The 130,365-nt window shown below is 44.6% G+C and overlaps 1 protein-coding gene across 1 annotated transcript; it reads right to left on the reverse strand.

Moving 5' to 3' along the window:
• Nucleotides 1-15,862: 15,862 nt before the first annotated feature.
• Nucleotides 15,863-92,006, reverse strand: c4h18orf63 (chromosome 4 C18orf63 homolog). Its single transcript, XM_033018869.1, has 15 exons — nucleotides 91,904-92,006; nucleotides 90,902-90,958; nucleotides 76,283-76,394; nucleotides 72,532-72,573; nucleotides 67,937-68,013; nucleotides 64,409-64,518; nucleotides 62,670-62,766; nucleotides 54,835-54,920; nucleotides 40,239-40,416; nucleotides 38,881-39,228; nucleotides 32,591-32,719; nucleotides 21,477-21,566; nucleotides 19,155-19,269; nucleotides 17,824-17,941; nucleotides 15,863-16,124 (listed from the first exon to the last, which is right to left on the reverse strand). Exons 1-15 carry the CDS (start codon nucleotides 91,907-91,909, stop codon nucleotides 15,863-15,865), a joined length of 1,827 nt encoding a protein of 608 aa, XP_032874760.1. The 5' UTR covers nucleotides 91,910-92,006.
• Nucleotides 92,007-130,365: the final 38,359 nt, after the last annotated feature.

Below are 130,365 nucleotides of genomic sequence, written 5' to 3' on the forward strand. Positions count from 1 at the left end.
CTCCCTCTGTCCTGGTGTCGTTGCGCCCCCATTTTATTTTCACTCTGGATTTTTTTTTACCTTGGAAAAAAAGGGGGGTGCTACCGCACCCATCGCACCCCCCTTCGGACGGCCATGGTGTCGCTATTGACCTTGTCCTTACAGGTGGTTGAGATTGCAAGTTGGTGGAGTGCTCTTGGAGTGGCCTGGGAGAGCTAAGGGCCTGTCCCACTTAGGTGATTTTTTCGGTGACTGCCGTGACTGTCACAGTTGTAGCAGGTCGCCGAAAAAGCGGCAACTGGACCCTCCTCTACGACAATGTCTACGACAAGCTACGACAACCTATCAACTAGGCGACGTCAAGCTACGGCAAGCTTCCGACAAATGGCGACCCATTAGGACGTCCACCTACAACCACACCTACGACAACCTACGACCACACAAGCAACAACCGATGACAACCAAAGTAAACCTACGGCCACACGCGAAAAGCAACGGCCCTGTCGGCGACATCTGGACAATTCAGTCACCGGTACCTGTCGCCGGTTGACATAGGTTGACGTAGGCAGTCGCCAATGGAATTAACCGAAGTCAGCACCCGGCGACAACCAACGTCACCTGGCGACAACATGCGTAATCCTAGCGACAACCTACGACAGCACCTACGACAGGAGAAGACAAGCTACATCAAGCCCACATTCGCCGAAAAGTATTGAACATTTCAAAATCCAGCGAAGACCAGGAAAAGGTTACGACTCTTTAAGCGTCACCCTGCGACCATGTGGCGACAGCCTAGTCACCTGTAGTCGCCGAGAAAAATCGCCTAAGTGGGACAGGCCAGTAACACTTCATCTGAAGGACGTCACCTTATCCAATGTAGCAAGGGGCGAGGTCCCAATTCTGGGACTATGGTAGCTATGCACAGTGGGACCTGGTGAGTTGGCCTCAGCTGTCATAAAGCTGGAGTTCTGCCCCAGAACATTCTGTCAGCTTTTGACAGACAGCAAAACTAGTGCTACACCTTTACCTTCAGTTAATGACATTAAAGGGCTTGTCCCACTTGGCGATTTTTTCGGTGACTGCCGGCGTCATATCAGTTTCGCCAAAAGATTTTGAACATTTCAAAATCCAGCGGCGACAAAAAAAATGTTGCGACACTTGAAAAACACCGCACGTCATAAGTCATCACGCCGCCGCATCATCACCGCCGCATCACGCCACAAAATTATCAGTGACCTGGTACGTCAGTCAATGATGCCGGCAGTCGCCGAAAAAATTGCCAAGTGGGACAAGCCCTTAAAGAGTCATAAGAGTCTTTAAATATCTGGATGAATTTAACATTTTTCAGTTATTTAATAATTAGAAATAATGAAAATGAAAACATTTTAACAAAGTACTTTAACAAAACAAAATAGCAATAAAACTACAACAAAAAACCACAATAGAAGTAAAGAATATGTATTAAAAAAATGGAGCTTATATTTTCTGTCCCAGTCTTCAAGTTGGGAATCCACATTTCAAATAAATGGGGATTCTGATCTGATGCCCGATCAGGAAAGTACTTACCTAAGAGGGTGTGAACAGTTTTGGAAACAGAGATCACAATCTATAGAATTCAAAATGTTGTTTTTGATGGCTGGGAAGCCTGGGGCCAAAGTCTAAAGGTCAGACTCAAATCTTTCAAGAACAATATCAAAAAGCATCTGTGTACACATACTGAGTGATGAAGTTTTTTTAACCCCTGTCTGCAAATGGCCATTGCTATTTTTATTGTCACTTTTAAAATTGATTGACGTATTAAGTTTTATGGGCAAAGCTAAATATAAGGAATTACATTACAAATCAGTTGCAATTTGGTGGAACAGAGTAAAACCAAATGTAAAAGACAAGTGCTAAGAAATTCTCGAACACTCCAACTGGCACAAACGTTCATCTTTATTGTTGACTAGACTAAGTGGGACCCGTTGGGTCCCATTCTCACACGGGAGGCCTGGTCCCCCAACGCAATATTCCACCACTCATGGATGGCCCCCAACTGCGCAGGCGCGGCTGATGGTTTCCCGTTGTGACGCCCCTGATCCCCACTCCTCCCCTCACCCGCCCACTCCGCCCTTTGCCCTCCGCCCATTGGGTTCCCATTGTGACGTACAACACATGGAATTACTGCGCAGGCGCAGCTGAGGGGCACGGCAAGTGGAAAAGGAATTTATTAAAGCTTAAAATGTGAATAACTTAAAATATAACAACAATTTAAAGGTTAAAGATGATATTTATTCAGTCCATTCTTTCTTGTTGCATTCTCCAGCCGGGGGAGGGAGACAGCTTCAGGCGGGGGATGTTGGGGGCCGGTGGGGGGAGCATCCTGCTGCCGGGGGAGGGAGACAGCTTCAGGCGGGGGCTGTTGTGGGCCGGTGGGGGGAGCATCCTGCAGCCGCGGGAGGGGGACGGCTTCAGGCAGGGGCTGTTGGGGGAGCATCCTGCAGCCGGGGGAGGGGGACGGCTTCAAGCGGGGGAGGGAGACAGCTTCAGGCGGGGGCTGTTGGGGGCCGGTGGGGGGAGCATCCTGCAGCCGCGGGAGGGGGACGGCTTCAGGCGGGGGCTGTTGGGGGCCGGTTGGGGGAGCATCCTGCAGCCAGGGGAGGGAGACGGCTTCAGGCGGGGGCTGTTGGGGGCCGGTGGGGGGAGCATCCTGCAGCCGCGGGAGGGGGACGGCTTCAGGCGGGGGCTGTTGGGGGCCGGTTGGGGGAGCATCCTGCAGCCGCGGGAGGGGGACGGCTTCAGGCGGGGGCTGTTGGGGGCCGGTGGGGGGAGCATCCTGCAACCGGGGGAGGGGGACGACTTCAAGCGGGGTCTGTTGGGGGAAGGTGGGGGGATCGCTGCCGTGACCTACCACTGCCGTAGCCTACCGTTGCCTACACCTGCCACTGCCTACCCCTGCTGTGGCCAACCGCTGCCACTGCATAGCATTGTCTACACCTGCCGCTGCCAATCATTGTCGTGGCCTACCGCTGCCACTGCCATGGCCTACCGCTGCCGCTCCCCACCGGCTTCTGCCGGGGGCTGGTGGGGGGGGAGGGGAGCGTCCTGCAGCCAGGGGAGGGGGATGGCTTCAGGCGGGGGCTGTCGGGGGCCGGTGGGGGTGGGGGCGGTGTGTCCTGCACTCACTCCATCCCCCCTCAACACCCCCCAACCACTATTAGCGGCGCTCTGATGGCACAGCCATTCCTGAAAAGGCCATAATCGCTCGTTTCAGAGCTCTGGGAAAAAATACAGGTTTGCATAATGCTGAATAAATTATAATTTAAAAATTGAAGTTTTAACCAAATGTTCAGTTAAGCATAATAAATTGTCACAATATCTTCATTAAGTTCTTCGATGAGGTAACAGAAAAGGTTGAAAACAAAATTGAGATATAACAAGCATGAGTTTTGGAAAATATTTTAAAAAGAGACATAAGGAGATTTATATTTGTGTACAAAATTAATAAAGTGACAGGAAGAAAAAGGAGAGCAGTAAATGTATTTTAGATTGGGGTGTGATTTATAATATCCCCAGGAGATCATTTTTTCCTGAGTATTCTTTTCATTATTTAATGACAACTTAATCTCGGGTATTAGGTCTGAAAATGATATGAAACTTGGCAAGGTAAAGCTGAACGGGCTTCAAGATGACATAGACAGGGAAATAAATAAACAGAAAAATCCATGGTAGATGAATTTCAATATGGAGAGTGTGAAATTGTATTCTTCAGGGAAATTAAAACAGTAATTGAGTTGCGCCTTTAAAATGACCCCAAAGGGAGAAAATTAGGTCTCCACAGAAATCTGTAAAGGTAATAATGGTGGTAATAAAGGCATTTGGGTTTATAAACAGAGCAATACAAAATAAACGATAAAGATATCTTAAATTGTAATTTCACCACTACAATAATGCAGATTGGATTACTTTAACCGCTACGGGATGAGCATTTATTGCTGCCACTTGCACTTGTGAAAAAGTATAAACTAGAAGGAAAACATAACACCCAGTAATATTCACATGTTTTTCCTCAAACACAATAAAAGATTGGATGACATGTATTGCACCAACCTTCCAAAATGCTGGTAATTCATTGCACATCAGTTCATATATGTAAAAGATAAAGCATGATTTATAATCCTTCACCTGAACTGAAAAAAGGTGTCGACATATTAGGTTTTTGTTCAAAGAAAGTGATCAATTGGACTCCGTTGAGGAATAAATATTAGACTTTACAATGTGCTACTGACATTATTATCTCCCAGTGTCAACTGCTTTCATTTTATTTTCATACTGTTCAATTGTTGCTACAGTTTTAATTGATTCCAAGTGACCAGTACAATAGAAAACATCTGAACTTGTTAAAATCTTAGCATTTCAGAGGTCCAAAAGAAAATTAAACTATTATTCACATAAACTTTTCTTCTATTATAGCACATTTTCTATAGTTTTAAGTATTGTTGTATTGTTCCTTTAATAAAATATATCTGAAGTATAAATTATATTCAGTTCCTGTAGACATATATCGCTTTACCTTTTAATATGTTCAGAGACTCCAGAAGTATTAGCACTAGTTTAAAAAGAATGCAGGAAGCATATGTATTTTACTCAAACAATGTCAATTACATTTATTTCTGTCTGAAATAAATAGAGTTCTTAAGATATTTATTGGCAGCAATTTTCATGGGAAGAATCAAATGCTTTAGCAGATAAAGCATCGCTAGATTTAACCATGGATGTTTTATGTGGTTGAAACTGCAATTCTAATTATTGAATCATAAATGTGGAGACTGCAATTGTTTCAAGAAATAATGAATAGAATAAGTCTTAACATATTCTTATGCAGTGAAAATGAGACTAGCATTAGACATTTATTTATTTAAAAGTAATTGAAAGTATGAAAGGAATCATTGTTGGCCGGATTAAACTCAACTATTCAACATGAATTAGTTCAGATGTTGGCATTAAAAAATCAAATTAATTTGGAAGCTATCCAGTACAGGTAACCAACGTAATGGTGGGATTGTATTTAAGAAAGGTACTTGTATCAATGGACTTTGTAAGATTAATTAGCTGCAAAAAAATATATTTCTAGGTGATAATGAGATAAGTAATAGGGTTCAACAAGGCATCTTTACCAGCTCTGTAGGACCTTCAATAATGAAATATGCATGTGGAATTTCTTTAACATCAAAAATTGTTAATAATGCCTTGTTTTTTCCCCTCTAAAGTGTCTTTAGCAATATAATGTCATGAAACTCTTACTTGATAATGGATGTCTCATTCTGCACCATTTTATGGTAAATGGCCCATTTTTAATGTAAAGTATATTCCATGTTTGTAGATGTGATTTATTAATATAATTGGATAATCAAAAATATGAAATAATTGGATAATCGAAAGGAGATATAAAGAGAAATGGATATGGAATAAATGATTTTTCATATATACCTTGTAACTTAAATTAGGTATTATAGAAAAAATATATGATTTTACTTCGGAGTCACGTGAGTGACTACGTGAAGAACCCGCTCAGTGCGCAGGCGCGGCATTACGCCAGCAATGCAACAGCGGCTGCAACGGGAATTAGGCTCTCCCGCTACAGAATGAACCGGACCGTCAGGTGAGTACCCTGAGGTCGGGTTTTCTTTTACAGGTGAGCCTTTTTCTGCTTGTGTTTTTTACAGGCAGAGAAAAAGGCTCTGGAACAAAACTGTCCCCCGTTCAAGGAGGAACGTTTTCCCGTCGGGGAGGGGGGCAGCAACAGGCGGCAGGAGCGTTACCCGGTGTTCCTCTATTCCCCGACACCGTGCCGAGCCCAGCCCGCTAGTACCTGAGCAGCGGGCTGGATGCATAGCCACCCGAAGAGGCATCCGGCAGGTGTTCCCGATTTCGGACGGGACGTCTCTCCACCCGCACGGGGGGAGAGAGAGCCGCCTGAGCCGCTGGAGCGGCTCACGGAGCAGGTGCCGGCGAGACGCGCTGCTTGAGGGGCGCTCTCGCTACTACAAGGCAAAAGCTCCAGAAGAAGGCGGTAGGAACAATTACCGGGCGCTCCGCTATCCCCATCACCGCGCCGAGCCCAGTCCCGCTAGTGCCTGAACTGCGGGCTGGATGTCTAGCCATCCGAACAGGCATCCGGCCGGTGGCGTCCGATTCGTCGGACGGGGACATGTCTCCACCTAAATGGAGGAGAGACAGCTGCCTGAGCTGCATCCAACAACTATTGGAGCAGCTCCAGCGAGATGCGCAGAAAGAGCGCTCTCGCGGAGGGAGGTCAGACACCCCCTCCACAGTGTTTCATGCACTGCCCTCTGCTCCCTCATTACTGGAGGCTAGCATTGGTGACCAGGGCTGGGCTGGTCTGGAACAGGGGCAGGCGGACGAAATCGGGAGTATGCCAGGGGGTGCAGGAACAGGAAGAGCTGTTGGGTGTGATGGACCGCTTGTAGCAACCCCACGGGCTGGAGCACCGCTGGAACCAAGAATGGCAGCCAGCATCAACCATCTATCCAATAAACCATTACTGGGGAAGGTGCTCGCTGAGGTGCTGAAACAACACACAGCACCAGAAAACTGTGAGGCCCTCAAAGTAAAAAGTGTCAACAGCCAAATCTGGGGGCATGTGGGGTCACACATCCGGACCCAAGAACTCAAGCTACAGCGGATCCTAAGGCTCCTGACGTCGGCCATCACAGCCTTTGCTCGTTCCGTGGAGACCACGGAGATGGATACCTGCCAGCAGGATGTGCTGGCATTAATGTGTACCACACAATTTGAGATCAACAATCTCCGGAGGGAAAACATAAGACCTGCCCTCAATCCCAAATTTGCTGGCTTGTGTAAAGCCCCAGCTGCGGAGACGGACGCGCTGCTATTTGGGAAAGTTCTCAATAGAAAACTGAAGGAGATGGAGGAAGCATCAAAAACCTTCGGCCTAATGAGGGCAGGCCCCGGGACGAGCAAACCAAGACCTCCGATACCCAAGCGGCAGTACCCCACGGCATCCACCAATCGACGTCCGCAATATGGGACTGGTGAACGCTTGGGGTCTGCACATTATCCCCAAAGATCTTTTTAGATCAGGGCCCGCAGCGGACTCTCTGGAAAATGCGCCTCCCCCCAACATCGCCAGCACGTCAGAACAAAACCTTCAGGAAAATGAAGAAACAGAATCGCCAATAACCATGGAGGTAGGTGGGTCTGGTCTCTACCAGCATATAGAGAATAAGGGTGCTTTATTAACAGGGGGGAGATTACACTTGTTTAAAGAAGCATGGGGTATGGTCACGAGTGACAAGTATATACTCAACAGCATTAGTGGATATAAAATACAATTCGTCAGAAAAAACGCCGCCAGTTCAACATTGGGCCCAAAGGGTATTTCTCCCTCCTTCAAAGAGAAACGCGAGGGACAAGCTGAACTGGTGAGACTTATCACAAAGGGGGTCATCGAAAAGACCAAACATGAACCTTTGGAATTTGTATCGAATATATTCACTAAAACCAAAAAAGATGGTGGCTGTCGCATCATCATTGACTTACCATCATTAAACAAATTTGTTAAGTATATACATCTCAAAATGGAGACATATGTTACTGCCAAACAACTGAATTCCAAAGGACACTTCATGGCAAGCATTTATCTTAAAGATGCTTACTATCTAGTACCCATATACAAGGATCATCGCAGATACCTAAAATTTATCTGGATGGTACAAAGCATTGCCCTATGGGCTAACTTCAGCCCCAAGATTAGTCACCAAAATATTGAACCCAGCCATGGCAATACTAAGAAAAACATATTGTCATGGCATATCTGGATGATATTCTGATAGTAGGGAAAACGATGGAATTGGCTGTGGCAGCAGTATCAGCTACAAAACAGCTCCTCGAAACTCTGGGGTTCGTCCTACATCCAGATAAATCTAAGTTGAAGCCATCCACTATCATGGACTACCTGGGCTTCACAATTAACTCAGTCCATATGACTGTTACCTTGCCAAAGGCAAAAATGGTTGAATTAGCACAATCATGCAACAATTTAATGGTCAACGAGCGACCAACTATTCGACAAGTAGCAAGAGTAATTGGGGAAATGGTAGCAGCATTTCCTGCTACACAATTCGGACCTTTGCACTATCAAAAATTTACAGAGAGCAAAGGTACAGGCAATAAAACGACATACAGGTCACTATGATCGTGTCATGAAATTACCCACTGAAGCAATATCAGAGCTACAGTGGTGGGCAGAAAACGTTTGGCATAGTTTCAGCCCTATCTTTATCACTAACCCTACTTTAATTATTCAAACAGATGCCAGTGCTCAAGGCTGGGGAGCGACTAACTCCATATCCAGCACAGGTGGTAGATGGACTAACCTAGAGTCATCATTACTACTTACACTGGGCATTAACTATCTAGAGATGTTGGGCGCCTTTTATGGTTTAAAAGCATATGTATCTAATATGCAGCACTTGCATGTTCGGTTACAAATTGATAAATACTACGGTGATGGCTTATATTAACCATATGGGTGGCATAAAATCATTATCATGCGACAAATTGGTCAACATGATTTGGCAATGGTGTGTCGAAAGACATATTTGGCTATCAGCTACTTACCTACCAGGTAAGCTAAACACCCATGCCATGAGAAAATTAAACGCCTGGGTTGCAAGTTTGAACAGACCTTACCTGGAACTGGGATTGTCCAAACAAACCATCACCACCATGTCAGCATCCCTTCGAACATCCACCAAGAGGCAGTACATAACCAGCATCAAAAAAGGGAGAAGTACTGCCAGGAAACAGGGACAACATACGCAACAGCTACAGCCACCAACATACTGGAGTTCCTGGCCTATCTACACCACGATGTAGGGATCAGCTACAGTGCCATCAACACAGCGCAGAGTGCTCTTTCTGCTTATCTCAAACCAGCGCCAGGACAACAGGCGATGGGATCCCATCCACTGGTGGTAAAACTGATGAAGGGCATTTACAATATCAAGCCCTAAGCCCAGGTATACCCATATTTGGGATATCAGTGTGGTCCTGACATATCTCAGGGAATGGCCACCAGCCAGATCCCCCGGCCTCGAGCAAGCTACACTAAAGACGCTCATGTTGATGGCACTTGTATCCGCTCAGAGGGTCCAGTCACTACACCTATTGCGACTGGACAACATCACAGCTCCAGACCAGATCTGTCGTTATCCAGCGACTGATCAAACAGAGCAGACCAGGAACACCTAATCCAGTCGTGGCTTACCCACCAGAACCACGGTTATGTGCCATGACCCACCTACTATCCTACATAGACACAACCAAAATATTCGAGGGAGATGAAAAGCCTTGTGGGTCAGTCACAAAAACCTTATGGTCGGGTGACGAGCCAAACCATTGCGAGATGGCTCAAGCAGGTGCTAGAAACTGCTGGAATAAACACTAACATGTACAAATTTTATTCCACCAGGGCAGCATCCATGTCGACGGCTAAAGAATGGACATGCCTATAGACCACATCCTGACTACAGCAGGATGGTGGGGGGGGGGGAAAAGACCGTTCAAAAATTTTATAATAAGCCGTTGGCAAAACCTGGTTTATTTGCAGTAAAGATTTACGAACTGCAAATATTTAATTTAAGCCCAGGGGAGCAACTTAATTCTTTGTTGTTATTGTTTAAAAAATACCATTGTGTTTTTCTACAAATAGACTCATTGGTTCATTACGATAACACTTCCTCCCTCAAGAACTTCGGCAGTGAGTGAAATGAAACTGTTACACGGTTTGAAATCACAGAGCTTTGAAATCTTCACGTAGTCACTCACGTGACTCCGAAGTAAAATAGTAAGATTAAACGAGAACTTACCAGTTTGAAGTTTGATCTGTATTTTATGAGGAGTTACGATGAGGGTATTACGTGCCCTCCGCTCCCACCCTCATTATATGGATCAAACTAATAAATTGATGTCTCCTTATCTTTACTATGTTTACTTCAAAATAACTGTGTCTATCTGTGATTCCACACCGCTGCTTGGAAGTATGCCGCGCCTGCGCACTGAGCGGGTTCTTCACGTAATACCCTCATCGTAACTCCTCATAAAATACAGATCAAACTTCAAACTGGTAAGTTCTCATTTAATCTTACTATTTGCACTTGGTAATTCCACTGAATCAATTTGTTTTTCATGAAACTAATGAAATTGTGCATGTTGGGATCTAAGCTCTTAATTTTACATTATAACCACTGCTTTGTTGTGGGTTTTACCAGTTTCTGATCAATTAAAGTTAATTAGAATTGATCTTAATAAATTAAAACATGGATATGCTTTAAATAATAATAAAAATAATAAATACTTTATTGATCCCTCAGGGAAATTCAGATGTCAAGAAGCCCCCAACCAACAAACCCACCCATTCAAAACGAACGCAGACAGAAAATACATAAAATACAATGTGGACAACACCCGAGAGCAATAAACACTTAAAAAGACCAATAATTAACAATTAAAAAATGCAGTCCGTATTATCTATATTACTAAATCTCTGAGCTTGACCGCTTTTGGCCGACTGTGCTGCGATTTCCGAGAGAACGGCGCCACCTACAGCCGTCATTTTTGGCCACCTCGCTCAGAGCCCCCCTCCGCCGTATGAGTGTGGAGGATTTTTTCCGTTGATGAAAAATGAGAGAGATATTAATGTTTTTACAAAATTCCCCATTCTCTCTGCTGCTCCCGCTGGCGGCAGGGGGAGGGACTATAAAACCAGGAAGTGTCGTGCCTCACTCAGTCTCTGCCAGACCCAGGAAGCGAGAGGGTCTGGCAGAGACTGAGCTGCGAATAACACTGAACGCACGTCGACTCCACGGTGAGTCCCCTCGATGCTGCTGTAAAGCGGCTGCAGCCCTTTTTAAAAAGTTTGTGTTCACAAAATGAATTTTGGTTGTCGGGTGTCTGCAGCCCAATTGTTTGCCTCGCCTTTTTTAACATGTTTGTGTTCACAAAATGAATTTTGGTTGTCGGGTGTCTGCAGCCCAACTGTTTGCCTCACCTCTAACAAGTTTGTGTTCACAAAATGAATTTTGGTTGTCGGGTGTCTGCAGCCCAATTGTTTACCTCGCCTTTTTGACAAGTTTGTGTTCACAAAATGATTTTTGGTTGTCGGGCGGCTGCAGCCCAATTGTTTGCCTCGCCTTTTTGACAAGTTTGTGTTCACAAAATGATTTTTGGTTGTCGGGTGGCTGCAGCCCAATTGTTTGCCTCGCCTTTTTGACAAGTTTGTGTTCACAAAATGATTTTTGGTTGTCGGGCGGCTGCAGCCCAATTGTTTGCCTCGCCTTTTTGACAAGTTTGTGTTCACAAAATGATTTTTGGTTGTCGGGTGGCTGCAGCCCAATTGTTTGCCTAGCCTTTTTTAACAAGTTTGTGTTCACAAAATGAATTTTGGTTGTTGGGTGGCTGCAGCCCAATTGTTTGCCTTGGCTTGGCTTTTAAAATCGTTGCAACAGTTGGATGCCTGCCCAAGCTTCCATACGGCCCACAATGTCTATACTAGCCCTCTGGAAACCAGTACCTTTGGCCCGCAACACCCATACTAGCGCAACAGACAGCGCCCCCCCCCCCCCCACTGGCGAGCAGTATTGGAATTGGTGGAGAGGTGGAATATTGCCTTGGTGACCAGCCCTCCCGTGTGATGCTGGGAGCCAACGGGTCCCACTTAGTCTAGTAAAATCTATTGGCTGCAAGCGCTAAACCGCTCCGTTCTACAGCACAGGGAGAGGAGCCGGTTGTTGCTCCGAGTGCTCTTTTGACTCACCAGAATTACATGGAGGGAATGCCCGGGGTTTTCTAGGATGACCTGCGCCTTGCGCCTCATAAGCCTCTCAAGCACATCCATCCCAGATTCCACTCTCCCCTCCAGCACTGAGCTAGCTCGTTTTACCAGTTTGTCCAGCTTCTTGCTGTTTTTCGCACTAATGCTGTTGCCCCAGCAGACACCAGCGTAAGAAAATGACACTTGCAATCACAGTGTTGTAAAACATGTACAGCATATCATTACACACATTGAAGGATTTGAGCCTTCTGAGGAAAAATAGTCTGCTCTGGCCTTTTTTGTAGAGGGAGTCAGAGTTGACAGACCAGTCCAGTTTGTTATCAAGGTGCACTCCAAGATATTTATATGTCTGCACCACCTCAATGTCAGCCCCTGCAGCGGTGACTGGCTGAAGGGGGAGCTTGGACCTGCCAAAGTTAACCACCATCTCTTTAGTCTTGGTTGTATTCAGGATGAGACAGTTCTCTTTACTCCAGGCACAGAAGGCACTGGTCAAGTACCTGTATTCCTCCTCATGCCCGTTCCTTACACATGCCACAAATGCACTGTTTAAAGTTCATTATTGAGCCATTGAAAATCCTTTTCCTGTACCTTGTTAAACAGGACAATCACATCAATGTTAATAAATTGCTCAATAACTTCCTTTGGAGGATTTACACTGACATAATACTAAATGCAATAAATATTGAGATATTTAATTAATTATCTGATTCCATATTTTATAAGATTGAGTGAATAGAACTTGAGCATAGCATTCTAAAGTGCCTCCAGAAGTGGTGTTGCATTTAGTGGAGCTGCTGCCTGCAGGTCCAATAACCTGATTCAATCCTGATCTCTGGTACTATCTGTGTGGAATTTGCATATTCTCACTGTGACCATTTGAGTTTCCTGCCAATGTTCCTTTTTTTCTCCCTCGATGCAGACATGTATAAATGGCACCTTGTGTGTAGGCAAGTGGTGCAATTTGGGGATCTAACGGTAATGTGATTGGATCCACAGTAAAAAGTGAATTCTTCAACGAGAACCTTGCATGCCTCAACCTCCCAATTAAGATCTGCTTCAATGTGTGGGGTCAGCTGCTTATGCAATCTTGAATAAACATTACAGAAATACAAACATTACATAAGACAGTACAACACAGGAACAGGCCCACAATGTCTATGCCGACTAAACTTCCAATTTGAACTACACATCTGCCTGTACATGGTCTATATATATTTACATTCCCTGCCTGTTCATGTGCCTGTCAAAATGGCTCTTAAATGTTGCTATTGTATCTGCTTCCACCACTTTCCCAGGTACCTCCCACCCTGTGTAAATAAGAACTTGCCATGTAAATCTTCTTTTAAACATTACCTTTCTCACCTTAAATCTACATCCTCTAGTATTTGACATTTCTACCCAATTGAAAAAGACTTTCTACCCTATTTATGCCCTCAAAATGTTATATGTTTCCATATCACCTCTCAGTCTCCAAAGTTTTATACAGCTGCAACATGACATTCCCGACTTTTATAACCAATGCCCTGATCAATGATAGCAAGTATGCTGTATATCTTCTTTACCGTCCTCTCAACGTATGTTGCTTTTGTCTAGGAGTTATGGACGCAATCCAAGATACCTCTCGACATCAATGCTCCCAGGGATCCTATCACTTATTCTATACTTTCCTCTTATATCTAACATCCTAAAGTGCAACACTTTACATTAGTCTGGATTAAACTCGCTGTTATTTCCACCTAATCCATGTCCTGCTGAATCATTTGACAAACCTTCCTCACTCTCCACAACGCCATTAATTTTTGTGTTGTGTGCAGATTGAGAAAATCATTTTTTACACTGAGAGTGATGAATCTGTGGAATTTTCTGCCACAGAAGGTAGTTGAGGCCAGTTCATTGGCTATATTTAAGAGCGAGTTAGATGTGGCCCTTGTGGCTAAAGGGATCAGGGGGTATGGAGAGAAGGCAGAGATGGGATACTGAGTTGGATGATCAGCCATGATCATATCGAATGGCGGTGCAAGCTCGAAGGGCCGAATGGCCTACTCCTGCACCTATTTTCTCTGTTTCTATGTTTTTATGATTTACTAATCAGCCCTCCTACATTTTAATCCAAATCATTTAGAGCCCCCAGCATTGATCCCTGCAGAACACCACCGGTCACAGATCTCCAGTCAGAATCACACCACTCCACAACTACCCTCTGCCTTCTATGGCAAAGAACATTTTGAATATAATCTACCGAGTCACTATAGATCCCATGTGCCTTAATTGTTTGGATCTGGTTCCCTCTCAAATGTTTTACTGAAGTTTATGTAGACAACATATATTGCCCTACCCTCATCAATTATTTTCGTCACCTCCACAAAAAGCTCAATCATTTGTAAGACAACTTCTTGTTGACTGAGCTTAAGTCTGTGCTTTTTCAGATGTCAGTAGACCCCATCCCAAAGAATATGCTCCAATAATTTTTCTACCACTGAGTAAGGATCACTGGCCTATAATTTTCAGATTTGTTCTTGTTGAACTTCGTAATCAGAGAATTAACACTGGCTGTTCTCGTCTGTGGCTAAAGAGGATACAAAGATCTCTGTCAAAGACCTTGCAATCCCTGCTCATGGCTCTCATGATAAACTTGGGATAGATTCCCTCAGGCCCTGGGAACTTATCCATCTTAATGTTTTTCAAGAGACCAGACACACCTCCTTGATATCAACATGCTATAGTGGCACCTAGTGGTTAGGCCACTCTTGCTATGCGAACCCTTGGCAGTCGGGGTAGGGTCACGGGGTATAGAAGTGTGCCCCAGTATATAAGAACCGACCTTCCCTCTCACGCTCTCTCTTCCTCTCTCTTCATTAGTGTCCTGCCACCTCAGCAGGAGCTCAGGCAACAGCCTCTCAGCGGCAGCAATGACTATTATGTTAGAGTGCTAAACATGTATGTACATCTTACCTACAATGCCTGATTAAAGAAATCATTTATTCACGACGTTTGTGCCTTTACATTGGTGACCCGCTGCAATCCAAATTGGTGGTGACCTGATGTCTGCAGCCGACAGCCCAGCTCTACGGTAATTAACGCTATGTATGCAGACATCAATTCTGTGCGGCAACCGGGCGCCGCCTTGGGCCCTGCCGCCGCGGTCTGGCCGCTTGATTCCTGCCTATGCCTGGTCTAGCCGATCGCAGGCCGCAAGGGTCGCCCACCCACGTCCCACCACAGCAGACAGCGGTGCAGCAGCCTCAGCACTCGCTTTCTCTCCCGCATGACCTGAGCTGCTGCAGGAGCTGCGAGTGTAGCAGCCCCCCGCCCCCAGCATCACCGACGCCCGCCTGACTCGGGAGGGAGCGGGCCCGCCCATTACCCCGCCGGCCGCTGATCAAGGCCTAGCCACCCGATAGGGCGGGCCTACCTGAAACGACGTCCCGAAGACGTCCTTCTGCTCCTCGCGCAGCGCAGATTTCGACTACAAAAATGGCCGCCGCGGCTGGAATCGACGCTCGACCTGCTGACCGCCATCAACAGCACCACCTCTGCTCGAGTGGCGACTCTGCAGCCCGACCGCAGTCAGCAGTGCTACCTCTAGAGGTGTCTATGCAGCCTGACCGTCGTCTACAGCGCCACCCCTGGTTGGTTGCTGTTACTATAGCCTCCAGTTTCAAGCACAGCTTCTTCTCATCACAGGTACACAAAAATGCTGGAGAAACTCAGCGGGTGCAGCAGCATCTATGGAGCGAAGGAAAGAGGCAACGTTTCGGGCCGAAACCCTTCTTCAGACTGATGGATGGATTTTCCCTTCTTCCCCTTCCTTTCTTCTCATCACACATTGGACATTTCGAACTTTGGTTTCCTGTCCTACCCTGCTTGATTCGAACCACAGAACTTTCAGCATCCGACCACTTTGGACTTTGATGTATCTTTGCAGTTTGCTCACTGTGGTTTTATTCCATTTTACGATGTAATGCCTTAGCTTAATATTAGTATTAGTTTCTTGTTGTATTTGCATTGTTGCCGACGTCTTTCTCACGATCCCCTGCTGGTCAACGTGACTGGTCTATCTCTCGTCTGTTCTGCGGCTTTTGCTTTGGTCTCCTTGCACCCCTCGGCATGCCTCGGGATCGGCCACAGCCGAAGCGTCGACTGCTCCCGCGGGCCACTCCGTCCCGACCCACAGCCGGGGTGCCACCGACCCCACAGCAAGAGCCGCCCTCGACCATGTTTGTGCACCTTCCAGTAGAAGGTGAGCGAGCGCCATCCCTTTTCGACATCTGCCCTCACGGTCTGCCTGTAAGTTTATGAGTCAGGCTACCGTGTTTTGTCAGCCTGCTCGTTTCCTGCCTCCGGTTCAGGGGGAGGTCCTGTAGTGGCAACTAGTGGTTAGGCCACTCTTGTTAAGCGAACCCTCGGCAGTCGGGGGTAGGGTTACGGGGTATAGGGGTGTGCCCTAGTATATAAGAACCGACCTTCCCTTCCTCGCTCTCTCTTCCTCTCTCTTCATTAGAGTGTCCTGCCACCTCAGCTCAGCTCGAGGCCACAGCCTCTCAGCAGCAACAATGACTATTATGTTAGAGTGCTAAACGTGTATGTATATCTTACCTACTATGCCTGAATAAAGAAATCATTTATTCACGACGTTTGTGCCTCTACAGTGCCACAAAATATTAGCATATCTGTCCCAGATCTTGTTATCCTCATGAACAGAAGAAGGGTCTCGACCCAAAACGTCACCCATTCCTTCGCTCCAGAAATGCTGCCTGTCCCGCTGAGTTACTCAAGTTTTTTGTGTCTATCTTGCCCTCCTCATGTTCTTCTTGGATACAACAAATATGAAGTACTTGTTTAATACCTCACCCACTTCTTCTGGCTCATCTTAAATTCTCTCATTTGTCCTTGTGTGTTCCTACCCTTTCCCAAGTTACCCTCTTGATTTTAATGAATTAAAACATGTGCTAACATTAAACATATCTAATGACTCTGCCACATCAGTTTATTAGACACATTAGTTTAATTTCAGTGTAAATGCATTTGAAGCAACAGCCTGAAATTGAGTGTTTCTAATATTTTGCTACGTACATTTTTTTGTCAGTTACGTATGTGGCTGAAGTTGATTTGATTTGTGATTACAGCTAGTCATCTATAAAGGTAGAATAAGCAGTGGTGGAACAAAAAAAACAAAGCCTTGAATGGCTAAGTTACATAACAGGAGTGCTGGCATTTCCATTTCAATTATGTAAATACACAATACTGTACATACCAAAAAAAATGAGGTTGGCAAAAATGTGTTTTTTATCATATGGCATGATAACATTGAGCATTGTATTTCAAGCTGACTTGTAGCCAAATCAAAGGCACTTATGGAATAGCTGATGGTTTCATAGGTCACTTTAACCCTACATTGTTTTCCCAAGATGATTTAATGTGACATATCAACTTGCTCCCAACAGTTTTAAGTAAATGGCAGAGATGCTACTTTCTCACATAGTTGTCGAGGGTTGTTTTTCCAATGGTAGACCTGTGGCCAGTGGAGTGCCAAACGGGTTTGGATGGCAATCTAGTTAATATTGTTAACAAATTTGCAGATAACACCATAGTGGTGGTATAGTGGATAGTGAGGAAGGATTTCTAAGATTACAACAGGATATAGATCAATTGGGAAGGTGGGCTAAAGAAATAAAAATTGAATTTAACTGAGAAATATGAAGTATTGCACTTTGACATGTCAAACCATGGCAGGGCTTACAAGGTAAGTGGTACAGGTCAACCACCGATTTTCCGGCAACTGGTGGTCTGGCACCTCCTTTAACCCTGACAAAATTACGAGAGCACACATAAAATCCCGCCTTTCAGGATTACTCCTGAAACTGGCACCTGGGCCAGGTGAGGCAGGTGAATTTTCCCCCTGCGGCCCGGGTATTGGAACTCCAGCACAGCCGGAGCCGGCAGATCTGTCCCCAGAGCCAACTTCTAAGGCCGAATTTGTGTACCGGTTTCTCTGCTCCTCGCCTCGCCTAGGCAGACTGTTCCAGTACCGCTGATTCCTCTCAGAAGCCGAGACCTCTGGAACCAAGGATGCCAGAAAATTGGTGGCGGACCTGTAGAGCCCTGGAAAATATTACAGAGCAGAGATACAGGTACATGGTTGCCTGAAAATGATGAGACAGGTGGACAGTGTGGTGAAGATGGTAGTTGGGAACGGTATTGAGTACAAAAGCTGGAACATCATGATGCAGCAGTACAAGTCATTAGTGAGACCACACTTGGAGTACAATGTGTAACTTTGGTTGCTCAGCTATAGGAAGGATGCAAATTTGTTGGGAAGGGTGCAGAAGTAATTCACCGTGAAGTGCCCTGGAACTGAGAGCTTGAGGAAAAGCAAGAAATTGGATAGGCTGTGACTTTTTTGTTTGTTGTGTAGGAGACTGAGAGGTCACCGTATTGAAGTTTATAAGATTATGAGGGACATGGAAAAGTTAATACCCAGTCTTTATAACACAATAGAGGATTCTAAAGCTGGAGGACATAGGCTTAAGGTAAGAGGAAAATATTTACAAAGGGCCGCAGGATAACTTTTTCATTTAGACGGTAATCCTTATCTGGAATGAGCTGCTGGAGGAAGCTATTGAAATGGATCCAATTACAACTTTCAAAAGACATTTGGACAGATATATGGATAGGAAGGATTTAGAGAGCATTGGGCCAAATGCAGGTAAATGAGACGAGTGCACAATGCCAACAGTTGGAATGGTCAAGGTGGGCCAAATCGCCTGTTACCATGCTATATAGCTATTTCAGATTATGAAAATAAATAGTCAGAAAATGAAAAACATTTAATTTAAAATCTTTAATTTAAATAGATTTGGAGATGCAAATAAAATTACATTAATGACCATTTATATGTGTATCACTCTATCAATCGCAATGAGTTTGATACTTACTGAAAAATACATTATACCATGAGAATTTTCATTAGCTTGGCACCATTCATATTAACAAAATTTAACAACAAAGATTAAAGAATGATTTCCAATAAATTGCACAATAGTTACTATAGCTAGGTACAGTGTCATTGAATAGCTTTGTATCACCATTACTGCCAAATAATTTAATTTATATATGAAATGTATTAATTTATTAATTACTTTTATCAAATTCTGAATAGATTAGATGACAACAGGATATAAGTAAAAAACAATAATAGTAATCAGGATAAGTAGCATATGCTAAATGTAGGAATGGAACAAACATAACAACTTACACTATTGCACTTTGTGCAGAGCATGAACTGAACAAATATTCCCAAATTAATTCTGTGGACCTTTGATAAATTCCATGATTTTGGAAACCAGCTGCTCTTTCTTGTCCCTTGTTTTCACAGAAACACCACGACATTTCAGCCAAGAGTGGAGAGTGACAGTATTTAGTTTAGATAGCTGTACAGAAAAATAAACACAGATGATTAAAATTATTTACTCAGTTTTTGATTCATATCTATTTGTTCAATCTTACTTGGTAATGAAATATAAAAAAGGAAAAAATAATCTTTATAAACTTGCAAGAGCCTTTTGTATCCATTACAGTATCTCACACAGTGCACTAACACCTGACAATAATTTGTTTTAAACAGCCATTGTTGATTTATCACTTGTTACTCTTATTGTATGCAATAGAAACTGATACACTAGCTTTGTAATGCCTTGGACACTTTTTTACTTCCCATTATATTCTTTCCAATCTTTGGCGCCACAGGACCCATATTTTCTTTTGATATTCTCTACCTATTTACATTGTTATTATAACTTTTCATACACTTTCGTGTATTTCTTGTTGTTTTACTGTCACGATATATCTTCTCCATCTTTATCAATTGTTGATAATTCTTACTGCTACTTCAACTTGTCCCAATCTCTAAGCTTGCTCTTGATAGCATTGTGAACCTGTTCTATTAGTCCTATTCTTAATCTCTTTCGCTATGAATTGATCATTAATTCATGGAGATTTTTAATTAATAGAATATAAGTTTGCGAATTTTGAAATGTATTTAAATATGTTTTTTTTTTTATCTTGGGCATTCCTTTTAACCTAATATCCCAATCTATCAGAGTGAATATATTCCACAGATTAAATGTATCTCTAACTGTGTTGTTAGAAGGCCTTTAAAATATTCCAGGCTCTTGCTTACTGCTTGCAACGCTTGCTTACCAGAGCTCATTGTAGACTTCAGGAAGTCCAGGGGCGGCACGCACACCCCCATCCACATTAACGGGACGGAGGTGGAACGTGTTTCTAGCTTCAGGTTCCTGGGAGTCAACATCTCCGATGACCTCTCTTGGACCCACAATACCTCAACTCTGATCAAGAAGGCTCACCAGCGTCTCTTCTTCCTGAGGAGACTGAAGAAGGTCCATCTGTCTCCTCAGATCCTGGTGAACTTCTACCGCTGCACCATCGAGAGCATCCTTACCAACTGCATCACAGTATGGTATGGCAACTGCTCTGTCTCCGACCGGAAGGCATTGCAGAGGGTGGTGAAAATTGCCCAACGCATCACCGGTTCCTCGCTCCCCTCCATTGAGTCTGTCCAAAGCAAGCGTTGTCTGCGGAGGGCGCTCAGCATCGCCAAGGACTGCTCTCACCCCAACCATGGACTGTTTACCCTCCTACCATCCGGGAGGCGCTACAGGTCTCTCCGTTGCCGAACCAGCAGGTCCAGGAACAGCTTCTTCCCGGCGGCTGTCACTCTACTCAACAACGTACCTCGGTGACTGCCAATCACCCCCCCACCCCCCGGACACTTATTATCACTTATTATCACTTATTATTATTTATTCAAATCATTTGCTATGTCGCTCTTCCAGGGAGATGCTAAATGCATTTAGTTGTCTCTGTACTTTACACTGACAATGACAATTAAAATTGAATCTGAATCTGAATCTGAATCTTACCTTTTATTTCCATATTGTTTTGATTCCCGAGGTAAACATGGAATCATTGAACATATGCTATATAATGTGAATACCACCAATTGCAGGGTGTTGCAATATGCTAAAGATACAATTCTAGAAGGTAATGCTCTGATGCGAATCAAATAACCTACTATTTCAAACCAAATAACAACAATATTGCTATATGAGTATGTGGTTTTCATTCTAGGTTTTTCTGATCTAGCAAATGGTGAAGAGATTGACTGCAAATCTTCTGGGTGGGACAAATATATTCAACATCTCCTGTCAACCTCAGTCAAAAATTGTCATAGGTAACAGGGAGGTTGAGGAAAGATTTGTTCCCTGCTAATTTTACTCACAAAAAAATCTTGCCCATCAATATAAGATTATTAGTAAAAACATGATGCTTTAAATGAGATGCAGTAAGCAGCTTTAAAGGATAAGTTAACATTTTGACTCAGAACATGATCACTGTACCATTGAAATCAGCTTTTACCTTTATGGTTGACCAGATTCACAATTATAGCTTGCACACAAAAGGTATCAACTTGGATTAGAAAGTTCGGTGCTATTTAATTATTCACTGTATAATCGGCTTTATACACAAATATCTTCTGATCTATAAACATAATGCTTTCATATTTGATTAAAGTTTTTCAATGGAAATGTTAAGATCCAACGTATTTCTAAGAAACCTGATTATTTTTTGCATGCTTTTCCACATCAACATCCTGGATAACTGGTTTGGCCTTGGGTTTCTTTGGTTTTGAATCTGTAGCCTTCTCCTGTTTTGAGAAACCACAAAATGAAATTCAGATTTGTTTTTAAATCTAGGACATAATTGTGCCTAGGTAGTTGCTCAATAAAAATTCAAACATTACCAGAGTTAATAAAGTGTTACTGTGATAAGTTGACAAACTTCATTTCCTGCATTGTTACATACAAATAAAGCTGTAGAGCAAGCCAAGCAAAGTTAGAGGTGAGAGTGTAAGTAAACCAGGTGAAGCAATCAATGCTGCCAGTTTCAGCCTTCTTTGTCAGCACTTTTACAAAACAATGATTTAATGTTTGTAATAACACTGGACTCATGCAAATAATTCAAAGTGTTGCACTGCCTTAAAATACATGCAGTGTATTTTTTATCAATCCCGTAGTATTACGGAGTGATACCTTGATATGTCTGAGCCCGTAGACAGTTGCAATGCCTTTGGAAATCTGATCTCAATTTTGTAATGACATTGCATGATGAGAAACATTAGTATATGCATCGTCTTGCTGTTTGAGAAATGCCTGTCATTCAAAATACATTCTTGGAATAAGAATCTCAGAAAAATAGAGATAATTAGATCCACTTGTTGCACACTGCTACATAGCTCCAATATAAAATTTCTTGGAGATAAAGTAAGCATTAGGACCCAAAAGGAGATGCCAAAGTGTGATGCTATATTTGTAATTTTACGGATTGATTTGCCAAATGGCCTGCAATGTTGGAGATTTGGCTGTAATTTTACTTCAGAGTCACGTGAGTGACTACGTGAAGAACCCGCTCAGTGCGCAGGCGCGGCATTACGCCAGCAGTGCAACAGCGGCTGCAACGGGAGTTAGGCGCTCCCGCTACAGAAGGAAACGGACCGTCAGGTGAGTACCCTGAGGTCGGGTTTCTTTTACAGGTGAGCCTTTTTCTGCTTGTGTTTTTTACAGGCAGAGAAAAAGGCTCTGGAAAAAAACTGTCCCCCGTTCAAGGAGGAACGTTTTCCCGTCGGGGAGGGGGGCAGCAACAGGCGGAGCAGCGTTACCCGGTGTTCCTCTATTCCCCGACACCGTGCCGAGCCCAGCCCGCTAGCACCTGAGCAGCGGGCTGGATGCATAGCCACCCGAAGAGGCATCCGGCAGGTGTTCCCGATTTCGGACGGGACGTCTTTCCACCCGCACGGGAGGAGAGAGAGCCGCCTGAGCCGCTGGAGCGGCTCACGGAGCAGGTGCCTGCGAGACGCGCTGCTTGAGGGGCGCTCTCGCTACTACAAGGCACAAAAGGTCTAGAAGAAGGCGGTAGGAACAATTACCGGGCGCTCCGCTATCCCCATCACCGCGCCGAGCCCAGTCCCGCTAGTGCCTAAACTGCGGGCTGGATGTCTAGCCATCCGAACAGGCATCCGGCCGGTGGCGTCCGATTCGTCGGACGGGGACATGTCTCCACCAAAATGGAGGAGAGACAGCCGCCTGAGCTGCATCCAACAGCTATTGGAGCAGCTCCAGCGAGATGCGCAGAAAGAGCGCTCTCGCGGAGGGAGGTCAGGCACCCCCTCCACAGTGCTTCATGCACTGCCCTCTGCTCCCTCATTACTGGAGGCTAGCATTGGTGACCAGGGCTGGGCTGGTCTGGAACAGGGGCAGGCGGACGAATTTGGGAGTATGCCAGGGGTGCAGGAACATGAAGAGCTGTTGGGTGTGATGGACCGCTTGTAGCAACCCCACGGGCTGGAGCACCGCTGGAACCAAGAATGGCGGCCAGCATCAACCATCTATCCAATAAATCATTACTGGAAAAGGTGCTCGCTGAGGTGCTGAAACAACACACAGCACCAGAAAACTGTGAGGCCCTCAAAGTAAAAAGTGTCAACAGCCAAATCTGGGGGCATGTGGGGTCACACATTCGGACCCAAGAACTCAAGCTACAGCGGATCCTAAGGCTCCTGACGTCGGCCATCACAGCCTTTGCTCGTTCCGTGGAGACCACGGAGATGGATACCTGCCAGCAGGATGTGCTGGCATTAATGTGTACCACACAATTTGAGATCAACAATCTCCGGAGGGAAACATAAGACCTGCCCTCAATCCCAAACTTGCTGGCTTGTGTAAAGCCCCAGCTGCGGAGAAGGACGCGATGCTATTTGGGAAAGATCTCAATAAAAAACTGAAGGAGATGGAGGAAGCATCAAAAACCTTCGGCCTAATGAGGGCAGGCCCCGGGACGAGCAAACCAAGACCTCCGATACCCAAGCGGCAGCACCCCACGGCATCCACCAGTCGACGTCCGCAATATGGGACTGGTGAACGCTTGGGGTCCGCACATTATCCCCAAAGATCTTTTTAGATCAGGGCCCGCAGTGGACCCTCTGGAAAATGCGCCTCCCCCCAACATCGCCAGCATGTCAGAACAAAATCTTCAGGAAAATGAAGAAACAGAATCGCCAATAACCATGGCGGTAGGTGGGTCTGGTCCCTACCAGCATATAGAGAATAAGGGTGCTTTATTAACAGGGGGGAGATTACACTTGTTTAAAGAAGCATGGGGTATGGTCACGAGTGACAAGTATATACTCAACAGCATTAGTGGATATAAAATACAATTCATGTCAGAAAAAACGCCGCCAGTTCAACATTGGCCCCAAAGGGTATTTCTCTCTCCGTCAAAGAGAAACGTGAGGGACAAGCTGAACTGGTGAGACTTATCACAAAGGGGGTCATCGGAAAGACCAAACATGAACCTTTGGAATTTGTATCGAATATATTCTCTAAAACCAAAAAAGATGGTGGCTGTCGCATCATCATTGACTTAACATCACTAAACAAATTTGTTAAGTATATACATTTCAAAATGGAGACATATGTTACTGCCAAACAACTGAATTCCAAAGGACACTTCATGGCAAGCATTTATCTTAAAGATGCTTACTATCTAGTACCCATATACAAGGATCATCGCAGATACCTAAAATTTATCTGGATGGTACAAAGCATTGCCCAATGGGCTAACTTCAGCCCCAAGATTATTCACCAAAATATTGAACCCAGCCATGGCAATACTAAGATAACAAAAACATATTGTCATGGCATATCTGGATGATATTCTGATAGTAGGGAAAACAATGGAATTGGCTGTGGCAGCAGTATCAGCTACAAAACAGCTCCTCGAAACTCTGGGGTTCGTCCTACATCCAGATAAATCTAAGTTGAAGCCATCCACTATCATGGACTACCTGGGCTTCACAATTAACTCAGTCCATATGACTGTTACCTTGCCAAAGGCAAAAATGGTTGAATTAGCACAATCATGCAACAATTTAATGGTCAACGAGCGACCAACTATTCGACAAGTAGCAAGAGTAATTGGGGAAATGGTAGCAGCATTTCCTGCTACAAAATTCGGACCTTTGCACTATCAAAAAATTTACAGAGAGCAAAGGTACAGGCAATAAAACGACATACAGGTCACTATGATCGTGTCATGAACTTACCCACTGAAGCAATATCAGAGCTACAGTGGTGGGCAGAAAACGTTTGGCATAGTTTCAGCCCTATCTTTATCACTAACCCTACTTTAGTTACTCAAACAGATGCCAGTGCTCAAGGCTGGGGAGCGACTAACTCCATATCCAGCACAGGTGGTAGATGGACTAACCTAGAGTCATCATTACTACTTACACTGGTGATGGCTTATATTAACCATATGGGTGGCATAAAATCATTATCATGCGACAAATTGGTCAACATGATTTGGCAATGGTGTGTCGAAAGACATATTTGGTTATCAGCTACTTACCTACCAGGTAAGCTAAACACCCATGCCATGAGAAAATTAAATGCCTGGGTTGCAAGTTTGAACAGACCTTACCTGGAACTGGGATTGTCCAAACAAACCATCACCACCATGTCGGCATCCCTTCGAATATCCACCAAGAGGCAGTACTTAACCAGCATCAAAAAAGGGAGAAGTACTGCCAGGAAACAGGGACAACATACGCAACAGCTACAGCCACCAACATACTGGAGTTCCTGGCCTATCTACACCACGATGTAGGGATCAGCTACAGTGCCATCAACACAGCGCAGAGTGCTCTTTCTGCTTATCTCAAACCAGCGCCAGGACAACAGGCGATGGGATCCCATCCACTGGTGGTAAAACTGATGAAGGGCATTTACAATATCAAGCCCTAAGCCCAGGTATACCCATATTTGGGATATCAGTGTGGTCCTGACATATCCCAGGGAATGGCCACCAGCCAGATCCCCCGGCCTTGAGCAAGCTACACTAAAGACGCTCATGTTGATGGCACTTGTATCCGCTCAGAGGGTCCAGTCACTACACCTATTGCGACTGGACAACATGATCACAGCTCCAGACCAGATCTGTCGTTATCCAGCGACTGATCAAACAGAGCAGTCCAGGAACACCTAATCCAGTCGTGGCTTACCCACCAGAACCACGGTTATGTGCCATGACCCACCTACTATCCTACATAGACACAACCAAAATATTCGAGGGAGATGAAAAGCCTTGTGGGTCAGTCACAAAAACCTTATGGTCGGGTGACAAGCCAAACCATTGCGAGATGGCTCAAGCAGGTGCTAGAAACTGCTGGGATAAACACTAACATGTACAAATTTTATTCCACCACGGCAGCATCCATGTCGACGGCTAAAGAATGAACATGCCTATAGACCACATCCTGGCTACAGCAGGATGGTGGGGGGGAAAAGACCGTTCAGAAATTTTATAATAAGCCGTTGGCAAAACCTGGTTTATTTGCAGTAAAGATTTACGAACTGCAAATATTTAATTTAAGCCCAGGGGAGCAACTTAATTCTTTGTTGTTATTGTTTAAAAAATACCATTGTGTTTTTCTACAAATAGACTCATTGGTGCATTACGATAACACTTCCTCCCTCAAGAACTTCGGCAGTGAGTGAAATAAAACTGTTACACGGTTTGAAATCACAGAGCTTTGAAATCTTCACCTAGTCACTCACATGACTCCGAAGTAAAATAGTAAGATTAAACGAGAACTTACCAGTTTGAAGTTTGATCTGTATTTTATGAGGAGTTACGATGAGGGATTACGTGCCCTCCGCTCCCACCCTCATTATATGGATCAAACTAATAAATTGATGTCTCCTTATCTTTACTATGTTTACTTCAAAATAACTGTGTCTATCTGTGATTCCACACCGCTGCTTGGAAGTATGCCGCGCCTGCGCACCGAGCGGGTTCTTCACGTAATCCCTCATCGTAATTCCTCATAAAATACAGATCAAACTTCAAACTGGTAAATTCTCGTTTAATCTTACTATTTTACACCATGAAACTATTGAGTTTATTTCTATATCGTGCAATTATCAGCGACAGTTGCTGACAAAGTATTCCAAAAAAATATCATTGAGTGTTCTTGGCTTCATTGAGTAAACCCTGTTATTTTATATTGTCCACAGGCTCTGCGACCGGAGCCCTCAAGGCCGTTCCCAACTGGGGGCCACCAACTCCTCGATGTTGCAGTGCTGCCAACTCTCAAGCATTGAGCGTGAGACTCACATATTTCTCGCATTTCTCACGCTCGCATGCTGATCACAGAATTGCTCACGCTTCCAGATCTCCTCTACACTCACCAATGAGAATAGTTTTCTGTCGGCAGGTTTCCCGTAAAGAACGAGCAATTTGATTGGCTTAAGCCCATCGCACACTATTAATATGCATAAGCATCTACTGACAACAATCGATCCAAAGTAAAACGGCTGTCATTGAGCTTCCATACACCGTATCCCATAGTCTGTATATGTATACGTTTGTTATGCCCAAGCCTGGAATTGCGACATGGAATTGCGTAACATCGCCAGATCGAGTCCGGGTACGTTAAACGTGCAGACAATCTCAGCTCATATAACCATATAACAATTACAGCACGGAAACAGGCCATCTCGACCCTTCTAGTCCGTGCCGAACACGTATTCTCCCCTAGTCCCATATACCTGCGCTCAGACCCTCCATTCCTTTCCCGTCCATATAACTATCCAATTTATTTTTAAATGATAAAAACGAACCTGCCTCCACCACCTTCACTGGAAGATCATTCCACACAGCCACCACTCTCTGAGTAAAGAAGTTCCCCCTCATGTTACCCCTAAACTTCTGTCCCTTCATTCTCAAGTCATGTCCCCTTGTTTGAATCTTCCCTACTCTCATTGGGAAAAGCTTATCCACGTCAACTCTGTCTATCCCTCTCATCATTTGAAAGACCTCTATCAAGTCCCCCCTTAACCTTCTGCGCTCCAAAGAATAAAGCCCTAACTTGTTCAACCTTTCTCTGTAACTTAGTTGCTGAAACCCAGGCAACATTCTAGTAAATCTCCTCTGTACTATCTCTATTTTGTTGACATCCTTCCTATAATTAGGCGACCAAAATTGTACCCCATACTCCAGAATTGACCTCACCAATGCCTTGTACAATTTTAACATTACATCCCAACTTCTATACTCAATGCTCTGATTTATAAAGGCCAGCATACCAAAAGCTTTCTTTACCACCCTATCTACATGAGATTCCACTTTCAGGGAACTGTGCACAGTTATTCCCAGATCCCTCTGTTCACCTGCATTCTTCAATTCCCTACCATTTACCATGTACGTCCTATTTTGATTTGTCCTGCCAAGATGTAGCACCTCACACTTATCAGCATTAAACTCTATCTGCCATCTTTCAGCCCACTCTTCCAACTGGCATAAATCTCTCTGTAGACTTTGAAAATCTACTTCATTATCCACAACCCCACCTATCTTAGTATCATCTGCATACTTACTAATCCAATTTACCACACCATCATCCAGATCATTGATGTACATGACAAACAACAGTGGACCCAACACAGATCCCTGTGGCACCCCACTAGTCACTGGCCTCCAACCTGACAAACAACCATCCACCATTACTCTCTGGCATCTCCCATTCAGCCACTGTTGAATCCATCTTGCTACTCCACCATTAATACCCAACCATTGAACCTTCTTAACCAACCTTCCATGAGGAACCTTGTCAAAGGCCTTACTGAAGTCCATATATACAACATCCACTGCTTTACCCTCATCAATTTCCCGAGTAACCTCTTCAAAAAATTCAAGAAGATTAGTCAAACATGACCTTCCAGGCACAAATCCATGTTGACTGTTCCTAATCAGACCCTGTTTATCCGGATGCTTATATATATTATCTCTAAGTATCCTTTCCATTAAGTTGCCCACCACTGACGTCAAACTAACAGGTCTATAATTGCTAGGTTTACTCTTAGACCCCTTTTTAAACAATGGAACAACATGCGCAGTACGCCAATCCTCCGGGCACTATTCCCGTTTCTAATGACATTTGAAATATTTCTGTCATAGCCCCTGCTATTTCTACACTAACTTCCCTCAATGTCCTAGGGAATATCCTGTCTGGACCTGGAGACTTATCCACTTTTATATTTCTCAAAAGTGTCAGTACTTCCTCTTCTTTGAATCTCATAGTTTCCATAGCTACTCTACTTGTTTCCCTTACCTCACATAATTCAATATCCTTCTCCTTGGTGAATACCGAAGAAAAGAAATTGTTCAATATCTCCCCCATCTCTTTTGGCTCTGCAGATAACTGTCCACTCTGACTCTCTAATGGACCAATTTTATCCCTCGTTATCCTTTTGCTATTAATATAGCTGTAGAAACCCTTTGGGTTTACTTTCACCTTACTTGCCAAAGCAACCTCATATCTTCTTTTAGCTTTTCTAATTTCTTTCTTAAGATTCTTTTTACATTCTTTATACTCCTCAAGCACCTCATTTACTCCATGCTGCCTATAATTATTGTAGATCTCCCTCTTTTTCCGAACCGTGTCCAATTTCCCTTGAAAACCATGGCTCTTTCCGATTTTTACTATTTCCTTTCAACCGAACAGGGACATAAAGATTCTGTACTCTTAAAATTTCACCTTTAAATGTACTCCATCTCTCTTCCACATCTTTCCCATAAAACAAAAAGTCCCAATTTACTCCTTTTAAATCCTTTCGAATCTCCTCAAAGTTAGCCTTTCTCCAATCAAAAATCTCAACCCTAGGTCCAGTTCTGACCCTCTCCATAATTATATTGAAACTAATGGTATTGTGATCACTGGTCCCGAACTGTTCCCCAACGCATACCTCTGCCACCTGACCCGTCTCATTTCCTAACAGGAGGTCCAGCACCGCCCCTTCTCTAGTAGGTACTTCTATGTATTGCTGCAAAAAACTATCCTGCACACATTTTACAAACTCCAACCCATCCAGCCCATTTACAGAATGTGTTTCCCAGTCTATATGTGGAAAATTGAAATCTCCCACAATCACTACCTTGTGCTTACTACTAATATCTGCAATCTCCTTACATATTTGCTCTTCCAATTCTCGCTCCCCATTTGGCGGTCTATAATACACCCCTATAAGTGTTGCTACCCCTTTCCCATTTCTCAGTTCCACCCAAATAGCCTCCCTAGACGAGCCCTCTAATCTATCCTGCCAAAGCACTGCTGTAATATCTTCCCTGATAAGCAATGCAACACCTCCACCTCTTGCCCCTCCAATTCTATCACACCTGAAGCAACGAAATCCTGGAATATTTAGTTTCCAATCACAGCCCTCCTGCAACCATGTTTCACTGATCGCCACAACATCATACTTCCAGGTGTCAATCCAGGCTCTGAGTTCATCCACCTTTCTTACAATGCTCCTAGCATTAAAATATACACATTTAAGAAACCCACCCTCTCTTATTCTCTGTTTATTGTCTTTTTCTTCTCTCTCCCCTACATTTTGGGTCAGAGTGCTAACATTCTCTGCCTCCTGCTTCACACACTGACTGCTAGCTTTCCCAATTTGAGTCCCTCCCCCCAACCATACTAGTTTAAATTCTCGCCAGTAGCCTTTGCAAATCTCCCCGCCAGGATATTGGTCCCCCTCGAGTTCAAGTGCAACCCGTCCTTTATGTACAGGTCGCACCTTCCCCAAAAGAGGTCCCAATGATCCAGAAACTTGAATCCATACCCACTGACAGTGACTGCACGGTACATATTTTGCTTATGATTACTTTGTTTATTTATCTGTGGAGTGAGCGTGTATTAACTTTATTTTTGTGAATTTAGTTTTAAATGGGCAGAAACAAACTAAAGAAGTATCAATTTAGACCCCCAACTTCTAAGCCCAAGTTAAACGCAATAAGCCACGCACCACCGCCCCGACGCCACAGTGCTGTGCAATTAGTGCCGTGACATCACTATGACGTGACGTCTTCAGATGTCACCGACAGGGTCATAGCTTGTTGTTTCTTGTCGCGGGTGGATGTAAGTTGACTTTGGTTGTTGTAGGTTGTCGCCTGTGTGGTCGTAGGTTTTCGTCGGTTGGCATAGGTGTGGTCGTAGGTGGATGTCCCAATTCACAAGGAATTGTGTAGCCGGTCGACATAGCTTGTCGTAGCTTGAAGTCGACTAGGTGGTAGCTTGTTGTACACATTGTCGTAGGGTGGGTCCAGATTTCTCACTCTCAACTCTCACCCAATGTTGGCAGTATTGGATATGACACAGAAAAAAGGCGCATCTACATGGAAGATTTAAAAAAGTATACCCCCCCACATAATACACAACTATAAATAGACTATTACATACATCTAACACTAACGATAAGACAAAGAAGGAAGAAAGATGGACAGACTGCAGGCGAGCCGCAGCCCCGCATCTTCCAAGAGTATACAAGTTTAGGATAGATCCAGGTACGATAGACAAAGGCTGCACCCATTAACTGAGGTACAAGATCTTTAGGATTCAGATTTTGTGTTTTGGAAGAACATACAGTATTTACACAGTGTATGAAGGTAATTTAGAATCTACTGAAGACATTGCGAGGAGCAGAAACGATTTCATAAGTAAATTGGATGGGCACTTGAAGGAAATAAATGACTGGGTAGAATGAGGGAATGAGACTAACTAGATTAGTGAGCCAACATGAACTTATTGATCTCCTTCTCTGCCATAATCAATCAGTCTTAGATTATGACTGTAGACACTCCCCGCCTTGCGTAAGGATTAAAGGGCCTGTCCCACTTGGCGATTTTTTCGGCCTATACTGCCGTCATCTTGTCAGCGTCGCATAAAGATTTTGAACATTTCAAAATCCAGCGGTGACAAAAAAACATTGCAACACTCGAAAAAACACCGCGCGTCATACGTCATCACGCCTCGTCACGCTGTGAATTTTTCGATGGCCTGATACGTCAGTCAATGATGCCGGCAGTCGCCAAAAAAATCGGCAAGTGGGACAGGCCCTTATGTCTTTAAAGGTTTACGCGTCAGATTTTACATTTGTCGGAATATTTTGATGCATCTCAGTTTTAAATGACTGTCCCCTTATTTTTTAGCTATGTTCCTTTGTTCCTAACTCTCCCACGTGCAAACTTCTCCACTGTCAAGCTGTCAGAATCTTATATGCTGAAAAAGGTCACCCTTCATTCTTTTAACTCTGAGTACAAACCCATACTGTCTATTCTTTCTTGATAGACAAATACAGTATCTCGTCCAGGAATTGGTCTTTAGTGAATCTCCTTTGGAATGCTTCAATATTCTTCTTAAAGCAAGGGCAGCAAACCTCTGTGCAGCATTCCGGGTGTGACCTTACTGACACCCTATACAACTGTAATAAACTCTCCCTGTTCTTAAACAGCAACCTTTTGCAATAAAAGCCAATGTGCCATTTGACTTCTTAACTACTTGTTGGACCTGCCAACATTTTGTAATTCATGCAAACAGAACATATATGTAATCTCCTTGAACTACACTCTTCACAATCTCTCGTCATTAACAATAATTTGCCACATATATGAAATGTGGGTTCGCTCCCAAGGTCTAGTAGGTTAGCTAATTTCTACAATGGAGTGCACAAACTTAATGACACACTTGTCTTGTACCCCAAAAATCTGGATTGGAAAAACTGCACAGTATTTTAAAACAAAATGCAAACAATTGTTTCAAAGATGAGAGCTCACTTCACATTTCCGTTTTTCTGTTCCTTTATCTGAAAAATTCCTTCCTGTCAAAGATTTTGAACTGAGATCGTGAAAATGTGTTTGCTTTTCATGGTTAAATTGCTTCCTTGTATCAAACATATCTAGTACCTGGAAGGCAAAATATATAGAGGTAATAATACATTGTCAGAAAATCATACTTTGTATTTTTGGAATAGATATAAATTAGACAAATGTTACTCAAAATGCGCTAAGTAATTTAGTCCTTGCACATGACACAAATGAGATTCATGTGCGAAAAGGTAGACAAAAATGCTGGAGAAACTCAGCGGGTGAGGCAGCATCTATGGAGCGAGGAAAATAGACAACGTTTCGGGTCAAAACCCTTCTTCAGACCCGAAACGTTGTCTATTTCCCTCGCTCCATAGATGCTGCCTCACCCGCTGAGTTTCTCCTGAGCATTTTTGTCCACCTTCGATTTTCCAGCATCTACAGTTCCTTAAATTTCATGTGTGAAAAGCTTTCCATGCATTTGCATAACACTGTTAATTCTAAGGATAAGAATAAACATTCAGAATTATGGTTATGTTATAAATGTTATTTGTAAATTTAAAACTGTAGTAAGACAGCAGCTGAATCCATATTCCCAAACTCTTTTCTGTTTGTTTTATTTTGTGTGTTGTATTTTACTGTTACATAGATACATAGAAAATAGGTGCAGGAGTAGGCCATTCGGCCCTTCGAGCCTGCACCGCCATTCAATATGATCAGTGGCTGATCATCCAACTCAGTATCCCGTACCTGCCTTCTCTCCATACCCCCTGATCCCTTTAGCCACAAGGGCCACATCTAACTCCCTCTTAAATATAGCCAATGAACTGGCCTCAACTACCCTCTGTGGCAGAGAGTTCCAGAGATTCACCACTCTCTGTGTGAAAAAGTTTCTTCTCATCTCGGTCCTAAAGGATTTCCCCCTTATCCTTAAGCTGTGACCCATTGTCCTGGACTTCCCCAACATCGGGAACAATCTTCCTGCATCTAGCCTGTCCAACCCCATAAGAATTTTGTACGTTTCTATAAGATCCCCTCTCAATCTCCTAAATTCTAGCGAGTATAAGCCAAGTCTATCCAGTCTTTCTTCATATGAAAGTCCTGACATCCCAGGAATCAGTCTGGTGAACCTTCTCTGCACTCCCTCTATGGCTATAATATCCTTCCTCAGATTTGGAGACCAAAACTGTACGCAATACTCCAGGTGTGGTCTCACCAAGACCCTGTACAACTGCAGTAGAACCTCCCTGCTCCTATACTCAAATCCTTTTGCTATGAAAGCTAACATACCATTCGCTTTCTTCACTGCCTGCTGCACCTGCATGCCTACTTTCAATGACTGGTGTACCATGACAACCAGGTCTCGCTGCATCTCCCCTTTTCCAAATCGGCCACCATTTAGATAATAGTCTGCTTTCCTGTTTTTGCCACCAAAGTGGATAACCTCACATTTATCCACATTATACTGCATCTGCCAAACATTTGCCCACTCACCCAGCCTATCCAAGTCACCTTGCAGTCTCCTAGCATCCTCCTCACAGATAACACTGCCCCCCAGCTTAGTGTCATCCGCAAACTTGGAGATGTTGCCTTCAATTCCCTCATCCAGATCATTAATATAAATTGTAAATAGCTGGGGTCCCAGCACTGAGCCTTGCAGTGACCCCACTAGTCACTGCCTGCCATTGTGAAAAGGACCCGTTTACTCCTACTCTTTGCTTCCTGTTTGCCAGCCAGTTCTCTATCCACATCAATACTGAACCCCCAATACCGTGTGCTTTAAGTTTGTATACTAATCTCTTATGTGGGACCTTGTCGAAAGCCTTCTGAAAGTCCAGATACAACACATCCACTGGTTCTCCCCTATCCACTACTAGTTACATCCTCGAAAAATTCTATAAGATTCGTCAGACATGATTTACCTTTCGTAAATCCATGCTGACTTTGTCCAATGATTTCACCACTTTCCAAATGTGCTGCTATCCCATCTTTAATAACTGACTCTAGCAGTTTCCCCACTACCGAAGTTAGACTAACTGGTCTGTAATTCCCCGTTTTCTCTCTCCCACCCTTCTTAAAAAGTGGGGTTATGTTTGCTACCCTCCAATCCTCAAGAACTACTCCAGAATCTAAAGAGTTTTGAAAAATTATCACTAATGCATCCACTATTTCTGGAGCTACTTCCTTAAGTACTCTGGGATGCAGCCTATCTGGCCCTGGTGATTTATCGGCCTTTAATCCATTCAATTTACCCAACACCACTTCCCGACTAACCTGGATTTCACTCAGTTCCTCTATCTCCTTTGACCCACGGTCCCCTGCTATTTCCGGCAGATTATTTATGGCTTCCTTAGTGAAGACGGAACCAAAGTAGTTATTCAATTGGTCCACCATATCTTTGTTCCCCATGATCAACTCACCTGTTTCTGACTGCCAGGGACCTACATTTGTTTTAACTAATCTCTTTCTCTTCACATATCTATAAAAACTTTTGCAGTCAGTTTTTATGTTCCCTGCCAGTTTTCTTTCATAATCTATTTTCCCTTTCCTAATTAAGCCCTTTGTCCTCCTCTGCTGGTCTCTGAATTTCTCCCAGTCCTCTGGTATGCTGCTTTTTCTGGCTAATTTGTACGCATCATCTTTTGCTTTGATACCATCCCTGATTTCCCTTGTTATCCCACGGATGCACTACCTTCCCTGATTTATTCTTTTGCCAAACTGGGATGAACAATTTTTGTAGTTCATCCATGCAGTCTTTAAATACCTTCCATTGCATATCCACCGTCAACCCTTTTAGAACTAATTGCCAGTCAATCTTGGCCAATTCACGTCTCATACCCTCAAAGTTACCTTTCTTTAAGTTCAGAACCGTTGTTTCTGAATTAACAATGTCACTCTCCATCCTAATGAAGAACTCAACCATATTATGGTCACTCTTGCCCAAGGGGGCACGCACAACAAGACTGCTAACTAACCCTTCCTCATTACTCAATACCCAGTCTAGAATAGCCTGCTCTCTCGTTGGTTCCTCTACATGTTGGTTTAGATAACTATCCCGCATACATTCCAAGAAATCCTCTTCCTCAGCACCCCTGCCAATTTGATTCACCCAATCTATATGTAATAATAATAATAATGGATGGGATTTATATAGCGCCTTTCTAATACTCAAGGCACTTTACATCGCATTATTCATTCACTCCTCAGTCACACTCGGTGGTGGTAAGCTACTTCTGTAGCCACAGCTGCCCTGGGGCAGACTGACGGAAGCGTGGCTGCCATTCTGCGCCTACGGCCCCTCCGACCACCACCAATCACTCACACACATTCACACACAGGCAAAGGTGGGTGAAGTGTCTTGCCCAAGGACACAACGACAGTATGCACTCCAAGCGGGATTCGAACCGGCCACCTTCCGGTCGCCAGCCGAACACTTAGCCCATTGTGCCATCTGTCGTCCCAAGTCACCCATTATAACTGTTTTGCCTTTGTTGCACGCATTTCTAATTTCCTGTTTGATGCCATCCCCAACTTCACTACTACTGCTAGGTGGCCTGTACACAACACCCACCAGCGTTTTCTGCCCCTTAGTGTTTCGCAGTTCTTCCCATACCGATTCCACATCCTTCAAGCAAATGTCCTTCCTTTCCACTGCGTTAATCTCCTCTCTAACCAGCAACGCTACTCCACCACCTTTTCCTTTCTCTCTATCCCTCCTGAATATTGAATATCCCTGGATGTTCAGCTCCCAGCCTTGGTCACTCTGGAGCCATGTCTCCGTGATCCCGACTATATCATAATCATTAATAGCTATCTGCACGTTCAACTCATCCACCTTATTACGAATGCTCCTTGCATTGAGACACAAAGCCTTCAGGCTTGTTTTTACAACGCTCTTACCCCTTATACAATTATGTTGAAAAGTGGCCCTTTTTGATTTTTGCCCTGGATTTGTCTGCCTGCCACTTTTACTTTTCACCTTGCTACCTATTGCTTCCGCCCGCATTTTACACCCCTCTGTTTCTCTGTTCACCCATTTAAGAACCCCACCACCTCTTATTCTCTGTTTATTATTGTTTTCTTCTTTCCCCCCTACATGTTGGGTCTGAATGCTTTCCTTCTCTGCCTCCTGCCTCACACACTGTCAAATAGTTTTCTCTATTTGAGTCCCTCCCCCCAACCATTCTAGTTTAGTCTCCCCAATAGCCTTTGCAGATCTCCCCGCCAGGATATCGGTCCCCCTCAGGTTTAAGTGCAACCCATCCTTTTTGTACAGGTCGCACCTTCCACAAAAGAGGTCCCAATGATCCAGAAATTTGAATCCCTGCCCTCTGCACCAGTCCTTCAGCCACGCATTTATCCTCCACCTTGCTCCATTCCTACTCTCACTGTCGCGTGGCACAGGCAGTAATCCCGAGATTGTTACCTTTGCTGTCCTACTCTTTAACTCCCCTCCTAACTCCCTAAATTCTCCTTTCAGGACCTCTTCTCTTTTTTTACCTGTGTCATTGGTACCTATATGTACCACGACCTCGGGCTCCTCTCCCTCCCCTTTCAGGATATCTTGGACACGTTGAGACACATCACAGACCCTGGCACCAGGGAGGCAAACTACCATCGGGTCTCCCGACTGCGTCCACAGAATCGCCTGTCTGACCCCCTAACTATAGAGTCCCCTATTAGTATTGCTCTCCTCTTCTTTTCCTTACCCTTCTGAGCAACAGGACCGGTCTCTGCACCGGAGGCCCGGCCGCTGTCGCTACCCCCAGGTAGGCTGTCCCCCCCAACAGTGCTCAAACAGGAGTACTTATTGTCAAGGTGTACAGCCACCGGGGTACTCTCTAGTCCCTGCCTGTGCCCCTTGCCTCTCCCAACCGTGATCCACTTGCCTGCCTCCTGTGTAACTCCTATCAATGACTTCCTCGCTCTCCCTGACCAGACGGAGGTCATCGAGCTGCTGCTCCAGGTTCCTAATACGGTCCCTTAGGAGCCCCATCTCGATACACCTGGCACAGATGTGGACGTCTGGAGGGCTATCAGACTCCATGACTTCCCACATCTGACATCCAGAACAGTAAACTGCCCTGGCCCTCATACTCCTCTTACCTAGGATACAATACAAAACAAACTGCTACAATACAAAACAATCAGCAGGGATCTGACTCCCAATCAGCTGCTCCCTCTTGTCTGCTTCCACCAATCAGCGGCTTCCTCAAACCCACTTGTTTTTGAAGTGGAACTTGGAACGTTGCAGATTTCAGCTCCTCCTCCCTCTGCGACTGCTCCAACGGCTCTCGGGCCTCTGTAGAAGCAAGCCCCGCGCTGCTCTTTAAATCCTACCGCTCGGGTGTAGCTCCTCCCTCTGCGACCTCTCCAACGGCTCTCGGGCCTCTGTAGAAGCAAGCCCCGCGCTCCTCTTTAAATCCTACCGCTCGGGTGTAGCTCCTCCTTCTGCGACCTCTCCAACGGCTCTCGGGCCTCTCAGTTTAGTGTTTTCAGTTGTTCACAGATTAAGTGATTCATTTTTCATATAAGATGTAACATACATTATAACTCTGAGACTCTACTGCTAAAATGGAGCTATAGTTAAATGGCCCACATTTAAGCCCGGGAAATGTATTTGTTGTAATATTTGCATGGGATTACTCAAGAGTTTAAAAACATACTGCTGGAGGAACTTGGTGGGCCGCACGGCATCTATGGAGGGCAATAGACACAATGTTTTGCGTTAGGATCCTTCTTCAATCTTAAAAATGTAATCTATCCACTTCCCTCCACAGATGCTGCCTGAGCACTTAAGTTCCTCTAGCAGTTTGCTTTTGCTCAAGATTCCAGCTCCTACTGTTTCGTGTTTGTATTACACGGAATGTAATTTATTTGCAAATTAGAAGATGCCTGATAGTTTAAGATGATGTTCAGAACCGGAAAACACTTTAAGATGTTTTTTTCTCACGCAATATACATTTTTAATATTCTAAAATACACAAAGGAGAATGAAAGTATTAAAGATTTTCAACTATTTATATTGACTATAAATAACAAATAGTAATAATTAAAATGTGATTTTTAAACTGTATTGGTATTTTCATAATGGTTAGATTACCAAACAGCTGTTTTTAAGCATTTGCTTTCCAAAGTTGTCTGAAAAATCTAATTATATCTGGACAAGAAATAACATCATTTTTACAACATAAATCAGCAAGTATATTCAAAGCCAGCAGTAGAAAACTTAAGTAATTAGAAATGTAGATTTATCTCACTTGTTTGTGTTGATGTTCCATTGGGTTGTCAATCCATTTAGTACATGTTCCATCAAAACTTGTAATACCAATTGCATTTTCGTCTCTAAATTGTGTATTTCTCATGCATTTTTCTTGAAAACTTCCAAGTTGTGTGGCTCCAGGCTTTAGTATTCTTATGTTTGACTGAAGAAGCAGAGTATCCTTGCACATGTTTTTCACTGTATCTGAATATGAATTCTGAATCTGATTGGTATTTGGTTTTCCCACACTTATATACATACTTGACTTTTGCTTTTGTGCTTCCTCAAATAAATCCTCTTCTTTATTTCTGCATTCCTGCTCTTGGACATTCTTTGGAGTTTTTACCTTTATGTTAGCGTTTGATGAATTTAGAGTTAAAAATGTCCTTGAATTTTCATTTTGCTTAGTTTTATTTTCATGGATTCGTGAACTTATGAATTCTTTATCGTGCTTTATGAGTTTGCGTTTAAATATGGGTATAAACCTATAAGCGTGGTTAATTGAACCAGATTGCATTTCCATTTGATGGAAGGTGCTCAACCTAGCAGCCTGGATTGGTTGTCTTTGTGGATCATGGAAAACAAATCCAGGTTTTTCCGTTGATCTGAATGTACTACCACATAGTCTAGCAGCATCTACGGGCTCTCCTTCCAAACTTGCTGTAGATTCTATCATCTGCTTGTTATCTAAGATTGTGCTCATCTGATTTCCATCAATTGAGTAAATATAAGTAGTTTTATTAGTAGCAATTTTAACAGCTGGAACCTGTGTTAAGGCAGTACTGAAGACAGGCTTCGTTGTTAGATTTGGAGGCCTTGACTGAACGGTCTGATATATAAACACAAAGAGAAAAATGTGATCACCTTAGCTCGCAGGTCGACACAATAGAAATATTATAATGTATTGAGATAATTCAGCAGAAGGAAAGCCAAAGAAGGAAAAGTTAGCGGAAAAACAAACCATAGTTGCATTGGTCTTGCCCAGTGAGTATCTTGTGACCCGTGTAATTTAACAAAACCTTTCAAGCCCATTAATTTTATCAGTGGGAAATATACGTTCAACATAAAAAATGAATGTGCTAAATTGTTCATTAAAAAAAGTATATAAGATACTTAAGTAATTTCAGATATAAAATGTATATATTTGTAGTGTGTGAGGTTCTGACTACACTGTGACCATTGCTAATCAGTAGCACAACATAATGAAGTGAATGGACCAGACATTAAACTCTTTTCCTCAGAAGAAACATTCAATGATTAACTCCATGCATAACGATGTTTTTCCCGGGTTTAAATACTAAGCAATGATATTACAAGATGTCTCCTGTTGTTGAAAACAAACATTTCAAGTTTTACCTGAGAAACATTCAGCTCGTTGGTAGTATAGTAAGGTTTGCTGGTTATTTTTATTGGCGATCCACAGAGACTAGGGAAGGTTTTCTTAAAGTCGGAAAAGAAGGATGTTAGAACCGATTCCAAATCCACCCTTGGGAAGAACTGAACAGGTTCACTTCTAATACAACAAGAAGGGTAGCTGATTTTTTATATTAAGGATGTAACTGTACTCTGACAATATTTTGGAGATTTTAACAAATCCGATAAAGACGGAGCACCTTTACTACCACCTTAAGAATTTATTTGGAATCCATTGGTATAATACTTTCATTTCGCATACCACTAATCAGTCTCTAAATTAACCTACCTGTTCAGAACAAACAGTTTTCCACTTATTAAAAGAACAGAATGTCCCCCTACATTACAAGGATGCATTCAAGATCACTCCATGATAAGAAGAATATATTCACACCTACTGCATTACTAGAATACTAACATCTCAAAAATATTGGTCAACAGACCAATAACAGTGATCTGAAAATCTACCTAAACCAACAACACTGACACTGAATAGAAACAAATACCATATATGTATCTTTTCGTTGGGCAAAGATAGGTAGAATTTGGCAAATGTGTTCAGGAAAGTCTCCATAGGAAATATGTAAAGGGCTATTACAAGGGATAGGGCGAAGCTTGACCCACCCTTAGGAAATTGGGAAGGCCAAATGAATGAAGTGTCAGTGGGCTAGCTTTCTGCGACCAACAACCCCATCTGTTAGCTTTAAAATAGTTATGGATAAGGGCAGGAACAGCCCACAAATTAAAGTTCTAATTTGGGGCAAGGCCAACTGCAATAGTTGATTGTAGTAGGTTGTTTGCGGGTGAAGGGTATGCCCGAAATTGGGGAGCTTTTAAAGAGTGCTGGTGAGAGTTCAAGGCATGTATTTCCTGTTAGAGTGAAGGGCAAGGCAGCTGGATGATGAGCGAAATTGAGGTTCTCGCTAGGAAAAAGGAGACATGGGCCGATATAGTTCAGTTCAGTTTAGTTTGGTTTATTGTCACGTGTACCGAGGTACAGTGAAAAGCTTTTGTTGCATGCTAACCAGTTAGCAGAAAGACAAAACATGATTACAATCGAGCCATTTACAGTGTATATATACATGATGGGGGAATAACGTTTAGTGCAAGGTAAAGCAAAGTCCGATCAAGTCCGAGGGTCACCAATGAGGTAGATAGTAGTCCACCACTGTTCTCTGGTTGTGGCAGGATGATTCAGTTGCCTGATAACAGCTGGGAAGAAACTGTCCTTGAATCCGAAGGTTCGTGTAGAGGGAGTAGCCAGGGTGCAACCCGACCTTGATTATGCTGCTGGCCCTGCCAAGGCAGTGTGAGGTATAAATGGAGTCAATAGAAGGGAGGTTGGATTGTGTGATGGTCTGGGCTGTGTCCAGAATTCGCTGCAATTTCCTGCGGTCTTGGATGGAGCTGGGCAGCTGGGATCCTGTGTGTATGTCTGGAGTAGTTTAGGGCACTGAGAAGCTTACTTAAGAAGGTAATCTGGAGGGCAAAGAGGGGGCAGGAGATAACATTCTGCAGATAAAATTAAGGAGAATCCAAATACATTTTATGAGGGCCCTGAGGGAAAGAGGGTAAATAGAGAGAGAAGGCCCTCAGAAACTAAAGTAGTCATCTATGTGTTGTAGGGGTTTTGCGTTTCCCTTTACTCCACAAAAGGATTCCCCTAGGTTCTAGACCTCGGAATTATGGTGGGATATGATAAAAGGTTGAATTGACCAGAGTGTGCCGATGAGAGAAAACAGAAACCAAGATGGACTCAAAGCAAGTCTAAAATTTACAGGCTTTATTAAACAATGAGAAATCGAATCTCACCAACACTACACAATGCGTGGCTAAACTTATGCTTTAAACTAAAACTATGGACGAAAACTATCGGGCACGTCGTAAAACTTACTTTAACACAAGTTACTTGCAAGCATACTCCCCCTTGACCTTTCTCCCCTCAACCTCCTATTTCGGGAAATTCACCAGGTCACCAGGATACTCACAGCGAAGTCGATGCAGGCCCACGAGCTGTCCAGCAGAGCAGGAAGAGCAGGAAGAGAGAAAGAGTTCTGGCTTGACTTCGACTTTTATACCTGAGCTTCCTTTGAAACCCCCAGGTGGTCCTCTGGATAAAAGGGGTTCTTTTGATGTTTCCCAGTTTCGATCTGGCATGAACAATAGGCTTCCGATGATAAGGGGTTTGCTGATGTCATGATCCCTCAGCCTGATCGTTATCATCCCCGATGGTGATTGTGCTTGTGCTGGCCTGTTTACCACCGTCTGCTGAGGCTTGGTTCCTCCCTTTGTGTATCCAAGAGAATCTCGTTATCTCCGTCTCAGCCTTTCCTGTTCACACCGTTGTGTGATGTCCAAGTCCACAGGCCAGACGGGTTTGATTCTTGATGTGTATTGGGGGGGGGGTTTTCCGTTGCAGCCAGCAAATTTGTCTTTTAAGATATCCATGTGCTTATTCAATTTCTTCCATAATTTTGGAGGATTTGCCCAAATAACTTACATGCCCCTACGACACGTCCAGGCTCGCACGGACCGTGTCGATTGACAAAGTTAGTGGGCAATCCTCCAGCCTCAAGAGCTGTAAACACTCCTGGTGAGAAGGTGAAATTATGTACCCCGAAAGCCCCCTTAATCGCTAAACTAGGCCCTCGAAGCACATTAACTTACACTATACACATTTTACTTTACATCAATCCCACAAACCATACAGTACCCTCACGACCATTCCCTGAAAATGCAGGGATTACAACTTATGTACAAAAACTATTGCACTAGAGTACAGACATTTTACAGTGATGGGGTGTCGTTATGGTGACGTCGGGCGGCTCGATTTACCAGCCGTTGTAATTTGGCCATCCTCCTCCGCCTTTTAAATTTGCAATTAATGCATAGCAAATACACCACAATTATCATCTGGCAGATGATCAGAACATGGGACACGATGCGGACCCATGCTGGTACTATGATCCAGGACTCCAGGTCCCACCAACTTGGAGACTTGATCTCTTCGATCTCCCTGGCGATATCCAGAGTCTTTTGTTCCAGGGAGAAGAAGTGTTTGTGCGACAACTCGACCGCCACCAGCAACTCTTTTAATTTTTCATTCACTGGGGGAATATCATACCCAAAATGGGCAACATAGTCAAATAAGTCAGTTACATTTTCTCGTACCGAGAGGTGAACCGAAGAAGGTTCCGGGATGGGTAATATTCGCTGCTGTGCCACATGGACTTCTGCCCTGGGTTTAAAGCAGAAGCTGCTGTGCGGTATCGGGCACCACAGCTGTGATCCGTGCTGATACCGCTGGGCACTTGTGGTGACACAGTACGTCCCACTGCCTATATACGCCACCTGTGGAGGGACATGGTCTGCCGCCATCGCCTCCATGGTGCAGTTTATAGGCTGTGCCCCAACAGTCCTGAACCCACACTGAGGCCTAGCCTCAGCGCCCATGTGCTGGGGACACAGGATTACCTGTGCTCCCCGGCTCCGACAACCCAAAAGGTCAATGCCTGTCACAGCTTGCTCCCTCACTATGACATAGGGCGGGACCTTCCCGTAGCGAATATGCACCCCCCCACGAACAACTCCCACGTTCTCCACTCGGTACAGAGGAGCTGGTCGTGCCGAGGTTCCCATTACCGGGATTCGTACGACCACTCCCATTATGGTGTGATTGGATTTTCCGCAATCCACCGGTACCGGGTAGGCCTCGGAGGCCACACGAAGCTGACAAGGACTCAAAGTGCTGTTATAAGGGTGTAGCGCTGCTAGGTGCTGGTTGCTTATCCAGGAGGGGACCCGACCTTGCCTCAGGTCTTCCAGGTTGCTCCTCCCCTCCCCCAACAACCACGCACCATACAGCCCACACACCTCATTCTGTGCAGCCTGATCGGACGCATTCCGGTCCTCTTTAATCAAAGCGTTTATCGTTTTTGCATGTGTCTCCAATTGTGCTATGATTTCTTTTAGATGTAGAGTCATTGCCACCTCTTCGTGCAGTCCCGATCCTACCACCGCATTTTCCTCCCCCAGAACCTTTCTTAACTGGCCCTTCAACTGATTGATCTGCAAGGCCAGTTCTACGTTGTCCATGCTATTAATAATAGATGTCCCCGTGTTAAATGCTGTAAACCCGTCATTAACCACCCCTCGTCTTTGCCTACCGGACCCCAAAGTGAAATCCCCTCCCCCGCGGTACATCTCTTCTATGTCTATGTCCCCAAAATCCAGGTTGTGGAATTTCTGGAACATGTCTTTTAATTCCGTCTCGCGGGGGCACCATGCGGGTAACCGCACTTCAGTCAAATCCGATGGACTCCTCCGTGACCCCGCGACGCGCCGCGCACATCCGGAGGCACATCGTTGCCATCATCCATACGGCGGGGCTACTTATCTGGAAAACAAAGCAAAACGCCTCCTTGCCTCCACAAAGCTATCCGCCTAAAATGGCATTTGGGGTTTTGATATGTCTGTAGTGGTCTACTTTTCCACAGCACATCCCTTCGATCCCGTACTGTCTGTCCCTGTACTCCCCTGTAGCTATACAAAACCTTATCTCTAATTACCAAACACTACATCTACTTACACACAAACCAATGCTATATACAACGCCACCCGTCTCCGGGTGGCCAACTCATAACTGGTCCCCGTCACGCTGGGGCCACCCCTCTGGTGGGCCCTCCCGTGCAGGCCAGAACTCCTCCTGTCGAGGGGCCTGACTGCCCCTCACCTCCCTTTGCACTACGGGGTTTTGAGTTACCCCTACGTTCCCTGTGGAGACTGGGCTCCCTCCAGCCGCACTCCGTAGTGCCCTGTTTCGGCCACTCTCCTTCCCGGCCCTCCTGTGGCCGGCCCTAGCCTTAGGTTTAATTAGGGATGGGGACCACCTTACTGGGGGTTTAGGGACCCTGTCACTCCTACGTCTGACCGGGGGTTCCCACACCAGAGGTGATACCTCCATCTCCTCTGCTTCTGCTAGTTCTGCCTCTCTTAGGCAGTCTACGGTACCTGCCTGCGGAGGGCTGGAGTCAGCCTCCTTCTCCGCTGCTTCCAGTCCTTGCCCTGGAACACAGCCGGCTACTTCAGACTGACTACCTGTGGACTCGCCTGGCTCCCCTATGGTTTCCACATCAACCCGGGTCTGTTCTTGATCTTTATCCCCATACGGTCCCTCTATCTTCTCCTGCCTGCAAATAGCTGCTGAGGCAGCCTTTAAAATGGGGTCTTGTGCCTGGACCATGGTCAGGTCCGGGGCCAAAACCACTCCCGCACTCTCCTTTTCTCGAGGCTGCTCCCTGGCTGCAGCTACCTGTCCTTCCTCATGGGGATCCCATGCTTTCCCACTCCTGGCTCCTTCCCTGGCCAAGCAATCCGCCCTCTGATTTCCCTCGCCTCGTGGACTATAGGGCGCCCTACTAGATAGAGGTGATGTACGGGGGTTGTCCGTGTGGACAATGCTACTGGAAGCACCAATGTCCAGCAGATAACTCCCGACCACATCCTGGACCTCCATCTTGACCCAGGGTCTCCCACATGGGCTACACTCTAACGGGCATAGGAATGTGGGCTGTTTCGCTGGCAGTCATAAAGGTGCCGGGGGTACGGATACGGGCGCACCCTGGCCAGTTGCCATGGCTACCTGTCCAGACCCTCCCGCCTTTGACTGCAAATAGGTCAATAGATCACTTAAATCTATTGTTACCTCCGGGGCTGGGTCGGCTGTTACCGGGGTCCTACCCCCCACTGCTCTACTTAGGTTTCTGCACTCCCTCTTGTAGTGCCCGGGCTTCCCACACCCGTAGCACACCAGCCTCATCTCGGAAGAGGTCTGGCTGCCTTCCTGTTTCCACTGCCTCCTTTTGGGGGGTGCCGGTACTATTTCGTGCACCTTGCCCTTAAAGGGCTCCTCCTCACTTCTCACCCCATTGCGATACGCAAGGGTGAGCTTCCTGATCACCTCCGCCTCGTTAAGGTTTGGGTCAGCTGGGTCGAACCAGTGCTCGGCCTTTGCCCTAACTCGCGGGAGGCAATTCGCCACCAGAGTCTTCAGCCAGTGAGCTGTTCTCCCATCTAAATTCTGCCTATCTAAAGGCATCCCACACGCTCCCTCATACACTGCCCACAGCCTGTCTGCGAACATGTCCGGGGACTCAGCTACCTGCTGCTTCGTCTCCCCCACCCTGGTGAAAGGACTACCCTGATTCAACCCCATGGCCTCCAGAACCGCTGTCTGTGCCGCTACCCATGTTTCAGGTCTTCCCCCTTCCCTGGAGGTCACTGCCTTGCATAGGTATGAATCTAGGGTCATCAGTAGCAGCTTTACCCGTTCTACCTCATCGCAATCGTTTATGTCGGCTGCCTGCTGCACCTCCATAAAATGCAATGACGGGTCTCCTGCCCTGGTTAACTTGGGAACCTGAGCCACCATCCCCCTCAGCACATGTGCCCCATGGGGAATGATGATATCACTCTCTATGGGCCCCCTATCTGCCTGCCCTACCGGGGGACCATATTTCCTTTGCCGTACCGGGCACATCTGCCCTACTCGGGGCTGTTGCCCCTTTACCCCTGGCTCTCCCACCATGATCGGTAACCCCACCACCTCGTGGTGTGCTACACATGGCGCGGAAGCCGCTAACTGAGGGTGCTCTCCCGCCCCTCCTTGGGCCTGTCCCTCCCCGGACAACCCGAACCCCACCTGCCGACCCGGACCTATCCCCGGCGCCTCAGGAGGCGGTCTATTCCCCTTTGCCACTGGGGAATCATCTGCTGAGGGAAGCCCTCTGCCCCCGGGGGACCCCCCTGGTCCTACCAGGTGAACCCGTCCCCTAGTCTTGGACAGAGTCTCCTCCAGCTGCGCTATCCTCGCCTGGCAAGGCCCGTGATCACTATTGCCTAGCTCGCTACGGGCCACCCTGTATGCTGCTTGTATATCCTGGAACTTTCCCTCCAGCTCCCTGCACTTCTGTGTACTCTGAGCCAGGAGTTCCTGGGCGTTCCTTTCCCTCTCCTTTGCCTCTACCACCTGGCATTGGAGGAATTCCTGGGCATTTCTGTGGGACTCCCTCGCCTGCAAGATACACTGCCTGGCTTTACTGCATTCCTCAGATAGCCCTTCCCCTTCTCTAGCGCTTTCTTCAGCGCTGGCCCTAGCTTCTCTCTGTTGCTCTTCCAGTCTATCTATCTGTCTCTGCATATTGGCTACCTGCTGTGATAGGCACGCTAGCCAAACTGCCTTTTCCTGCCCTTTATTATACAGTTTGCTTTCCGTCCATTGAGCTGCAGCTTCTGCGGGCTGCTCAGCTCTCAACAGTGCTATCACCCATTGTTTGGTGAGATTGATCTTTTTAAACAGATAAGAGGAGATTCTCTCCTCCATCTTGCTACGTTCTCTCACCCCCTCTGACAAATCACATATCCCAAACCACCGAGGTCCTGCCATGGTCGCCATTCTGTAGGGGTTTTGCGTTTCCCTTTACTCCACAAAAGGATTCCCCTAGGTTCTAGACCTCGGAATTATGGTGGGATATGATAAAAGGTTGAATTGACCAGAGTGTGCCGATGAGAGAAAACAGAAACCAAGATGGACTCAAAGCAAGTCTAAAATTTACAGGCTTTATTAAACAATGAGAAATCGAATCTCACCAACACTACACAATGCGTGGCTAAACTTATGCTTTAAACTAAAACTATGGACGAAAACTATCGGGCACGTCGTAAAACTTACTTTAACACAAGTTACTTGCAAGCATACTCCCCCTTGACCTTTCTCCCCTCAACCTCCTATTTCGGGAAATTCACCAGGTCACCAGGATACTCACAGCGAAGTCGATGCAGGCCCACGAGCTGTCCAGCAGAGCAGGAAGAGCAGGAAGAGAGAAAGAGTTCTGGCTTGACTTCGACTTTTATACCTGAGCTTCCTTTGAAACCCCCAGGTGGTCCTCTGGATAAAAGGGGTTCTTTTGATGTTTCCCAGTTTCGATCTGGCATGAACAATAGGCTTCCGATGATAAGGGGTTTGCTGATGTCATGATCCCTCAGCCTGATCGTTATCATCCCCGATGGTGATTGTGCTTGTGCTGGCCTGTTTACCACCGTCTGCTGAGGCTTGGTTCCTCCCTTTGTGTATCCAAGAGAATCTCGTTATCTCCGTCTCAGCCTTTCCTGTTCACACCGTTGTGTGATGTCCAAGTCCACAGGCCAGACGGGTTTGATTCTTGATGTGTATTGGGGGGGGGGGGTTTTCCGTTGCAGCCAGCAAATTTGTCTTTTAAGATATCCATGTGCTTATTCAATTTCTTCCATAATTTTGGAGGATTTGCCCAAATAACTTACAGTGTGGAGCCACAGGACACGATCAAGATTCTCAATGAGTATATCTCATCTGTTTTCCCCAGCTTGGGAACTTGGAACAGTTAATATCTTGAGGACAGTCTGTATCACGGTCCTGGAGGTGCTGTATGTTATAGGGGGTATGAAGGTAGATACATCTCCTGCCCCTAATCAGATATATCCGAAGACATTATGGGAAGCTTGAAGAAATTGCAAGACCCCTGGCAGAGATATATGAATCATCATTTGACACGGGCGAGGTGCCAGATGACTGGAGCGACAATGCTGTGCCTCTATTTAAGAAACCTACAAGTAAAAAGCTGGGAACTATAGACCAGTAAACCTAACATCTATGGTAGATACTTTACTGGAGAGGATTCTGAGGGATAAGATATAAGCATTTGAATAGACGGGCTGATTAGGGAGTACAAGATTTAATAGGTAAGTTTGCAGATGACACTAAAGCAGGTGATATCATAGACAGTATGATGGTTATCAAAAAATACAGCAGGAATTTGATTGGCAGAGCAAGTGGGCTGATAGAGTTTAATAGTAAGATTAAACGAGAACTTACCAGTTTGAAGTTTGATCTGTATTTTATGAGGAGTTACGATGAGGGATTACGTGAAGAACCCGCTCAGTGCGCAGGCGCGGCATACTTCCAAGCAGCGGTGTGGAATCACAGATAGACACAGTTATTTTGAAGTAAACATAGTAAAGATAAGGAGACATCAATTTATTAGTTTGATCCATATAATGAGGGTGGGAGCGGAGGCCACGTAATCCCTCATCGTAACTCCTCATAAAATACAGATCAAACTTCAAACTGGTAAGTTCTCGTTTAATCTTACTATTTTACTTCGGAGTCACGTGAGTGACTACGTGAAGATTTCAAAGCTCTGTGATTTCAAACCGTGTAACAGTTTCATTTCACTCACTGCCAAAGTTCTTGAGGGAGGAAGTGTTATCGTAATGAACCAATGAGTCTATTTGTAGAAAAACACAATGGTATTTTTTAAACAATAACAACAAAGAATTAAGTTGCTCCCCTGGGCTTAAATTAAATATTTGCAGTTCGTAAATCTTTACTGCAAATAAACCAGGTTTTGCCAACGGCTTATTATAAAATTTCTGAACGGTCTTTTCCCTTCCCACCATCCTGCTGTAGCCAGGATGTGGTCTATAGGCATGTCCATTCTTTAGCCGTCGACATGGATGCTGCCCTGGTGGAATAAAATTTGTACATGTTAGTGTTTATCCCAGCAGTTTCTAGCACCTGCTTGAGCCATCTCGCAATGGTTTGGCTCGTACCCCACCATAAGGTTTTTGTGACTGACCCACAAGGCTTTTCATCTCCCTCGAATATTCTGGTTGTGTCTATATAGGATAGTAGGTGGGTCATGGCACATAACCGTGGTTCTGGTGGGTAAGCCACGACTGGATTAGGTGTTCCTGGTCTGCTCTGTTTGACCAGTCGCTGGATAACGACAGATCTGGTCTGGAGCTGTGATCATGTTGTCCAGTCGCAATAGGTGTAGTGACTGGACCCTCTGAGCGGATACAAGTGCCATCAACATGAGCGTCTTTAGTGTAGCTTGCTCGAGGCCGGGGGATCTGGCTGGTGGCCATTCCCTGAGATATGTCAGGACCACACTGATATCCCAAATATGGGTATACCTGGGCTTAGGGCTTGATATTGTAAATGCCCTTCATCAGTTTTACCACCAGTGGATGGGATCCCATCGCCTGTTGTCCTGCCGCTGGTTTGAGATAAGCAGAAAGAGCACTCTGCGCTGTGTTGATGGCACTATAGCTGATCCCTACATCGTGGTGTAGATGGCCAGGAACTCCAGTATGTTGGTGGCTGTAGCTGTTGCGTATGTTGTCCATGTTTCCTGGCAGTACTTCTCCCTTTTTTGATGCTGGTTAAGTACTGCCTCTTAGTGGATGTTCGAAGGGATGCCGACATGGTGGTGATGGTTTGTTTGGACAATCCCATTCCAGGTAAGGTCTGTTCAAACTTGCAACCCAGGCGTTTAATTTTCTCATGGCATGGGTGTTTAGCTTACCTGGTAGGTAAGTAGCTGATAGCCAAATATGTCTTTCAACACCATTGCCAAATCATGTTGACCAATTTGTCGCATGATAATGATTTTATGCCACCCATATGGTTAATATAAGCCATCACCGTAGTATTTATCAATTTGTAACCGAAAATGCAAGTGCTACATATTAGATAAATATGCTTTTAAACCATAAAAGGCGCCCAACATCTCTAGATAGTTAATGCCCAGTGTAAGTAGTAATGATGACTCTAGTTTAGTCCATCTACCACTTGTGCTGGATATGGAGTTAGTCGCTCCCCAGCCTTGAGCACTGGCATCTGTTTGAATAACTAAAGTAGGGTTAGTGATAAAGATAGGGCTGAAACTATGCCAAACGTTTTCTGCCCACCACTGTAGCTCTGATATTGCTTCAGTGGGTAAGTTCATGACACGATCATAGTGACCTGTATGTCGTTTTATTGCCCGTACCTTTGCTCTCTGTAAATTTTTTGATAGTGCAAAGGTCCGAATTGTGTAGCCGGAAATGCTGCTACCATTTCCCCAATTACTCTTGCTACTTGTCGAATAGTTGGTCGCTCGTTGACCATTAATTTGTTGCATGATTGTGCTAATTCAACCATTTTTGCCTTTGGCAAGGTAACAGTCATATGGACTGAGTTAATTGTGAAGCCCAGGTAGTCCATGATAGTGGATGGCTTCAACATAGATTTATCTGGATGTAGGACGAACCCGAGTTTCGAGGAGCTGTTTTGTAGCTGATACTGCTGCCACAGCCAATTCCATCGTTTTCCCTACTATGAGAATATCCTCCAGATATGCCATGACAATATGTTTTTGTTTTCTTAGTATTGCTATGGCTGGGTTCAATATTTTGGTGAATAATCTTGGGCTGAAGTTCGCCCATAGGGCAATGCTTTGTACCATCCAGATAAATTTTAGGTATCTGCGATGATCCTTGTATATGGGTACTAGATAGTAAGCATCTTTAAGATAAATGCTTGCCATGAAGTGTCCTTTGGAATTCAGTTGTTTGGCAGTAACATATGTCTCCATTTTGAAATGTATATACTTAACAAATTTGTTTAGTGATGTTAAGTCAATGATGATGCGACAGACACCATCTTTTTTGGTTTAAGTGAATATATTCGATACAAATTCCAAAGGTTCATGTTTGGTCTTTTCGATGACCCCCTTTGTGATAAGTCTCACCAGTTCAGCTTGTCCCTCACGTTTCTTTTTGACGGAGGGAGAAATACCCTTTGGGGCCATTGTTGAACTGGCGGCGTTTTTTCTGACATGAATTGTATTTTATATCCTGTAATGTTGTTGAGTATATACTTGTCACTCGTGACCATACCCCATGCTTCTTTAAACAAGTGTAATCTCCCCCCTGTTAATAAAGCACCCTTATTCTCTATATGCTGGTAGGGACCAGACCCACCTACCTCCATGGTTATTGGCGATTCTGTTTCTTCATTTTCCTGAAGATTTTGTTCTGACGTGCTGGCGATGTTGGGGGGAGGCGCATTTTCCAGGGGGTCCGCTGCGGGCCCTGATCTGAAAGATCTTTGGGGATAATGTGCGGACCCCAAGCGTTCACCAGTCCCATATTGCGGACGTCGACTGGTGGATGCCGTGGGGTGCTGCCGCTTGGGTATCGGAGGTCTTGGTTTGCTCGTCCCGGGGCCTGCCCTCATTAGGCCGAAGGTTTTTGATGCTTCCTGCATCTCCTTCAGTTTTTTATTGAAATCTTTCCCAAATAGCAGCGCGTCCGTCTCCGCAGCTGGGGCTTTACACAAGCCAGCAAATTTGGGATTGAGGGCAGGTCTTATGTTTCCCTCCGGAGATTGTTGATCTCAAATTGTGTGGTACACATTAATGCCAGCACATCCTGCTGGCAGGTATCCATCTCCGTGCTCTCCACGGAACGAGCAAAGGCTGTGATGGCTGACGTCAGGAGCCTTAGGATCCGCTGTAGGTTGAGTTCTTGGGTCTGGATGTGTGACCCACATGCCCCCAGATTTGGCTGTTGACACTTTTTACTTTGAGGGCCTCACCGTTTTCTGGTGCTGTGTTGTTTCAGCACCTCAGCGAGCACCTTTTCCAGTAATGGTTGATGCTGGCCGCCATTCTTGGTTCCAGCGGTGCTCCAGCCCGTGGGGTTGCTACAAGCGGTCCACCACACCCAACAGCTCTTCATGTTCCTGCACCCCTGGCATACTCCCGAATTCGTCCGCCTGCCCCTGTTCCAGACCAGCCCAGCCCTGGTCACCAATGCTAGCCTCCAGTAATGAGGGAGCAGAGGGCAGTGCATGAGGCACTGTGGAGGGGGTGCCTGACCTCCCTCCGCGAGAGCGCTCTTTCTGCGCATCTCGCTGGAGCTGCTCCAATTGCTGTTGGATGCAGCTCAGGCGGCTGTCTCTCCTCCATTTAGGTGGAGACATGTCCCCGTCCGACGAATCGGACGCCACCGGCCGGATGCCTGTTCGGATGGCTCGGCGCGGTGATGGGGATAGCGGGGCGACCGGTAATTGTTCCTACCGCCTGTTGCTGCCCCCCCTGCAATGGAACGCTCCTCCGCTGGAGTCGAGCGGGGGACAGGTTCTTCTGGAGCTTTTGTGCCTTGTGTAGCGAGAGCGCCCCTCAAGCAGCGCGTCTCGCAGGCACCTGCTCCGTGAGCCGCTCCAGCGGCTCAGGCGGCTCTCTCTCCCCCCGTGCGGGTGGAGAGACGTCCCGTCCGACATCGGGAAACACCTGCCGGATGCCTCTCGAGTGGCTATGCGTCCAGCCCGCTGCTTCAGGTACTAGCGGGCTGGCCTCGGCACGGTGTCGGGGAATTACGGAACACCGGGTAACGCTCCTACCGCCTGTTGCTGCCCCCCTCCCCAACGGGAAAACGGGGGACAGTTTTGTTCCAGAGCCTTTTTCTCTGCCTGTAAAAAACACAAGCAGAAAAAGGCTCACCTGTAAAAGAAAACCCGACCTCAGGGTACTCACCTGACGGTCCGGTTCATCCTGTAACGGGACAGCCTAACTCCCGTGGCAGCCGCTGTTGCACTGCTGGCGTAATGCCGCGCCTGCGCACTGAGCGGGTTCTTCACGTAGTCACTCACGTGACTCCGAAGTAAAATGAAGATAAGTTGCATTTTCAGAAATCAAACCAGAGCAGTGAATGGTAGGGCCCTGGAAATGTTGCAGAGCAGAGAGTTCCTGAAGAACAGGTCCATAATTCACTGTAAGTTGTTTCACAGATAGATGTTGTGATCAAGAAGGCTTTTGGTTCATTGGCCTTCATCAGTTATTGAGTATAGAACTTGGCACAATGTATTAGATGTACAAAATGTTGGTGAGGCCACATTTGTGTTCAGTTTTGGTCCCCCTTCTATAGGAAGGATGTCATTAAGCTAGAAAGAGTGCAGAGAAAATTTGAGGATGTTGCCAGGACTGAGCATAAGGTGAGGATGCGCAGGTTAGGATTTTATCCCTTTTGGTGCAGAAGGCTGGGGGATGATCTCACAGAGGCATATAATCACGAGGAGAATTAATAGAGACAATACATAGTATTTTATCCAGGGGATTGGAATCAAAAATCAGAATACATGGGTTAAAGGTGACATGGGCAAGATTTAATAGGAACCTGAGGAGCAACTTTTTTCACTTAGAGCATGGTAGCTACATGGAACGAGCTGCCAGATGAGGTAGCTGAGGCAGGTACTATAACAGCATTTAAAAGACACTTGGACAGGTACATGGATAAGCAATATTTAGAGGGATATGGGCCAAACATGGGCAAATGCGACTAGCTCGGATGGTGCATCCTGGTTGGCATAGGTAAGTTGGGACGAGGGGCCTGTTTACCTGACTTTGCCATTAAATGCAGATAATGCCTGAAACAACTGTGCAGATTAATTTGTTCTCAAATAAACAAGCTAGCCTCAACAAAATATCTTGAAGTAAGAAGGCCATTTGGGGAAATCCCCAAAATCAAGAGCATCTTAGAAAACCATTAAAACCAATTTTTCTTGATTATTTTCTTCCTAGAGTTTTTTTAATACTTTTTAAATTAATAAAAATATGTGTATGGTTTATGGCATAAAACAGTATACAGTTGCAATATAAACTTTCTACATGAAGGATACGTAAACAGTTTCTCTCCAATCAATTTGAAGTATACAGTGTAGTACAGAGCACTGTCACTTTTAATCTCTGGGAGATTATAACCATACTGCAAATTAAAAATACTAATTAGTAATCCAGTCATTAATTTTCTTTAAAATTAAATAAACTTATTTTAAAGGAGTGATATTGCTTGTATAGATTCTACCTTATTGATTAATATAATTTATGGAACAATTTATGAAAATCACCAACCAGTATTTTCAAGGCACCCAAGATTAGCTTTTGTTTAGAGATACAGTGTGGACAGACCCCAGCCCACCGAGTCCATGCCAACCATCGATCACCGAAAGACAATTTCTATGTTATCCCACTTTCCCTTCCTATATACTAGGGGCAATTTACAGAAGCCAATTAACTGAGAAATCAGCACGCCTTTGGAATGTGGGAGGAAACCACCTACACAGTTACAGACAGCATCTGTAATCAGGATCGAACCCAGGTCTCTGGCACTGTGAGGCAGCAGCTCTACCACTGTGCTGCCATTGTGTCATGTCAGCAGCTTTACTGCTGTGCCACTGTGAAGCTGTGCTTACCATTTTGAAAGATTTCATTCACTACATAATTTTGCGTTGTGATTGATCGTATAAGTCTTTTACAATGAAGTTCTTTGAAAAGGTAACAACAGGAAATTGAAAACATTTACCTGGAATTAATCTTCAGTACAAATATAATTAAAACATTACACATTCTTTAAAAATGAATTAAGGTTACGACTGTCTATTATCTGGAAGATGCCCCTCAATTTTTAGATCTAAACTGATTCAAGTTGTGTATCACCCAAATATGAATAGATCCAGATCTGGGATAACTCCTCATCTTCAGTGGAATTCACGGCAACAACTATTTACATAATATAACAATGGATAGTCACAAAAAGCTGGTGTAACTCAGCGGGTCACATAGCATCTCTGGAGAAAAGGAATAGGTGTCGTTTCGGGTCGAGACCCTTCTTCAGTGAGTCAAGGGAAAGGGAAATGAGAGAAGCAGATGGTGATATAGAGAGATAAAGAACAAATGAATGAAAGATAAGTTGATAGTAAAGGAAACGGGCGATTGTTAGCTGTGGGCTACGTGAAAACGAGTTACAGTGAGACTCAACAAGACGACTTTGAAGCTAGTACAACGACTTGGGTAGGGGAGGGATGGAGAGAGAGGGGATGCATAGACCACCCTGTAAATGAGGTTGGAAGAGATGAAAGTGAACCGCTGCCTAACATGAAAGGACTGAAGGGGTCCCTGGACAGATTTCAGTAACAGTGTTCCAATGGAAGTAACCTGCATTTAATGTCATCAGGAGGATGTAATTGCTCTTTGATTCTTCGTTGAAAAGAGGTCCAACAGTTACCCTGCACTAACTTGCTCATTTGTGTAAGTAGACACATCCTCGGATTGAACATGAACGCATAAAAGACGGTAGAGTTAAAATCTGTAGTAAAATGGGCGAGAAGCTGGGGGAACTCGGCAGGTCAGGCAGCTTTCAGGAAGGAAATGGACCGTCAATGTTTCAATTCAAGACTCTTCATCTAGACTGAAAGAGTAGAGGGGGAGCAGCCAGTATAAAGTAGCAGACAGAGGGATGGGGCAAGAGCTAGCAAGCGCTAGGTGGATACAAGTGCCTGGGTTGATTGGCATATTAGTCAGGATGGAAGAGAGGAGGCTGGGAGGTGTTAAGTAGTGAACAAAAGGTTGCAGGTTCAGGAATCTGATCGGGAAGGAAAGTGAAGAATGGAACTAAATGAGGGAATGCAGCAGATGGAAACAACAGAGCTGCATGAGTTAACATTTCTTAAAAGAATAAACATCACTCACTTGCTGCCACATTTCCTTTGCATGTCACTTCAATTTGTTTCAAAAATTGACCAGGTAATTTGAGTTTTACTTGAAATTTTGCCCACAGAAGATGAATACAAGAAAGACACCTTGAGTTCTTTGAGGATACTAATGGAGATAGAACGCGGATCACTTGATCGCTCTTGATTGGTAAAAGTCAGCATGGATTTATGAAGGGGAAATCATGCTCGACTAATCCTCTGGAATTTTTTGAGGATGTAACAAGTATAATGGATAAGGGTGGGCAGTGGATGTGGTGTATCTGAACTTTCAAAAAGCCTTTGACAAGGTCCCACACAAGAGATTTGTGTGCAAAATTAGAGCACATGGTATTGGCAGTAGGGTATTGAGATGGATAGAGAACTGGTTGGCAGACAGCAGAGTCAGGGGATAGTGGAGTCAGGGGATATGGGGAGAAGGCAGGAACGGGGTACTGATTGGGGATGATCAGCCATGATCAAATTGAATGGCGATGCTGGCTCGCAGGGCCAAATGGCCTACTCCTGCACCTATTGTCTATTGAAGCAAAGAGTAGGAATTAATGGGTCCTTTTCAGAATGGCGTGCAGTGACTAGTGGGGTTCCGCAAAGCTGGGTGCTTGCACCCCAGTTATTTACAATATATATTAACGATTTAGACGATGGAATTAAATGTAACATCTCCAAGATTGTGGATGACACAAAGCTGTGTGGCAGTGTGAGCTGCGAGGAGGATGCTATGTGGCTGCAGGGTGACTTGGATAGGTTGCGTTAGCAGGCAGATGCATGGCAGATACAGTATAATGTGGATAAATGTGAGGTTATCCACTTTGGTGGCAAGAACAGGAAGGCAGATTATTATCTGAATGGTATCAGATTAGAAGAAGGAGAGGTGCAATGAGATCTGGGTGTGCTTGTACATCAGTCACTGAAAGTAAGCATGCAGGTACAGAAGGCAGTGAAGAAAGCTAATGGCATGTTGGCCTTCACTGTGAGAGGGTTTGAGTTTAGGAGCAAGGAGGTTGTACAGGGCCCCGGTGAGTCCGCACCTGGAGTATTGTGTGCAGTTTTGGTCTCCTAATTTGAGGAAGGATATTATTGCTCTTGCGGGAGCGCAGCATAGGTTCAACAGGTTAATTCCCAGGATGGCGGAATTGAGGTATGATGAAAGAATGGGTCGGTCGTCTGGGTTTGTATTCACCCTGGAATTTAGAAGGGTGAGGGGATCTTATAGAAACATAACAACATTCTTAAAAGATTGGACAGGTTAGATACGGGAAAAATGTTCCCCATGTTGGGGGAGGCCAGAACCAGGGCTCGCCGTTTAGAAAAAAAGGGGTAGGCCATTTAGGACTGAGATGAGGAAAATCTTTTTCACCCAGAGAGTTGTGAATCTGTGGAATTCCCTGCCACAGAAGGCAGTGGAGGCCAATTCACTGGATGCTTTCAAGAGTTAGATTTAGCTCTTAGGGCGAAAGGAATCACGGAATATGGGGAAAAAGCAGGAACGGGGTACTGATCATCAGCCATGATCATATTGAATGGTGGTGCTGGCTCCTGCACTTATTTTTCTATGTTTCTATGACCTACAGGCCTACAATGGGATCTCATTTACATGAAAACAACTTGCGGTCCCCAAAATCAGAGGTGATAGAAGAGTATGGAAATCAAAGTAAAATGAAAGTTTTGGATTATGATTTGGGTGGACATTGGTTGTATGGGGGAAGAAATATGGTGTCAAGTTGGGAAAAGTGGAAGTACCACAGGATCTGGGGGTTCTTGTTCATCAGCCAATGAAAGTGAGCATGCAGGAACAGCAGGCAGTGAAGAAAGCAAATGGCATGTTGGTCTTTATATGGAGTTGAGTATACAGTAGGTGCAAAGAGGTCCTTCTGCAGTTGTATAGGGCCCTAGTGAGACCACACCTGGAGTATTGTGTGCAGTTTTGGTCCCCTAATTTGAAGAAGGACATTCTTGCTATTGAGGGAGTGCAGCGTAGGTTTACAAGGTTAATTACCTGGATGGCAGGACTGTCATATGCTGAGAGAATGGAGCGGCTTGGCTTTTACACTCTGGAGTTTAGAAGGATGAAAGGGAATCTTATTGAAACATATAAGATTATTAAGGGTTTGGACACGCTAGATGAGGGAAACATGTTCCCGATGTTGGGGGAGTCCAGAACCAGGGGCCACAGTTTAAGAATAAGGGGTAAGCCATTTAGAACGGATACAAGGAAACACTTTGTCTCACAGAGAGTTGTGAGTCTGTGGAATTCTCTGTCTCACAGGGCGGTGGAGGCCGGTTCTCTGGATACGTTCAAGAGAGAGCTAGATGGGGCTCTTAAAGATAGCGGAGTTAGGGGAAATGGGGAGAAGGCAGGAACGGGGTACTGATTGGGGATGATCAGCCATGATCACATTAAATGGGGGGGTGCTGGCTCAAAGGGCCGAATGGCCTACTCCTGCACCTATTGTCTATTATAAGAAACAAAATAACAAGGATTTAGAAAGTGCAAAATGACAAGGAGCACAACAAAAAGAATAGGGAGGCTCAATTCTAAAGCATCAACCAAAATATGCAAGCAAATGGACATACAGAAAAGTCAAGTTACATGGAAATTAGTAGGGCATGCATAGTTCAGTAATAAAAAGGGAAAGGAGCCATACGTATTCAGATAATTATCCACTTTTTGAATTTCTTACAAATAGAAATGAATTTACTTTCTCACAGTTTGAGGAATAGAAATTAATTAATATAATTGGATAAACTTTAAATTTACTACATAATTAACCCTGGCAAATTGATTTCAATGGAAATAAAAATTAGGCTATGGCGATCAGATGCAGATACTCATAACATGAGTGATACATTAATAGACTACTCCAATGCTTCGATGCAAAATGGGTCCATTTCCCTAGCACTGTTACTTTCTGCCAAATAAAACAGTATATTATTTTGTTAACTTGGAAATACTTTTGCAGATGGTTTAAAACTATACTATACCAGTAAGTCGTTGATCATCTATGCATAAATAACAAGTTGTATGTGATCATTTTCATGATAAATTAACATTACTAGCTTTAAAGTCTGCCTTCAGAAGAATGTCTCAAAATTATCTTATATTACTAAAACTCATCTTGTTTGTTAGTGATTCTTCTCTGTCTGTGATTCATGCCCTGAATTATGCCAAAACAGTACTCGATATCCACTTCAGTTCAGTTTTATTTGTCATATGTAGGTTAACACAGGTCAACGGTACAATGAAATTTATTTGACATTGTCTTGTGGTGTGTTTTTATCAAGTTTTGTTCAGATTAATGTTATATTTTACATGTTATTCACATTTTTAACTTTACAAAATCCAGTTTCAGAAACACTGCAATGGCAGTTACAGCTATGACGTCCCTCCTCCCTCCCCCTCCCGCGGCTCCAGAGCTCGAACCACAGCCCAGGGTCCTGAGCGCGGCTGGACAAAGACACGGACACAGACTGACTGACTTGCAGTTATTTTAAAATCCCACGCCTGCAGAGCCGCGGGAGGGAGAGGGAGAGGCAACCAGCCGTGGGAGCGGGGAGGGAGAGGCAAACAGCCGTGGGAGGGGGAAGGGAGAGGGAGAAGCCTTCCTGTGGGCCCGGAGCAGCAGCCCCTGGACCCTGCACCGGCTCGAATCACAGCCCAGGCCCTGAACGTGGTTGGGACAGACATGGATTGTGCCTGGAGCCACGCTCCTCCCTCCCCTTCCCGCAGCTCCAGATCTCGAACCACAGCCCAGGGCCCTGAGCACAGCTGGACAAAGACACGAACACAGACACGGACTGGGCCCGGAGCCGCACTCCTCCCTCCCGCTCTCATGGCTCCAGACCTGAATATTGCGATGGGGAAACGAGGCACAACGGGTCATGGACAATGTTAACAAAGACAGGACTCCTAGTCCAATGAGAGATTTGTAACATTGTTACAAGGAAAGGGAGTGGAGTAGTCGACGAGGAGAGGATTGGTGTTTAACCTACCTATCTTCTATATAACTAAAAGTCTCATCTTGACCACTTCCTGTATGCGCTGTATATTGATTTTAGAAAAAAACAGTACCTCGTATCATTATGATTTTTGGCCATCTTAGTTACAAGTCCTCCTCCTGAGGCAGCCCCGAGGATTTTTCCGATCGATGAAAAATAAAAACGTTATGAGTGTTTAAAAAATCTTGAGATCCGCTGATTGGTCCTCTCACCTGTCAATCACGATGAATGTAACGCCCCTTCCGGTGGGCCAGGAGTATAAAGCCCAAATGGTATGAAATTGCATTTGAATTTGGTGGCCTACACTCCGCTTGAAATGGTATGAAATTGCATTTGAATTTGGTGGCCTGCACTCTGCTAGAAATGGTATGAAATTGCATTTGAATTTAGTGGCCTGCACACTGCTTGAAATGGTATGAAATTGCAGTTGAATTTGGTGGCCTCCACTGTGCTTGAAATGGTATGAAATTTCATTTAAATTTGGTGGCCTGGACTCTGCTTAAAATGAAATTTCAAGGAATAGCTGTGAGTGAACTGCCAGCCTACCAGCCCTGAGTGATTGAACTGCCAGCCCATCAGGCCTGAGTGACTGAGCTGCCAGCCCACCAGGCAATAGACAATAGGTGCAGGAGTAGGCCATTCGGCCATTCAATGTGATCATGGCTGATCATCCCCAATCAGTACCCTGTTCCTGCCTTCTCCCCATAACCCGTGACTCTGCTATTTTTAAGAGCCCTATCTAGCTATCTCTTGAAAGCATCATGAGAACCTGCTTCCACCGCCCTCTGAGGCAGAGAATTCCACAGACTCACCACACTCTGTGAGAAAAAGTGTTTCCTCGTCTCCGTTCTAAATGGCTTACTCCTTATTCTTAAACTGTGGCCCCTGGTTCTAGACCCCCAACATCGGGAACATGTTTCCTGCCTCTAGCGTGTCCAAGCCCTTAACAATCTTATATGTTTCAATGAGATCCCAATCTTATATGTTTTAATGCGATCCTGAGGGCCTGAGTGACTGAGCTGCCAGCCCAAGAATCCATTCGGCCCACAATGTCCATACTACCCCTTTGGAAACCAGTCCCTTCGGCCCACAACACCCATACTAGCGCTCCAGAAAGCCCCTTCCCACTGGCCACCAATATTGGAATTGCTGGAAAGGCGGAATATTGCGTTGGGGGACCAGCCCTCCCATGTGAACATGGGACGCAACGGGTCCCACTTAGTCTAGTATACTTATAAAACTCTAATTTTGTCCTCTTCCGGTTTGCGTTGTTTTTAAATTTGCGCAAAAACGGTACCCGATAGCGCTACGATTTTTTGCCACCTTACTCGCCATTCTCCTGTGCTGAAAGTGCATTACGTTTTGTTCCAATCAGTGAAATATTACAAAAGTTATTTGTCTTCTCTCCTGTCATTCGCTTGGACGGCGACGCCCCTTGCGGCACCCAATGTCAATCACCGGCGGCGAGAGTAAAGCTGAAGGAGCGGAGTGAGCAGAGTGTGGGCAGGAGCAGTGTTCGCGGATAGGCGGGGGCTGTGTTCGCGGGCGGGTGGGAGCAGTGATCACTGGTGAGTGGGGTATGTGTTCGCAGGCGGGGACTGTGTTTCGCAGGAGGCGGCGGCCACCACCACGATGAGCCGGGAGCCGTTGAGTTCAGCCGGGGCCGGGAGCCGCTGAGTGATTCTGGAGCAGGGGACGGGAGCCGCAGAGAGTCCCCCTCCCCCACACCCTCTCCCCCAACACACCCTCCTCCACACCCCCCTCCCCACCTGCCCCCACACCACCTCCACCCTCCCACACACCCCCTTGCGTTGGGGGAACAGGTGAGTGGTGGAATATTGCGTTGGGGGAACGGGGCCCAACGGGTCACACTTGGTCTAGTTTTTAATAAAATTATACAATTTTGCTTTAATGCAACGTAAATTAATTGAACTTATTTCTCTGAAATAAATCCAAATCTGTTGTCTCACCATATTTGTCCAATGCTTCTGAAAATCTCCATAGGATTGAAAAGGACAGTATGGTGGAATCTCATGGCTGATGCTGACAATTTGCCCCTTCTTCATACTAAATTTAAAAAAAAGAAATTTGATATGAAAATCTGAATGTCAATAGTAGTCTCATAGGAGTGCTGATATCGGGGAAAAAAGGTGAATCTATTTAAACATTCTGATACACCGCTTTGGGGATTGGAGAATGAAAGACTTGTGAGAATTGGGGGTCAGGTGTATCAGCAGTTGGGGAATTAGGATCATGACCAGTGGTTTGCTATGATGGGATCATTTAAATGATGAAAGCAATATCTCATCTTGAACAGATACTGAACCCGAGTTACATTATAAATACATTATAATAATGATGGTTGCTTCCAGGACAATTTAGCCTAGGAGCATCCTCCACCCCTGCTCCCACCAATATTATCATAAGGTGTGTTGCGTGGTGTCCCATACCTAAATGATGTAGAAATATGGCTATGGTGCAATGATGCATGGTCCATCATGCCAGGTTGAATTTACGCAATGATGCAAAAGAACCTGTAAATAGTTCTTACTGAGTTTAACTGCTGTTAAAAAAAAAACTTTGTACAATTGCAGAACCGGGGAAAGTGAAATAAGGTAAGTAATCTCCCGGCAGACATATTTTCAATGCGAAAATTTAAAAGTTCATTCAACTTACAAAAATGTATTTCTACTTTCAGATATTTATTTTATATTAATATAAATGGGGTCTCATTTTTATCCAAGGACAAAGAAGAAACTGAGAAATTGGAAAGAAATGGTCAAAGTAATTCAGAGGGATATAACAACTTAGTTGGGTAAGAATGAGTGGCATCCACAAGGTAACTATAAACCAGATAGTTGATGTTGAATAATATTCTTTACTACCTTCCCAGGACCTGTATGCAAATTTGTTAGGATCAAAGTTTTCTCTTTAAATCATGACCTGTTGAGCCTTTTCCTCAACAGGACGCGGATGACGTAATTTGCAAGAAAAACAGAAATGGAATGTTAAAACTTCTATAAAAATATGTAAAAATTAGAACATTTGGTGAAGGCAAATATTGCCTTGTTACTTAATACCAGCTTGATCTAATCAATGAGGGCCCCTGATTTCATGCTCCCTCTGGCATACCTGGGCTTCAGATAAGCACTCTCCCTGACACGCTGGTGCCCAGGTTCCCACACTCTCAAGACTAACCTGGTCCTGTTCCCACACTCTGTTGAAATTCTCAGTATTATTTTTTCCTGTGCTCCCTTGAAATCTACAAAGTCACTGGGAAATGTAGTATTCTACTTCATGCAATGCTTTCCAGATTTCATTCATCTTCTGGGGGTAAAATTCTTCCTCAAATCACTTCCATCTTTGCTTCCTGAACATGGATATGTTTGCTAAAGTGAAGTTTATTTATCTTTTTCAGGGCCTAGACCTTCGACTATGAGAAAAAAAATCTGTCATGGTTAATCATATACTACACATTAATTATGATCCATTCCTTTTCTATTTAGTTGTACATTTTTATAATTGTATTCATCCTATAAGCAATATGGAGAATGAAAACCTCAACCTGTCCTGAAAAATGACAAAGTATATTGAAACGCAAACCTATTCCACAATTAATCATTCTGTAAAATACATCTGTATGAAAACAACATTCACACCAGGGAGTTGGGAAGTTATATTGCAGGTATGAATTTGATTTAGAAATTACCTGGGCAACACATAGCACCAATTACTTCCAATAAAATGTTTTGGTAATACAGCAATCCTCTTGCTGCAAAAATTCTTTAGCACTCCAATTGATATGTCAAAATCTTCAACCTATGAATTAAGAAATATGTTATTACAATAAACGTAATGTGCAATGTTGATCTTTGTAGTGGTGTACAATGGATAAGATAGAAAGATATATGAGATAGCAGCATTATTGCAGCACAAACAGGGAAGCAGAAAGATGAAAAACCAAGGTGCTACTGTTTTATAACTAATCAAATATTATCACAGTATGACAAGGAAACCATTTCCAAAATGCAGATACGGAAATTTACATAGGAAAAATTGGTATAAAAATGTGACAAGACACAGTAAGTTGAGAGAAGCTCGAACACCATCCATGGGGAGAAAAACCGTGAAGTTTCCGATCCAGGACCCTTCCTCAGTATTGGGAAAGTGAGGAGATAAGAGATACCTTAGATTGATAGATTCACCATACAATTCAGAAGTTTGTAACACACTTTGTGAGGCAATAAGATGGTATTTAAGTTTGGATCAATATAAGAGTGGGATGGGGAAAAATAGTGACATCAGGCTTAGTGTTGGATCTCATGCAGATGTATGGGAAAGTGCAATAAGAAGGCAAATGGTTGGTGGAGTTGGAAGAGTGTACCAGACAGTTGCAGAGTGAATAATCCCTCAAAATGTTGAAAGTTATAGAGATTAAAAACTGTCTTTGGTGATAGAATCCCACCAGAAGTGGTGTAAATTGTGAAGCATGGTCTGTTCAGTGTGGAATCTAACGTGGTAAAATATGTGGTTAAGCACCCTAACCCTGCTCTAGCTGGGAGATGAGATGAGTGTGGCCATTTTGAGAAAAGATTGCCATATACATTATTTATGAAACCATCCTTCAGTGATTTTCTCTGGGGCCAGAGAGTTTCAATATTCTATCAATTTAGTCATAAACATTGATTATTTAGGGCCCCAAGTGCTCTGAAGTCCATACCAGCTACTAGTCTGTCTCCACAGTGATACTCTGCAAAGTAGCTTGTACAATCTTCTTTGCTGGAGCTGTGCTCTCCAATTGCTTTATACTGTATATGCAGGAAAGAAGGAGCACAGCCAGGTGGTCCAATTTTCCAAAGTGCTGGCGAGGATGGCGTCTCTAGTGGTGGAATAGCAGCAGTCAAGTATTTAATACTCTGATGCTGCAGGAGAGACAGATGGTAGTTTGCATGTCTTCTTCATGCTGACTTCGTTGAAGTCTCCAACAATGTTGGAGAAAGCATCAAGATATGCTGTGTGCCGTTTGTTGACAACAGCATATAGTTCCTCAGGTGCCAGCTGATCATCTCTATGGGGCAGCATGTAGCCTGAAGTCATGACAATGTAGGTGAAATCCTTGGGAGGTAGAAGGGACAGCAATCTACCATTAGCAGGAGTTGTACAAGACTGCCACGTCCGAACTCCATGAAGAGTTTATCAAGTTTGGCATGTTCCTTTTTCCGATCACACTGTCCAGTCTGAGAAGCCTACGAGTTGAGGGCAGAATCTTGAGAATTGAGGATAAGCCGCATTTCTGTTAAATTGGGTGCACAGTATTCCTTCATATCCCTTTGGGAAAGCAAACTTGCCCTTAAGACCTCAAATGTTATTATCTAGCAATTGGATACTGACCAAACGGATGCTAGGGAGGCAAGGATCGTAGGCCTACAACACTTCATTGTTACTTGGAGATACTTCCATGTACTGTACTTGTATATTTGTAGAAATAGGTGAACATAAATCAACTTACATGAACGTAACTTGTGGAGTACCTCAAGGGTCTGTGTTAGGTCCAAAGCTTTTCATAATATACATTAACAACATATGCAGAGTATCAAATATACTGAAATTGATTATATTTGCCGATGATACAAATATTTTTTTTTCCGGTAAAAATTTGAAGCAGCTTTTGGAGGTCATCACATCAGAAATGAATAAATTAAAACAGTGGTTTGATGTCAACAAATTGTCTCTAAATTTAAGCAAAACAAAGATTATACTATTTGGAAAACATAAAACAAACCCTCAAGTACAATTGAAAATAGATAACATAAGTATAGAAAGAGTATATGAAAATAAATTTCTTGGTGTGATCTTAGACCACAAAATCTGCTGGAAACCACATATAAACCACCTCAAAGCAAAACTGGCAAAGTCTATAGCAATATTGGGAAAATCAAGACACATTCTGGACCACAAATCATTACATACTCTGTATAATACACTCATATTGCCATATCTGAGTTACCGTGTGGGGATATGGGGTAACACCTACAAAACCAACCTACAGCCGTTATGCACATTACAAAAAAGAGCAATAAGAATTATCAATAACATTGGATATCTTGAACATACCAATTTATTATTCTCAAAGTCACATACACTGAAGTTCACCGATCTGGTTAAATTTAAGACTGCACAAATCATGTACAAAGCAAGAAATAATTTACTTCCAAGAAATATACAAAAACTGTTTATGGAAAGACAGGGTGGGTATAATTTGAGAGGGGAACATAATTTAAAAAAACTCAATGTCAGAACAACTCTTAAAAGTATGGGCATAACAATCTGTGGGGTGAATTTGTGGAATGGTCTGAAACAGGAGATAAAACAGCACAAACATAATTCAGTTGAATAAGATGTACAAAAACACTTTTTTTAAAGGATATTGGGATGAGGATAGGTGATTCTGAGTGGTATATTTGTTATACTGATTGTATTGAGAAGGGTGATTATAGGGTGATAGGTTGTATATATGACTAAGAGATACTGTATAGTATATGAGGGTTTTTTCTTTTCTTCTTTTTTTCTCTCTTTTTTTGTATGGCTTTGTGAATATCTGATTAGTGTATAAATGTAAATAATTTGGTGTACATATAGCTGCTGGTGTACATATGGTGTACATATAGCTGCTAAATTTGTATAAGATAATTATAAGCAGTTGAATAAGAGGTGGGAGTTAATAAGCTTTGGCTTCTTCATGCTCCTTTTCAGACACATACGATTTCATTTATTTATAGATATTGTTTATGACACTTTATAAATATTCTTGTTTTGTTTTTTGTATGCTGTTTCACACTTGCTTTTTATTCTTTTATTCTGTTCGAAATAAAGAATTAAATAAATAAATAAATAAAATATATCACAGGATTAGAATCATAGTGACCATCGAGCAATCATGAAATCGCTAATTCTCCTAAATGGTCCACTGGTCTGTTAGTTACAACACTGATTTGTGCCTTTTGCTTAGCATTAAGTTTAAAACGGTTATATTTAAGATTATCCTCCCCAACTGCTAGCAAAATGATGCCACACTCAGGTCTTTCTTTTAATGGTTTATAGCCACAATTTTCAAACATGAATGAACGTACCCATTTTATTGGATAGGAAATACAGTATAATGCCTAAATAACTAAAACAAAGAAAATCCCATTGGATATATATGTTAACATTTAAAAGGAGATAAACAAAGTAATACCTTAGCCAGGGTCAGTCGAATAGTGGAAGCTTCCACACTAACGCACAATTGGGTCTCTGAAACATTCAGCTCCAAAACTGTTATTAGGAAATATATTGTGTCACTCATTCAATTGATAACTGCTTAGTAACATAATTCCTTTACTACAATCAAAATGATTGGATCCATGGTTTGTACATGACAACATGGTAATCCAACATTATTAAGATTCTTTATAAAATGGTATCTCAAATTACAAATGTTTTGAGTTAGAATTGTTACAAAGCAATATTTATTTAATGCAGCTCTTATCGCTAATAATTCCATTTCAAAAAACTTTGCAAAAATGTAGTCACCACAATCTAGATGTAATGTTTGACATTGGTAATTTCAAGATTCCTCAGAGTGGTTGAACATTACCTTTCCCTAGATTAGAAACGAAACATCAGAACCAATTCCACAGACATGCCACATCCTGAGAATTCAGATATACATTTGGAGTATGCAGTCTGAAGAAGTTCCGAGAAGTGATTTGCAAAAATCCATATTTCAATACAACTGAAAGTGCTATTGCTCTCCTGAAGACAAATTAATCATCTGTAATATTTTTTTGCTATGGTACCAAAAGGTCTGGCTACTAGATAAGTACAAGACACCAAATTATGTTTGTCTGTCTGAAGAAGGGTTTCGGCCCGAAACGTCGCCTATTTCCTTCGCTCCATAGATGCTGCTGCACCCGCTGTGTACCTTCGATATTCCAGCATCTGCAGTTCCCTTTTGAACACCAAATTATGTTTTATAGTTTATAATTTTATGGTGACAGGCTGGAGGAAATTTGCAGCTTTAGGCCATATTTGAAGTATTTTGTACAGTTCTGAACTGATGTGGAGGCTTTGGAGAGGGTAAAAAAGAGGTTTACCAGAATGCTGCGGAAAAAATCTTGAGATCAGCTGATTGGTCCTCTCGCCTGTCAATCACCGTGATGAAGGTAATGCCCCTTCCGGAGGAGCCAGGAGTATAAAGCCCAAATGGTATGAAATTGCATTTGAATTTGGTGACCTGCACTTTGCTTGAAATGGTATGAAATTGCATTTGAATTTGGTGGCCTGCACTCTGCTTGAAATTGTATGAAATTACATTTGAATTTGGTGGCCTGCACTCTGCTTGAAATGGTATGAAATTGCATTTGAATTTGGTGGCCTGCACTCTGCTTGAAATGGTATGCAATTGCATTTGAATTTGGTGGCTTGCACTCTGCTTGAAATGGTATGGGATTGCATTTGAATTTGGTGGCCTGCACTCTGCTTGAAATGGAATGTCAAGGAATAGCTGCGAGTGAACTGCCAGACCACCAGCCGAGAGTCAATCAACTGCCAGCCCACCAGCCGTGAGTCAACTGCCAGCCCACCAGTCGTGAGTCAGTCAACTGCCAACCCACCAGCTGAGTGACTGAACTGCCAGCTCACCAGCCCTGAGTGAGTGAGCTGCCAGCCCACCAGGCCTGAGTGACTGAGCTGCCAGCCCACCAGGCTTGAATGACTGAGCTGCCAGCCCACCAGGCCTGAGTGACCGAGCTGCCAGCCCACCAGGCCTGAGTGACTGAGCTGCCAGCCTACCAGGCCTGAGTGAGTGTTGCCAGTCCACCAAGCCTGAGTGACTGAGCTGCCAGCCCAAGAATCCATTCAGCACACAATGTCTATACTAGCCCTCTGGAAACCAATCCCTTCGGCCCACAACACCCATACTAGCGCTCCAGAAAGCCCCCCCACTGGCCACCAATATTGGAATTGGCGTAGAGGTGGAATATTGCGTTGGGGGACCAGCCCTCCCGTATGAACATGGGACCCAAAGGGTCCCACTTAGTCTAGTACTAAATAAAATTCCAGTTTAAATATCAACCTACCCACACCTACCACCCTTCGCACTATTACACATTTATACATAAATCTTATGAATATCTGTATCAGAAGATTAGAGCTTATTATGGTGATGATGATTATCACTTTGAATCACTATCTGTACATAGTGATAAGGTTTATTTTCTGTTCAGTTCCTGTGGATTGGAGGGTAGCTAATGTTATCCCACTTTTTAAGAAAGGAGGGAGAGAGAAAGCAGGGAATTATAGACCAGTTAGCCTGACATTGGTGGTGGGGAAAATGCTAGTCAATTATTAAAGATCTAATAGTGGTGCATTTGGAGAGCAGTAACAGGATTGGTCCAAGTCAGCATGGATTTACAAAGGGGAATCTTGCTTGACAACCTTCTGGAATTTTTTGAGGGTGCAACAAGTAAAATGGATAATGGAGAGCCAGTGGATGTAATGTATCTGGACTTTCAGAAAGCCTTTGGAAAGGTCCCACACAGATTAGTGGGCAAAATTAGGGCACATGGTATTGGGGATAGGGTATTGACATGGTTAGAAAATGGATTAGCAGACAGGAAACAAAGTGTTAGAATTAACGGGTCCCTTTCAGAATGGCAGGCAGTGACTAGTCTGGTGCCGCAAGGCTCGGTGCTGGGATCGCAGCTATTTACAATATATATTAATGATTTAGGTGAAGGAATTAAAAGTAACATTAGCAAATTTGTACCGACACAAAGCTGGGTGGCAGTGTGAACTGTGAAGAGTGTGCTATGAGGATGCAGGGTGACTTGGATAGGGTGGGTGAATGGGTAGATGCATGGAAGATGCAGTATAATGTGGATAAATGTGAGGTTATAGCGGGGACTCGCAGGAGTCCAGCCAAGAATCAGTCGGAACACAAAGTGGTGTGAACGAAACGTATTTATTATTATTACAGTGCTGCTCCCTGCTCCTAAAATGGGCACGGGCGTTGCCCGATCTTAAATACCCCAAAGGGTCAACCCCATGACCTGCGCCTCCCCGAGACACCTAACTTCTCCTTCCAGAGCCGAGGGTTCGCTCTGCCCGTGGCCTACCACTAGGTACCGCCACAAGGTTATTCACTTTGGTGGCAAGAACAGGAAGGCAGATTATTATCTGAATGGTGTCAGATTAGGAAAAGGGGAAGTGCAACGAGACCAGGGTGTTCTTGTACAACAGTCACTGAAAGTAAACATGCAGGTACAGCAGACAGTGAAGAAAGCTAATGGCATGTTGGCCTTCAAAACGAGAGGATTTAAGTATAGCAGCAAAGAGGCCCTTGTGTTCAGTTCTGGGCAGTTATAGGAAATGTGTCAAGCTGGAAAGGGTACAAAGAAGATTTACGAGGATGATGCCAGGACTAGAGGGTTTGAGCTATAGGGAGAAGTTGAATAGGCTGGGACTCTATTCCTTGGAATCCAGGAGGATGAGTGATAATCTTATAGGGGTGTATAAAATCATGAGAGGAATAGATCAGTTAGATGCATAGAGTCTCTTGCCCAAAGTAGGTGAATCGAGGACCAGAGAACATAAGTTTAAGGAGAAGGGCTAATAAATTCATAGGGATCTGAGGGGTAACTTCTTCACACAAAGGGTGGTGGGTGTATGGAACAAGCTGCCAGAGGAGGTAGTTGATGCAGAGACTATCCCAACATTTAAGAAACAGTTAGACAGGTACATGGATAGGACAGTTTTGGAGGAAAATGGACAAAACTCAGGCAGGTGGGACTAGTGTAGTTGGGACATGTTGGCCATTGTGGGCAAGTTGGGCCGAAAGGCCTGTTTCCACATGGTATCACTCTCTGACTCTTATGACAATGAGAGAGAATTTATCTTAGAGGTGTTGATTGAGAGATCAGTATTGATCAAGACACTATCTTTAAGATAATAACACTGATCTTTTGTTTCTCAAACATGCTTTATTTCATACCTCAAACAGTGCAGTCTTCACTCAACACAGTCCTATAATGTGGTTCTAGAGTTTTGCACTCAGGTCACCAGAGTGGAACGCAACTCCACAGCATTCGGCTCAGAGTTAAATGCACTACCCATTGTGTCATAGCTAAAACTACAAAAAAAAAACAATGTTTCTAATAAGGGTGTTTGATTTTGATGGATTAGATGAGTACTAGAAGTTTTTTTCCCAGAGAATGTGTTATAATTTCACCATTCAGTCAGACATTAATAATCTAGGGAAAGTGGTTTGAGTTGCTTAAGCAGAATATGTAATAAAGAATGAGAGGAAACTCAAATTTCAGCTCAGTGGATTCTCACTTCTTGTACAGTCCCGTAGGGTTGAAGATGACTTATTTCCACTCCAAGCCAAGAGACTGATTCTGCCAGAGAACAGTTTGCTTCTGTTAAGCATTCTCAATGTTTCCCCAAATGTTTCTGCTCCATTTTGAACAGTTGTAGACCATAAACTCCCGTGAGTCGATGAGGAGAATTTCTCATGGAGAATTTGAAAACATCCTTTACCTGTTCCACCAAAGGAGCTTAGAGAAGACTTCTCATTTTTTGAGTCTCTTGTTGGACATGCAGTCTCATTAGAGCTAGTTCAGAATGACCAGAGGGTCAATGCAAGGGTGGTGGAAATGGTTGCCCTATATCCTTGGGTTTGTAGAATTTTATATTGATATGAGACATGAATTAACAACAAAAATTTCAATATCAATAAGGGTAAGCCTACAAATAGCAACTATATCAGAAATATACATGAAAGCATCTCACCAACTGCATTCTGTTTTTCTTCTTTCCCCAAAAAGTTCTTCCCTTAAACAAAACAGTTATTTTAACTGAACAAACAATATCGTTTATTGGTAATGCATTATTAATGGTAATATGTTTTATTAACTGTTATTACAGTCAGACAATGCAATTTTTAATGTATTTCCAAATTAGATATTCCAGCATCAAATATTCATTGATACAAATTAGCATTTGGAAAAAAAAAGTACCATACTATTTTGCCTGTAATGAATGCTTAAACTCTGACATTACAAACAAAATAAATGACTTTCGGTTGTGACTCATATTTATTAATCTTATACAAAACACCAAGGTTCAGCCACTCATATTCGTAAGGACAGTAACAAATTATTATACAAATTATGTTTAAAAGGACGCACAAACCATTGATTCTTTTTGACTGTTCTAACCATCGATTTATCTTAATCTATCTTTATGTATGGCCTGCTCGTTTTCATTTTGTTTACATTAAACAAAGAACACCCCTGAAGATCCACTTCCAAATTATTTTAAAATCTTTAAGCTGTTATATACATTGTAAATTTAATGATGTGTTTTGCTTTAAGGAAGCAACTTTTAAATGAATATGTGAAACAACCACCAACTATCTGCACATGTTTGTGGATGAATAGTAGTATACATTGGCTATTTTAAGTGATTGAATAACTTGAGTGAAGATTGGTGAGGGTGAAACCTAGATGAATAAAAAGATCAGCAACCTTTAAATGTTTGTTTGAATGTGAATACTTTGAATGTGTAGTTATTGTTTATTTTTAATTATTTTTAAGTTAAGGGCCTGTCCCACTTAGGTGAATTTTTAGGTGAGTGCAGGAGACTGCGCTCGCCTCATGATCGCCACATGTTAGCTAGTGGTCTCTGGTGAGTCTCCTTCATGGTTGAGAGGAGTTCCCGCATTCTGGGAACGAGTCGCGGCTTCAGTATGGTCGCAGCAATATGTTCAACATGCTGAAAAATTTTCTGCGGTCAAAAATTGGTCGCCATGGAGAAAATCGATGCTTTTGTAGTCGTAGGTGCAGTGGTAGTGGGGTCGCCGTGTCGTTGTAGGTAGTCGAGGTAGCCGTAGGTATTTTTTGTTAATCTCCTTTGCTGACCAGGCATTTTCATTGGCTCATTGGGGAAAAAAAAACGTAAGCACGAGTTTTTAGAACCAAGGAAAACCGACCGGTAATGTTAAATGCCCGCTAAACTTCACAGCTGTGTATCTCTGGCTTATTAAAAGTTGTCTCGCTTCTTAAAAGTGTCTCCACTCCTTCTCTGCCCCCTTCTCCCCTCCCTCCTCCCCGTTCTTTTAAAGGACTTACACTGTGCTAGCCATCTTTAACCTTCCTATTCATCGCGGTGTGTGTCTGTATCACCTTGGCTTTGCACCGTGTGAATTTCAGACAGCGCTCCCCACGCTTTCCCTGGCCCCTGCCTTTGCGATGTGTGTGTGTGTGTTCCGCTCTGACGGTCGTCGTTCCAGTTCGCAGTTTTTCAGGCGAGTGCCACGAGCTTGAAGGTCGCAGCAAGTCCGCTGAAAAGTCGCCTAAGTGGGACAGGGCCTTAAATTACAAATGTACAGAACATGGAACCAGTTGCATTTGCTGAAAATGTGTTTTTAAAAACTGAAAATGCCCAATCTTGCCAAACAAAAACTGAACAAATATTCTGAGCCGAACCCCAAACACAACTTAAAAAATTGAATTCCTAATTATGTACTCTGTTGTTTAATATGCTCTAAGCGAAGAAAAAGCTCATGTAAGAGAAATAAAAATGTGTTTATACAATTAATATTTGTAAACAAAGTTTTTCAGGTCACCACATAATAGGATGGATATGATGGAACTGTAAAGGGTGCAGAGGAAATTCACCCAGATGCTTTCTAGATTGAAGACTTTTGTTATGGGAAAAGGGGCTTGTTTTCCCTCTTGCAAAGATGGTTGTGATGGAGGCAAATACAATTATGAGAGCAACAGGGGATACGGTAACTACCTAGAATCCTTTTTCCATGGTATTGAGTGTTAAAAACAAGAGAGCATAGGTTTAAGGTGGGAGGAAGAAGATCTGAGCGAAAAGGTTTTCTTATAGAATGGTTGATATCTGGAATGCGTTGCCTTGGGAGATGCTATAATCAGATACAACTATTACATTTAAGAGTCATTTAGACAGACATTTGAATAGACAAGACATGGAATCATACGGACCTCAAGCTTATAAACAGGATTAATATAGTTGGACAAAAACGTTGGCATGGATAGAAACATAGAAATTAGGTGCAGGAGTAGGCCATTCGGCCCTTCGAGCCTGCACCGCCATTCAATATGATCATGGCTCATCATCCAACTCAGTATCCTGTACCTGCCTTCTCTCCATACCCCCTGATCCCTTTAGCCACAAGGGCCACATCTAACTCCCTCTTAAATATAGCCAATGAACTGGCCTCAACTATCTTCTGTGGCAGAGAATTCCAGAGATTCACTATTCTCTGTGTGAAAAATGTTTTTCTCATCTCGGTCCTAAAAGATTTCCCCCTTATCCTTAAACTGTGACCCCTTGTTCTGGACTTCCCCAACATCGGGAACAATCTTCCTGCATCTAGCCTGTCCAACCCCTTAAGAATTTTGTACGTTTCTATAAGATCCCCCCTCAGTCTTCTAAATTCTAGCGAGTACAAGCCAAGTCTATCCATCTTTCTTCATATGAAAGTCCTGACATCCCAGGGATCAGTCTGGTGAACCTTCTCTGCACTCCCTCTATGGCAAGAATGTATTTTCTCAGATTAGGAGACCAAAACTGTAAGCAATACTCCAGGTGTGGTCTCACCATGACCCTGTACAACTGCAGTAGAACCTCCCTGCTCCTATACTCAAATCCTTTTGCTATGAATGCTAACATACCATTCGCTTTCTTCACTGCCTGCTGCACCTGTATGCCTACTTTCAATGACTGGTGTAACATGACACCCAGGTCTCGTTGCATCTCCCCTTTTCCAAATCGGCCACCATTCAGATAATAGTCTACTTTCCTGTTTTTGCCACCAGAGTGGATAACCTCACATTTATCCACATTATACTGCATCTGCCATGCATTTGCCCACTCACCCAGCCTATCCAAGTCACCTTGCAGCCTCCTAGCATCCTTCTCACAGCTAACGCTGCCCCCCAGCTTCGTGTCATCCGCAAAGTTGGAGATGTTGCATTCAATTCCCTCGTCCAAATCATTAATATATATTGTAAATAGCTGGGGTCCCAGCACTGAGCCTTGCGGTACCCCACTAGTCACTGCCTGCCATTGCGAAAAGGACCCGTTTACTCCTACTCTTTGCTTCCTGTCTGCCAGCCAGTTCTCTATCCACATCAATACTGAACCCCCAATACCGTGTGCTTTAAGTTTGTATACTAATGTTTGGATGTGGTAGTCCAAAGGGCCTGTGTAAGTGTGATATGACTATGTAAAATAAAAATGTACATAAAAAGGAAATGGTTAAATTAATTTTGTAATGCTTGAAAATTTGGTTATATTGCTTGGAAATGTTTCCAAGCAATATATTTAATTGAAAAAAATGGAATGCAATAATCAAACTCACAAAGTTACCAATCAAATCACAACTTTTCTGATCAGAGAAACTTAGTTTTTCTCCAAGAGAGAACAATTCTTCAACGTCAGTTCAACTAATTTCATATATAAGAAAAAAATGAATAAATGCACAACCATTTCATGTCCTGGCAATTACCATGAATAAGTAAGTGTCCTGCTTTGTTCCAGTCAGGAGCAAGCCTTGCCACCAAGGTAAAGGACAAGCACATTTGCAGGACTGCAGGGATCACTCTTTGTGGAACATCCATCTGTCATCATTGAAAAACAGTATTGAAAATTTCAATTAGAACATATGAAATAGAAACAATTTTGGGCCAATAGGCCTTTTTCATTTTACAATTAGATCATAGTAGATCTCATACCTCAATGCGTTAATACATTAATATCCATTTATTTAAGACTTGCTATGTGAAATAAAATGTAAAATGTGAAATAAAAAGCACTTAAAATAGTTGAAAAATCAGTTAATTGAGTTGAATTAATATATAATAACATGTTCATTTATTTTGTTCTCCTGTTATTTTATTCAAAATCGCAGCTGAAAGTGGAAAGTTCCATAGATGTTTGGATTTGTATTTCATAAGTTCTTGGAGCAGAATAAGGCCACCAAGTCTACTCTGCCATTCAATCGTGGCTGATCCTTCTTTCCCTTTCAACCCCATTCTCCTGCCTTTGGCCCATAACCCCTGACACCCAAACCTATTTCATCTAATGTTTAAAAACTATACTTATATGCTTCACAGACAGGCATGTAGAAAATAGACAATAAGCCAAGAAATAATGGGAGTTGTGATTCGGGTGATTGAACAACCCACTTCTTGGCTTAACATGCATTGCTATTGGGTTATTGCTGTCACGTGAACCACAATACAGTTAAAAGGCTTTTGTTTGCATGCTATCGAATCAAATCAGATAATACTATACATGTTTACAAACAAACCACTCACAAGTACAACAGCATTGTAGCAGAACCATTTCAGAGAAAAAAATTAATGTCTACGATGACGTTGGTTGGAAAGTCAGGATTGTACCCTAGACTTAGGAAGGACTGTTCAGAAGTCTGATCACAGAGGGGAAGAAGCTGTCCTTGAGTCTTGTTGGTGTGTGCATTTGTATCTTCTGCCTGATGGGAGAGGGGAGAAAAGAGAATATACCGGGAGGCGGAATAGGGTCCATGATTAGGCTTGCAGTTTTCCTAAGGCAGCATAAGTGTGAATGGAGTTGATGGAAGGGAGGCTGGTTTATGTGAAGACTGTGCTACGTCGACAATTCTCTGCAAATTCTTGCAGTCTTGGGCGGAACAGTTGCCAAACCAAGCTATGACAAATGCGATAGGATGCTCTCCGTGGTGCCAGTTGAAGTTGGTAGGAGTCGTTGGAGACATGCTGATTTCCTTCAGCATCTGAGGAAGAGGCATTGAATAGAATAGAATAGAACAGAATAGTTTCTTTATTGTCATTGTAACATGAACCATGTACAACAAAATTTAAAAATGTCAGCCAGTCAGTGCACCATTCAAACATTTCTAAAAGCTAACGATACATACAAGGTAAAATATTAAAAAAGATAAACAACTAAAATAAATATGAAAATAGCACGGATAAACACCCAACCCTACATCCTTCTGTGGATTTCAGTGTACCACAGTCCCTTAGTATGTATCGCCCCTGCGTTCCTTGGCGGCTACATTTAGTGCCATTATAGCAGTGGGGTAAAAACTGTTTTTAAGTCTGTTTGTCCTTGTCCTTGTAGATCTGTACCGTCTGCCTGACGGCAACAGTTCAAACAGGGAGTGTCCGGGGTGGGAAATGTCCTTTATAATACTCTGGGATTTTTTGATGCAGCGGGAACTGTGTAAGTCCTCCAAGGTAAGGAGAGGGCAGCCGACAATCCTCTGGGCGTTGTCAATGGCCCTCTGGAGCGCTTTCCTCTGAGCCGCTGTGCAGCTGGTGTACCATACGCATACACAGTATGTTAGGATGCTCTCAATGGAGCACCGATAAAAGGACAGCAGCAGTCTCTGATTGATGTTATTCTTCCTGAGCACCCTCAGGAAGTGCAGTCTCTGCTGGACCTTTTTCAGCAGCGCAGAGGTGTTCACGCTCCACGTCAGGTCCTCCTCAATATGGATTCCCAGGAAGCGGAAATCCGCCACCCTCTCCACACAGTCCCCTCTGATAATTAATGGTACCATGTCTGTTTTATTCTTCCTGAAGTCTATTATTATTTCCTTTGTCATTAAGGTGTTGAGGAGCAGGTTATTTTCTCCACACCACACTGTCAGCTGCTCCGCCTCATCCCGGTAGGCGTACTCGTCCCCCCCGGAGATGAGTCCCACCACCGTAGTGTCATCCGCAAATTTGACAATGGTGTTGCTGTGGTGGGCGGGGGTGCAGTCATGTGTGTAGATGGTGTAGAGCAGGGGGGCTCAGTTCGCAGCCCTGTGGAGAGCCGGTACTGAGGCTGAGGGCCGTGGATGTGTGATGGCCCACTCTGACTCTCTGGCTGCGACCTGACAGGAAGCTATTTATCCACATGCAGGTGGAGTGTGGAAGTCCCAAGTCTCCCAGTTTGTCCACCAATTTGTGGGGAAGGATGGTATTAAAAGCAGAGCTGTAGTCCACAAAGAGCATCCGCACGTAGCTCCCCCGCTGCTCCAGGTGGGACAGTGCAGCATGGAGAGCTGTGGCTACAGTGTCCTCTGTAGATCTATTCACTCTGTACGCAAACTGGTGGGGGTCAAAGCTTCAGGGCAGGAGTGATGTGATATGACCCCGGACCAGTTTTTCAAAACACTTCACCACCACTGGTGTGAGTGCGACTGGCCGGTAGTCGTTGAGGCTGGAGATGTGGGGTTTTTTGGGCAAGGGGACTATGGTTGCGGACTTCAGACAGGGTGGAACAGTGGACTGGGCCAGAGACTGGTTGAAAATCCTCGTACAGACTCCAGCCAGCTGGTCTGCGCAGTCCTTCAACACGCGTCCAGAGACGCCGTCAGGTCCAGTAGCCTTCCTTGGATTGATGGCCCGCAGCGTGCGCCTCACCTCATGCTCCTCTATCTTGAGGGTTAGGCTGCTGTGGGCCATGTGGTGTGATGTGGCTGTCTCGGGTGGCTCCACTTCAAAGCGAGCAAAGAAGAGGTTCAGCTCCTCTGCCAACGAGGCGTCACCTTCAGCAGCTCCAAGGTTGGTCTTGTAGTTGGTGAGATACTGGATCCCCTGCCACACCTGCCTGCTGTTGTTACTGTCCAGGTGGTCCTCTATCTTCCTCCTGTAGTCTGATTTGGCCTCTCTGATGCCTCTCTTCAGGTTAGCTCGGGCCGTTCTGTATAAAGCCCTATCGCCAGACCTAAAAGCGATGTTCCTCTCTTTTAACAGCCGCTGGACCTCCCGGGTCATCCAGGGCTTCTGGTTGGGGTAGACCCGGATGCGTTTGTCCACTGTGACCGTGTCCATGCAGTTTTTAATGTAACACAGTACACTGTCTGTGAACACCTCCAGGTCCCGGTGTTCAAACACATCCCAGTTGGTCCTGTCGAAGCAGTCCTGCAGCTGCTGAGATGCACCATCAGGCCAGGTTGTGATGGTCTTTGTGATGGTAGGAGCGGTTTTCATGAGGGGGGCATATGCAGGAATTAAAAGCAGGGACATATGGTCCGACTGACCCAGGTGTGGTAGTGGTCTAGCCCTGTAGCCCAGCTTGATGTTGGAGTAGACCTTGTCCAGTGTGTTAGCTCCTCTTGTAGCACATTTAACATGCTGGTAGAATTTAGGGAGCATTTTCTTCAAGTCCGCGTGATTAAAGTCCCCTGCTATGATGTGAACACCGTCAGGATATATGCTCTGTTGACTGCTAGTGCTACCATACAAATGTCCGATAGCCGAGTTAGCATTAGCATCCGGTGGTATGTACACAGCAGTTATCATGACAATTGATGTGCTTTTTTGGCTGTAACCAATGTGGTTGGTCTATGACAGATTGGTGCTAATATTTAGTTCCAGAAACCCAAAGCCCACAACCATTTCCACTTGTGCACCATTAATGCTGATTGGGGTACGTACTTGTAGATCAGTGTCACTCTTGTTACGAGTCATACTTAGTAGCTACGCCCACTAGTTTAACAGAAAGCTTCTCTGCCCTTTCTCCCTCACTTTTGAGTTATGTGCTAAGATGAAGTTACCTATGCTGTAACACTAATAAAGTCTTTGGATCTTAATCACTGTGTGTGACTTAAGTTATTCCAACAGCAGAAGCTCAACAGTACTCTACCACACTTCCTTAACTCAATAACTAGCCTTCATCGTGCTCACATTGAGGGAGAAGTCAATGTCCTAAAACCATCTCTATGTCCTTCCTGTACTCCATCTTGCTTTTGTTCGAGGTCAGGCCCAGCATAGAGGTGTCATCTGCAAACTTGCACACAGAGTTAGTGCAGAATTTGGTTGCACAATCATGAATGTATAGGGAGTACATAACAGGTGAGAATGCAAGGTTGTGGAGCACCAGTGTTGAGAATTATTGTGGAGGATGCATTGTCACCAATCATCACTCATTGTGATCCATGGGTCAGAAAGTCAAAGCTCCGGTGGGAGAGGGAAATGCTGACTTCTAGGTTCAGGAGTTTAGAGATGAGTTTAGATGGTTTTACCATGTTGAAGGCAGAGCTATAGTCAATAACTTGATGAACTAGGTGCCCTGGAGATGTGTGTAAGGCCAGGGAGATGGCATCTGCTATTAACTCCAGCCTCACAGACAGCCTTGATCACTGCATCTGGAATTCCTTCTTGGCATCCTTGACGGCTTTGCGAAGGTCATAGATTTCTTGTATTGCTCAGGGCCATGTGACGAACTCCGTAGACTTGGACTTAACCTGGAAGCAGACCTCACAGTTCATCCATGGTTTCCAGTTGGGCAACATACTGCTCTCATTTCCCTTATCCTTAACTAGTCTGAAGAAGGGTCTCGACCTGAAAGATCACCCATTCCTTTTCTCCAGAGATGCTGCCTGTCCCGCTGAGTTACTCCAGCTTTTTGTGTCTATCTTCGGTTTAAACCAGCATCTGCATTTCCTTCTTACACACTTAATGTCTACTTTGTTATGCATTCCTCTCCACGCTTACTGCTGGTCTGTTATGATAGTGGTATGTTTTCCATGAGTTTAGGAATTTGATTTTCTTTATAAAATAAGGATAAGACAGCAAGATAAAGCTGCTTTATGTTAGAAATTTTCACGGCAATGAGACTGATGGCTAAAGATCTCACCAGCAACGGAGCAAAGGAAAGTATAGTTGAGTATACTTTCCTTCAAATATATGTTGAGTATAGGATAAAGTGGTCCTTACCAGGACCCCAATGAGATCACACCTGTACTATTGTGTGCAGTTCTGGTCTCCAAATTTGAGGAAGGACATTCTTGCTATTGAGGGAGTGCAGCGTAGGTTCACAAGGTTAATTCCCAGGATGGCGGGACTGTCATATGCTGAGAGAATGGAGCGGCTGGGCGTGTATACTCTGGAGTTTAGAAGGATGAGAGGGAGCCTTATTGAAACATACGATTATTAAGGGTTTGGACGTGCTAGAGGCAAGAAACATGTTCCCAATGTTGGGGGAGTCCAGAACCAGGAGCCACAGTTTAAGAATATGGGGTAAGCCATTTAGAACAGAGATGAGGAAATACTTATTTACACAGAGTTGTGAGTCTGTGGAATTCTCTGCCTCAGAGGACGGTGGAGGCAAATTCTCTGTATACTTTCAAGAGAGAGATAGATAGGGCTCTTAAAGATAGTGAAGTCAGGGGATATGAGGAGAAGGCAGGAACGGAGTACTGATTGCGGATGATCAGCCATGATCACAATGAATGGTGGGGTGCTGGCTCGAGGGGCTGAATGGCCTACTCCTGCACCTATTGTCTATTAAAAGCATAGACCAAGCGTATGACGATCAAGAACTGAGATTGTGGTACAGAATCTTGCACTGCATGATTTGCGGAGAAGGAAGAGAGTCACATCATGAGAGAATTTCAACACAGTATTATAGATGAAAAGTCAATATATGAAGCATATTTTTGGGCAGGTTAGATTAAAACAGATGTGGCATTACAAAATAAAACACTGATCCAATTGTTTTTGGAATCTTGACAATGAATATTGGTTATATTGTTTGACCCCTTTGGGACATTATAATCTTTTGAAATGTTTCCTTAAAATGATATCCATCCAAAATACATTTCAGTAATTTTCCTTTTGCTTGGTGATAAAGAGGCCAATATCTGCTTACTACTTACAGGTTCCCTCAAGATGAAAGATGACTTGCTTCAATTCTGTGTCTTCTGAGGTGACTAATGAGGCCAATGATAGAATCGCAGAATCTTCCACAGTTGAGCAGGCAGGTAGATGGGTATTTTTTTTTAGATGGTTCTTTCTTAGGGATTTTTAGTGTTACATGGACTCAAAATTCTCAATCCCTACAGTAATATACCTGTTCTGCTTTCAACACTCCTGGGCCAATGTATCCCAGGACTCAGGTGTGATGCTGCAGCTTTTCAAGGGCCCTTTGAACATATTCTTGACACTCTACCTCTGCCCATACGGTAAACGTTTTCCATCAAGGAATTTTAAATAAACCCTGTTTCGGGAGTCTGGTGTCAAGCAGCCATTTGAGTGTAGTTAAGACCATAATGCTGCAGATGGTAATCTGGGAGAGGACAATGATGTTAGTTTGACAAGGTCCTAGACACGATTACGTCTTGGTTTCTTGGTCCTCCAAAATATTCCAATCAGAATTTAAACTGGAGGTGGTGGAGGGAGGACTTAAGCCAGAAGGGTTATTGGGAAGAAAGAGCTACCTTAAATTTAGTTGCATCTGGTTGGGTAACTATAGTAGGGTGGAGATTATTCCATGCTTTAATTGTGCGGGGGAAGAACGAATTACTGGACACATCTGTCTTTGCAGCTGGAATCACAAATTGGATCGAATGCCCTCGTCTGCTCTTAATTGGTTTGGGTTTGGGTAGGTCTTGTAATCTATGTCGAGCTGACCATTTAACATTTTGTAAAAACAGGTCAAACAGTGAGCTTCACGTCTGTCTTGGAGAGGGTTCCACCCCAGAGAATTCAGAAGTTTGGTAACATTCGCTTCTCTCTCATAGGTGTTAGTAACAAATTGAGCTGCCTGTCTTTGGACACGTTCGATGGAAGAAATGTTTTTATTTGTGTATGGGTCCCATGCTGCAACTGCGTAGTCCAAATGAGGTCTACCGAGGGTGAAGTATAGGTTCTCCTTGACAGAAGTTGAACAATGATGAAACTTGCGCCTCAGAAAATTTAGGACACCTGTTGCTTTCACCGTTGCACGATGAGTCTGACCATTCCAACGCAGATCATTCTGCAATTTGATGCCAAAATACTTGGTTTGTTTGGATTCTTCAAGGGTGGCACCAAGTATATTGTAAGATGTTTCGCCTGGATTCCTCTTTCAGGTGGCACGCATGGTTTCACATTTGGAAGGGTTGAACTGCATGCCCCATTGTTGTGACCACTCAACCATAGTATCGAGATCCTTTGGGAGAGCAACTTCATCATCAGCTGACTTAATTGGACGGTACAGCAAACAATCATCAGCGAATAGTCTGATCGTGCTTGTGACTTTTTCATGGATGTCATTTATGTAAAGCAAAAACAGATGTGGGCCAAGTACTGTACCCTGAGGTGTACCACTCAACACTGGATGCCAATTGGAGCTCTTTCCGTTCACACACACACGCTGAAGACATTTTGTCAGGAAACTGGAAATCCATCGTTTCGTGTTGGAACGAATACCATAGAAGTCAAGCTTCCGAAGCAGCCTCTGGTGTGGGATGACATCAAATGCTTTAGAAAAGTCCAGCACAACTAAATCCGTGATGACGTTACCATCAAGGTGCTTGGCCAGGTTGTTTGTCGTCAGGATAAGCTGAGACTCACACGTCTCATATGTAAAAGCCCCTCTCAGTGAAGTCAGGCTATAATTATGAAATTCACTGTTGTCCTCAATGAGGCAAGGCAGCCTTTGGTTGATTGAGGAAAAGGAAGTTTGAAGATCACATCCTTCAGACCTGGTACATAACATGCAATCTACCAGATGGTAGTGAACACTACTTCTAAATGTTTCCAATTATGATCTTCCAGTGCACTAAATTCAGTCACTGTCACAAAGCCTTGAAAGGTTCTCCTCACTAACACCCAAGGACTAGTGCCAAAATTGAAAGAGCTGTCCCACAGACTATTCAAACAACAACCTGGTGTAATCATATTGAGGGAATCCTAGTTTAGAGTCAACATGCCAGATTGCTCCAACACATTTCTTGGTACATCCTGACCTCCTGGAAGACAAACCAAAGCTGTTACCAAGGTGATATGCAGGCAGGAAAAGTGAACAATGGGAGTTCCTAACATTTACCACAGACTTCTACTGGCATTGTATGATGGATTAATGGGAGATGGTCTTGGAAGGGAGGATGCTCCTCAAACTGCGGAGCAATACAGCTCACCCCCTCCACGACACACTGGTCAACCTGAGGAGTACCTTCAGCAACAGGCTGGTTCCACCAAGATGCAGTAGAGAACGCTGCACAGATCCTTCTTCCCTGTGGCTATCAAACTGTATAACTCCTCCTCTTCTGTTGTGGGAGTAGACTGACACCACCCTCCCCCTTCCCCAACCTTTGCACATCTCCAATCCTTTCCACTCATCACTTTAATTTCATGTTTCATGTATTTTGTGTTTTATGACTGTTGGCAGATCAAATTCCCTCCTGGGATAAAAGTTATATTGTATCATATCGCATACAAGGCTGTAGAATCATCTGCGTGATTACTGTACATTGTCCTCCCTCAGATGACGAATCAATACTCCTCCATGAATAATACATGGAAGCTGTACTTAATAGCAAAGACATTGTGTGGTTTGGTATCACCATCCTTATCAAAGCAGGCCAGGTCCTGAAAGACACAACTACCGACTTTGTCTGCAGCAATACTGACCATTCCTCAAACTCAACAGCGATAAGACAGAATTCCTCCTCATAGGCTCCAAAGCCACACTCAGCAAAATCAATAACCCCACTCTCACCATCGACGACACCACTGTCTCCCCATCTCCCCAGGCCCGCAACCTTGGCGTGATCTTTGATTCCACCCTCTCCCTTGAGCCTCACATCCGCCATGTCACTAAAACCTCCTTCTTTCATCTCCGCAACATCGCCAAACTCAGACCCTCTCTCACACCTCCCGCTGCTGAAAGACTCATCCATGCCTTCATCTCCTCCCGACTGGACTATTGCAACTCACTTCTCCTTGGCATCAGCTCCACCTACATCAACCGACTCCAACTGGTCCAGAACGCAGCCGCCCGACTCATTACCCACACCAAATCCTAGCATCACATCACTCCAGTCCTCAAACAACTTCACTGGCTTCCCATCTCCCACCGGATCAACTACAAAATCCTGATCCTCACCTACAAAGCCCTCCACCATCTGGCCCCCCCATATCTCACTGACCTCCTCTCCCCCTACCAACCCTCACGGTCCCTCAGATCCACATCAGCCGGTCTCCTCTCCATCCACAAGTCCAACCTCCGCAGTTTTGGGAACAGAGCCTTCTCCAGGGCAGTTCCCATGCTCTGGAACTCCCTCCCCCAACTGGTCCCGCCTCAAGACCCATCTCTTCACCTCTGCCTATCCTTAGCCCCACGTCCCCCTCCCTTTTCATCTGTGCATTAATTGCCTCATATTGTGTTTTGTATTGAATTCTGTCTTTACTTTGTGTACTAGTCATGTCTCTACTATTTATTTCATTCCCCTTACATGTTTTTCCTCTACCTGCTAAATTTTTGTAAGGTGTCCTTGAGACTCTTGAAAGGCACCCATAAATAACATTTATTATTATTATTATTATTATTATTATTATTATTCCAATTTAATGAATAAAGTTACTTTACCTTGTTCTCACCAATCTACTGGTGATTCATTTGTCCATGACAGCAATGATATGAATGATCAGTTATTTTATATTACACAATGTTGTGCAGCCAAGGTTCTGTCTTACAATCTATAATCATGCCTTGATGGGTGAACAGAACAAAACTGCGAGCTCATAATCCATAAATGTTTGCATTTGATCACATTACAGGTGCACAACCTTTTATCCGAAAGCCTTGGGACCAGACACTTTTCGTAATTCGGAATTTTTCGGCTTTCGGAATGGAAGATTTTTAACGTAGATTTTAACGGCTGGCTCAGTGGTAGAGTGCTCGGCTCATATCCGCAAGGTCGCGAGTTTGCGCCTCGTTCCCGGCAGTTACTCGATCGCGAGTTTGAGTCTTCAATGTAGTTTTTTCTTGCAGAATAGGAGAGAATAGGGAGGGTTAGGCTGGGATCATTCTCTGCGAGATGATCTTAGTGCGGGAGACAAGTGTAGGAGAGGTGTACTGACTGTGTGGGCAGAACTTTGGAAGTGATTGCCCACCATTCTCAAAAGCCGCTGTGTCTCCTTGTCCCTGGGATAGTAGGGGGCGATCAAACAGCACAATACCCCCCTCCCCCTCCAACTCCAGAGGAATCCGCTCCCCGATGGGCCGCTATGGCGACAAGTGGCAGTTCGCCCACAGCCCGAGCTGCGCCACCCCAAGAACAAGACGTACCTTGCACACCATCAGCTTCTGCCCCTAGAGGAGCGTGTTCCTCTGGAGTTGGAGCGGGGCTGGGCTGGAGTTGCTGATCTGGGATCTCCGTGCTTGCAGTGGGCCTGGGGGTCGGTGTCCCGATGAGGGGGCGCAGCTCGGGCTGTGGGCGAACTGCCACTTGTCGCCGTAGCGGCCCATCGGGGAGCGGCTTCTGGTGGTCCTGACGTCTCCGGCCAGTTTGCAGTTTTCCTCTGGAGTTGGAACGTAGCTGGGCTGCTGCTGGCTGTGGGTCTCTGGGATCTCCGTGCTTGCAGTGGGCCTGGGGGTCGGTGTCCCGTTGGTCCTGACGTCTCCGGTGACTGGCACTGACCTGCTGGCATCGCCGACGTGAAGACAGTGCAAAGCCCCCGCACCGGTGCAATGGGCGGGGAGCTGGAGAGGGGAGGGAAGGGGTCACACACATGGCCGGGAAACAGAGGGGTGTAGGTGGGGTGAAACTGAAGGGAGCGACAATCTGCTGCTGCCTGCCCGCTGAGTTAAAAAGTTCCCACGCAAGACTTACGATACACTGTGTATCGTGAGTCTACTGTGGGAACTTTTTAACTCAGCGGGCAGGCAGCAGCAGATTGTCAATTATTAACCCTCCCGCGCAATATACCCTCACCTTCTCTTTTATGAATGGGGATTTAGTTCTCCTTTCTTCGAGGACCGACCGGAGGTTCCGCTGTCACCTCTGCGGGCCGCCCTCGGTGAACGTCTTCAAGGACCTTTCTTCAAGGACCGAAAAAATGTCCGCTATTCGGAGCTTTTCGTTATTTGGAATTTCGGATAAAAGGTTCTGCACCTGTACATTTATTTTCTTTAAAAGGAAGGCATTTTGCATTAAATGTAGAATCACAGTGTTTTATGAGCATGTTATGTTTGAAAGCTGTAGTGTTGACCATAAACAGTAACAAAAGGAGAAGCAAGCAGAACAAAATAATCTGTATTGCATTTTGTCACATCTTTCATGACTTTGGTATGTCCCAATGATGCTTATGAGGCACTTTATTTTTGAAATCAATATTTTGACCAAAGAACAAGAATAAAGACTGCTCTCGAACAACATCATAAAAAATAAATTGGTCATTCAAGCTCCCACATACAATTAATTTTTGATGATATTGACTGGGTCCACAGAGCTTCAAGATTGACTGTGTCAAATGACTTTGTTAGGTCGATGAAGACAGCGTAGAGGTCCATCTTCTGCTCGATGCATTTTAAACTGGTTCCATTTCTCGTTTGGGTCTCCAGTCAGTGGTCCATGAGCAGCCAGCAACTCATCAAGATGGGACTGGTAACTCTCAGTGATATCTGGTTCTTTCGTGCTTTGACATGCTCTTTGCACTCCACAGTGCACTGCTGAGCAGCCTTCATTGCCGTTGAACCCTCCAGTGGACTTCTTCCGCCCAATCCACCGGAACAGACTTCGCATGCTGGACTGAGCAAGTCTCTAAACTCACCGAGGGTTTGAGATCCGTCGACTACCCTCACCTGGTTTAGCCTGCCTGCCAAAGCGGTTTTCCAGGGTGTGGCTGCTGTCACATGCTAACAGCTTCTTAGAGCAACAGGTGAGAGCTAGGTGCCAGGTGGGGACCAAAGGTGGACAAACCACCCTCAGAGGAGCACGCCATGTCCCCCACCAGAAGTGCAACCCCTCCCTGAGCACTCCCATGCACCCTTGACTGATTGACTGAGAAAGATATATCAATCAAAACACCAAAGTTAACATCTAGGAACAAATATTGGTCAAAGCCTTCCCACTCTTCTCTGTTAAAGAGCTAGTAGATTTTATATCCACATGACCCAGTTGGACAGTTCAATGCACTAACCACTGCACCATTCATTTTGTAAAACATGTGTACATTACTTAATGCTACTAATGCAATCAGCTCTAAAGGATTCATTTTAGCATTATACACAGAGAATCATTAGTGGCAGAGCTGCTGTGTCAGATAGCTGGTACAAACTCCTTTCATGCTACACATGCTATGAATCAGGTGTGAATCCAGTATTGAATTGTTAGAGGCTGATATTGAGCCAGCTGGAGTGCTGATATGCACGGTATAGAATTGCACACTGGCTGACACCGTGAATGTGAGCTATAGATGGGAACTGACAGCATCTCTGATTTCACTCTCCATTATTTGTTGGTATTCCCTTCTCTTTGTTTCATTACACTCTGTTAACCAGCTTGGAAATCACATAATGGTAGATGATAGCAGCTGCCATCACATACAACAGGAGGTGTTGAGAATTGTTCCAGTCTCCAGTCCATACTCACTGAGTCTACCAGGGTGGACCTATTGAGCCTCACATCTTAGGGCTGAGAAACTGCAGAGCTCACTTGCATCCACCTATCATAGGTCGTCAGAGGCAGTCTTGATCCATGGGGATCCAAGCCTTGGGGTGATGAATTGCTGGAGGAACACCAACTGAGGGCAAGGATCTGCACCAAGTCTGACACAACCCCAATGAGTATTCCTTGGTTTTTGGGTTAATATTTATGGCTGAATCAGCATCAAAAATAGTTATAGGTCCCCCAATCTGAACGCAGCCAGGCATGCAGCCCTGTAGTTTTAAATGAGCATTCACTAAAGTTGTGCATATTGCCGTAATCAGTTTGCACTGTCTGCCAGTACTTAGCGGGGTACGTCGGCATGTCAGTCACAGTGCTCAGCAACTGCGGTTCTGAGTCCAAGTCCTTCACTGTGGAAACGGGGGTCAAACAAGGATGCATTATCGCACCCACCCTGTTTGTCGTCTTCATTGCTGCCATACTTCACCTCATTGGTGAAGAGCTGCCACAGGGGATCCCAATCCTCAACAGAACTGATGGTGGGCTCTTCAACCTTAATAGGTTGAAGGCCAAGAGCAAAGTCAGTAACATCGCCATCATGGAGCTTCAGTACGCGGACGACTGCGCCATTGCAGCACACTCTGCAGAAGACCTCCAGGGCATCCTAAATGCCTTTGCCAAGGCATACAGAGCCATGGGCCTAGCCTTAAATATCAAGAAGACCAAGGTCCTACATCAACCTCTACCCAGCCCACTATAAAAGTGAACGACACCACTCTTGAAAACGTTGACCACTTCCCCTACCTTGGCAGTATTCTTTCATCAAAAACTGACATCGACTCTGAGGTCAACCATCGCCTGAGTTGTGCCTACGGAGCGGTGCCTACACCAGACTCAGGAAAAGAGTCATTAAAGACCGAGACCTAAAGGCTCAAACAAAACTGCTGGTCTACAGAGCGAATGTCCTCTCCACCCTGTTTTATGGAGCCGAGTCATGGAACACCTGCAGCAGGCACCCGAGAGCCCTGGAACAATACCATCAAATATTCTTACGAAAAATTCTGAGGATCAGCTGGGAGAACAAACGCACCAACATCAGCGTTTTGGAGGAAGCCAACATGACCAGCATCACCACCACAATAATGCAGCACCAACTTCGATGGACTGGCCATGTCATCCGCATGTCCAACACACGTCTCCCTAAACAAATCCTGTACTCTCAATTGAAGGAAGGTTGGCGAGTCCCCGGCAGGCAAAAGAAACGCCTCAAGGACAATATCAAGAACAGTCTGAAGAAATTCCACATCACATTAAGCAACTGGGAGCACATTGCTCTGAACAGGCACTCCTGGAGGAAATCTGTGCAGGAAGGAGCTGCACTTCACGAAATGGAACTACGCCGTGTCGCAGAGACAAAACGCAGAGACAAAACAACAGCACCGTAAGGAGATAGAGAAGGGGGCTCAACGACCACCAACCACCGCCAGTCTCCACTGCCCACATTGCACCAAGGTGTGTGGATAGCGGATCGGCCTCTACAGACATCTGCAGACCCACAAGTAAACAACCCTATGGAGAGGAGAGGATAGTCATACTCGTTTCGAGTGACTGCCGATGATGATGATGACTATCCAATATCTGTGAATACCATCCAATATCTGTGAAACATTGCCAGTAAACTGATGAATACATGAAATACTATGTAAACAACTGATAACATTTCACTAGTAAGATCAATAATCTTCAGCAATTTACCTTTCCTCCGTGTTTTTGAACGAATGCCTGAATATTTCCTATTTTGTAAAACGGTATCTACAAAAAACAAAAACAACTTTTAGCAGTCTGTAGCAGAGAGTAGTATTTCTGCAAAGGCAGTGCCAATTATATTTTTCACAGCTATTATCATGTAAGATGAATATTCAACACCTATTTCAACTCCACCTTCATTTCTAAACCTAGGTACAATTATGTTGTTCCAAAAATATTAATTCATAAAATTCGCAAATGTACAATATTCATATGTTCACATTTACATTGCATATCACACTTAAAAGCAAATGTAATATTAGAATAACATCAGGTTTTGCTTATTCAGTGCCACAGCACGCCACTAAGGAGCCTGCTTCCTCCACGTATCCATTTTTTTGCAGTCATTTCATATGAAAAGTTTCAGAATTATTGGAGATATTCATTCTCAATCACCCTATTCCTTCATTCAATTTAGTCATCTGTGAGAAGACCTGTGCGCAGGGCTATCCACGTTCCAGTTAGTTCCTGGATATCATCATAGAACACGCATCATGCTAATAGATTTATGGAATCATACAACATGGAATGCAGGCCCTTCAGCCAAATTTACCCAAGGCGGCCAAGGTACCCGCTCTACACTAGTACCATCTGCCCGCGTTCGGCCTATGTCCCTCTAAACCTTTCCTTTTTATTTGTATAAATGACTTGGCAAATGAAATTCCTCGTATGTTGCAAAACATACTTGGCTAATAAAGTATTACTGTGATTGTGATTATGAGATGTCCTGGGCTATTTCACAGTATTACAAACAACTATTACTCTAGTTTCAATGCATTAGTAATTAACCATTTTTTAGTGGTGCAATCATATTTTATTAATAAATCTGCATCTTTTCAGCATTATTTTTATGTTTTACTATGTTGTATGTAGTTTTACAAATGTATTGCATGAAATATACATATGCTGTCTTCATAATCCATCAAAAGCTATTTTGAAATTCATACTTACGGGCATTATTATGATAACTTCTTTATGTTCTCCAGGAGCAGCAAGAACATCTGGATAATGAAACAGCAATTCCCTGCATGAAATAAAAAGCGGCTTACTTCCTAAGGAATCATATATTTGTGATAAAGAGTACATTTTATTTATACAAACTTTCTGTAGTAGCATGACTAAATGTGAGTTACAATTCAGCTGTAATCGAAGAGTATTCAAGAAAGCATTTCAGGCAAGCAAATAGCAAGAAATGTTCAATTATATTTATCCACAAGCAAGTAATCAGATTCAAATGATTTGTGCTGGAGATTTCAATAGATTATGAACTTTGCTTTATTTTACAAAGCAGTACAAATCTTTAGAACAAACAGGAGCAATCAAGGCCTATTGCATTATAGACCTTAAAATGGATTTGTCAATTCATCCCAATGATGACGTACATAAAACTTGTGTAGGAAGGAACTGCAGATGCTGGTTTAAACCAAAGATAAACACAAAATGCTGGAGTAACTAAGCAGGACAGGCAGCTGTCATGTCAGATGCAACTGTGTAAATGCAAGCTATTTGGGGAACATGATTGGCAAGGAAGGAGTAAACTAACATTTTAGGCAAAAAAGGAAGCAGTATAGGTATTGATATTGTCACTCTCCAATAATTTAAACTTTACAAATAGAAGTACCTTGAAAGACAAGATTTTAATCCTTAATTTATACTGGCAAATAATAGAGCCAGTGACATTTGGCACCACCATGTGTTCAAACAATGCATTTCATTGCCAAACGATTTTGCAAAATAATTTTTAATTCATTTGATTTTTTTAAATTATACACATTTTTTATTTTGATTAACATTGAGGTAGAATCACTTAATAGGAATGCAATTGATTTTGATATTCCTCGAAATAGCATTTTAATACATTGATCTGATTGAAAATTTGTAAAATATTGATTCTCCAAACTATGGCTAATAGGTCTTGACATTTCTCTTTCCACCGATGCTGCCTGACCTACTGAGCATTTCCAGCATCTGCAGTTCTTGATTTTCAATAGAAACTTCTACTATAACAATAGAATTTAAATTTTATTAAAATCAGTTAATTTTATATTTCTTTGACACTGTCAAAATATAATGTACCACTACCTCCCTATTTACCCCTCAGTTAATTAATTCCTGCTAAATGAATCAGAGGCAGCGGACTGCAAATTGTGTTAGTAATTTCTGAACACATAAAACTGGAGTGTCAGCATGTCAACCTTGACCCGAAGTAAATGACTAAGAAGACTGATGATGAAGAGGTACTTGGTGATGGAGGGCTAGGTTGTCAGGTAATTGCTTACCTCGTAAGGGACAACGGCAACGTTTTATTTCACACCAGCAGTGTTCTCAAGATATTGGGTAGACAATGGCACCCAGACTGTTGTGACACAGAAGTTATTGGTTAAACTTCCCAGAACTACCGCAGACACAGCTGTCAACTCCAGTTCAGATATCTGATCCCTGGTTTATTCCATGTTCTCTGAGAAATCATCACTGCTCCATCTATGCAAGACTATTTGCTTTGAAAATGCACTAAAAGCCAGGTGTCGTCCACAGCTTCAAATTCCTGGACATGCCTATCTCTGAAACTCTCTTAGACCTAGCACAGTGATGCAATGATAAAGATAGCTAAACACCTCTGCTTCCTTAGAAGATTTAAGAGGTTTGGTATGTCGATGAATAGTCCCTTGAACTTCTACAGGTGTACGGTAGAGAGCATAATGACTGATGGCATCACGGCCTTGTTCGGCAACTCAAGCATCAAGGAACTAAGAAGATTGCAAAAAGTGATGAACACTGCACAGTCCATCATGGGTATTGACCTTTCCACCATTGAAGTGACCTATAGGCACTGCCTGAGGCCTTGCCTCAAAAACACATCCAGCATCATCAGCAACGCACACCATCCTGGCCACAATCTAATTTCACTCCTGCTATCAGGATGAAAGTATAGGAGCCTGAAAATTAACGTCCAAGAACCATGAGATGTTGATGTACAGATTAATGTGTCCCATGATGAAGGAACACTAACATTGGAATCTTTGCAATTATTATTGCAAGACCAAAACCAAACTTTATTCCATTATTTACAGAACGTTCAATGTGGTAATCTTCTGCTCTAATGTTGTTGGCTCACTTTTAATGTAATGTCATTTTATACAGGACTGTTACCCTAGTTGAATTGCTCCACAAAACACCCATGCGCTTGTGTTTAATTGAAGCCCTTGTCCTATAAACTTGATTTTGAATAAGGCTTCATGAAATTCTTCTTCACCATGCTCAAAAAGCCGAGCAACAGCTTGTGTGGCTCAGTTTAAAGGAAAATCAAAATGGGCTATCCCTGACCATATTTCCCGGGTAATGAAGACACTATTTTTTACCCAAAAATAAGGCACGAAAATTTACCTGCGACTTGGAGGCTGAAGGTTAGGTTGTTAGCCAAGAACGATAGAATTGGTTATCCCTCAGTACAGCAACATCAAGAACGATGTACTGAGGGACAGCCAAGTCTATCCCTCATTGCTGGCAGCTGATGGGAAGCGGCTGTAAAGTGACAGCGTCGCTGGGGGAGGGGTGGGGGGGGGGAAGGGTTCCTTTCACAGCGTGTGGGGAGTCTGGCCTGGGTCTGCACGGGCAGGAGCGTGACAGCATCACTGGGGGGTGGGAAGAGTTCCTTTCACAGCGTGTGGAGAGTCTGGCCCAGATCAGCACGGGCAGGAGTGTTGAGGAGGGGGTCAGGGATCATGCCAGCAACTCACTCACTCATTCCGGGCGCAGAGCCACCGCATTGTGGCCAGGGAGGGACTGGACAGCAGAAACGGAACCAGCCCCCACCTCAGCACCTCCTGCCGGCTCGCTCACCTCTGGCAGTGCTCTCCATCTGAACACCTCTCTCCTACCGCTCGCCGGCCTCGCTCATGTCAGCCGCTTCCCGCAAATCCTTAAGCGGCTTTTTCACGGAGCGACGACGCAAGAGTTAAACAGAGTTTAACATCGTGGGAACCTCGTGCGATAACAGTACGGCATTCGTGGACCACCGTGGCGCTAACGGCAGGTAATCGTGTAACTTGGTGACTCGGGAGAAAATTCAAGCAAGTTTGAATTTCTCCAAGAGTGACTTGTACACTTGTGGTTGAGCATTGCAACATTATATGAACGTAGTGGCCCGTGCGATATCTGTAATAACTCTTGCGGTTACCGTGGGAACTCCTGCGAACTGTGAACCCGGAAGCTGGACAGAGGGGACAGAAGGTGAGTAAAAATTGTCTTCTGTGGGATTGAATTTAAAAAATAAAGATTTGCATTCGCATATGGACATCAACTTATTCATGAGTTATGTTAATGAGATTCAAGAAAATAACTATAATCTTTAAAAGGGATTTTAAAAGGGACTTTACTGAAAGGTCCCGCATTCTTATGGTCCGTGAGAAAATTTTCACATGTACTTCTTTGAGAGATACAGCTCGGAGTCCTCGCCGACTAGCGATCGATGCCTTTCCGAAGCAGGGTCCGGAACGCTACCAATCAATGTTCTCCAGAGACCCGTGTAAGGAGTGAACTGCACATGCTGGTTTAAACCGAAGACAGACACAAAAAGCTGGAATAACTCAGCGAGTGAAGCAGCATCTCTGGAGAAAAATAGCTGATGTTTCGGGACGAGACACATCTTCAGACTCAATTCCGATTAGGATGTCTGAAGAAGGCGATTCGAATCGCCACCTATTCTTTTTCTCCAGAGATGCTGCCTGACCCGCTGACTTACTCCAGCTTTTTGTTTTTCTTCCCAGATCTGACTTACCTGCTGAGTTACACCAACATTTTGTGTCCTTTTGTGCGTATTAACCAGCATCTGCAGTTCCTTTAGACATTACCTAACTTCAGATTTTAGAGATATAGCGCGGAAACAGGCCCTTCGGCCCACCGAGTCCGCGCCGACCACCTATTCTTATCTGGCTTCAGAACGGTTCTTCCTTCCATTCGTTTGGGCACTGACCCGACCTACCAACCTACCTCAATGCGGACATTGGACTTTTTCCCCCTGGAACTGTCCTGAAAACATATATTCTGAACTCTGGTATTTTCCTCTTCGCTCTACCTGGTGTTCTTGTGCATGTGTCGGAAGGAACAGCAGATGCCGGTTTAAAGAGAATGCTGGAGTAACTCGACGGTTCAAAATGCTGGAGTAACTCAACGGGACATGCAGCATCTCTAAAGAGAAGGAATGGGTGACGTTTCGGGTCGAGGCCCTTCTTCAGACTGTACGTGGCTTGGTTATATTCATGTATAGCATTATCTGATATGATTTTATAGCACGCAAACAAAAGTTTATTCCCTAGACAGAATCATACAGCGTAGAAACAGGCCCTTCGACCCAACTTGCCCACACCGACCAATATGTCCCATCTACACTAGTCCTACTTGCCCGCGTTTGGCCCATAACCATCTAACCCTATCCTATCCATGCTTCAGTCTAATGCGTCTTAAACATTGCGACAGTACCTGCCTCAACTACCTTAACGGATAGCTCATTCCATACACCCACCACCCTTTGCGTAAAATAGTTACCCCTTAGGCTCTCATTAAATCATTCCCCCCGAACCTAAACCTGTATCTGCTGGTTCTCGATATGAGACAATAATAACAAACCAAAGCGAGTTAGGACATCAACGGGGAGATCCTGGATAAACCCAAGGTAGACACAAAATGGAGGAACTCAGCGCAACAGGCAGCATCTCTGGGGAGAAGGAATGGGTGACATTTCGGGTCGAGACCCTTCTGATATGCTGCCTGTCCCGCTGAGCTACATGTTGTGTCTATCTTCGTTTTAATCCAGCATCTGCAGTTCCTTCCTGGCCGAACCCGATTGAAAGATGAGAGGCTGGGCGATAGAGCACTGGGTGTGACAAGGATCAGGCTTCAGTAAGCAAAGTAAAGAGAGGTGGCAACGTTATGGAAATGAAGCGGGTAATCCGAGTGATGGCGAGACGGTATCCTCTAATGTGTCGGAAAGAACTGTAGATGTTGGTTTGCGCCGATGATAGACACAGTAATACTGGAGACAGACATAAAATACTGGACGGGCAGCATCTGGATAAAAGGAATGGGTGACGTTTCGGGACGAGACTCTGAAGAAGGGTCTCGAACCGAAACGTCACACATTCCTTCTCTCCAGAGATGCTGCCCATCCCGCTGTGTTACTCCAGCATTTTGTGTCTATCTTCCGTATGCTCTGTGATGGTCATCTCGGAGTCAAGTGGCAACTCTGGTCTGTAGACACGAGGAACTGCAGATGCAGGAATCACGAGCAAAACACAGAGCGTTGGACGAGCCTGACCCTTTGGGTTCCTCCATCACTTTGTGTTGAAGTCAGGTCTGGACATTGCTTGGCTCAGTCTCAGGCGCCGGCTAACTAGGAAGGTCGAGTCAAAGTCCAGCACTGACACTCAAGAAATAACGTTTGCGGCCTGATGTTCCCAATATTTAATTGAAATCATTAATAAAGTAAATAAATAGATACCGGTCTAATCAGTATCTACGGGATTGGACAGGCTAGATGCAGGAAGAATGTTCCCGATGTTGGGGGAGTCCAGAACCAGGGTCCCAGTTTTACAGTCTACCGTGGGAGCTCTTTAACTCAGTAAAGTAAAGTAAAGTAAAGTAGCCTTTATTGTCATATCAGCGCACAGGCAGCAGTTGATTGTTGCTCTATTCAGTTTCCCAGGGGGTCGGGACGGGACTGGAGTTGGGAGGGAAAGGTGGGGGAGTCGAGGGAGAGGAGGGGGAGACAGATGGGGGTGTCTTCATTTACTGGCGGCGGGTGTCTGTCACTGAAACAGGCAGGTGAGATTTCACATCCACCTTTTGTGTGCCTCTCTCTCTCTCTCTCCCTCCCTCTTACACAGGCTGAGAGACTCTGCCTCTGTGAGTGTACGTCTCTTTCTCCCCCTCTCCCACACACAGTAAGACCGAGGTATTGTGCTCAGTCCATCCGTGTCTCCCACATATACAGTAAAACATGTCTCCAAATGAGCCAATTCAACCAAGGGAGGATATTTATAGTGTGAAAAAAAAAGTGACATCATTTGTGCCACGTGATGATTTAACAACACTTCACAATGTTCATTCAAGATTTAACGGGAAAGCTCGGGAGACGGACAAGTCACTCGCACAAATAACAGAAATGCCGAGTACCGTGGGAACTCTTTATCTACCCCCCGTTATATCGTGTGATATCGTGCTAGACCACGACCACTTCACTCTGGTTACATCTTGCGTCAAGTCGCCCCGTGAAAAAGCCGCTTTAAATTCCGACTGCCGCCGGGAGCAGGACATGGCCTCACTTGCTGCGCTGGGTGACACTGCATGGCATTCACTGCCTGGTCCGTGTCTTTGGAGAGCAAAGATCATAGAGCGGAGCGGGTCAGCGGGCGATGGATAACAGGACAGTGGGCGGTGGAGCTTACTGCCGTGTCAGCATGAGTAACCTCAATTGGTCCCTTGGGTTCAACTTGTCCCGGTGTGCTCCCGTTTTTTCCCATCATCTCTCCACCTACCGTCACCCTCCACCCCCCACCCATTCAGAATGGAGATCTGGAAGCCTTGGGCAAATTGAATTGTCACCCCCTTTTTATTTATTTATTTATTTATTTTTGAGCATGAGAGACTCTATGTCCTTTTTTAAAATTTAACAACTCAAAATGGGGGTGCGTCTTCATTGTCGGGAAATACGGTAATTGCAGTCAACATGCATGGAAGATTTGTTGATGTCCCAAAAAAATAATGTCTTCCTCCAGCTTGAATCTCCAAGCAACAAGAAGCTCCAAATCCTATTTACAGCAGTAAGTTCCTTTCTGGTTCCAAACAGAATTAAAGTACAGTAGTTTTACTATGGTTTTACTTTGCACAGCAGTATGTTAAACAACTAATTTATTCAACTAGGCCAAATACATAACTTGATTTTCTGCTGTAACTTCACTACCACCAAGGTTGTACTTCAACAGCTGAGTCCTAGACTAGGGAATCCTTTTCTATTATTAAACTGAGTCCCGCAAAGGATTTCCAATAAAGCCAAAATCTTTCTGCCGTTTGCCAATTGAAGCAAACCATTCGACTTTAGCTTCACCTACTCGATGACCAGATTGCTGCAGGATAGTAATTGCACAAATGAGTTTTGAGGGAAAAAATGTGAGTGGATAGTTAAGAAGGGGAAGGCGGGATGAGTGAGGTAACAGTAAAAGATCAGATTGGAGAGAGAGTAGACACAAAACACTGGAGTAACTCAGTGGGAGAGGCAGCATCTCTGGAGAGAAGGAATGGGTGACTTTTTGGGTCGAGACCTTTCTTTACTCTTCAGTCTGAAGAAGGGTCTTGACCCAAATCGTCACCCATTCCTTCTCTCCAGATATGTTGCCTGTCCTGCTGAGTTACTCTAGCATTTTGTGTCTACCTTTGATTTAAACCAGGATCTTTGGAGAGAGGGATGGAGAAGGACTTGTTTAAGTGTCATTGAGAGAGTGACTAACAGCTAATTTTCTCATTGTGTAATTAATTTTTTAATCATTTAAACATTCTTAATTAAAACTAACATGGTTCTACCTTGTATTTCAGTGCCCCAGGAATCCTAAGGTAGCAGAACCATTTGATTTGCATGAAGTAACAACTAATGATACTGGATTACGAGGTGACAATTCGTATTTACAATTCGTATATCCATTACTGGATCAATTAAATCAGATGAATCTCATGGCCTAGTCAGAATTTGACATGGGTGCTCCTTGATGATAATCAAGTAGGCGTTTTCTTCATAATAATTAATTGTGATCCATTTTAATAGCACTTCTTCGTGAAGGAACCGAGATTAAAATATTCATTAGTTGCCTGTGTTTAGAGTCAACAGTGGGATCTTCACGAATCTTATTTCATCCTTTGTGCCAAGGCATGTAATATGAATGTCTCCTTATTGAACTGCAATTGGAGGTCAGTCTTAAGAGCATTTCTGAGAAAGCTCTGTGTGCAGTAACTTGCTGCTGAGCGTCAAATCTTCAACCTGATCCGAATATATCTGACATAGTAACACGTGATCCATATAAACACGCCAGATCCAGTTACCATGACATCCCTCCCTTATCAAACCCCCCCTCTGTCGCCCTCCCTCTCTCCCCTCCGTCTCCCTAACATCCCCCCCCCCCTCCCTCTCTGTCCCCCTCCCACTCCCCCCCCCCTTCTCTCTCTGCCCTCACCCCCCCCCCCCCCTCTCTAGACGCGCCAGTGAGTTGGGGGCTATGCGTCAGTAGATAGGCCGATTATGGGGTAAAAGGAGCAAATTAATAATATTAATATATTAACAAGCGGGGTAGTTAATGTGTGTGGGGGGTTGTTTAATATGTGTGATGCCGCATGCCCCTCCCCCCCCTCAACCGCACGTTGGGGGAACAGACCCAACGGATCTGCACTTGGTCTAGTCAGTCTATAAAAGTAAACATGCAGGTACAGCAGGCAGTGAAGGAAGCGAATGGCATGTTGGCCTTATAACAAGAGGAATCCAATATAGGAGCAGAGGTCCTTCTGCAGTTGTACAGAGCCCTTGTGAGACCACACCTGGAGTATTGTGTGCATTTTTGATCCCCTAATTTGAGGAAGGATATTCTTGCTATTGAGGGAGTGCAGCGTAAGTTTACAAGGTTAATTCCCGGGATGGCGGGACTGTTATATGCTGAGAGAATGGAGCAGCTGGGCTTGTACACTCTGGAGTTTAGAAGGATGAGAGGAGATCTCATTGAAACATATAAGATTGTTAAGGGCTTGGGCACGCTAGAAGCAGGAAACATGTTCCCAATGTTGGGGGAGTCCAGGACCAGGGTCCACCGTTTAAGAATAAGGAGCAAGCCATTTAGAACGGAGACGAGAAAGCACCTTTTAGAAACATAGAAAATAGGTGCAGAGGTAGGCCATTCGGCCCTTCGAGCCTGCACCGCCATTCAATATGATCATGGCTGATCATCCAACTCAGTATCCTATACCTGCCTTCTCTCCATACCCCCTGATCCCTTTAGCCACAAGGGCCACATCTAACTATATATATAAACTTAAATATAGCCAATGAACTGGCCTCAACTACCTTCTATGGCAGAGAATTCCAGAGATTCACCACTCTCTGTGTGAAAAATGTTTTCCTCATCTCGGTCCTAAAGATTTCCCCCTTATCCTTAAACTGCGACCCCTTGTTCTGGACTTCCCCAACATCGGGAACAATCTTCCTGCATCTAGCTTGCCCAACCCCTTAAGAATTTTGTAAGTTTCTATAAGATCCCCCCTCAATCTTCTAAATTCTAGCGAGTACAAGCCGAGTCTATCCAGTCTTTCTTCATATGAAAGTCCTGACATCCCAGAAATCAGTCTGGTGAACCTTCTCTGTCCTCCCTCTATGGCAAGAATGGTTTTCCTCAGATTAGGAGACCAAAACTGTACGCAATACTCCAGGTGTGGTCTCACCAAGACCCTGTACAACTGCAGTAGAAACTCCCTGCTCCTATACTCAAATCCTTTTGCTATGAATGCTAACATACCATTCACTTTCTTCACTGCCTGCTGCACCTGCATGCCTATTTTCAATGACTGGTGTACAATGACATCCAGGTCTCGTTGCATCTCCCCCTTTCCTAATCGGCCACCATTCAGATAATAGTCTACTTTCCTGTTTTTGCCACCAAAGTGGATAACCTCACATTTATCCACATTATACTGCATCTGCCATGCATTTGCCCACTCACCCAGCCTATCCAAGTCACCTTGCAGCCTCCTAGCATCCTTCTCACAGCTAACACTGCCCCCCAGCTTCGTGTCATCTGCAAACTTGGAGATGTTGCATTCAATTCCCTCGTCCAAATCATTAATATATATTGTAAATAGCTGGGGTCCGAGCACTGAGCCTTGCGGTACCCCACTAGTCACTGCCTGCCATTGTGAAAAGGACCCGTTTACTCCTACTCTTTGCTTCCTGTCTGCCAGTCAGTTCTCTATCCACATCAATACTGAACCCCCAATACCGTGTGCTTTAAGTTTGTATACTAATCTCTTATGTGGGACCTTGTCGAAAGCCTTCTGAAAGTCCAGATAGAACACATCCACTGGTTCTCCCTTATCCACTCTACTAGTTACATCCTCGAAAAACTCTATAAGATTCGTCAGACATGATTTACCTTTCATAAATCCATGCTGACTTTTTCCAATGATTTCACCACTTTCCAAATGTGCTGCTATCCCATCTTTAACAACTGACTCTAGCAGTTTCCCCACTACTGATGTTAGACTAACTGGTCTGTAATTCCCCGTTTCCTCTCTCCCTCCCTTTTTAAAAAGTGGTGTTACATTAGTTACCCTCCAATCCTCAGGAACTACTGCAGAATCTAAAGAGTTTTGAAAAATTATCACTAATGCATCCACTATTTCTGGGGCTACTTCCTTAAGTACTCTGGGATGCAGCACATCTGGCCCTGGGGATTCATCGGCCTTTAATCCATTCAATTTACCTAACACCGCTTCCCGGCTAACCTGGATTTCATTCAGTTCCTCTATCTCATTTGACCCCCGGTCCCCTGCTATTTCCGGCAGATTATTTATGTCTTCCTTAGTGAAGACAGAAGCAAAGTAATTATTCAATTGGTCTGCCATGTCCTTGTTCCCCATGATCAATTCACATGTTTCTGACTGCAAGGGACTACATTTGTTTTAACTAATCTTTTTCTCTTCACATATCTATAAAAACTTTTGCAGTCAGTTTTTATGTTCCCTGCCAGTTTTCTTTCACAATCTATTTTCCCTTTCCTAATTAAGCCCTTTGTTCTCCTCTGCTGGACTGAATTTCTCCCAGTCCTCTGGTAGGCTGCTTTTTCTGGCTAATTTGTATGCTTCATCTTTTGTTTTGAAACTATCCCTGATTTCCCTTGTTATCCACGGATGCACTACCTTCCCTGATTCATTCTTTTGCCAAACTGGGAAGAACAATTGTTGTAGCTCATCCATGCAGTCTTTAAATGCCTTCCATTGCATATCCACCGTCAACTATTTAAGAATCAATTGCCAGTCTATCTTGGCCAATTCACTTCGCATACCCTTAAAGTTACCTTTCTTTAAGTTCAGGACCCTTGTTTCTGAATTAACAATGTCACTCTCCATCCTAATGAAGAACTCAACCATATTATGGTCACTCTTGCCCAAGGGGCCACGCACAACAAGACTGCTAACTAACCCTAACTAACCAACTTCCTCATTACTCAATACCCAGTCTAGAATAGCCTGCTCTCTCATTGGTTCTCTACATGTTGGTTTAGAAAACTATCCCGCATACATTCCAAGAAATCCTCTTCCTCAGCACCCTTGCCAATTTGATTCACCAAATCTATATGTAGATTGAAGTCACCCATTATAACTGTTTTACCTTTGTTGCACGCATTTCTAATTTCCTGTTTGATGCCATCTCCAACTCCACTACTACTGTCAGGTGGCCTGTACACAACTCCCACTAGCGTTTTCTGCCCCTTAGTGTTTCGCAGCTCTACCCATATCGATTCCACATCCTCCAAGCTAATGTCCTTCCTTTCTATTGCGTTAATCTCCTCTCTAACCAGCAACGCTACCCCACCTTTTCCTTTCTTTCTATCCCTCCTGAATATTGAATATCCCTGGATGTTCAGCTCCCAGCCTTGGTCACCCTGGAGCCATGTCTCCGTGATCCCAACTATATCATAGTCATTAATAGCTATCTGCACATTCAACTCATCCACCTTATTACGAATGCTCCTTGCATTGAGACACAAAGCCTTCAGGCTTGTTTTTAAAAAACTCTTACCCCTTATACAATTATGGTGAAAAGTGGCCCTTTTTGATTTATGCCCTGGATTTGTCTGCCTGCCACTTTTACTCTTCACCTTGCTACCTATTGCTTCTACCCTCATTTTACACCCCTCTGTCTCTACGCTCACACATTTAAGAAGCTCTTTCCCTTTAACTCCATCCTCGACTATCCCATTTGACACCCCACCCCCCTTATTCAGTTGAAAACCACCCGTGTAGCAGTGGCAAACCTGCCTGCCAGAATGCTGGTCCCCCACCTGTTAAGATGCCATCCGTCCCTTTTGTACAGTTCCCCCTTACTCCAAAACAGATCCCAGTGATCTAAGAATCTAAATCCCTGCCCTGTGCACCAGTTCCTCAGCCACACATTCAGGTCCCGTATCTCCCTGTTCCTGCTCTCGCCAGCACGAGGAACTGGAAGCAAACCAAAGATAACAACCCTGGAGGTCCTGCTTTTCAGCATTTTTCCGAGCTCTCTGAAGTCATGCTGCAGAATATTCATCCCCTTCTTTCCGACATCGTTTGTGCCGACATGCACTACCACTTCCGGCTGTTCACCTTCGCCCATGAGGATTTTCTGCACTCTGATTTTCTCACAGAGTGGTGAGTCTGTGGGTGGTGGAGTCAGGTTCTCTGGATGCTTTCAAGAGAGAGCTAGGGCTCTTAAAAATAGCGGAGTCAGGGGATATGGGGAGAAGGCAGGAATTGGGTACTGATTGGGGATGATCAGCCATGATCACATTGAATGGCGGTGCTGGCTCGAAGGGCCGAATGGCCTACTCCTGCACCTATTGTCTATTGTCACACACCTTCTAATTGTGCATACTTCATCTCTGATAGCTGCATATGTCCTTTGTGGAATATTCCTCCCAATCACCTCTTTGGATGTGCTCTCTAACATCTTGTAGTTCTGGATCCTTGTCCGACTCTTCTTCTATTTCTCTTGTTCTCATTGCTCTTGGTGTAGAGTGTACGGCAACAAATCTTATAAATGATTCTGTTTCTCTCTCCAGTGTAGACCCACAGCTTGTCTACCTTCAGCAATATGGATGCGTCAGCTATATTGTTCTTTCCAGCAATGTGGATCACTCAGTATTTGATGATCGGGCCTCTGCCCCTCCATCCCTCCCCCGACACTCTCCTCCTCAATCCCCCTGGTCCACTATCTCTGACCATCAAGGCTGAGCAGGTGAAGAAAGCGCTGAGCAGACTCCGCCCAGGCAAAACCTCAGGTCCCAATGTGTTAGCCCTAGCGTACTCAAGGCGTGTGCCAGCCAGTTGTGCAGAGTACTCCAACATATCTTCAACCTGAACCAACAGGAGAGGCTTCCTGTTATGTGGTAAACATCCTGCCTGGTTCCTGTACCAAGGAAGATGCGTCCCAGCACACCAATGACATAGATACATAGAAATTAGGTGCAGGAGTAGGCCATTTGGCCCTTCGAGCTCTCGGCGGATGGCGCTAACTTCACACATCATGAAGTCCCTGGAGAGGTTAGTGCTCACTCACCTGCAATCCCCGGTGAGACCCTACCTGGACGCCCTGCAGTTCTCTTACCAAAGATGGGGGTCGAGGACGCCATCATCCACCTGCTCCATCTATTCACCTATCCATCCACCTATTCATCTATCCACCTATGCTCACCTGGATAAGCCGGGAAGCATTGTGAGTCATGTTTTTTTACTTCTCCAATGCCTTTAACACCATCCAGCCTGCACTGCTAGGGAGCAAACTGAAGAAAATGCAGGTTGACGCTCCAGTGGTGTCCTGAATCACCAACTACCTGACTGGACGACCACAATGAGTCAGGCTTCAGGCTGGTAGTCAGCAACATAGGGGCCCCACAGGGGACTCTCTCCCTTCCTGTTTAGCATCTGCACCTCTGACCTCAGATATAACTCGGACCGCTGCCACCTGCAGAAGTTTTCAGATGACTCTGCAATTGTATGGAGAGGAGGAAGCTGAATACAGCGGTGTAGTCAACGACTTTGTCGAGTGGTATGGCCTAAATCACCTGCAGCTCACCACTGACAAGACTAACTAGTTAGTGGTGGACTTTAGGAAAGAAACACCCCTGTCCTCTTCAATGATGTGGATGTAGTTTACCAGAAAGTGCAAATACCTTGGCATGTACCTGGACAGTAAACTGGACTGGTCCAGGAACGCTGAGGCCCTGGACAAGAAGGAACAGACCGGCTGTACTTTTTGAGAAAGCTCCGCTCCTTCAACATCTGAAGTAAGATGCTGCAGATGTTCTACCAAACAGTGGTAGCAGTGCCATCTTCTTCATTGTCATGTGCTGGGGCTGCAAGGCAAAGGCCACAGAGGCCAATAGGATTAATAAATTCATCAAAAAGGCTGGCTCTGTCCTGGGGGAGAAGTTGGATTCATGGGAGGTGGTCTTGGAAGTGGATACTCCTCAAACTGCGGTGCATCTTGGACAGAACAGCTCACCCCCTCCATGAAACACTGGTCAACCTGAGGAATACCTTCAGTAACAGACGGATTCCACCAAGATGCAGTACAGAACGCCACAGGAGATCCTTCTTCCCTGTGGCTATCAAACTGGACAACTCCGCCCTCTTCTGTCGTGGTATGGACTGACTCCCCTCCCTCTCCCTCCGCCGCATAATCTTTGCACATCCTCAATCCTTTCCACTCATCACGTTAATTTCATGTTTCATGTATTTTGTGTTTTATGACTGTTGGCAGATCAATTTCCCTCCTGGGATAAATAAAGTTCTATCATATCGTATGGAGTCTAAGCATCCATCTTTCAATTCGGGCACACAGTTTGGATTGAGCAGAGTAGATTGTATCTAGCAGTTTGTTGTCTGTCCATAACTCAAACTCAATGTCATGCATGAAAGTGTTTACATGCCCACATCTAAAACTTATTTTCCATCTGGGAGTAATTTATTTCTACTTCCATGAATGATCAACTTGCTTATGCTCTGACACTCGATTGTCCCGCATTTTTGTACAAGTACTCCTCCTAGCCCCACATCTGCAATAACTTGGGTTGGTGCCTTTGGATCATAGTCTCCCAATATATGGGCACTCATCAACATCTGAAATGCAGTTCTTTGTTCCTCATTTTGTTCCACAAAGTGCATATTCTTCCTTGTCAATCTCCTCAGTGGCTCTGCCACATTAGATAGACAGAAAAAGCTGCAGTAACTCAGTGGGACAGGCAGCATCTCTGGAGAGAAGGGATGGGAGATGTTTTGAGTCGAGACCCTTCTTCAGACCCAGTAGCTAGGCTTGGAATAAATCTTGCACAAAAATACACCAAACCACGGAAACTCATTAATTCAGTTGTATCTCTTGGTTCTCGAATTTCTTTCACAGCTTCAATCTTGCTCTCAGCTGGATTGATGCCATTATTGGTCACCTGGTGGTCCATAAACACCAATTCCGAAACACTGTGCAAGTAATTGTCCGCATTCACTGTCAATCTGCAGCCTTCAACCGAGCATGTTTTTGCCTGAGTGTCTCATAACGTTCATCATATGTCGTACCATGAATAATATCATCCGAGCTGTTTGCAGTTCCCGGAATCCCTTGAATTACCTTGTAAGTTTCATATTAGTATATCTCTGGAGCTACATTGACTCTGAACAATAACCTCTTATATCAGTACAGTCCACAATGTGTGACAAAAGTTGTTATTTTCATTGACTCTGGGTCTCACTCCAACTGATAACCCAACTTTAAATCAAGCTTTTAAAAATATTTTGCTTGTAGATAGCTCTTGTAGGACCTCATCGGCATTCAGTATGGGGTGTCTCTCTCGTATTATTGCCTCATTTACTCATCTCATGTCCATACAAAGCCTTCATTCTCCATTTGATTTTGGTACTACTACAACTGGACTGACCCATGGCATCAATTCTTCGACAGGTTCAATTATATCCTGTTCAATTAGCTCTTGGATCTCACCCTCAACCTTATCTGAAGGGAGCTCTTCTCATTGGTTATGATACAGGCTTAACATTTTGGTCTATCTTGAGATGACTTGACAATTTTCACAAATCACACAATTTTCCAATGCCTTCAAACAGTGGTTTGAACTTCTCCTTTAAGTCAGCATGACCAGTGAGTTCACATTTATCCCAATGTGTAGCACACCTACTGCTTGAGCAGTCTCTCCTGTCATGAGTGGCTCTCCTTTCTCCTCAATGCCCAACAAATTCAGTCATAGTGTACGTATCACCTGTTTGGACTTCTGCCTTGAACCATCCATACGTCTGCAGTGGTTTCGATGATGTATAAGGATACCATTTCTTCTCACATTTTTTTGAAGTGCACTTTATCTCATTCCGTTTTAGGTCTTCCCACAGTGCTCCATCAATAACATTGCTTTCACTTCCAGAGTCTACTTCCACACCTCCAATCCTCACCGGCACCTAAGCATGCTTATTGTTGACAGCAAAAGCATGTCCTGCATCCATCCGTGTTTCGTCAATTTACATTCACTCGAACATTCAGCAACCTGGTGTAAATTTTGATAGTATCCATCTCCTGCCTTCTTCTTCCTCCAAATCTATTTGTTTTTACATCATCTCTTTGATTTGCCTGGGGTTTGACACTTCTTTGCAAAATGGTCTTTTTTCCCCACATTTTCTGCACGTTTGACCTCTAACAGGGCAGCTTGAATCCTTTGGCAAAATATCCAAAATTCCCACATCTAAAGCACCCACAATCATCTTCAGCTTTGGACATGTCCATGTCCCTTGCTAGTGCCAGTTGATGTCACCTTGTTAACGTGGCTTACGCCATCCAATCTCATGGTCTGAAACTAGGTTTTCACAGCTTCAAACGACACAGCAATTGTCAGTGATTCCACCATTGCTGGCGTGTCACCTTTCTTCAACTTGCATCTCAAGCCATTTGATTTGCAACTTTGCACAACATGATCCCTGATTTTTCTCCAACTCCGCTCCATAGTTGCAGTCCTGAAACATTTGACCCAATCTTGTAACAAACTGAGCAATGCTTTCCTCCTCTCTCTTTGTTAACTGGCAAAATACATGTCATTGAAATGTAGCATTTGTTTGCACCACATGCTTCTTCAAAGCAGCAAGAGCCATCACATAATCTGCTTTGCCTCCTGTCTCTGTAAGTGTTGTGAAAGTCCATGGTTACATGGCATTTTTGCGTGCAAATGCTGCACAATAGAAAATCAAAGGAACTCTCTCACAAACCAACAATTAAAGAAACAAGGTCACAAATTTCCAAAGATACGACAGCTTTCAGAAAGAAGGGACAATTCTGAAATGCTTCCATCATAGATGCCATTATTCGCACAATTTGTCATTGAAGGCTGAGAACTGAACATGGCAAAGACCATCAAGCCAGACAACAGAGTGGTAATATTGAAAGCATCTATATTACTAAAAATCTTCTTGTATGTACATGTGTGTGTGTCATCTGGCTACAATCTGGTTAATTCTTATTTTCTTCCAAATGCTAGGCCACAGCCTTCCCATTTTCACACATTCTACTCTCATTTTTTCCTCAATGGGTTAAACATCTTCCCGTCGCATTCCAACCTATATTTCCAAAGTTTAAGTTTAAGTTTAAATAATTTATTTCAAAAAATTAGCTGCTTTTCAGTGGAAGACTCTTGCACCACCTTGCATTGAAGATGTCAGTGCCATCTCACAGACGTCCAATCACAATGGATCTCATTTACAAATGACATCACAATGGGACAGGGGTGGGAGATTGCAACCATCACGTGGTCTGCCCTGTTTCGACGAATGCAATCAACCTGGTGTGCACAATCAAATAGAACACATTGTCCTCCCCTTCCCTCTCTACCCACCTCCCCCTCCACCACCCCTCCCGCTCTGCCCACCCTCCCCCCTCTCTACCCCTACCCCCTCCTTCTCTAGCCCCCTCACCCACCCTCTCTGCCCCCCTCCCTCTCTACCACCTGTAGATTGGTTACTTCACTTACTAACCAATGTAGTGCTTTATTATTAGAAGCTCTGCCTACTACACTGTTCATATTCTAGCAACCCAACTTGTGCTGGCAGTCCATGCTGCTACACAACAGAAGCAACATGTTGCAGTGTGATATATGTGCTTATCAATAAATAATGTCATACCATGTTCGTGAGTATGATTGGAACATTCAACATGGTGTCAGAAGTGGGATCTGCCAGTACAAACTTTTGGCATCCAGAACAGAAAACAGGGAGACACTCCCCATTTGGGCAGCAAGTTCCTCTACTATGTACATCGGGTAGTGTGGGCATTTGATTGCTGTGTTTAGGTCTCTGGGGTTGATGCAGATGCGGATTTCTTCCTTGTTTTTCTTTGTTGCAACCACCATGGTGGAAATCCAGTCGGAGGGGGTCGGTGACCGCGGCAATGACAGCCAGGGACACCATCCGCTGGAGCTCATTGTATACGCTGTCACGCATAGCATGTGGAATGCGGTGCGGTGCTCGAACCACAGGTAGGGCATTTGAATCAGTGGCGATGTTGTATTTGATGGGTAACTTCCCAAGCTTATCGTCAAATAGTTCCTTGTATAGAGAAAGTATCTGCTGGGTAGAGCCCTCAGTGGGAGATATTTGACGGACAGCAGGACCAAAAGATACCAGTCCTAGTTCCTGGCACACGCTAATGCCAAGCAGAGTTGCAGCTTTCCCACAGACAAAGAAGTTTCAGTTTGCAAGCTTGTGACTCCAGGTGGGAGTTCAGTTTCTCCAAGTGGGAGCAACTCCCCTCCCCCAATGTGGCCGAGATAATGAGCATCTTTTATACAAAATCTGCATTTCAGAGCGTTGAACTTGAGATGGATATCTTTAGTACTGTCTAGTATGTGGAATGCGGTGCGGTGCTCAAACCACAGGTAGGGTATTTGAATCAATGGCAATGTTGTATTTGATGGGTAACTTTAAGTTGGCATCATGTTCAGGCACGTTGCGTCCGGCAACGAGAATATCATCAACAATGATGGCGCACGGATACTCCGCAAATAATTGTTCCATTGTGCGTTGGAATACCTCACTAGCAGAGTTGATGCCAAAGGGCATCCGCAGAAATTTGTAGCGGCCAAAGGGGGCGCCGAACGTGGCGAGATCCCCAATCATCCAGCGCGGCTGGCCGGAGAAACAACAGAGTGCCCCACTTGCGATTCGTCCGTACTACCTGGTTCGTGACGAACTGGTACTGCAGGACGAGGTCATAATCAAGGGTCACAATGCAGTCATCCCAGCTGTTCTACGGGGAGAGTACTTTAATGCCATTCACAGGGGGCACCCCGGCGTGGAAGCGACCGTACAACGAGCAAAGAGCATGTTTTGCTGGCCCGGAATGACCGCGTATGTGCTCGAAAAAGTTGAAGCCTGCGCTGTCCGCAACAGCCTGACGACACACCAACAAAAGCAGCCTTTGCTCTCACACCCTGTTCCCCCTTGGTCCATGGTCACCACCGACATATTCGAGTGGCGTGGAAAACACTATCTGGCTCTCGTTGACTCGTATTCGGGCTGGTTCGAAATCGACCTGCTTCAAAGCATCACATCCGATGCTGTCATCCAAAAGCTGTCGCGATTTTTGCCATATCACCAGCAGTCCTGAATTTCCAGTCAAACGGACTCGCACTACGAGCTGTCCGGAGCGCCAAACAATTAACTAATCACACCCTACCAAATCCGATGTCTACTTGGACCTGCTCAACTTAAGGAACATCGCCTGTGACACAATACTGGGGTCTTCTGTCCAACACCTGATGTCTCGGCAGACCTGTATTGCCCCGCCCGTGCCCCTGCAGCTGCTACAGCCATAGGTTCGTTCACCACCTGTGTACAAAAACAACTCCAGCTGAAACTCGATGCCCAGAAGCGATTTTTCAATGTCCAGCAAACCACTTAAACCTCTCTCCAGTGGGCAAGTTGTTCCCCTACAGACCGCCAATGGCCTTTTGGGTCACATCCGCACTCCTGCAAAAGTGCCGCGTGCGTACCTGGTAAGCGCCGACGCAGGGATCTACAGACGCAAGTCCTGTGAAGGAACCACGTCCTGCTGCCTCGTATCCTGATGCAACGCATCCGATTTACCCTTTTACTGTCGAGCTGTCTCTGCCCTCGCGCTCTGCTGCTGACCAACCGTTGGTTATACCCCCTACGCCCTCACCACCATGTTCAATGCCCAACTCGTCTGTTTATTCCCCGGGTCACCAGTGCTCTCGCCGCACAGGTCCCCAGTTATTTTGCCGGTGAAGGGAGGAGACACGGTTCTCTACCGTACGCATGCGGGATGGGTTTGTAGGCCGCCTCTTAGATACGGGGATTTTGTTTAAACCATCTGTACATCACTGTATGTGCTATGAGCGTTTTGGGTACTATATTATTCAGTCATCACATAGTAATGTATAATAAAAGTTATAGGTCACTTTTATTTAGATGCGCTTCACTTTTATTTCTACATGGAAAGGTGTAGATTGGTTACTTCACGTACTAACCAATGTAGTGCTTTATTATTAGAAGATCCGCCTACTACACTGTTCATATTATCGTAACCCAACGTGCTGGCAGTCCATGCTGCTACACAGGAGCAACAAGCTATAGTGTGATATATGTGATTTTCAATAAATACTGTTGTACCGTTCTTGAGTATGTCATTCGACACCACCCTCCCTCTCTGCCACCCCTCCCATCCCTCTATACTCCCTTCCCCTCCCTCCCTAACTCTCCCTCTCCCTCTTTACCCCCACTCCCCATCTACCCCTCCTCTCCCTTCTCAACCCCCCCAACCTCTTTACCCCCTCCCCCTCCATCTCTACCCCCTACCCTCCCTTCCCTCTCTACCCCCTCCACTCCCTCTACCCTCTCACGCTCCATCTCTACCCTCTCCCTCTCTACCAACCCTCCCTTTTACCCTCTCTGCCCCCTCCTCTACCACCCTCCCTCTCTACTCCCCTCCCATCCACCTCTACCCCCTCCCTCTCTATACCCCTCACCCTCCCTCTCTACCCCCCTCTACTCCCTACCACCCCTCCCTCTCTACCCCCTTCACCCTCCCTCTACACCACCCCTCTCACCCTCTCTGCCCCCTCCTCCCTCTCCGACCCCTTCCCATCTGCCCCCTCCCTCTCTACCACCTCCCTCTCTACTTCCTTCCCATCTGCCCCCTCCCTCTCTACAACCTCCCTCTTCACCCCTCACCCTCCCTCTCTACCCCTTCACCCTCCATCTCTATCCCCTACCACCTCTCTCACCGTCTCTGCCCCCTCCTCCCTTTCTGACCTCCCCTCCCTCTCTACTTCCCTCCCCTCAACCCCCTCCCTCTCTACCACCTCCCTCTCCCTCTATACCCTCACCCTCCCTCTCTACCCCCTTCACTTAACCCCCTCCCTCACTGCCACCCCTCCCTCTCTACCCCCACCCCTCTACCCCTCCCTCCCTCCTCCCCTCCATTTATACTTCTCTACCACTTCCCTCTCCACCCCCTCCCTTTCTACTGCCCCTCCCTCTCTCCCACCTCTCCCTCGCTACCCCCCTCCCTCCCTCCTCTCAACCCTCCCATCTACCCCTTCTCCTCCCCCATCTCTATCCCCTCACCCTCCATCTCTACCACCCCTCCCTCTCTATCACCCTCTCACCTTATCTGCCCCCCCTCTCTACCCACCCTCCTCCCACTCTGCCCCCTTCCTCTCTACCACCACCAAAGGAAATTGTACATATAGTTTAATATAGTTTAAACAGTCTCCAAATAGAGTGCAGTTTTAATTTTCTCAAATATTTCACCTTCAGAAAATGAACATGCTCTTCGTGGTGAATTTCTCCCCAGTTAAAAAAAATACAAATTTACACAACTCAAAATAGCACTACATCAGTAATAACATATCTTTAACATGGTAATTCTTCTATTTTAATTTAATTACCTGCATGTTATTGTCTGCAAAGTTTTTGCATCAGCATCATCACAGTTTAAAACCACAGTTGTCCCACACAACTTTCGAAGATCAGGTAAACTAATGAAGAACAAAGATTGAAAACTACAATTCTCTTTCATCGTGTCTGGTACTGAACTCCGTTGCGTCTGCGAAACAAAATTTTAAATATTTAAATTGTTAAAATTCCTGTGCACATCATCATCTTTATTTAATGAACTACTCAAGATAGGTATGTTGCAAAGCCTACCTGAAGCGTCGTTGAAAATCTGTCGCTGCGGCTGTGCGCGATTTTGGCGCCGTTTAGAGGGGGGCGGGTTTAAAACGCAATTTTCTCTAGGCTGTTCAAATCGAAGATGTTCAGCCTAGTTAATTATTAACGAAAAATCGCTGAAAGACCCCGTCGCAAAAGCTATTATTAGTTTTAAAGGCCTCGTATAATAGTTATAGTAGTTTAAAAATCAATCTCTAAACCCGCGACCGCCAGCAACCGCAGGGTCTCATAAAGCAGGCAACTGAAGGTATGCTGTATATTTTTACATTAAAAAGGGCTTCTAAAGATCCCTTTATACAAAGTTTAATATTGCGAGTAGCTCATTTTGGGCCCATTATATCCCGCAGTATTTTTCTGGGCATTTGGGGGCACAAATCTACCGCAATGTGAACGTTCTAAACCAGCGCGTTCACAGGAACCCACTGGAAAGCTGATTTAAATGGGCATTTATTTACAGCAATTGAACACTAAATTCCTTCCATTTGGCCTATAAATTAATGTAAATGAGATTTAAAAATCATGTTTTATTGTGAATTATTTGTGAATATTATTTGGACATTTAGGCTATTTAAAAATGTTTATCATTTATTACGAAATGGATAGATGTTTAGATCTAGTAATTGAAGTCTGAAATTAGCTACAATTAGGTAACTAACTAATTATATGCTTTAATTTCAGGTCATCCAAGTAAGATTATTTTATATTTGTTTCAGAATGCTTCAATCTATGATAACTGAAAATTTCATTCAGTTCTCTTAATTTTTAAGAAAGTTATGGGCTTTTGACTGTTCACGATCACAGCTTTTTTGTTATGTCCATAGAAAATCAATAGGGAACAAGATGCTAATTTCCGAGTATGAAAATGGCCATAACTTTTTAAATACTTGAGATATGAAAGTGAATTAGGTGTCAAATTAAACTTATTTTTATGCTTTATCTGATGGGATAAATTACAGACTTGATTTTTAAAATCTCAAAATTTTGTAACATTGCTACTCTAGATGTGTTTCAGAGGCATGGAAATTAAACATTCATTGTGATGAAAAATGTTTGAAAATGTAACAAGTCTTCCTGTAGAAATGGGCCTTGAAGGTCAGATTAATTAAAACAGAGGCAGAGAAAAGATGAGAAAACATTATTGAGTTGGTGCCAGGGGAAATGGTGTAAAAGGGTGCATAAGTAGCAAAGCAGTAGAGGAGACTTGACTTTAGTCAAAGACATGATTATCAGAAGATAGATAAAAATGCTGGAGCTCAGCGGGTGAGGCAGCATCTATGGAAAGAAGGATTATCAGAAGATATCAGGGTTGTAGAGGCAACAGAAGGCTCAAAGGAACAGGATCCTTGCTGAGGGAGTTGTAGGGAGGAAAAAAGTTGTAGGTAGGAAACAAGTAATTTAAGGGAGTAGTCACATATCTAGGTAAACAAAACCGTGCAAGATGTTTTCAGTGGTTGATAACAAACCGATGCAATGATGATGACATATTGCACTCCAGTCACAGTTGTTATGCAGTAAACATTCCAGTTTAATTGCACGTTGTAAGCCCCCCCGAAGACAGAAGGGCGGCCCGATAATTTGCTTCGGTAAAAGTAACTCCTATCATCTTCAAAAAGACCTTAGTGTGACCGTTTGCATTTACAACAAACGGCCACATATATCGCATCGCAACGCTGCAGCCCCACTTGCATCCACACTACACGCCGTCCGTCCCCTTTACCAAAGCATCACTTTTACAAAGCCCGATAAGAAGGGAGCCCACCCCGGGCTCAATGCAAAACCATGAGTACGACGCGCACTCACTCACTCACACGCACAAACCCCGTCCTCGTCCGCAGTGATAAACACACAACAGCGAGCCTAAAGCCTCCCGCGCTTTAGCCCGCAACTGATTCTCCTCACAGCCACGGGAAATGGCGCCAGCGCTTCACTTCCCCGCGCGTGGTCCAGGCGCCTCCTCCCCGCGCGCGAAACTGCCGCCGCCGCCGCGCGACCCCAGGTCCGTTACTCGCGTCCGTCCGTCCACCCGCTCGCTCGCTCGCTCGCTCGCTCACGCGCCGCTGATGATGCCCGCCCTCCCTCCCTCCCTGGTGCACGACAACCTCGCCGCATGGTCCAATGGCCTACTTCTGCACTTATTGTCTGTTGACTATTGTCTATGATAATGGTTTAATCTCTTGCACGTGTACTCCATAGTACTGCAGAACAAGGCCACCCTGGAAAAATATGATCCCATTGCTACAGGAATTTAACCATCAACATTATACTCATGAGACCATGTCAGACATTAATCATTGCTTGTGTGCAAAATAAATTCTTGACATCAGCCCTGAACTTGTTATAACATAATGTCTTTCCAAGACGACTGGCCTGCAACTGCAATTTAACAAATCAGGACTTTGGATTTACCCTTGTATTGTGCAGAAAATGTTAAGTAAGGTCGCTGGTTGACCTCCTTTCCAGTTTTCAATTTAAACTTTCCTTGGCTCAGATATATGACCTTAAGAATCAGCTCCACAGTCATTTCCTTTTCCATTGTAATCTTGGTGATCGCAACATGGTTTTGGCCTTCCAGTCTCCGAGTCCAACTCCCAGCAGTTTGGCATATTGGACTGCAGAATAAGAACTGTGTCAGTACAGGCAACTTCACAGACTCTTCTCCATCCCGACTACCATGACTAGCTGTCACACCTACCTGTATGATGGGGGGGTCAAGAGCCGTGTTGCAATGCTCATTTTTTAGGTGCCGGAGCTGTCAAACATTTTTTTTCTAAACCATTTCAGGTTTTGGAGGGGGAGGGGGCAAGCTAACCTCCCAAAAGTGTCAAACGAGATTATAGCCTATCACTACATCCCAGTGTGTAACTAGTACAATCAAACATAATACTAAATTTAATGATATGACACTCACTAATTATCATGAAATATAATTATCAAGCAAGTAAAGAAAAATACGGTAATCACATATTTTACTAATTACCTACTTACCAAATGCCACCAATGAGAAGTTTCACGATAATTTCCACAAAGGGTCAGGCGTAATATGTGTTCGGGGGTCTGAAGCAACTCTTGTGGTCCTGGTGCGGGAGGGGTGGTGAGGGTAGGGGGAGGTCTGTGTGGGGAAGGTGGTAAGGGAGGGTGGTTGTGGGGGGAGAGGTGGTGGGGTGTGTGTGTTGGGGTGCGGGGATCTATGTGCTGCGGTTGGGTGTCTTTGTGTGGGGGTCTCCCTGCGGACTCGGCTCTATCTCTCCCCCCCCCCCCCCGTACCGGGCAGCGCAGCTCCAGGGGCCGCCGCCACCGCTCCCTCCCCATTGTTCCCCTCACAGTGTGACGGCGGGGAATCGAACCCTCTCACCCCTTCGCATCGCAGGGAAGAGAAAGCGGGCGTTGAATCTGCACCCACACACAGGGCCTCCGAAACTCACCATTCACTAAATTCTGTTCAGTAGTGAACGCGAGCAGCCCACGTCTCCGGGAGTTACAGGTTGAGGTGGAATATACAGAGTGCTGGCATCTGTTTGGATGTTACAAACGGGTCTCTATGTATCGCTCGTATCACGACAAAGTATCAGGTACTTTCACAACCATTGTGTTAATGAACAGATAATCAGTGTTAAAATCCGCTGTTAAATTCCCCGCTAGTTAAAATTCCCCGCTGTTTATTTTGGCTTTTTTTTACAGAGATACTGGAGCGGTGCTCCGGGTGAGCTCCGGCAGCATGGCACCCCTGGTCAAGAGGCTAGAGTACCTGCAGAAGATTTCAATGCCCAGCCAGACACCATAAGATGTCTGAAGAAGGGTTTCGGCCCGAAACGTTGCCTATTTCCTTCGCTCCATAGATGCTGCTGCACCCGCTGAGTTTCTCCAGCTTTTTGCGTACCTTCGATTTTCCAGCATCTGCAGTTCCTTCTTAAACACCATAAGATGCCCATCAGGAGTCCATGGGGCAACTTCATGGCCCCTTTTGCTGTTGTCAGGGGAAAACTCAATTTATGTGCTAAATAAGTGTTGGTGTCAATGTGGAAAGCCTATCCCGTTGTTTAAGTAATATTTGTAAGCAAGCATATAGGTGATGAGTGAATGGACTTGGTGTAAGATACCTCAAAGCGAGCAAAGTTTTCGAAGGCTGCAATTTTGCAGCAGGTGGAACAAGAACTTTGGTCATTATAAATCCATGTAAATTATCTCTATATTACTTTGACAACGTATTCTTTAGTGATCAATTTTCACTAAGGAGTTGTTTTGATGGGGAAGAGCCTGAGGTTATCAGTGCCTTGAAAAATTCCTACTTTACTGAAATTCTATTGGCAGTTAGACTGCAAAGTATGCAGATAACGTAAATTGTGTCCTTGCGTAAACCTTGGTTATGAACAGAAATAATTTTTTCTTGCAACTTCTTCAACTGGTGACCTTTTCTTTTAAGTTGTTTAAAACCAAGGTTTAATGATCCTTCATGGAACACCATGATGGATTTTAGATCAATATTGATGAATGAGAAGTTGAATGCATGTCCTTTTTAAGCTACCCCTAGTTTAGTTTAGTTTATTATTGTCACCTGTACTGAGATAGTGAGAAACTTTTGTTTGTGTGCTATCAAATCCAAGAAAAGACTATGCATGATTACAATCAAGCCATCCACGGTGTACAGATAAAGGGTGATCTGATCTAAATTCAATATACAGTGCAAACATGAAATAAGTGCATTACAAAATATTGTGCATGATAAGTCCAATTAAAGCTGGTTCAAAGGTCTCCAATGAGGTAAATGGGATCTCCCATCTGCAGAAAGTTGGAAGTCAGTGGTGTTAATGATGGCCCAGACTTGTGTTCTCAAGACTGGGGACTAATTATGCCTGGATACAACATGTTCAAGTAAAATAGGGAATGATGAAAGGAGAGGTGTAGTTTGGATTAAGTAGAGTGTTGCAGTGATGGAGGCAGAGAAGGCCTTGGATTAGTAAAGGACAGAATCAATTTGTTTAGAATTAAGAGATAAGTTTCATTTATACATTGTATCCTTAATGGGCTAAGTGTTCGGTTGGCAACCGGAAGGTAGCCGGTTCGAATCCCGCTTGGAGTGCATACTGTCGTTGTGTCCTTGGGCAAGACACTTCACCCTCCTTTGCCTGTGTGTGAATGTGTGTGAGTGATTGGTGGTGGTCGGAGGGGCCGTAGGCGCAGATTGGCAGCCACGCTTCCGTCAGTCTGCCCCAGGGCAGCTGTGGCTACAGAAGTAGCTTACCACCACCGAGTATGACTGAGGAGTGAATGAATAATGCGATGTAAAGCGCCTTGAGTATTAGAAAGGCGCTATATAAATCCCATCCATTATTATTATTATTATTCTTGGCGTCAAATATAACACCAAAGCAAACAAGAATGATAGAATAAGTGACCAGGACACAGGGTTTAGAGATGAATGTAAAAGTCAACAATTGCCTTGAACCTGACAGCTTATATCCCTAAATTCATAATGAGGGTGGCTGTAAGGACAATGGATGCAATGAACACACTGAACTGTTCTGTATTTATGCTTACTATATTCTGTTGTGCTGCAGCAAGCAAGAATTTCATTGTCCTATCTGGGACACATGACAATAAACTCTCTTGACTTGAGTTGATTTCTTGGTTATCTATCATATATCTATCATATAACTATTAAGACTCTCTTCGTTAGTTTGTTTGTTTGGTTGTCAATCACATCTTCTCCAAAACCCGACGCGATAACGGAGACATTTTTACATATTCCGGTAGAGATTTACTTCATGAATTCAAAAATCTCCTCATCTGAAAATTTGGTTAATTATTACCCGAGATTTTTTACAAAATTTGTTTTTAAATATAACTGACTTTGATCCTCGCGACCAGCTGCGCGGACTTTTCAATGCGCAGCCAGTCATGGCGTGATTGACAGGAGAGAGATTCTCAACATTTTTTAAACACTAATAACACTTTTATTTTTCATTGATGGGAAGAATTCTCTGCACCTGCTCAGCGGAGGGGGACTGAGTAAGATGGCCAAAAATCACAGCCGTAAGTGGCAGCGTTTTATCTAAAATCAATATACAGTGCAAACATGAAATAAGTGCATTTGCAGTAGTGCCTTTTAACTTCAAGCCAAAGCACCCAAACCGCCATTTGCAGTAAGTAGTGCCTTTTAACTTCGAGCCAAAGCACCCAAGCCACCAGTTGCAGTAAGTAGTGCCTTTCAACTTGAAGCCAAAGCACCCAAGCCGCCAAACCACATTAAGGGGTTGAGTAGACATTTGTTCAGTGTTATTCAGAGCTCAGAGAGACGTGACCCTTTGGCTACATCCATCTTGCAGAGACTGAGTGATGCTCACCACTTCCTGGTTTTATAGTCCCTCCCCCTCCCTCCAGCAGGGGCAGCAGAGAGAAAGGTGAATTTTTTAAAAACATTAATATCTCTGATTTTTCATCGATGGGAAAAATCCTCTGGTCTCGGAAGGCGGAGGGGGCTCTGAGCAAGGTGGCCAAAAATGACGGCCGTAGCTGGCGGCGTTCTCTTGGAAATCGTAGCACAGCGAGCCAAAAGCGGTCAAGATCAGACTTTTAGTAATATAGATATGGACACATTGATCTGTTTTGTAGTAAATGCCTACTATCTTCTGTGTGCTGAAGCAAAGCAAGAATTTCATTGTCCTATCAGGGACACATTTTTTTTAGATGGCGCGGCCCTGTCCAGTCGCCGTTGTGGCAGCTCCGCGAAAATTGTGTGTGTTTTTAACTTTCATGTTCCTTTTTAACTTATTTCTAAGTTCTAACTCCCTAGTACTAACAAAGTATGACAGGGAAACCCTTTTAAATCTAAACTCTAGGGCAAACGGAGACTTTTTAAACTCTGTACTTACTGATCCAGCGTGGCCAGCAGAGATCAACAGAAGCTGCTGCAACAACAATGGGAGCTCGGCTACAAGGAAAACCCGGAGAAAACATCGAGCGAAGCGGGGGGGGGGGGGATTCGGAATAGGCTGAGAGCCCAAGCCTTTCGTCCCCCTCCGCCCAGCATTCTTCTGGCGAATGTCCAGTCCCTGGAAAACAAGCTGCATGACCTCAGGGCGAGGATCAGATTCCAGCGGGACATAAGGGACTGCAACATCCTCTGCTTGACTGAAACATGGCTGACCTCGCTGATTCTGGATCAGGTAATCTGCCCAACCGGGTCCTTCACTGTCCACCGTGCTGACAGAACAGAAGCATCTGGGAAATCCAAGGGTAGAGGAGTCTGCTTCATGACCAATAACAACTGGTGCAACCCTGGAAATATCAAGATGCTTTCCCGTTCCTGCTCGCCGGACCTGGAGCACCTGACGATCTCATGCCGCCCATTCTACCTTCCCCGGGAGTTCGGCTCAGTGATCGTCACAGCCGTCTACATTCCACCGCATGCGGACACCGACGTGGCACTATCGGCCCTACACGATGTGCTATGTCGACATCAAAACAAGTACCCGGATGCGGCTATGGTGGTGGCTGGAGATTTTAATAAATCAAATCTCAAGAAGGTCATGCCGAACTTCTACCAACACATCACGTGTGCCACCAGGGCGGAGAGAACTTTGGACCACTGCTACACGCCATTCAGGAAAGGCTACAAGGCCGTTTCACTCCCTCCCCTAGGAAAATCTGATCACGCTGCCATTTTCCTGCTGCCGTAGTATAAACAGAGGATAGTTCGGGAAGCGGTAGAGACGAGGGACGTAAAGCGGTGGTCCGACCAGTCAGAGGCCATGCTGCAAGATGCACTGAGTGATGTCGACTGGAATATGTTCCAAGCAAATTCCAGTGATGTCAGTGAGTTCGCGGAAGCAGTCACAGACTTCATCGCAACAATAACCGACAACATCGTCCCCACGGTAAGGGTAAGCACCTTTCCGAACCAAAAACCCTGGGTAGACAGGTCCGTTCGTGTGGCCTTGAATGCTCGCACCGCTGCCTACACCTCGGGCCTGGCATCAGGAAACATGGACATCTACAAGGTAGAGTCGTACCGACTGCGAAGGGCGGTGAAGGACGCAAAAAGGAGTTACAGGGACAAGATGGAGTCACAGATGGAGCAGCAGGACACCAGAAGCCTGTGGCAGGGGCTACGGACTGTAACCAACTATCGGAGCACCCCACCCTCATCCGCAAGTGCCGGCACCTCCCTAGCTGATGACCTGAACTCCTTTTACGCTCGTTTCGAGATGGGCAACACCACCCCAGGTCTGCCGATTATCGACAATACCGCCAGCGGGCTGGCTACCGAAGCTGAAGGGGGGAATGTGCACACATTCTCGCTGTCCGAGCATGACGTGAGGAGGGCTCTGACACGAGTGAACACGAGGAAAGCTGCAGGCCCCGATGGCATCTCGGGGCGAGTACTTAGTCCTGTGCTACACAGCTAGCTCCGGTGCTCACTACAATATTCAACCTCTCCCTGGACAAGTCCATGGTCCCTGCCTGCTTCAAAAAATCCATCATTGTACCGGTACCAAAAAATGCCTCCCCAGCCTGTCTGAATGACTACCGTCCGGTGGCCCTTACCTCGGTAGTCATGAAATGCTTTGAGAGGCTGGTGAAGAAACACATCTGCGCCTTCCTCCCTCACAACATGGACCCGTTGCAGTTCGCATACCGTCCGAACAGATCCACGGACGATGCGGTCTCCCAGGTTTTGCACACCGCTCTCTCTCACCTTGACATCCAGAAGGGGGGCTACGTGAGGATGCTGTTCATGGACTTCAGTTCAGCCTTCAACATGATAATCCCCACCAGACTGGCCGGGAAGCTAATGGGATTGGGGCTCAACACCTCCCTGTGTGCCTGGGTCCTGGACTTTCTCACCGCCAGGTCCCAGGTAGTCAAGATGGGAGGGAATACATCAAAGTCCCTCACCCTGAGCACAGGATCGCCCCAGGGTTGCGTCCTCAGCCCCCTATTGTACTCCCTGTACACACATGACTGTGGCTAGGTTCAGCTCCAACTCAATAATTAAGTTTGCTGATGACACTGGTGGTGGGCCTGATCTCAACGATGAGAAGGCCTACCGGGAGGAAGTGGCTGATCTAGCACTCTGGTGCCAGGACAACAGCCTCCTCTTGAACATCAAAAAAACGAAGGAGCTGATCGTGGACTTTAGGAGGGCACATCATCCGAGGATGTACACACCATTGAGGATAAATGGGGATACTGTGGAGGGGTGAGCTGTTTTAAATATCTGGGAGTCCACATCTCTGAGGATATGACATGGACATCACACGCCGCAGCACTCGTGAGTAAGGCAAGGCAGCACCTTTACCACCTCAGGCAATTGAGGAAATTCAGTGTCTCCGAGGATCCTCCAGTGCTTCTACTCAGCGGCTATGCAAAGCATCTTGTCCGGAAATATTACCATCTGGTTTGGGAATTGCTTTGCCCAGGACAAAAAGGCTCTGCAGAGAGTAGTGCGTTCGGCCGAACACACTATGGGAACTTCACGCGCCCCCCTGCAGGAACTATACATCAGGAGGTGCAACTCCAGGACCAATAAAATCATGGGAGACCCCTTCAACCCATGCAACGGACTGTTCCAGCTGCTACGGTCAGGCAAACGTCTCCGTTGCCATGCTGTGAGAACGGAGAGGTTGAGAAGGAGTTTCTTCCCAGAGGCCATTCGGACTGTAAACTCCTATCTCACCAGGGACTACCTTTACTGAACATTTTTCCTTCCAATATATAATATGTAAAAGAATATGTGTGTGTTTATGATTGTGTTTATAGTTTGTTTGGTTGTTTGTATGTTTGTCTTTTTGCACAAAGTCCGCAAGCATTGCCACTTTTCATTTCACTGCACATCTCGTATGTGTATGTGACAAATAAACTTGACTTGACTTGACTTGACTTGACTTGACTTGACATGACAATAAACTCACTTGAACTTGTTGATCTCCTTAATTTGTATCTTCTTCCAAAACGTTTGGCCACAGCCTTCCCATTTTCACACATTATACTTACATTTTTCTCTCGATGGGATAAACAACTTCCCATCACATTCCAACGTATATTTCCGAAGTTTTTTACATTTTAATCATTTATTTCAAAATACTATGTAATAACTGCTTTTCAGTGGGAGACTCTTGCAGCACTTCCCATTGATGAAGTCGCAGTGCCATCTCACAGACGTCCAATCACAATGGATCTCATTTACATATGACATCACAATGGGACAGGGGTGGGAGATTGCAACTTTCACGTGTTTGCACGAATGCAATCAACCTGGCGTGTACAATCAAATAAGATCAAAGAAGAAGTCTACCCCCTCCCTCTCTACCGCACTCCCTCTACCCCATTCCCTATCCACCCCCTCCCTCTCCACCCCACTCCCTATCTACCCCCCTCCCTCTCCACCCTCACCCCATCCCGCTCCACCCCATCCCGCTCCACCCCCACCCTCTCTGCCCCCGCCCCTCCCTCTCTACCCCATCCCTCAGCCCCCCTCCCTCTCTGCCTACCCTCCCTCTATGCCCCATCCCTTTCTGCCTCCCTGCCTTCTCTACCTCCCCTCCCTCTCTGCCTCCCCTCTCTCTATGCCTCCCCTCCCCCTCTGCCCTCCCTCCCTCTCTGCCCCCTCCCTCTCTGCCCCCCCCCTCTCTGCCTCCCTCCCTCTCTTCCCCCCTCCCTCTCTTCCCCCCTCCCTCTCTTCCCCCTCCCTCACTTCCCCCTCGCTCTCTTCCCCCTCCCTCTCTTCCCCCCTCCCTCTCTGCCCCCCCCCCCTCTCTGCCACCCCCTCCCTCTCTGCCACCCCCCCCCCCCTCTCCCCCCCCCCCCTCTCCTCCCCCCCTCCCTCTCCTCCCCCCCTCCCTCTCTAGGGAGTGGTGAGTATTGGGACCTATGAGTGAGTGGTGGAGTATTGCATTCAGGGACCAGCCCTCCCCTGTGATGTCGTGCCTCACCCCTCCATCTCTATCCCCCTCCCCCTCCTTTTACCCTCGCACTCTATCCCCCCACCCTCACCCTCTCCCTCTCTACCCCATCCCTCTCCCTCCCCTCTCCCTCTCTAACCACGCCTGCTCAGTTGGCGGCTAAGCGTGAGTGGAATGGATGGGGATGGGGAAAATGAGCAAATGAATAATATTAATATAATATCAAGGGGGGGAGGGGGGTTAGTGCGTGTGTGTGGGGGTCGGTTAGTGTATGTGTGTAATGCCACAGGCCACCCCCACCCATAACCGCGCGCTGAGGGGACGGGACCAACGGGTCCCACTTGGTCTAGTTATATTTCAAAAATCTTAATTTACATTCAGCTGGAAACTACAGTAAAACATCCTCGAGATTTTCATGATGCTCTATTGGCAGATTCACAGGCTACGGAACATTAAACTTTAAATTCATTTTTAGCTGATACACAGTAGTACAATTATTCTTTTCAGTAAACCTGGAGAGTTCAAAGGGACTGGAGCAACGGGGGTTCAACACACAAACCAACCTCCCTTCCATTGACTCCATTTACACCTCACACTGCCTCGCCAAGGCCAGCAGCGGAATCAAGGACGAGTCGTACCCTGGCCACTCACTCTTCCATTGGGCACACTTCCAGATTCAAGGACAGTTTATTCCCAGCTGTTATCAGGCAACTGAACCATCCTACCAACAACCAGAGAGCAGTCCTGAACTACTATCTACTTCATTGGAGACCCTCAGACTATTTTTGATCAGACTTTACTGGTTTTATCTTGCACTAAAAGACATTCACATTGTACCCTTTATCATGTATCTGTGCAATGTGGATGGCTCGGTTGTAATCATGTATTATCTTTCCGCTGACTAGTTAACATGCAATAAAAGCTTTTCACTGTACTTCGGTGGACGTGACAATAAACTAAATGCAAACATGTTGTCAAGACACCAATCTTTCCCTCAATGTCAACAAGACAAAGGAGATTGTGATCGACTTCAAGAAGCAAAGCATACACATACCCTGGTATACACTGACAGCACTGGAGTAGAGATAGTTGAAAGCTTCAGGTTCTTAGGAGTAAATATTACCAGCAACTTCTCCTGGACCTGCCATATCTAGGCAATGGCCATGAAACCACACCAACACCTCTACTTTGTTAGAAGCCTTTAAGCTGAATCTCATGTTGCGAGTTGACACAAGAGGTACCCTGAGTGAAAGACTCGTGGTTGTGTACAAGATACCAAGTGAAAGATGAAGAGTTTAACCGAGTTCCCACGGGTAGACGGCAGTTTTCCGTTTACTTGTCATTTCTGCGATGTTCCAATTCCGTCTCCCGAGTTAACAAGTTCCTCTCCCGTTAATCTTGAGCAAACATTGTCTACCGACGTGTTGTAAAATCATCACATGGTACAAATGATGTGATGTATTTTTTTACACACTATAAAAATCCTCCCTTGGTTAAATTGGCTCATTTGGAAACCTGTCTGCAAGAAGGCTTTTGGAGTCCAGGATTGGTGATGTTTTTTATTCAAGTGCTGTATGCAGCAGACCTTTGTGTGATGCGAGGACGCTTGTGTGAAGGCAGAAGGGAGAGAGTAAAAAGGACATTATGCCATCTTCCCTTTCCATCCGCGTCTGAGGATTTTTCCAACACAGCTACCTGGGAGGCAATCTGCAGATTTCCTAACTCACTGTTTCCCTGCTCCAAGGAGCTCACAGGCAGTGTTGACTTCTCCTGTGGCATCTCCTGTTGCCTCTCCTCCTGCCTCTCCTGCTGCCTCTCCTCCTCCTCCTGTATGACAAAAGCCTTATTGGCAGGTTTTCTGTAAGGCTCTGCTCTTCCCTTTCATTGTACTTTTCTTGGAGCCATCTCTACCAGTCTTCCTCTCAAAAAGATTCACCAGCAATGAGATGAAACGCCCTTGATTGACCCAGGTCACGTGGTGATATTGAAATCACCTTTTTTTTACTCACCTTTCTTTTCCTCTGTCCAGCCGCCTGGTTCACCGCGCCCAGGACTTCCCACGGTAGATTCAAGAGTCACTAAGGTAAACGCACGGGCCACTACGTTATTACAACGAGTTAAAATGTTTCAATTCTTAACCACAAGAGTAAAATTGACTCGTTGAAAATTTTAAACATGTTTGATTTTTTGCAAGAGTTGACAAGTTTCACGAGTACCTGCCGTTAGCGCCACGAGTCTCTAAGTTGCGTCCACGAGTTCCGTACGTTAATCGTACGTTATTACCACGAGTTTTAACTCGGGGTACCTCTTGTGTCAACTCACAACGTGAGACTCAGCTATTTGGTAATTTTGGCATGTTCCCAACAGCTCTCACCAACTTCTAAGGATGTGCCGTAGAAAGCATTTTTGCAGGATGCATCAGAGCATGGTTTGTGAACAGCTCCACCCAAGACTGCAGGAAATTGCAGAGAAATGTGGACTCAGCCCAGACGATCACACAAATCAACCTTCCTTCCATTGACTGAATTTACACTTCATACTGCCTGGGCAAGGCCACCAGCATAATCAAGGACGAGTCTCACCCCGGATATTCCCTCTTCTCCCCTCCCCCATCAGGCAAGAGGTACAGAAATATGAAAATGCATACCTCCAGTTATGCACATGCCGTGAGTAATTAGTCAGGTAGGCAGTCAGTATCTTTGGTCAGTCGGCTTTAAAAAAAATCTTGAAAACTGCGCATGCACAGATTGTTCTCTCGACTTTTATAAAGTAATTTATCTTCTAAAGTATTTAAAAACATATAGCTCAAAGAAATTTACTTACCACATTCTATTTGTTGAAATACAACTGCATAGCCACTCTTTCCTGTTGTACCAAGCTGTTTTAAATGTTCTAATTATTTTTGTTCCTTAGCGCTGTTGAAGTTCTTTAAGTTCTGGCATTGGTCTGGCATTTTTAATTATTTTGGTCTTTTCCTCATAAGATTACTCAGAGAAACTTTTAAGATAATCACTATCCATCTTTGAAAAACCCGCCAAGAAACTTGCTCGGCGCATGCGCAGTAGGCTGCTGTGCATACACACCACGTGCACGCAGTCCATGGTGTAAAGGCAGAATTTCAGCTGCCTTATAGATGGCTTGAAGCAGCGTCGACAGCACGTGAGTACCACATACATCCGTGTGTAAAATGTACTCCGGATGAAAGGCACGGGAGAATTATGCCTACCTAGGAGATCGATCTCTTAGGTAAGCATAATTCTCTCATGCCTTTACTATTTATATTTAATCATTACCATTTTATAATTTTATTCAGGGTAGGCACTGCCTACCTTGCCTACCCTGATGGCGAGTGCCTGTTCCAGATTCAGGGACAGTATTATAGAAACATAGACAATAGGTGCAGGAGTAGGCCATTCGGCCCTTCGAACCTGCACTGCCATTCAATATGATCATGGCTGATCATCCAACTCAGTATCCCGTACCAGCCTTCTCTCCATACCCCCTGATCCCTTTAGCCACAAGGGCCACATCTAACTCCCTCTTAAATATAACCAATGAACTGGCCTCAACTACCTTCTGTGGCAGAGAATTCCACAGATTCACCACTCTCTGTGTGAAAAATCTTTTCCTCATCTCGGTCCTAAAAGACTTCCCCCTTATCCTTAAACTGTGACCCCTTGTTCTGGACTTCCCCAACATCGGGAACAATCTTCCTGCATCTAGCCTGTCCAACCCCTTAAGAATTTTGTAATTTTCTATAAGATCCCCCCTCAATCTTCTAAATTCTAGCGAGTACAAGCCGAGTCTATCCAGTCTTTCTTCATATGAAAGTCCTGACATCCCAGGAATCAGTCTGGTGAACCTTCTCTGTACTCCCTCTATGGCAAGAATGTCTTTCCTCAGATTAGGAGACCAAAACTGTACGCAATACTCCAGGTGTGGTCTCACCAAGACCCTGTGCAACTGCAGTAGAACCTCCCTGCTCCTATACTCAAATCCTTTTGTTATGAATGCTAACATACCATTCACCTTCTTCACTGCCTGCTGCACCTGCATGCCTACTTTCAATGACTGGTGTACCATGACACCCAGGTCTCGTTGCATCTCCCCCTTTCCTAATCGGCCACCATTCAGATAATAGTCTACTTTCCTGTTTTTGCCACCAAAGTGGATAACCTCACATTTATCCACATTATACTGCATCTGCCATGCATTTGCCCACTCACCCAGCCTATCCAAGTCACCTTGCAGCCTCCTAGAATTCTCCTCACAGCTAACACTGCCCCCCAGCTTCGTGTCACCCGCAAACATGGAGATGTTGCATTCAATTCCCTCGTCCAAATCATTAATATATATTGTAAATAGCTGGGGTCCCAGCACTGAGCCTTGCGGTACCCCACTAGTCACTGCCTGCCATTGTGAAAAGGACCCGTTTACTCCTACTCTTTGCTTCCTGTCTGCCGTGTGCTTTAATTTGTATACTAATCTCTTATGTGGGACCTTGTCGAAAGCCTTCTGAAAGTCCAGATATAACACATCCACTGGTTCTCCCTTATCCACTCTACTAGTTATATCCTCGAAAAATTCTATAAGATTCGTCAGACATGATTTACCTTTCATAAATCGATGCTGACTTTGTCCAATGATTTCACCACTTTCCTTATGTGCTGCTATCCCACCTTAAATAACTGATTCTAGCAGTTTCCCCACTACCAATGTTAGACTAACTGGTCTGTAATTCCCCGTTTTCTCTCTCCCTCCCTTTTTAAAAAGTGGGGTTACATTAGCTACCCTCCAATCCTCAGGAACTACTCCAGAATCTAAAGAGCTTTGAAAAATTATCACTAATGCATCCACTATTTCTGGGGCTACTTCCTTGAGTACTCTGGGATGCAGCCTATCTGGCCCTGGGGATTTATCGGCCTTTAATCCATTCAATTTACCTAACACCACTTCCCGGCTAACCTGGATTTCACTCAGTTCCTCCATCTCATTTGACCCCCGGTCCCCTGCTATTTCCGGCAGATTATTTATGTCTTCCTTAGTGAAGACAGAACCAAAGTAATTATTCAATTTGTCTGCCATGTCCTTGTTCCCCATAATCAATTCACCTGTTTCTGACTGCAAGGGACCTACATTTGTTTTAACTAATCTTTTTCTCTTCACATATCTATAAAAACTTTGGCAGGTAACTGAACCATCCCAACTCGAGATCAGTCCAGGCCTACCATCTACCTCATGGGAGACCCTCGAATTATCTTAAATCAGACTTTACTGGATTTTATCTTGCATTAAACGTTATTCCCTTCATCCTGTAACTCAACACTCTGGACGGCTTGATTGTAATCATGTATAGTCTTTTCACTGACAGAATTGCACTTAACAAAAATCTTTTCACTAATCCTCGGTACACAAGACTATAATACATTAAAGTAAACCAAACTATAAAGAAATTTCTCATCATTTTTGTACCAATGACCTACCCCTTATTCC

This window comes from Amblyraja radiata, chromosome 4, assembly GCF_010909765.2.
Source record: "Amblyraja radiata isolate CabotCenter1 chromosome 4, sAmbRad1.1.pri, whole genome shotgun sequence".
Taxonomy (NCBI): domain Eukaryota; kingdom Metazoa; phylum Chordata; class Chondrichthyes; order Rajiformes; family Rajidae; genus Amblyraja; species Amblyraja radiata.

Bases quoted from the DNA above. Each gene is read 5' to 3' on its own strand.
- c4h18orf63 (XM_033018869.1), bottom strand. The intron at 40,417-54,834 runs GTATCCTTCATG...ATAAAAAATCAG, and splicing joins ATTGGAGAGAAACTGTTTAC to CTACCCTTCTTGTTGTATTA. The intron at 16,125-17,823 runs GTACACAAATTC...ATAAACTTACAG, and splicing joins GGCGAGGAGCAGAGAAACCG to GCAGACCGTGAGGGCAGATG.